We start from the raw sequence: 144179 nt of genomic DNA, 5'->3' as shown, positions 1-144179 counted from the left end.
CTGAATAAGGAATCCTGATCCGTTTCTGATCAGGGTTTGAGGTCAAATAGGGCATCCTGAAAATTTTTCCACTCGGGAACCTTAAGGCGGTATGTCAAAATATTGAAAAAAAAATTTCCTCTCACAGATTTTGATCAAAGGAGGCTTATTTTTTAAGTGAAATAAAGATCTATTTTAACAATTTTTTTTTGTAATTTTCTACCACGATTTAAGTGAGATAATTAGGGTTAAAGTTGACAACAATTAACACTTTTTACACATGTATAGGAAGCATCGGCATGTTTTCTTTTTTATTGAAAAAATGGTCTCACAGAAAACCTTCATTTCACTACAGCTTATACTTTTTTAAATTACGAAGATAGTAAAAAAAAAATCATTGATTTCTACCACGGATTTTGAAAGTTATTAATTATTTAAGACGAAAATTTAGGGTCAACCCGAGTGGAAATTGAATCCGGCTTGGCCGGATCCTGATCCGAATCGGATCCGGATTGCCGGAGTTTAATCGGACCTTATTTTTCTTTTCAAAGTTATCTCCGGGTTCAGTCAGGTTTGGCTAAGGCTAACCGGATCCGCCTTTCCTTACTATTTCCTGATCCGACTCGGATCCAGGGTGCCGGACTTTAATCGGACTTTATTTTTTTTTTCAAAGTTATCTCCGGGTTCGGTCAGGTTTGGCTGAGGCTAACTGGATCCGGTTTTCCTGATCTGAAACGGATCCAACTTAGAAGTATTTGAAAAAAAAAAAAAATTAATTTCAGAATGTCATTTTATTTTTTGATAATAATAAATACATTGTTGCATATACATATATAGTATTAATCATATCAAGTTTTTCTATTGTAATTTTGAAAAAACTTTCTACACTTGTAAAGGACTTTCAATTTCATCGATTCCATGTACGCCGCCGTGGTCAATAGGATAGAGTTGCCGATTTTGAACAGAATAGCCCAGAGATCGATCCCCGCAAAATCCGGAATTTTAGTTTAGTTTAGGTTGAATTTTCTAAGATAAAAATATTGTTAATAATGATATGCAATCGATTGTTAAGGAGGTTATGCAGAAATTACTCTTTGTTTAAAAAATATAATGAGAATGTTCTGAAATTTTGTACACAAGTAGATCTTTTCATTCTGAATACAACGGTATAATTATTTTCTTATGTTGATCGGTTAAATTTTTTGTAATTAATTATTGAAAATAATATTTAACATTGGCTCTTATGGAGATTTCAACCATTTTTTTCGGATAGAAAAAATGATGAAAAAATCTTGAAAAAAATCACACATATACTAGAAACCGAGTTTTATTGATTGCGCGAAAAATTTTCATATGTTGATCGGTCAATTAATGAGAAATTAATTATAAACTTTACAAAAATTAGATGTGACAACGTATGGCATGTTCAAACACACACACATACCCGCAATCCCATATATTGTATACGGGGCGCAGGCGCTTTTCACTTTATTTTTTTACAGTGTAGCCAGATTTCAGTTTTGTCTGTGACGTCAGAAGCGCCCCGCAACACCCGCAATGAATTTGTGCATAACCTCCTTAAAAGAAATAATTGAAAAAAGCTAACATATTTTTTTTTTTAAATCAAAATTTTTTTAAAACAAAATTCGGGTCCGGTTTAAATATAAATTCGGATCCAGTTTAAGCATAAAATCGGATCCGCTTTGGATGTAAAATCGGATCCGTTTTGGATGTAAAATCCAAATTATCCGGCCAGCCTGATCCGATTCGGATATGTAATCAGGTAAACCGGATCCGACCTGGATCCGAATCGGACTGAAATTTCCACTCGGGAAAAAGTACCGGGTGAAGCATTGAAAATCTGCTGAAGTAAATTAGTGTGTGTAAATACGAGCCACCCACACTCATACTCCTAAAGACGCGGCAGTGAAGTATAAAAATTTTAGACATTAGGGGGCGTTTATTATTTTTTTCAATTATGGTTATCAGAGCGCCCGGTTGCACCCAAAGAGTCATCCTACTTTGGGATTTACATACCGCCTTAATTCCTTAGCTACATCTTTTCCTTAGCTACTGCTTTTCCTTGGACATTTTTATTTTCCAAAAATAAAATCATACATGTATATTATTTATTTGATAAATTAAAATGTCAAAGCAGCTAAGGAAAAGATGTAGCTAAGAAATTAATGTTGCTTACCGCACAATGTTGTCAAATAAATAATAATGTTAAAGAAAAAGCAGAAGCTAAGGAAAACATGTAGCTAAGAAATTGAGGGTCTGGATGCAATAACACGTCGAGCGCTCGAAGTCAAGAAAATGCTATGTTGCTGTGGGTGGAAAATAAGAAAAATTAAAAAAAAAAAAATACAGTCGTCAATAAAATTAAAAAATACATGTTTTTCTCCAAATAAACTTTTTTATATGATAATTAGTTTACGGGATAAAAAATAAAAACGAAATTTTTTTTTTTGAAAAAAATACTTTTTTTTAATCATATAACTCGAAACAACTTCTTTAAAAAGTAATAAATCGACTTGAAATTTTGACTGTAGCTTCATTATAAGCTACCGATTGCAACAGTATAATAAAAAAACTCATTTATCCATATTGTTTAATTTTTATTATATTATTATTTAACGTCGAGGAAAAATTCAATTTGTCTAACTTTGAATGAAAAAAGAGTCGGAGAAATTTAAAAATTGAGTAACTTGTCAGTGGCAATATTGTTGAGCAGTATATCAAGAAGTTTTTTACAAATTTTCAGATATTTTTATTAATTATTTACTGAGTTATTAATTTAACAACAAATTGCGCGTATACTGTTTGTATTTATATGGATATACAAACGCGCGAACATACGCGTTCGCGAGAGAGGGGGTTGACGATCACGCATACGGCAGCTCGCAATTTGTTGTTAAATTAATAACTCAGTAAATAATTATTAAAAATATCTGGAAATTTGTAAAAAACTTCTTGATATACTGCTCAACAATATTGCCACTGACAAGTTACTCAATTTTTAAATTTCTCCGACTCTTTTTTCATTCAAAGTTAGACAAATTGAATTTTTCCTCGACGTTAAATAATAATATAATAAAAATTAAACAATATGGATAAATGAGTTTTTTTATTATACTGTTGCAATCGGTAGCTTATAATGAAGCTACAGTCAAAATTTCAAGTCGATTTATTACTTTTTAAAGAAGTTGTCTCGAGTTATATGATTAAAAAAAAGTATTTTTTTCAAAAAAAAAAAATTCGTTTTTATTTTTTATCCCGTAAACTAATTATCATATAAAAAAGTTCATTTGGAGAAAAACATGTATTTTTTAATTTTATCGACGACTGTATTTTTTTTTTTTTTAATTTTTCAATTTTAATTTTTCTTATTTTCCACCCACAGCAACATAGCATTTTCTTGACTTCGAGCGCTCGACGTGTTATTGCATCCAGACCCTCAATTAATGTAGCCAAAAGAATTATGGGATAAGCAACATTATTTTTTTAGGTACTGCTTTTCCTTGGTACTTTACCTCATTAACAAATAAGATTGATGTGATAAATGAGTTAAAAAATTAACGAATATAAGATGCGCAGTATTAATTAGCGCATGTTTGCGGCTCCAATTTTGTCTTTTTTTTTTTAGCCTCGTTTTAGTCTCGTTTCGACGTTGGATCGAGGCTCAAAAGCGGTTACGCCGAGACTGAATAAGAAAATACCTCATAATTCAATAATTTCGTTGTTCTATCAATAATAATTATTAGTTTTTTTATAATTTATATTAAATTTATATGAAACAGTAAAAAATCAACGTTTTATAAGTTTTTTCCCACTTTTTTCTTTCTCTCCCTTGTTTAGTCTCGTTTTAGTGTCGTTTCGACGTCGAATAGCGTAACATTTCGACATCGAATAGAGCTCGCTGTCGACGTCGATCCGAGCGTAAAGCCTCAATCCCCGAGACTAATTTCTACCTGGGTTTATATATTTTTAAAACGGTCACTTAATTATTATTGTCGGTATCGTGAGGTAGTCGTATGATCGTTTTCGACGATTTTTTCTAAATCTCAGTATAAGTAGTTGCTGCTGCTGCAGAGGTTGAAAGTAAAAAAAAATTTTTTCGTAAAGTTCCATCAATTACTTAATATTTTTCCATTTTTTTTGATATCTGAAAAAAAAAAACAGGAAAGAAAAAATCAGTAAACATGGATATGGAAATAACGTTAAAATTTAGCTGGTTGTTGAACAGTAAAAAAAGAATTCCAATTAAATTTATTGAGTTAAGAAACTTACAATTAAGCCAGAAGTTAATTATTAAGAATTTAAAAAAATATATTTGAACGTCTAAATCAATAGTTTTGTGTTTATAAGTATTATTACTGCTGTGGTCGAGTAGGCAAGGTTCCAGATTGTCACGTAGGAGGCTTCGGCTTAAACCCTGGCTAAGATACGAGTAATGCGTGTTTTGTTTCTATTTTTTTCCCGAATATATATAACTATAACAAGCTCTAATTTATCCTTATTTTATAATTCCGAAGTAAGAGTAGTTGGTTTCAATAATTCAACGGTTATGAAATACTCTTTTAATTTTCATATAAATTTAGTTAGTAACAGCAATTGCACTTATAAGTGCGTTAGTTAGTAATAATACAAACTTTTGTTCTATACACTCTCTGACATGTCAGAGAGAAAAAAATATTAGGTTTTACTAAAAAAAGACACTGGATTTTACTATGTTTTATAGTACTGGTGGATGTTTTGGGAAATTTAGCAACATTTATCATGTAAACAGTGCGTTTTACTATGTTTGAGAAGTTTAATCAGACGTAGTAAGTATCATAATACTCAATCGTAAAAATGACCATGCGTTTAAAATAAAAAGTACTATGTTGTATAGTCAAAAATATATTTGATTAAAAAAATATTTTAAAAATTCGTCAATTTTTTTTCTGTTGTATTATTAACACAGAAACTTTTGTTTTGTTTAGTTTTATTTTTTTTTTTTTTTCACACTCTGATCGGGGATCGAACCGACGAAGTATGTATTGACGTGTTATCGGGTACGCTTTAGACCGCTCAGCTACAGGACTTAACTGGAATCAACTTAAAATTGACTCTTTTGTTTGGTATTTCGTCTTTCTGCATTTTTTACCATGTGAACATAGTAAAATTCGCTTCAAATATCGTAATTAATATAAAACACACAATAAAAATTAAATCGGGAATCGTACTTTTGAAAATTGATGAGTAGTATAAATAACATTGTTCGAATTTAGGTACCGAATGATTATTTTAACGAGCGTCAATTGTCAATTCTACTATGCTAACATAATAAACATTAATTTACACATAGCACTTTGTATCTACAGCTTATTAAAAAAAAAAGATTTCGTGAGTACTTTCGACTATGTCTTCAGTAAAAAAATCTTGTTCCATAGTTTGATTACAAATGATTTAATTTACTATATGTGCCTTTATTAAAATATATAAAATAAATAATAAAAAATATAAAAAAAATATTATATCTTATCAAAAATCCGAAAACATCCACCGGTACTACAGTAGCATAGTAAAACATAATATTTTTTTCTCTCCGTGCAGAGAGACGCCAGAGAGTCTCTCTATTCTATCCCTGGGCTGCTATTCACAGCACAGCTAAGGAGTAAGGCATAAGTGTCATAACTTTCGACGAGGTAATCGTTTGTATAAAAAAAAAGCTTGCAATAGAGATATAATTGTAGTTAGATACAATTATCATTATTTTCAATTCCATAGGTATTTTTACGATATCTAAAAATTTCAATTGTTTTTTGTTATCGTAATAACTATATAGGTAAATATATTATTTTCTACCCGGGATAATTATATTTGTAAAATATACATAATTATATTTTACAAAAACAGTGATGTAGTTAGTCTTTGTGTTATTATATGAGATATTCAAAAAAGGATATTCAATCTATAATAAGACTTACATAGATGAACGAAAAAAATAACATCAAGCGTTGAGTATGGTAGGGTTTATGGGTGTTGTCTGTGTGATTTCTAATGATGATGATACAGCTACATCATTGGTGGCATTACTAGTTGGTGGAGCAGGTGCTGGAATCATCCAATCGTTGTCCGATGTTGGTGAATGTTCATCGTTATCGTACGGTTCAGTTGATGAACACCAGCTCGGGCAAATTTTAATACATATATAGTCACACATTCTGTCTAATATACGATAAGTAACAATACGTACAACAGTTAATAGAACACTTAAAAATATAAGGTATAAAAATAATACTAAAGAATCTTGATTAGGCATTGTGTTTTTTTTAATTTTTTTAAATTTATTAAGTATATATAACTTGTAGACACAAAGTAATAATATGTATGAATATGTATACGGTCGACAGTCGATCGTACTCGAGCAAACACAACAGGGCCTCAGCACTTTTACGTCACATCGCCACAGCACAAACTAAGAATGTGCCTCCTAGGCTAAAAAAAATGTGCCTCGGCAGATAAATGTGCCTTGACTTACGTTTAAATTTTGCCACTAGATGGCAATACTGTACTTTTAATTAATGAAAAATTATATAATTGTAATTATATCTTATTTTAATTATTTATTTAATATATTTATTTATATTATAAACATAAATTGAGATTTAAAATTTAAATATTATGTTTAAGTTTAAATTTGATTCTACGTGTTGCTTGTGCAGTTGCCGAGGATAAAAGTTTTAAGTACGGAAAAAGTCTTGAGGCCTAAAAAAGTATAGAAAAAGTATTGAAAGTATGGAAAAGGCCTAAAAACGTACGAATTTGACGACAAAAGTATTATTTTGATTGAAGCCTTTGATTTCACTCTGGCAAAAGTCCTGATATTCAGGACAGGCTATTTTTTTTGTCAGGATATTCAAATTTGGTCTGGAAAAAGTTTTTAATTTCAAGACTTTTCTCTGGATACGTTGTGAACATTAAAAAAGTCCTCGAATCCAAGACCAAAGTACTATATTTAACAAAAAACTTGAAAATTTTTTTTATCGGCTAAAAAAAACTAAGTCCTTCATTTTATACACTTAAAAAATTTTTATGTGGAGTCAAAAAAAAAACTAATTTATAAATAAAGGGTTTATAAAATATTTTCTTTTTTTCAATACAGAGCTTTTTTTGAATGTAGAGTCGATTTTATTTTAGAAAATTACAACTAATTAATTAATTAATACGTTTGTGTGATGTAATATTGATTTAAGTATGATCTGATAAATTATTTCATGAAGAAGTGGCTAAGCAATTATACTGTATAGCTTACCACACAATTTCTTTTGCTACATTAATTCCTTAGCTTCATCTTTTCCTTAGCTACTGCTTGTCTTTAGACTTTTCAATTTATAAATTACATGTATTTTATTTGTTAAGTAAATAAATGTCTTAGACTCTTAGGACAAGCAGTAGCTATAGCTACTGCTTATACATATAAGGAAAAGATGTGACTAACGAATTGATATATAGCTTACCACATAATGTTATTAAATTAATTATAATTAACAGTATTGTCATTATTTATGATGAAACTATCATAAATAAACAAAGAAACAACAATTTTTAGTTTTTTACAACTTTTTTTTTTTTAACTCGTTGTAGCCTCGCGGATTTTAGCCTCGTTCCGAAGCCGAATAGCGCATATAATTCCGACATAGAATCGAGCTCGGCTTTTGACGTCAATCCGGCTCTAAGCCTCGATTCTCGAGAGTCGTTTCTATACCTGAGATTAAATGATTGGGTTTATTAATTGATAAATTTCCCGTAGGTCATAGACATTTATGAACAAAACATTTTCAATTACAAATTTTTTAATTTAAACTAAAACATGTGAAACGTTTTGAAAAAGATTTTTCAGGTATTTGAACTTTTTTAATTCTATTAATTTTTTAATAATTTTTAATTACATTAAAACAGACAAGATTAAAAGTTAACTTAAATTTACATGCAATCATCATTGCCATTACCAGAATCATAATTTTTACCACGTCTATCAGGATTGTCATCATCACTATCAATTTTGCCACCACCATCGATTATGATCTCATTCTTTGTTAATTAATTTTTATTTAAATTTTGGAAAAAAACACAATTCAATTGAACCCAATAAACACATCACTTTACTCGCAATTTTTTGATCAATAAAAATTCTATTATTATTCATAAACGATGATGTGAATATGAACTAACGAAATTAAGAACCATTTTTGTGTAATGTGTCGAACGACACGCCAGTCAGCAGCAAGTCAATTCCGAATCAAAAAGAGTTATTTTCGACCTCAAGTTGACGACAAAAAATGATTTCAAATTGACATCTGATTTCTTCCCGGGTCATACATTTATGTAACGTAAAATAAAATTAACATATTTGCATTACAATCACTCAAAATAATCATTAAAATATTTGTCGTTGTTTGAATAACAATTTGCTAGGAAATTACAATGTTTAAATCGTAAAAAATAAATGAATAAAAATTCATACAAAAAACTCACAGACAAGTAGAATAAAATTAATAAATTAACTAAATTAAAAAAATTTTATTCATCCATTTTTTGCACTTGATAAATATTAAAATAAAAATTTTGAGATGACTCAGGTTACCCTTATCAATATCATAATATTTACTATCGTATATGCTCCGAATTTTAATAGCAGAATCTTTCATATAAGCAGTCGAGTAAACTGATATAAAGCCGAATCAATCAGCCCATATAAGTTATGATAAGTTTTGCAGTCCATTTGCTCGTCACTAGTTGGACAGTATACACTGCAGTATAAACAACAACGAAATTATCTATACTTAGTTTCTAAGTTAACAAATGGAAATATTTTAAATGTTTTTTTTTTATCCTTATAATTTTTACCACAGTTATTTTTTAATTTTTGGTTTTACTTTTTCATTATAACCAACACAGTAATTTATTATTATTTTATTTATTTATGAATTATTTTTTTTAATCACTACAATTCATTTATATCATTCTAATTTCTACGAGACAAATTTATATATTTTTTCTTTTACATCATACATACTTTATTATAAAAATAGTTTTAAAAAAGTTATAATTTATATTATTTTTTTTTTTTTTTGTATCTAAAGAAATTTATTTTTCCAAAAAAAAAGTTTAATGAAAGATGAAGATATTCTTATTATTGAATTCAATGTTGAATTATCACTCAAAAGATCGAGATTTTTTATTTGAAATATTTGAATAAAATCAAATAATTTACATTAATATTTATTAATTTTAGTGGAAATTGAAATTAAAAATAGACAGTAAAAATTAAAAATGACAAAGCTGTTGATATCAAGTTTTCTCTGGAATTGAAATAATTCACGCATATCTTTTAATTTTCAGGGCTTAAGTGAAATGAATTCACAAACAACTTCGACTATTGCACCAAATATACCGAATAAATCGTCAAGTGATAATAATACAATTATTGATATGTCAAATCCAAAGAAGAAAATTAATATTTGGAATGAATCAAAAAGATCTTGTTAAATCAGCTGATTTATTAAAGACATTGAAATCTATAATGGAATTTAATGAAGACAATGTACCAGATAATTTATTAATTATTGGAAAAGTGACGAGAATTATTCGAATATAAATATAATAAAAATCAGGCAGTTGTAGTTGATGATTTAAGAAAACTATTTGATGACATTACTTTGGCATCTATTACAGCCGATTTTCTGATAGATATTTTGGTAACAAAAAAATACTTTTTTATAATTCGACAATTTGTGCATTGCTCAATGAAAATCCGGATAGTTATAAAATTAATATTACCTGGGAAAATTGAATGTTCTTTTAAGAGATACATTCGTTAGCTTTAAAAATCTTCAAAGCTCTATTTGTCGCACAACCGAATCGATTATCTTGAGTCAGGTACTTTTGATAATTTATCGAATCTTAATTTGGACTTGCATAAGCTAGCAGCATTGCCAAGCGATATTCAACGCTCTTGAAAAACTTGAAGAATTAAATTTATCATACAATCGATTAAATTGCCTCCAATCAGGTACCTTTAATAATTTCTTAAAGACTTTATATCAGCTCTAACAGACTACCAGCATTATCAAGCGATATATTCAACGGTCTTGATGAACTCAAAATATTTTACCTAAAGTTCAATAAACTAAATTGTCTTCAACCAGGTATTTTTAGTAACTTATCACATCTCAAGGACCTTTTGATAAATGGAAATCATATAACATCGTTACCAAAAAATATATTCACTGGCCTTGAAAATCTTCAAGTGCTAGGCTTGTCAAACAATTGACTAAATTATCTTAACTCAGAAATCTCGAATAATCTACCAGCACTTTATCGACTCAATATTCAGGAGAGCAATTCAACAACAGATTCAATAAATATATTGAAGAATAAATTTAAGATTTATGAGTTGTCATTATAAAAAATACATTATAGAAGATGTTTGACTGGTTTTGAATTTAAAGATTTAAAAATAAATATTTTATATGATGCTTTATTTCGTTATTTGCGATTTTAAAAATTCTTAAATAATATAGAAATCACAACTTGTTATCATTTCTAGTTTCCTATTTCATACATTCATATATATATTACGTCATGTGAAATTAAGTTATTTTCATTTCAAACACTCAAAATAGTTTCTAAAATAACTATGGTTGTTTTCCAACTAGTTTTTCAGTAAAAATAGCAATATCTTGATATTCAGATAGTTAAAAAAAATACAAACTACACAAGAAACATCATACTTATTTAGCTTTTTACTGTAATCGTAAGGTCATTTATATAAGTATAACAAAAATATATTCAACCAACGATTGATAGTAATTAATATTAAAAATGATTATCATAAATGTATAAGAAAAATAAATAACTAACAAAATTTAAATTAATATGTGAAAAAAACAAATTAATCTTGATCATAATTGTACTTTTTTTTTATAAAAAAATAAATAAATATAAAGCTGTATTTATCATTACATCATTTACATATCAATGGCAATATCACGAAATTTATAAGCAAATCAGTAAACTGATATTAAACAGCTATTATTAAACTCCCGGGTAAAAATCATTATGTCTCTCGGAGATATTTGAGAGATCTCTGAAATGTCTCTTAGTCAAGTCTCGTTTGTGGCACGATCCGAGACTTGGCTGAGAGACTATGTTAAAGTCTCTATAAAATCTTTGTCTCTAATAAATCTTTCTTTGAAAAATAATTATGTTTCTCGGAGATATTAGAGAGACTGTGTTAAAGTCTCTACAAAATTTAAAAAAAATAAAGAAACTATATAAAAAATAAAAAAGCGATATCATATAAATTAAGCCGTATTGATTATAAATTTACAATAATTTTAATAAATTCTAAATTCTAAAATCTTCGTCTCTAATAAATCTTTCTTTGAAAAATAATTATGTCTCTCGGAGATATTAGAGAGATCTCTGAAATGTCTCTCAGTCAAGTCTTGTTTTCAGCATGATCCGAGACTTGGCTGAGAGACTATGATAAAAATCTATAAAATCTTTGTCTCTAATAAATCTTTCTTTGAAAAATAATTATGTCTCTCGGAGATATTAGAGACTGTGTTAAAGTCTCTACAAAATCTAAAAAATAAAAACTATATAAAAATAATAAAAAGCGATATCATATAAATTAAGCCGTATTGATTATAAATTTACAATAATTTTAATAAACTCAAAATTCATCTAAAACATAAATTTTATTGTAAAAAAAAATTAACCAATCAATAATAATAAATGAATTAAAAAAAAAATATTACATTTTTTTTTTTTTATCAATCTACAAACAAGTATTTTTTATTTTTAAAGTACACTTTTAGATTTATTATGTTATAAAATTCATGGGTTTAATTGCCTACATTTTTTTTCTACCAGATTTTTCTTAGGAGAGACAAAGATATTATAGAGACTTTAACATAGTCTCTCAGCCAAGTCTCGGATCGTGCCACAAACGAGACTTGACTAAGAGACATTTCAGAGATCTCTCAAATATCTCCGAGAGACATAATGATTTTTACCCGGGAGACTCAATCAGCACTTATAAATTATGATAATTTTTGGCACCAGTCCATTCGCTCAATTTAATATCGCAATATCACATAGTTTTCCAATAGCTGAAATTAAATCATCTTTTCTTAAATTTCTAAACTCAAATAATTCGAATAAAATTTCATAAGTTTCGAAAAAAATTTTAAATAAATTTTTTTTTTAACTAACAAAACAGCAATATTATATCGCATTTATTCATGAATCAAAAAATCAAGCCATTAACTATAAATTATAACTCATAATAATAATTTCATTACAACTGATAATAATTTCATTACAACTTATAATAGTTTCAGCTTATAGCTTATTTATAGTTTTCTATTTTATACATTTATATGTATGTATCGTAATATCCTGCGCTCATGGAGGTCTACAAGGGTAATCTCTCGAATTTCACTCGAATTTTACTGTCAGCGCCAAACTTTTTTTATTTTTATTATTTTTGTTGTAATTCATTATATATTCAGGGTGCATTTCAACACCCCTAACTCCATCTAGCGTAGTACAGAAGAAACACGTTCAGGGGAGCTAGAGGTTTTGCATCCTTGAATATATACGAGAGCCGGCACTATTCCTAAGCGGAGAATGCCGCCAAATAAAATTATTAAATAAGGTGATAAAATAATATAATGAGTGATATCGACAGAATCCTATAAAATTACCAGGATTCTCCCGATACCACTCATGTTATAATAATATAAATATAAATAATATTAGAACTAATATTAATATCACGTCATCGTGGTTGACCAATCAAAAGTTAGAGAAAGGTCAGGAATATAGGAAAAGAACCAAGGGAGTAAACGCACCCTCGAACAACCCCGAATATTCCCGACCTATCCCACGGTTAGCTTGTGCAACTGACCCAATATCTCGGTCAGTTCGTCAGTGGTACTGACCCCGCTCTCACCAGCTCTTCCAGCTCTAAAATCCTTGTCACTTTGACTGATAATTTTTATTTCAAAGACTTAAAATATTTCTTCTTTGTCCGATATTTTTGTAATTGAAAATTATAAGTTATTTTGGTTGTTTGATATTTTATTTATTGGCTAAAATCATTGCAATAAAGATTATATAATTCATATAAATTTTTGATATATTTGAATACATTTTAAAAGTAAATTCGTAGACCGCATGGTCAGTAGAGTTATTTCTTTTCATTATTTATATCAACTCAGCATTTATTCTTGGTAAATATTAATTGAATGTAAAATAAATAAAATAGTAATCTGGCAAATAAGATTTTCGAATAAAATAATTAAATATTATAAGACAATTTAAATTAGAATCAGTGTTGACCACGTGGAAACAAGTGTAACTGCTACAGTTTCAAGTATAAACTAAAGTATTTTAATTGATAATCAAATTAAAAGAATCTAACGACCAGATTATTTTAAAGAAGTAAAATAATAATTTTACAATCAAATACGAGGCCACAGGAGGTTCAATCTACGTCTAATTTGTCAGCTAATAATTAACCAGTATCAACCACATTGTAAGTACAACTGTATTTTATTTTTAAGTGTTTTATCCGCGATTTAGTAGTGTAATTTAAAGTAGAATTTTGTTAAATGCCAAGTGTTTTATGACGTATTTTTAGAGTCAGTGTTTTTAATTAATTATCAACTAAAGTGCTTCACAATTTAGCTGCCTGATTTCCGGACCAGGTAGAATTTTGTCGACGGGTCGTTTTGTATTAATTTTGTCTTTTAAATTAAAACTCGAGCGTAAAATATTTTAAATCGAACGTAGGCTAACCGAGTGTTTTTGGTATGCAATTTTTGTATGAAAACTATTGTGTTTTCTTAATGAATAAATATATTTTCAATCATAATTAAGTGTCAATCTAGCTATTTTATTATCAATCGTACATATATATATATGTCTTTTTTGTTTCGCGTTCTTTTCAGTTGTTATTTTATGTGGGATTAAATTATAGGATTCGTTATTCAGCAATCAATCCGGCTACGATATTTCATGGGGGCTCGTCCGATTTAAACATAGGAAAACGTGTTCGCGGAGAATAAATTTTAATAGCATTTTTATTTTTTTTTCTTGTGTTAAATTTTTCACGCTTTCAAAAAAAAAAGCGTAATTAATTATAATGTAAAATTTTGTTTTCTTCATTGTCGGCAAATAAACTAATATATTCCGCAAATACTTTGGCAATAAAATTTAATAGTTTTTGAGAAACGATAAAATTTTATTTTATTTGTGTCTAGTCCTTTTTTTTATTTTTTCTACTTATTTTGCTACCTGGGGTGTTATTGGGTTTCCCAAATTTCTTTTTTTTTCCCGTGGTGAAATTTCCCTTCTTTGTTTAAGCAATAGCCGACGTCTGGTTACAAAGAAGCTGTTCGATAAATAAAAAAAAAAAAAAGAGAAAAGAAATAATGGCATGTTTAAATAAAATTGCATAACTAATTTTAAACAATTTTCTTTTACCTTTATTTTCAATTGATTAATTTACATTTTTTTTTATATAACAATTTACGTTTATTTATTAACTTTCGATAATAATAATTAATAATAAAACAAACAATGTAAGTGAGTGATAATTATTGAATGTTTTTTTTCTTTTTATCGACAATTTACTGAATAAATGTGGGAAATGTACTACCCTGCTATTAATTTATTAGTGAATCCATAATAAGTTATTAGTAATGGATTCAATTAATTAGTAATAATATTCATTAGTACTAATTAGTATTATTAATTAGTAATAACAATAATCAATAATCAGTTATTGTCTACGCAACAAATATTTTAAAAATTTATAATTTTAAACACTTTGAAACCCTTTTATTAATTAATTAGTAAATTCATTATTAATAATAATAATCAATAATGATTTATTGTTTATTAAATAAATATTTTTGCATTTTTGGAATTAAAAACAATTTATAAATAAATATTCGGAAGTTATCAGCTTGTTGTTTAATTATTAGTATAAAAACAAGAGTTATTGGTGATTCAACAAAATTGTTAAAATTTTATAATTTCAAACAATTAACTAATAATTATTAAAAATTAATTACTCGTTTTACTAAATTATCAGTTAATAAACAAGAAGTATTGTTTATTTGATAAAGATCTTAAATTTGCATGAATCAAAACAAGTTATTGATAAATATGGTGGTATTTATTACCCTCTCGTAAATTAATTAGTAAATTCATCATTAATAAAAAAATGAATTGACGAATAGAAGGACGTCGGAGTTAACTTGATAAAACTTAGAAAAAATAAGAAGCCCTGTGGTCTAGTGGTCAAGGCGTTTGCCCGGTAAGCAAAAGACCCGGGTTCGATTCCTGGCGGCGAAACTTCATTATTTTTTCTAAGTTTCTGGTTTTTTTCATTCAGAATCATTCAGATCAGTGATCGATGATAATTATTGTTTACTCAACAATTACTTTTAAAATTTTATAGCTTTAAATAATGAATAAATGAATACTGAAACACTTATTACCGTTTTATTGATTACTAGTAAAATCATTACTAGTAATATTAGTCAATAATAAATAATTTGAAATTTTTAAAATTTTTGTTAAACAATTTATTAAATAATATTGAAAATATATTTCCGTTTTGTTTAAGTAATTTAATGTTTTAATAACAGTAATTAACGATTAATAGCGTAGTCAATAAATGAGTTAAGAAATTAATCATTTTTTTATTACTTTATAACAAACATTGAAAATTTATTGACTTGCTACAATCATAATTAATAAACTCATGTTTAATACGATAGACAATAATAGTTATTATTTATTCAACACATATTCTTGCACTATGAACTATGAACAAAATAAATCTTGGGAAGTTTATTACCCTTTTTTTTAATTATGGGTAAACAAACAATAGCTATTGTTTAGTGAATAAATATTCTTAATTTTTACAAGGGTGAACAGGTCATTAATGAATATTTGGAAGTTATTACCCTTTGATTAATATATTAGTAAAGCGATTACTAATAATAAAAATCAATAATAATTTACGAGTTGTCCACTAAAAATCACAAAGTTTGAAAAATTTTGTTTAATAAATATCATTAATAAATATCGGAAAAGCCTCCATTTACAACATGTGCAAACGGTTGAAGCGTTCAGAACCCCTGCATCGAATGAATCCAATGACAGGGGTCAATCTATCGATGAACAGGTTAGGATAGATTAAGTTATGAATTAAAGATAAATTCATTTTATTTTTTCACGTAATGTTGATCTACTAAAATTATCGATATTTCGTATCAAATGTTTTCTTTTAGGATCAAGCTTTACAATTGTTTTTTGCAGTAGATTTTTAGCACCATTGATATCGCGATTGAATGTAATTTTACAATTAGGACAATATTGATATCTATGTGGTGATTTACTGGTAATAAGTATACCACTACATACACTGCATAACATTGTTGTTCTAAATTCATCAGTATTTATAACAACAATCATCGGATGATTATCAAGTTTTTTTTTTAATAATGATAATGGTGATGATGTGTATCCTTTTGTACAACCATTCATTATAAATTGGCCAGCAGCAAACAGGGTTTTTCTTCCATCATTAGATGTATTACATTTTTTACCACTGTAAGTTCTATTTAGAATGAAATTGACTTGTTGATCAACAGCACGATTAGTACGTATGTATTTATCAAAATCATTCAATCTAACATATCGTCTACTAGTATAAATTGGTATTGATACTTTGAACATTTCAAGACGATATTTAGTTGCCAATATATAATTATCTGATTTATTAATTACAAATAATTCTAATGAATTTTTTTTTCTAACAAATATTTTATTTTTTAATTTATTATTTAAATTTGGATTATCATTAGATTTTTCTTTTTCTTGTTTTTTTTCTTGTTCTTTTTTTTGTTCTTGTTCTTTTTCTTGTTCTTGTTCTTTTTCTTTACCTTGTTCTTATTCTTGTAATTTTTCTTTTTCTTTTTTTTCTTTTTGTTCCGATTTCCATTTTTGATAATTTTTTACTTTTGTAGGTTGATTTTTATCATCTTTATTTTTATCATTATTATCATCAATAATTTTTGTTGATTTAATTTTAACCTTTTTTTTTCTAACCTCCTTATATTCTTCAATTTCAATTCCTTTCTTTTCTAAAAATTTTTCATATTTATCTTCGAAAACTTTTACATATTTATCGTAAATTTCTCTTTTTTCTTTTTCAGGTTCTTTTGTCATATTTTTTCTTATATACATACGTGTATAATGACCAGCATTTGCTAACAATTTTGTACTTGGTAGACAATATCGTATTTCTTTATTTTTATCACCAATATCATCAATTGAATTAACAGTAATTGAAGCATATGCTAATTTTTTACCTGGATCAGCACTAGTAAAATTTTTAAAAGTTTTCTTAGATAAATTATTATTTTCTTGACAATTATCATCATCATCATCATTTTCATCTTCACTAAAATCATTACAAGTAAATATATTAAAATCATCATAATCATCTTTATCCTGATAATATTCATTATTTTTTTCTTTATTAATATCAACAATTTTTTTAGATTTACGAATTATTTTTATAATTTTAAACACAGTATAAATAAATATTGAAAATATATATACTATGAATAGTTGTTAAAGCAACAAATATTTTAACACTTCATAAATTTTAAACAATTCATTAAATAAATATTTGAAACTTTATTACTCCTGTTACAATTGATTAATAAATATTGAAAATTTATTATCCTTTTATGAATATTTCAGTAAATTATTTACAAATAATGATAATCAATTGTAAGCTACGGGTTATTCAACAAAAAGCTCGTAACTTAAACTGAACAATTCATAAATTGGTTATTGTGCGATTATAAATTCATTAGTCACAAATAACGTAGATTAACTCACTTAAGATACATTAAGGTAGGGGGATAATTAGCGTAGTGTAGGGAGGTGTCAAAAGGAACCTGGAAAGTGCGCGAAAAATATGTCACAATAATACAATTTAATAATAATCAAAATAAATTTTAACCAACACTTTTAATTTATTAAAATCGGAGCACAATTTATTTTAGAATAAAACAGATTACATTTACATGAAACGGTGTATAAAACAATACTTAATTATATGGCCCAACTAGAATAATTTGCGTGCCGTATTGAAAACAGAGAATTTAAAACCATGCGGTCGTTACGGAGTCAGAGGTTGAAATTTATTAAATATATAAACGACCGGTCAAATAGAGTGATACGAATCCCGGATAATAGTCCGGACGACGGGATTGAGACGCAATCCAGTCGTGCTTAGATAAATCACTGACTCTCTAATGACGCAACAATGACGCGTGGTTTTTACATAAATTAAATTACACGATTGTTATAATTTCACGAAACAAGCACTGAACCAAATTTTTATAAAAGGTAAGTACCTTTGTACATTGGTTGTCGGTGTTTTAATTTTAACAATTTGGCGACGACGTGTACCTTGGCTTGGACCTTGGCTTGTATATGACAGGTTGCAACGATTATTTTATTACCTATAAAAAAATGGTATTGGTGTATTTATACTTATATAAATATTATATAATAAAATTATACAGATTAATTTGTATAATGCTGATGATGAGAGTGCACAGAATTACATACACTCACGTAGCACTGATTTTTACAATAAAATTACAATAAATTGTCACTTTTACTTGTATTTAAATGGAAAAATTATATGAACGCTTTTACTGTATTTTACAGATCGTAATTAGAGCAAAAATAATGACCACGAGGTCGTAAGTTTTTATAATTAAATATTTAATTATTTTTAATAAATAATTTTATTATTTAATTCAGCAAATTATAATTTATATTATTCAATATTTATTTGATCAGTTAAATTAAGACAAAACGTGTACTTGAATTTAATTTACACGAGCAAAAAAAATTCAGACCATGCGGTCGGAGTTGATTACAAGTTAAATTTAAAATGATTTTAATGAATTTAAATTAATAATTTATATAACCAAATGTTACATAAATATTGTTGAAAATAATTCAATCAAATGTATCAATAAAATATTGAATAAAAAATAACTTATAATTTGTGCTGTTGATTCGTAAAAATTATTCTAAGTTTTTATAACAACTAAAATAAGATGAAGCAAAGTGCCTAAGCTAGTAGAGCTGGAAAAGCTGTTGGTGCCAATCGAACCACTGACCAAGTGACCGAGATCTGAAGATCAATGGTCATCGATACCCTCAGATCCTTAGGGGTAGGCGGAGATCCTTCGGGGATGTTCGGTTTTCCTCCTTGGTCTATTTTCTATTTTCCTTACGTTAGCTAGCTCTTATTGGTCAATGAAAATCTTACTATTTTCAATCATTAATTAAAATTATTTCTAATTATTTAATAAGAACATAGTGGTATAGAGAGAATACTCTTAATTTCAGGATTCTGTCGATAGCACTCATTATATTATTTTATATCTAATTTTGATTATTAAAATTGGCGGTATAAACGCTTGGCAATAGTGCCGGTTCAAGTAATTTGTTGAGGGTGCCAAACCTCTAGTTCCCCTAAATGTATTATATTTATCTTCTGTAAGATGGAGCTAGGGGTATTCAAATGCACCCTGAATAATTAATAAAATAATTATATAAGAAAATTAAAAAAAACTTTAGGCGTTTACCGCAGACATCACACCCCCACAGTAAAACCTTTCGTTCAGGGAACGCAGTGTACGTAAACGGAAGACTTAACGTACCGCTCCGTTGTTATTTTCCTTATATTTTACCTTAAATTTAAGATAGCAATAGTTCTTAATATCTAGCAGTTGAGTCTGGACGTTCTTGAAGTTCTTAAAGTCCTGAAGTTCTCGGAGTTTGATGATGGGTTGTATAATGATGCCTCTTGTAGTTGGAGTAGCTTGATTTAAGCTGAACTCTGGGTTCTTTTTGCAGCCTTCAGGCAGAATGAGATACCTGCTTCTTTGAATTCTTCTTCCAAGTTAATCTGACCTTTTTCCATTTTCTTTATCAACTTATTAGATACCATATCGAGTGGACTTCCAGGCTGGTAACACCGTCGTAGATATTCGAAGATCTTCCCTGGCTCTTTCCCCTCTTGTGTGGTCACCATTTCTTGAGGACAAAATCTGGTGTCGTGACCTCTCCCACAAAGTGTACAGCTATTATCAGAGTCTTGAAACAGTGTTTCCAATCCAACGTTTTCTTCAGTTTCCATTCAACTTTCTTCCTCCTGGATAATTAAATGTCGTCGATTTGTTTCCAAGAACGCTTTTTCAATATGACCGTAACCTTCGGCATATTTACTTTTGGACACCTTGGATAGCAACTCGAGTCCCCATTCTTCTTCTAATTCCGTCCACGGTTGCTTTTCTATTGTAGACTTGAGAAGACCTAGGTCTCTTCCCCAGCTTTTGTCTTCATATGCACATTGCATGCACCAATTTACCCAATGGAATTTTGCTACCATTATTTTACACCGTCCACAATGGATGTCCACTTGTTCGTGGTTATTGACCCATAAGATAACATTATGGATCACTTCATATTTTTCTTCAAGTGTAGTAATATTTTCTAAGTCGTAATAGCTGGTGCAGTAAAACGTCTCTGCATACCTGTTTTTACTGAGGTACAGAGTTAGACCCTTGATTCCTGGCAATGGTTGGATATCGTCTGCCTGTGTTTGTCTCAGCGAACTGGCGGCATCCAGATAATCACCTGAGTAACTAGCATCGAACTCCTCCCACCTTGGATTTTGTGTTACTGTATACTGGCACGTGACGTACTCGGCAGCAATCATGATGATGTAATCGACTGGATACTACTTCACAAAAGAACTATATAAATCTAAACAGATTTGTAATATTAATTAGGTTACACATTTATTTTAACGTATTATTATCCGACTTATTTTCTAAATATTTGAATTTTGGTGATACTTCATTTCAAAGAATAAACAACTTACTTAATTTGCTTATCCTATCAAATGAAGATATGTATTCATAGTTATTAAAGATAACCCAGAAAGGTTTAAAAAAATTTCTCCTTAACACTTATTTTATTTATTTAGAGTGATAAGAGTTTTACATAAAATTAATTATCTCCAATTCCAACTCAATATTCTTTAATTTGAGAATTAGAATATTCTTCCATTTCAAGATCAATATAAAATTCAGCATAAAACTTACGGTCTTCTCCTCTTGAAGTAGATGGAATGCGATATGAAGCACAAAAATTGCATGCACTTGTGATATTAAAAAGATCTATTGGACTGACAAAAAAAAAATTGCAATCGAATAAAAAAAAAAATTTTAATTCCATTTTTTTTCTTTCCGGCAAGCGTCACATCCCTGTTTGTTTACGTTTATCTCCTTTCCACAAACGTAACATTATCCAAGCTCAGCGCATTGACCCTCCTAAAAGTCCGTGACGTCAGAGTCACTGGTTTCTGATACACCAATGAAGCCCTCCTGTGAAGGAACTGCAGTTCCCTCGGATGAATGAGTTTTTTTCGGGTTCGCGTTAACAATGAATAAATGAATGAATGAGAAATGGATCATCAGAAAAACGGTGAAAATAAAATGCAAAAAAAAAAAATATAAATTAATTAAAAAAAAAAAATTTGAGATAAATTATCACTTGATAAACCGGAATCCGATCGTTGACGTTCTCTCTTTTTTTTCCGTTCCTCCAAGTCTTTGAGACGCTAGATACGCCAACTCTCTTGAACAACTTTCTTTCTTATCATTTTTTTTTTTCAACCTTTACTTTTTGTTGTCGAATACGTACACTGAGAGAAATTTTAACTAAGAATTACAAAAGTAAAAGAAAAAATTACAAAATAAACAGATTTGGACACTTTTGTATATTTCAATTGCTGAAAGATTTGTTAACAATAATTAAAATTAAAATTCAAGCTATTAAGCTTGGTAAGTACATTGATTTATCGACTGGTAATTGTATCATTGTTTAATTAAAAAATAATCATGGTTTCCGTAAAGACCATTGTTAAAAAAGGACAACGCTAAAAGCCCAGATAACGATGCTTCAGAATTTAGTAGATACCGATTCAGTCGATCGGACAAATATGCGTTTGCGTATGAATCAAATCACTGAATTATATCAAGAATTTGAATCGTTGCATAATGAATTGATTGTAGCCGAACCGGATAACAATCATGAGAACGAACTCGAAAATCTTTTAGATAAATATTTTATATTAGCGTCTAAAGTAGAAAAAATCGTGCAATCGGTCGTCCCAACGCCTCCTCAAACCGAACCCATTCAGCCCAAGCGAAAATTAAAACTTCCACAAACAGCAGTTCCGATTTTTAATAGAAATTATGAAAATTGGTTATCCTTTAAAAATTCATTTCAAGCTTCAATTAAAGCCCATACCGAACTTGATAATATTGATAAATTTTGTCTCCTCGATGAGGCTATAGTCGGTGAGGCCAGAAAGAAAATCGCTAATTACCCTATTGCCGATTTAAGTTTTGAAAAGGCTTGGGCCACTTTAGAACAAGCGTTTGAAGTTAAAAGGATAATAATATCACGCCATTTATCTTCCGTACTTAATTTACCGACTCAAGAGCGAGAATCTGCGAAAGGTTTAAATTCCCTTGTCGATCAATTGAGACTTCACATCACTTGCCTTGAGACTTTAAGTGTAGAGATCGGGCAGGAAATGCTTGTCGTCATCTTAGAGAGCAAGCTGCATAGATCCACAGCTAAAAAATGGATGAATACTCTCGAAAGAGATGCATTTCCAAGTCTTGATTATTTTATTAATTTTTTGACAAACGAAGCAATTTGTTTGTCACAATTTAAAAGAAAAGAAATTGAGGTTATCGATATAACAAAAAAATACATAACCCCCACAAAAAAAGAAACGCTTTAATAACAAATTTGTGAAAAAACCGAATAATAACGTTTCACACTCAACACTTGCAATCAATACCTCGAATAATTGCGTTGTTTGTATTGACCAGCAGCATCTTCTTCATAAATACGAGAATTTTAAGAAGATGTCTGTCCCTGAAAGACGCGAAATCGTAAAAAAAGCCAATTTATGCGAAGTTTGTCTCTGATATCATAGAGGAGAGTGTTTTTTAAAAAATTGCAGAATATGTAATAAAAAACACAATATCTATCTGCATGAACGTGAGCCTGTCTCATCAAAAAAAGAGACTAGACCTAATAATAAAGATAAAAATGATGAGTGACTAAATTTAGAAACTCCCGTTGAGCAGAATACCTGTCTCTTGAGTAGATCACTAAGGCCAGCTGTTCCTCTGCTGACTAGCGCTTTAGTGAGAGTCAAAGACAGGTCAGGAAATTTTGTAAAATGTCGAACCCTTTTAGACACCTGCTCAACAGCTAATTTTATCACTCAAAAACTTGCGTCACAGTTTAATTTGATAATGAAAAATTGTTCTTTTCCTATTAAAGGTATCAATGCTAAATGCTACCTTACAAAATAAGTTCAATCATTTTTTGCTCATTCTAATGATTATTCTCAAACTTATTACATTTTATACGATACCTGAAATAACTGGGTTATCACGTCAAACTCGCCAACCCAAATTTTATATACAACCGATTTGATATGTTGATAGAGGCTGAGCTCTAATATAGTATATATATGTATTTTTGTTCTCCTGGTAAACTATATAACAACTCTTCATTACTTAATTTTTTCCAGTACAAAAACAAATAAATCTACCATTGTTATAGCCTATATCAATTTGTGATATTTTACTTGAATGACCAGCTACTGCATTCTTATATTCATAGGTAAATTAAATTCACCACTATGTTTTGCAAAAAACTGCAAGTTTCTTATTTTTCTGACGATAATATTTCAGGATGAAGTATATTGAGCTTTGATAAATTAATGGAATCGATTAGAACTTTTAAAAAAGGATTATATCCATCTACTACAGTAGCAAAGTCATCTAAATAGATAATTGTTTGATAATAAAGCTCCCAATATGCTCGTGTTTCTTTCTCACGATCATAACCTAACCATTTAATAAAATCTTTATATGTTATATAAAACGAGCCAAGTATTGAATTTCCTATAGTTGAATAATCTATTGAATTTTTTTAAATCGTTCTACTTCAGCTGGTAATATATGCGTTAGATTCTCAAGGTCCGATACAATTTTTTTTTTTTCCTTCAACATGTTATCAATTTTATTATTGTATAATTTAAATTTTTCATCACTCAAAGATGTGAAAAAAGACTTGCCTATAAAAGTATTTCGATCATTAAATACGTCACGCTTTTGTTTTATATCTTGGTATTTTTCAACTATATTTATTTTTAATGGAACTGTTTACTGCTGGCACCGTATTTTTTTAAATTCAGGGTGAATACAGGGGTCTAAAGATCTATTATGCGAGAAAAAAATGTCCTTTTGATTATTTAAAATGTATAAAATTAAAATGCTAGAATATAAAATTAGTTTGAGTTTATTTTTTCCAAAGAAAATTTTTTTTTTAAATAGAAAACTTTTTTGTTTATTGTCTGGCAGCACTATTATTCAATTTAAAATTGTACCCCGAGTGTTTAGAAACAATATAGATCTATTACATATTTAAAAGCGATCTTTATTAGCTTTTTTGGAAGATATCAAAAATTTAAATTTCAAGTTACAATAGATTATGCAAAATAGCAACTGGTAAATTATTTTTTTTTTTTAAAAAGAGAAAAAATTATTTAAAAAAAGAAAAAACTAAAACGTAAGTGGGGAGTGCTTTTTCGACATCTTTAATCCTAATTTTCGAGTCAGTTGCAGATCGTCTTCAACACTTTCAACATGAACAACTTATGTGGAAAATTTTTAACCAAATCTTTTAAAATCATATCACCAGGAGTCGTACAAGTTACGCGCAACTATACGTTCAAACGTCCAAAGATAATTAAAAAAATACGTGGTCAGTTAAAATTGAAAAGTAGTATGAAGGAAATCTATTATATCATGAAATATATAACTTCGATTGATAATTTAGCACAATCGGTTGAAGATTTTGAGGGTGATATAAAAATATTTAAAGACGATCTCGATGAAGATCGGATAAATGAAATATTAACAAAAGATAATCCAGTAAAAAAAATTTTATATGGTTTTTTAAAAAGGTGTACCAATGCTATTGTAATGTCCGGCGGTAAGCCGCACAAACTTTTTTATTTTTCTTTATATTATTGTACATTAAATATTCAGGGTACTTTTTGACACCCCTAGCTCCATCTTACAGACCGTCAATGTAATACATTTAAGGGAGCTAGAGGTTTTGCACCCCCAACAAATTACTTGAGCCGGCACTATTGCCAAGCGCATCTACCGCCAATTTTAATTTGGAAAATTAAATATAAATTAATATAATGAGTGATATCGACAGAATCCTAAAAATATAGGGATTCTCTCGGTACCACTCATGTCATAATTAAACAATTAGAAATAATTTTAATTAAGGTTGGAAAATCATAAGATTTTCCTCAACCAATAAGAAATAAGCGACATAAGGAAAGTGGAACTGGACCAAGGAGGAAAACCGAACATCCCCGAAGGATCCCCACCTACCCTTATGTTCTGAGGGCATCGAGCGAGATTGATCGCTAGATCTCGGTCACTCGGTCAGAGTTAGTTTCTTGACCTACACCAGCTCTTCCAGCTCTAACCAGCATAGGCACTTTGCCTCATCGAATTTTAATTGCTCTAAAAACTTAGAATATTTTCTACAAATCAACACAACTGTAAGTTATTCTTATTCAATATCTTATTGATTATTTTATCAATTTATTGTTTCAATAATATTTAAGTAACATTTGGTTACTTAAATTATCAATTTAAATTCATTAAATCATTTACAAATTTAACTTGTAATAAATTACGACCACATGGTCTAAATTTTCTTGATTGAGTAAATTAAATTCAAGGCACGCATTGTGTTACATTGTCTAATCAAATAAATATTGAATAGAATAAATTACATTTTTGCTACAATAAATAATCAGTTATTTATTTAAAATAATTAAATATTCAATTATACAAATTCACGACCTCGTGGTCAGCCATTCAATATTGAATACAATTTATAAAGTACAGTGAAAAAGTCTCGTATAATAATTTTATTTTAAATTCAAATAAAAGTAACATTTACTGTGATTTTGTTGTAAAATCAGTGCTACGTTTATGTCTACAATTTGACATAATTTAATCTTCGATCACATTCAACCAACTTGTATAATTATATTGTACCACATCTATATAAAATATATATATATATTTTTGTACATCGTTACTGGCGATAAAATAACCAAGCCAACCTGTCAATTTGCGAGCGTCTCCGAGGTCAAGCCAAGGTACACGCCGTCACTAGATTGCTAAATTAAATTACCGACAACCAATGTAAGTACCTTCTTTTGAATAAATTTTATTCAGTGTTTGTTCGGTAAATATACGACAAGTGTAAAATTATTAACATTGTAAAAGCCAAGCGTCATTGTAGCGTCAATGTAGAGTCAGTGATTTATTTAATTAATCGACTGGATTGCTTCTCAACCCCGTCGCTAGTATTTCGGCCGTCATAATTTAGTTATTGTTCGGGTTATCCGCAAGTTTAATAATTTTCAGTCTCTGACTCCGTTACGACCGCATGGCTTTAGGTTCTCTCTTTTCGACGCGACGCGCGAGTAAAATTTAATTGGGTTACCTATTTAATAATTGTTTTTGTACCGCAATTTCATGTAATAGTAACAGGGTTAATTTATAAATAAACTGTGCTCCGACTTTTACTGAATTTACAAGTGTTATTTGAAATTATTTCTACTGTATCATTGTGTTATATTTTCGCGTATTTTTCAGATTCCTTTTTACCTCTCCCTACATTACGCAATTCCGTCTCCCTACCTTTCTTATGCGCCCTGGCTGCGCAGGATAAACAGGGTTAAATTAAAATACATATCTAGCAGAATTATTTTATAGGGCAATATTGATTGTCTAATAAATAATCCGGCTACGATATTTCACTATCAATAATCGGAGCTTTATCAAAAAAATGTTACGTAAGTATTTAAATAATATATTAATACAGTGAAAAAAAAAAATAAAATTATACAGTGAAATAAAAAAGTAAAAATAATACAGTGAAAATAATACAGTGAAATAAAATAATAGAGTGGATTAAAAAAAGTGAAAATAGAATAAAACAGTAAATTTATATATTTTACAGGTAAGCGACAATTACGTATTCGCCAAAAAAAAGCAAAGATCATAAGAAAAAAAATGATTAGAAGGATGGTTGTTCAAGAGCGTTGGCGTATCCAACGACTCAAAAACCTTGAGGAATGGAAAAAAGAAAAAGAACGTGAACGATCAGATTCTACTTCATCGAGTGATAATTGGATATGTAAGTGTTTTTGTTAATTGCTTTTATTTTTTTACTCCTTTTTATAAAGTTTTTTATTATATTTTTTTAAATATTTTTTTTTTTTTGGTTTGAAATAAAATTTTTTTTTTGTTTTAGAAAATTATTATTTTTTAATTTCGCTTTTTGTTTTTAAAATGATTTTTTTAATTTTGTTTTTCAAATTATTTTTTTTTTCAATTTTACTTTTTGTTTTAAAATTTTGTGAACTTTTTTTTTTTTCTGAAAAAAAAATTTTTTTTTTTTTAATTTTATTTTTTTTCTTTTTTTGTTTTTAAAAGTTATTTACATTTTTGCTTTTTTAATTTTTATCTAAATTTTTTTTTCTTTAAATCAATATTTTTGCATTTTATTTTTTACCGTTTTACTGATGACCTATTTCTCAAACATTCATTCATTCATTCATTGTTAAAGCGAACCCGAAAAAATGTCATTTATCCGAGGGAACGGGAGTTTCTTCACGGGAGGGATTCATCGGTGTACCAGAAAGCAGTGACTCTTACGTCACGGATTTTGAGGAGGCCCAATGCATCCAGGTTGGACAGTGTTACGTTTGTGGAAAAGAAATAAACGTAAACAAACAGGGGTGTGACGCTTGTCGGAAAGAAAAAATATTTGAATTTCAGTAAAAAACAAGACCCTCAGCTTGGTATATAAATCCAAGAATATTTGCAATTTTTCTGGTTAATTTTATTTTATGTTTTTTGCAATCTTTTCCACTACATTTTTTTATTATAGTAACAAAGCGTGTCCGAGTATTATATACTATACAATTCAAAATGTTGTATAAAATTTTTATCTTTATTCAATGACCATATGACACTATCTGTGTTTGGATATACACCACTTTCGATATTTACGTTAAAATTATTATTACCAAGATCAATATTAATTATTCCTTTACTTTTATTTATATGTAAAAAAGCATTTGGAAACGCTATTTCACTCAATCCAACTGACCAGCTTCAAGATTAAATGCACGATGTAATTGTGTCGTAAATGCAGCTGTTGTATTCCCTGGTAGAAATAATCTTTCCTGATTTTTTCCGGATTTCTCGGGATTTCTCCGGATTTCTCCGGATTTTCTACGTAATTGAGACTTCCGGAGATATTTACGGAGTAATCAGACTATTTCTATAATATTTCCGGATTTTTTCCGGAAGAAAAAGAACGTGAACTGTGGAATGCCCAAAAGTGAAAGATCGAGACGTGGTACACTAATAATTAATAATAAAGATAATTTATGTTTACCAAGATCAATCGTAGTAAAATTATCTGAATTAGAGACAATAAACTTGACGTAGCTAGATTAAAAGCAGTTCGTGACGCTCGATATGAATTACAAAAAACATTGACTCTTGAATTTATAAATAAATCTGGCGTTGTTATTCCACCGGAGGGGTGTGGGTTAGAGCAAGTGAGACAATTTCCTTAGGATAATATTGATTATTTTTATTACTAACAAGTGTAATATAAAAATCTTTATTGAACATGATCTTTAAATTAGCTTGGTACCCATTTTCATCAAAATCACTAGAATAATTTTTCCATCTAACAAGATATCTTTTTTCTGTCGTTTTCCCATGTGTGTTAAGAATTTTTTCAAACATCAAAATATTCTTCATTTATATTTGATTTACTTTACTTATTTCTTCTTGTTCATGTAAATAACCTCAAATTTCTTTTACCTTTAAATCTTTTAATTTCATAAATAGGTAAAGATTGTCGAATTTATAAAACTTTTATTATTATAAAATAATTCTTTTGACCAAGATCCAGCATAACCTTTACTGAAAGATTGCTTTTCATTACTGATTCTAACACTAGCCAACATGGTATTCATTATTTTTTTGTCGCATTTGTATATTGTTTTTCTATATTTTCACGTGCCTTTTGAGCATTGTATATAGTAATAAAGTATTGGGTCATTTTTGTTATGAAATGCATTGCATTATTATACGCTTTGTACAATTTTAGGTAAGACTTCAATATGTAACGAGTTTTTTATACGTGAAATAACGATAAATTCTTCTTCGAAAAATGATTAATTCAACTATAGCTGCTTTGATATCGGGATTACGTGCTACTTGAAATGAATTTTGACTTGGTCCAATAATTTTGTACATTTTATTTAAAATTTTTTACCTTTGTCTGATTGTAAAACTACTGGTCGACGTCCACTAGCTAAAAAAATTTTTTCAAGTGCTTGGCATATACAGTATTCTGATTTATTAATACAGAGGTTCAACCCAAAATTCACTGGCACATCTATGACAACTAATAAAAATTTATTACTATCATTATAACTTTGTAATGAGGTCAAGTCTGCTAAATCCATTTCCCATATATCATCTACATTTTTTGTAGTATAATGTAAACGAGAAAATTTTCTCCGGACTGGTTTATGAAGTGTATAAGTATTTTATTACATATTATGACATAATGCGCCATTTTTTAACGTCAATTTATGGCACATTATGCCATAATATGGCATAATCCGCCGCAATATTTCTGATATTTATTAAACGTAACTATTTACGTATTATTCATTTTTACTTCTTTCAAACAATTACGGGAAACATTGATTATTTAAATTTTTGTATTATTATATCAATATTTTGATATGAATATGATGGATCCATGTATCGTGTTATACAAGTAAGAACTAGTTGTGAGATGACTCACATGCTTTAGAAACTCCAAAGCAATGTACAAGAAGAAATGTAAAAAATGGTATCACTCAAAAATTTTTATATAATTTAATAACAAAGTCACATAATTAAAACCACGTGACCGAGAAGAAAAATATTATTTACTAAAAACTATTATCAAAATACTTCGTTACATTACAAACTTTTTAGATGCAGCAAATATGCTATTTCTTTGCAATTGTTTTCAGAGAATGCGCTATATTCTGACATATTCTGACATATTCTTACATGATTTTTGGATGCCAGAATATGCCATTTTCTGGCAAATGAGTTTTGTCGAAATATGTCAGAATATGCCATATTCTGACATATTCTTACATGATTTTTGGATGCCAGAATATACTATTTTCTGGCAAATGAATTTTTGTCGGAATATGGCATATTTTGTCATATTATGTCAGATTATGTCATATTATGCAATATTATGACATAATCCGCCAAATTATTTTCACCAGGATTAAGCGACAATCAGTCAAAAGAAGCTCTTCAGTGGCTGGAATGGTCAGCATATTCAACAGCAAGTAATATTCAACATGCTGGTAACTATTATGAAGTCAAAATAGGTCCAAAAAAAATTAGAGTTGATGGTATAAATGAAAGACGAAAAAACATTTTTCAGTATCATGGTTGTTGGTGGCATGGATGTATTGAGTGTTTTATGTTTAATCGTGATCATGTACAAAAAGATGGTACAACTTTAAATGAACGTTATGAACGCACGCAAAATATTACAAAGTATTTAGAAGATCAAGGTTATGATGTTATTGAAAAATGGGGATGTGAATTTAAAAAATTGTTAAAAGGTGTACCTCAAGTAAAAAAATTTGTGGATTCTATTGATGCTAATTATTACGCAGCATTGAACCCACGTGATGCTTATTTTGGTGGTAGAACGGAGAATTTCGTCGAGTCATATACAGTACAACCCGGAGAAACTATACAGTATGTAGATTTCACAAGTCTGTATCCGAGTGTCCTTAAGCAATCTGCATTTCCATTAGCTCATCCTAAAGTATATGCTGGTCGCGATATCGAGAAAGAATTTCCAAATAATGATATATCAAAAATTGATGGATTAATAAAATGTCGTGTACTTGCACCGTCTGATTTACACATGCCTGTTTTGCCTGTACGTTCAAAAAATAAAAAACTTTATTTCCCACTCTGTCGTACATTAGTTGATACAATGGAGTCAGGTTTTTGTAATCATAATAATAATGAGAGAAGTTTAATCGGGACTTGGGTGTCGTCAGAACTAAAACTTGCTTTAACAAAAGGATATGTCATAGAAAAAATATATGAAGTTTGGCATTACGATAAAATGTCGATGAGTAATAAAGAAACTAATGAAGTCGGTTTATTTACAGGATATATAAATACTTTTCTTAAAATAAAACAAGAAGCCAGTGGGTACCCATCTTGGGTCAAAACTGAATCTGATAAAGATCAATATATCGAGGAATATTTTCAAGCTGAAAATATTAAAATTGATAAAGAAAATATAGATTTTAATCCAGGTCTCCGTACATTGAGTAAAAATATGCTCAATTCGTTATATGGTAAATTAGGACAGAAAAGTTCTTTATGGCGTAAAACAATTTGCAGTGGTTTACAAGAATATTATGATATAGTAGATAACGAAAAAAATTTAATTCAATTTATCGAACCAACAAATCAAGAAACTGTTCTAATTACGTGGAAGTTAATTAATGAAGAAGAACCTTTAACAAAAACAACAAACGTTGTATTGGCGGCTTTTACAACAGCGTACGCTCGAGAAAAATTATATTCTTGTATTAATGAAAATAGTAAACAAATTTTATACGTTGACACTGACTCTATTATAAGAATATGTAAAAATAAAAATGATGAATTAAAAACAGGGAGTAAATTGAGAGATTTAACTGATGAGCTAGAAGAGTATGGAGAAGGTTCATACATAAAATCTTTTATATCGGGTGGGCCAAAATTTTATTCTTTTATTGTACAAAAACCTGATGGTGGTCAAGTAGAAGTCTGTAAATTAAAAGGTGTACGACTTGACTTGGAAGCACAAAAATTTATAAATTTTGATACTGTTGAATCATTAATTAAGCGTGAAATAGATCCTTTTGAAATTAAATATAATTCTATCCGTAGAACAAGAGATCTACAAGTGTACTCTACTATTGATAAAAAATGATTTCTGTTACAGGACCTAAGCGTAATCACAACGAGAATATTACATATCCTCTGGGGTATAAAAGACAACGTGTGTAATAAAAAAAAATTTTTTTGAAAATGTAAATAAAAACTTGTAATTGTAAAACTTATATAATGTAGCCCATAAGTACGAAATGACAAGGGCGTAATACTTAACAAAATAAATAAATAAATAATAAATAAAAATTTATTGTCAAAAAATATTTGTATTGTCAAAAATAAAAATTTTGTTTCATAAATAAAAAAATTTTTTAATAACGATAAATAAAAATAAAAATTAAAAAAAAAATTTGTCCTATGAATAAAAATTTACTGTCAAAAAAATATTTGTTTTGTCGAAAATAAAAAAATTGTTTTGTAATAAAAAATTATTTTACCAACCATTTTATTTTTCAGATTTCTATATAACTCGATTATTTATTTATTTTTTCTCAGTTGTTAAAATGTCTCTAGTGTGTCAATTCCCGTTTACTATGCTTCTTGCTGGAGCATCAGGCTGTGGTAAGACTACTTGGTTAAAAAAATTTTTAAATGAAAATATCACCGATGTAAAATTTGATAAAGTTTATTTTTTTTATGGGCAATGGCAAGACAGTTTTAAAGAATTTTCTTCAGTTGAATTTATTGAGGGTCTACTAAAATTGAAAGAGTTTAATGATAAACAAAAAAAATTAGTTATTACCGATGATCTCATGAGAGAGTCCGGCTCTTCCAGTGTTATTATGGATCTTTTTACAAAGGGAAGTCATCATCTTGGATTATCAGTCATATTATTATGGCAAAATCTTTTCCATCGTGGCTTTCGTGATATAAGTTTGAATACACATTATATTGTTTTATTTAAAAATCCTCGTGATCGTTCGCAAGTATTTTTTTAAGCACGACAAATATACCCTGAGAATCCACGTTTTCTTCAAGAGGCTTATTTTGAAGCGACCTCTGTACCTCATGGATATATTTTACTTGATTTGAAACAGAGTACCCCAGAAAATCTCCGTGTTCGTACATGTGTTTTTCCAAGTGGAACACATAATTTTGTTCACATTCCACGAAAAGATATAAATACAATAACGTCATCTAATAACATACCAGTTGTACGAATATAATGGCAGTCGGTACGTGTAATCCGTCTAATAAAAAACATAGTGTTCTACTACAAGCATTAGTATATGCTAATCCAAAACAACGTCAAGCAATTTTGAAGCATAGTGACAAAAATCTTATTCGCTGTATTGGTGAATGTTCATTAAATATTTTAAAAGGTACGATAAATATTAAAAAAACGGAAAAAAAAAATTGAAAAAACATAAGTCAATACTACGTTCTCTGGCCTCTCCAGGGAATATAAAAACAAAAAAAAAAATTTTAATTAATCAATCAGGTGGTGGCTCCTTGTTACCTTTATACTTACTCCAATAATTACAGCTGTAATTACAAAATATTTTAAATAATGGAACATGCAAGAAAAACAGTTTTAATTCCTGAAGACTCGGTTAATAAATTAAATACAAATAATGACGTAGGTACTGTTCAAACACCTGGAGATGTGACGTCACGCCTTGATAATCAACTCCATAATATTTTAAATTCAAATAAAAATGACAGAGAAAAGTGGAATGAATATAAAGAAGTTTTGAGACGATTTTTATTTTTCAATAATAATAATAACAATAATATTGACTACAGAAATTTAAGTAATGATAATGAAACAAAATATCCGGAAGACTTAATTATAACCGCAGTTCCTAAAATTTTTCAAAAAAAAGCACAAGGTTTAATAAATCATATAACCAGAGCAGATAACGGAAAAATGTAATGATAAAGGCTTGGTTAGTATAGACGGAAAAATTATTCATGGTTCTAGTATTATTGATTTAATTAATGATGCGTTACGTCATCGTAAAAATATTAAAGCAATCGGACATGATCAGTTTGCACGATTTTTAAAAGATATTCATGCGCCTAGAGATTTTGTTAGTAATATTAGTTTCTGGGAACAAAGCGACAACGATGATGCTGAAGAAGAAGTAATTACACCAAATTTAAGACCACCACCAATTAATAAAAGAAGATTGAGCAGAAGAGAATTGTCTTTTTCTGATAAAGAAATATCTACTGTACGCAAAGTTAAAAAACCTCCACAAAAAACTGTAAAATCAGCTACATCAATTTTGCGACCATCAACAAGGTCGTCACAATGGTTAAGCATAAAAAAATGAATTTACCAAACATTTATTACAACCCCAAAAATCCCCTATCATTCTCGGGTGCACGAAATATATTTAAAAAATACCCAAAGTCAAAAAAGAAATTAAAGATTGGTTAGATTTGCAAAATACTTATACACTTCATAAACCAGTCCGGAGAGTATTTTCTCGTTTACATTATACTACAAAAAATGTAGATGATTTATGGGAAATGGATTTAGCAGACTTGACCTCATTACAAAGTTATAATGATAGTAATAAATTTTTATTAGTTGTCATAGATGTACTTAGTGAATATCTTTGGGTTGAACCTCTTATTAATAAATCAGGAAATACTGTATGCCAAGCACTTGAAAAAATTTTTTTAACTAGTGGACGTCGACCAGTAGTTTTACAATCAGACAAAGGTAAAGAATTTTTAAATAAAAATGTACAAAAATTATTGGACCAAGTCAAAATTCATTTTCGTGTAGCACGTAATCCCGATATCAAAGCAGCTATAGTTGAACGAGTAAATCGCACACTCAAAGAAAGAATTTATCGTTATTTCACGTATAAAAAAACTCATCGTTATATTGAAGTCTTACCTAAAATTGTACAAGCGTATAATAATGCAATACATTCATCAACAAAAATGACCCCAGCCGCTGTTACTATATACAATGCTCAAAAGGCACGTGAAAATATAGAAAAACAATATACAAATGCGACAAAAAAAAATAATGAATACCATGTTGGTGACTATGTTAGAATCAGTAATGAAAAGCAATCTTTCAGTAAAGGTTATGCTGGATCTTGGTCAAAAGAATTATTTATAATATCAAAAGTTTATATTCGACAATCTTTACCTATTTATGAAATTAAAGATTTAAAAGGTAAAGAGATTTGAGGTTATTTTTATGAACAAGAAATAAGTAAAGTAAATCAAAATATAAATGAAGAATATTTTGATGTTGAAAAAATTCTTGACACACGAGGAAAACGACAGAAAAAAGAATATCTTGTTAGATGGAAAAATTATTCTAGTGATTTTGATGAATGGGTACCAGCAAGTAATTTAAAAGATCATGTTCAATAAAGATTTTTATATTACACTTGTTAGTAATAAAAATAATCAATATTATCCGAAGGAAATTGTCTCACTTGCTCTAACCCACACCCCTCCGGTGGAATAACAACACCAGATTTATTTATAAATTCAAGAGTCAATGTTTTTTGTAATTCATATCGAGCGTCACGAACTGCTTTTAATCTAGCTACGTCAAGTTTATTGTCTCTAATTCAGATAATTTTACTACGATTGATCTTGGTAAACATAAATTATCTTTATTATTAATTATTAGTGTACCACGTCTCGATCTTTCACTTTTAGGCATTCCACAGTTCACGTTCTTTTTCTTCCGGAAAAAATCCGGAAATATTATAGAAATAGTCTGATTACTCCGTAAATATCTCCGGAAGTCTCAATTACGTAGAAAATCCGGAGAAATCCGGAGAAATCCCGAGAAATCCGGAAAAAATCAGGAAAGATTATTTCTACCAGGGAATACAACAGCTGCATTTACGACACAATTACATCGTGCATTTAATCTTGAAGGAAGCTGGTCAGTTGGATTGAGTGAAATAGCGTTTCCAAATGCTTTTTTACATATAAATAAAAGTAAAGGAATAATTAATATTGATCTTGGTAATAATAATTTTAACGTAAATATCGAAAGTGGTGTATATCCAAACACAGATAGTGTCATATGGTCATTGAATAAAGATAAAAATTTTATACAACATTTTGAATTGTATAGTATATAATACTCGGACACGCTTTGTTACTATAATAAAAAAATGTAGTGGAAAAGATTGCAAAAAACATAAAATAAAATTAACCAGAAAAATTGCAAATATTCTTGGATTTATATACCAAGCTGAGGGTCTTGTTTTTTACTGAAATTCAAATATTTTTTCTTTCCGACAAGCGTCACACCCCTGTTTGTTTACGTTTATTTCTTTTCCACAAACGTAACACTGTCCAACCTGGATGCATTGGGCCTCCTCAAAATCCGTGACGTCAGAGTCACTGCTTTCTGGTACACCGATGAATCCCTCCCGTGAAGAAACTCCCGTTCCCTCGGATGAATGACATTTTTTCGGGTTCGCTTTAACAATGAATGAATGAATGAATGTTTGAGAAATAGGTCATCAGAAAAACGGTAAAAAATAAAATGCAAAAATATTGATTTAAAGAAAAAAAAATTTAGATAAAAATTAAAAAAGCAAAAATGTAAATAACTTTTAAAAACAAAAAAAGAAAAAAAGTAAAATTAAAAAAAAAAAAATTTTTTTTTCAGAAAAAAAAAAAAGTTCACAAAATTTTAAAACAAAAAGTAAAATTAAAAAAAAAAATAATTTGAAAAACAAAAAGTAAAATTAAAAAAAAAATCATTTTAAAAACAAAAAGCAAAATTAAAAAATAATAATTTTCTAAAACAAAAAAAAAATTTTATTTCAAACCAAAAAAAAAAAAATATTTAAAAAAATATAATAAAAAACTTTATAAAAAGGAGTAAAAAAATAAAAGCAATTAACAAAAACACTTACATATCCAATTATCACTCGATGAAGTAGAATCTGATCGTTCACGTTCTTTTTCTTTTTTCCATTCCTCAAGGTTTTTGAGTCGTTGGATACGCCAACGCTCTTGAACAACCATCCTTCTAATCATTTTTTTTCTTATGATCTTTGCTTTTTTTTGGCGAATACGTAATTGTCGCTTACCTGTAAAATATATAAATTTACTGTTTTATTCTATTTTCACTTTTTTTAATCCACTCTATTATTTTATTTCACTGTATAATTTTATTTTTTTTTTTCACTGTATTAATATATTATTTAAATACTTACGTAACATTTTTTTGATAAAGCTCCGATTATTGATAGTGAAATATCGTAGCCGGATTATTTATTAGACAATCAATATTGCCCTATAAAATAATTCTGCTAGATATGTATTTTAATTTAACCCTGTTTATCCTGCGCAGCCAGGGCGCATAAGAAAAGTAGGGAGACGAAATTGCGTAATGTAGGGAGAGGTAAAAAGGAATCTGAAAAATACGCGAAAATATAACACAATGATACAGTAGAAATAATTTCAAATAACACTTGTAAATTCAGTAAAAGTCGGAGCACAGTTTATTTATAAATTAACCCTGTTACTATTACATGAAATTGCAGTACAAAAACTATTATTAAATAGGTAACCCAATTAAATTTTACTCGCGCGTCGCGTCGAAAAGAGAGAACCTAAAGCCATGCGGTCGTAACGGAGTCAGAGACTGAAAATTATTAAACTTGCGGATAACCCGAACAATAACTAAATTATGACGGCCGAAATACTAGCGACGGGGTTGAGAAGCAATCCAGTCGATTAATTAAATAAATCACTGACTCTACATTGACGCTACAATGACGCTTGGCTTTTACAATGTTAATAATTTTACACTTGTCGTAAATTTACCGAACAAACACTGAATAAAATTTATTTAAAAGAAGGTACTTACATTGGTTGTCGGTAATTTAATTTAGCAATCTAGTGACGGCGTGTACCTTGGCTTGACCTCGGAGACGCTCGGAAATTGACAGGTTGGCTTGGTTATTTTATCGCCAGTAACGATGTACAAAAATATATATAGATATATATATATATATATTTTATATAGATGTGGTACAATATAATTATACAAGTTGGTTGAATGTGATCGAAGATTAAATTATGTCAAATTGTAGACATAAACGTAGCACTGATTTTACAACAAAATCACAGTAAATGTTACTTTTATTTGAATTTAAAATAAAATTATTATACGAGACTTTTTCACTGTACTTTATAAATTGTATTCAATATTGAATGGCTGACCACGAGGTCGTGAATTTGTATAATTGAATATTTAATTATTTTAAATAAATAACTGATTATTTATTGTAGCAAAAATGTAATTTATTCTATTCAATATTTATTTGATTAGACAATGTAACACAATGCGTGCCTTGAATTTAATTTACTCAATCAAGAAAATTTAGACCATGCGGTCGTAATTTATTACAAGTTAAATTTGTAAATGATTTAATGAATTTAAATTGATAATTTAAGTAACCAAATGTTACTTAAATATTATTGAAACAATAAATTGATAAAATAATCAATAAGATATTGAATAAGAATAACTTACAGTTGTGTTGATTTGTAGAAAATATTCTAAGTTTTTAGAGCAATTAAAATTCGATGAGGCAAAGTGCCTATGCTGGTTAGAGCTGGAAGAGCTGGTGTAGGTCAAGAAACTAACTCTGACCGAGTGACCGAGATCTAGCGATCAATCTCGCTCGATGCCCTCAGAACATAAGGGCAGGTGGGGATCCTTCGGGGATGTTCGGTTTTCCTCCTTGGTCCAGTTCCACTTTTCTTATGTCGCTTATTTCTTATTGGTTGAGGAAAATCTTATGATTTTCCAACCTTAATTAAAATTATTTTTAATTGTTTAATTATGACATGAGTGGTACCGAGAGAATCCCTATATTTTTAGGATTCTGTCGATATCACTCATTATATTATTTTATATTTAATTTTCCAAATTCAAATTGGCGGTAGATGCGCTTGGCAATAGTGCCGGCTCAAGTAATTTGTTGGGGGTGCAAAACCTCTAGCTCCCTTAAATGTATTACATTGACGGTCTGTAAGATGGAGCTAGGGGTGTCAAAAAGTACCCTGAATATTTAATGTACAATAATATAAAGAAAAATAAAAAAGTTTGTGCGGCTCAACGCCGGACATTACAATAGCATTGGTACACCTTTTTAAAAAACCATATAAAATTTTTTTTACTGGATTATCTTTTGTTAATATTTCATTTATCCGATCTTCATCGAGAACGTCTTTAAATATTTTTATATCACCCTCAAAATCTTCAACCGATTGTGCTAAATTATCAATCGAAGTTATATATTTCATGATATAATAGATTTCCTTCATACTACTTTTCAATTTTAACTGACCACGTATTTTTTTAATTATCTTTGGACGTTTGAACGTATAGTTGCGCGTAACTTGTACGACTCCTGGTGATATGATTTTAAAAGATTTGGTTAAAAATTTTCCACATAAGTTGTTCATGTTGAAAGTGTTGAAGACGATCTGCAACTGACTCGAAAATTAGGATTAAAGATGTCGAAAAAGCACTCCCCACTTACGTTTTAGTTTTTTCTTTTTTTAAATAATTTTTTATCTTTTTTTAAATAATTTTTTCTCTTTTTTAAAAAAAAAATAATTTACCAGTTGCTATTTTGCATAATCTATTGTAACTTGAAATTTAAATTTTTGATATCTTCCAAAAAAGCTAATAAAGATCGCTTTTAAATATGTAATAGATCTATATTCTTTCTAAACACTTGGGGTACAATTTTAAATTGAATAATAGTGCTGCCAGACAATAAAAAAAAAAGTTTTTTTATTTAAAAAAAAAATTTTCTTTGGAAAAAATAAACTCAAACTAATTTTATATTCTAGCATTTTAATTTTATACATTTTAAATAATCAAATGGACATTTTTTTCTCGCATAATAGATCTTTAGACCCCTGTATTCACCCTGAATTTAAAAAAATACGGTGCCAGCAGTAAACAGTTCCATTAAAAATAAATATAGTTGAAAAATACCAAGACAGTAAATAATTATTTTTCGAACAAAAAATATTGTAGTCAAAAGAAAAAATATATTTTTGTATAAAGAATAGAGAAGTTTCTATTTTCATTTGCATTTTTTCCTATACCTGCTTTTTTCGTCGCTCTCTTTCTATCCAGCTGTGACGCTCAGGTGTGTCATTGTATTATGTAAATATAGGCTATTTCATGCAAGTATGTCACTCAAATAATTATTGTAATAAATATTTCAAGTACAGGTGGCGGTAATTACGATAAAATAAGTATAAATAGAGAAATCATATTTCATGTTAGTTTATTAAAAAGGTACAATGTATTTATTTATAATTTTTTCTGTGTTAAGTGTTTCGGCTGCAAGTAAAAATGACTATACAGTCAAACAAATACAAACAGGTGCAGGATTATTTTACGATTATTTATACGATTTTAAATTTTCAATAAATAACTAGGAGATAATAACATTCATAGAATTAGATTGGTATATAAAACAACAGCCATATTTGAATAATGACGTATTGCTGGCCGTAAATACATTAAAAGAGAGATGTACACATGTGATGCATTATACACTTAGCTTGTGTGACGTAACGATCCAAAGGCAAAGATCGGTACAATTAAAACTAAATTTTACAGAAGAATATGTACGTCAATTAAAAGCAATTTCCACGCAATCTGAAATAGAAAAAGATATAAAACAAAAGCGTGACGTATTTAATGATCGAAATACTTTTATAGGCAAGTCTTTTTTCACATCTTTGAGTGATGAAAAATTTAAATTATACAATAATAAAATTAATAACTTGTTGAAGGAAAAAAAAAAATTTGTATCGGACCTTGAAAATCTAACGCATATATTACCAGCTGAAGTAGAACGATTTAAAAAATTTCAATAGATTATTCAACTATAGGAAATTCAACACTTGGCTCGTTTTATATAACATATAAAGATTTTATTAAATGGTTAGGTTATGATCGTGAGAAAGATACACGAGCATATTGGGAGCTTTATTATCAAACAATTATCTATTTAGATGACTTTGCTACTGTAGTAGATGGATATAATCCTTTTTTAAAAGTTCTAATCGATTCCATTAATTTATCAAAGCTCAATATACTTCATCCTGAAATATTATCGTCAGAAAAATAAGAAGGCTTGCTTGAATTTTTTGCAAAACATAGTGGTGAATTTAATTTACCTATGAATATAAGAGATGCAGTAGCTGGTCATTTGAGTAAAATATCACAAATTGATATAGGCTATGACAATGGTAGATTATTTGTTTTGTACTGGAAAAAATTAAGTAATGAAAGAGGATTGTTATATAGTTTACCAGGAGAACAAGAAATACATATACTATAAAGTAGGCTCAGCCTCTATCAACATATCAATCGGTTGTGGCATATAAAATTTAGGGTTGGCGAGTTTGACGTGATAACCCAGTTATTTCAGGTATCGTATAAAATGTAAAAGTTTGAGAATAATCATTAGAATGAGCAAAAAATGTTAATTGTGAACTATTTTTTGTAAGAGTAGTGGTAGCATTGATACCATTAATAGGAATAGAACAATTTTTCATTACTCAGTTAAGCTGTGACGCAAGTCTTTGAGTGATAAAATTAGCTGTTGAGCAGGTGTCTAAAAGAGTTCGACATTTTATAAAATTTCCTGACCCGTCTTTGACTCTCACTAAAGCACTAGTCAGCAGAGGAACAGCTGGCCTTAGTGATCGACTCAAAAGACAGGTATCCTGCTCAACGGGAATTTCTAAATTTAGTCACTCCTTATTTTTATCTTTATTATTAGGTCTAGTCTCTTTTCTTGATGAGACAGGCTCACGTTCATGCAGAAAGATGTTGTGTTTTTTATTACATATTCTGCAATTTTTTAAAAAACACTCTCCTCTATGATATTGGAGACAAACTTCGCATAAATTGGCCTTTTTCACGATTTCGCGTCTTTCAGGGACAGACATCTTTTTAAAATTCTCGCATTTATGAAGAAGATGCTGCTGGTCAATACAAACAACGCAATTATTCGAGGTATTGATTGCAAGTGTTGAGTGTGAAACGTTATTATTCGGTTTTTTCACAAATTTGTTATTAAAGCGTTTCTTTTTTTGTGGGGGTTGTGTATTTTTTGTTATATCGATAACCTCAATTTCTTTTCTTTTAAATTGTGACAAACAAATTGCTTCGTTTGTCAAAAAATTAATAAAATAATCAAGACTTGGAAATGCATCTCTTTCGAGAGTATTCATTCATTTTTTAGCTGTGGATCTATGCAGCTTGCTTTCTAAGATGACGACAAGCATTTCCTGCCCGACCTCTACACTTAAAGTCTCAAGGCAAGTGATGTGAAGTCTCAATTGATCGACAAGGGAATTTAAACCTTCCGCAGATTCTCGCTCTTGAGTCGGTAAATTAAGTACGGAAGATAAATGGCGTGATATTATTATCCTTTTAACTTCAAACGCTTGTTTTAAAGTGGCCCAAGCCTTTTCAAAACTTAAATCGGCAATAGGGTAATTAGCGATTTTCTTTCTGGCCTCACCGACTATAGCCTCATCGAGGAGACAAAATTTATCAATATTATCAAGTTCGGTATGGGCTTTAATTAAAGCTTGAAATGAATTTTTAAAGGATAACCAAATTTTATAATTTTTATTAAAAATCGGAACTGCTGTTTGTGGAAGTTTTAATTTTCGCTTGGGCTGAATGGGTTCGGTTTGAGGAGGCGTTGGGACGACCGATTGCACGATTTTTTCTACTTTAGACGCTAATATAAAATATTCATCTAAAAGATTTTCGAGTTCGTTCTCATGATTGTTGCGGTCGAAAAGCTGTTGAGCCTCAGACGATCAAGTTGGCAATTTCTCGAATTCTTAGTGGCCTGTAGATATTGTGGTGTTGCCATTTTTTTCATGTTGTGATTCTGTAATGCTAGGCAGAGACGTAAGTTTCTTTTAGGGTTGTACTTACTTTATTCGAATCGGTTTATACAATATGATCATGATCAAATATAGATAAAAAAAAATTTTTTTTTTCTTTGCTTTAACTTCCTTGGAAAAATAATTAATTCATGATTATTTATTCTTCCAATCAGAGGAATTGAACAACCATTCTCAAAATTTTCATGGATATTATGAAACCAATCTCAAAGCATAAATTATAACAAATAGGAATTATAACCATAACTATTAGCATTTATCAAAAAATTAGCATTCATCAAAAAATTGCATGCTTAATTACTATACATCATGGTAAAATTCTATTTTTCGAGGAACGTTATTATAAATTGATCCGTCGTCTCGCTCGATTGGTCACTTTGGAGTTTGGCCTAATGTTATAAATAGTCTAGGGTGTTCGGTGGCTACTGTTTCAATTCCGCAATTTTCGAAAGTTTGTTTTGACTTAAGTGAGAATCTGTAACCTTGATTTTTTACCGAGTATATCGTGCCTTCTTGGCTCTCTATTACGTTGGCTGTACCAAACCAAATCGTAGCGTACTTATCTCAATCGCAGTATTTATTTGAGGGTACGTTATCCGAAAATGCGTACCCACCGTACATGTCGATACATGATTCGGCACTCAGCTGGCAAAAAGTTACTGAATTAAAATGGATCTTGTCCTGTTCCCTCTTAACCCTAGCATTTTGTTTAGTATAAATGATGGTTACGGAGCCTGTCACAACTACGTTGTTCCAGCTCCCGTAAGCATCTGAATAACAACTACCACCAGAACGATCTCCATCCGAATTCGCGCTTCCTGCCAGTGTAATGGATCTATAATTAACAATATTTGGTGACAGTTGCTGCATAACCGTATTGCCGACTGTCACCGTACCGTGATTCTACAGCGTTTTATACGCGTCCTTCAAAATGGAATTAATATATTCGGCATTGCCATTATTGGTGATTGCTACATAATCTGTAGCTGAGCCGCAGTTGAAGACTATTCAAGAAACCTCGACCTTGCATAGCCATACTTGGCTATATTCAACCAGTTCACTTAATATTAACTGAGCTTTGCTGGTCTTTACCGGCTCTCGAGTGATGTCACACTCGTCGATGTTTAGTAACGATATCGTGGTGGTGTTCAATATGATATAATCGAACCCGATAAAGACCTCGACCGTGGCCAGCACTAATACCAAAGTGACTACGCTTTTCTTAATCATCTGTAAATTATCATTATAGTATGCTGGCATCTATACAATATTATGTTATCCCGATTTTTACTCTTTTTAACTCCCACTTTGCCTCCCTCTCCCACAGTAAGCTCGGACTCACTGGAGACGGCCCCCACGGAAATATTTTATAAAAATTTTGCAAAAATTATATAACCAAGATGGTCTGGGTTCGATTCTTAGTTGAAAAGTTTTTTTTCTTAATTATTTTCTGAAATTTTGAAAAATTCTTTTATAAAAATTTGACAAAAAAAGGGGGGGGGGAAGTCAAAATATTCGAAATAAACTCAGAAATTTTTACAAAAAATTGATGAAATATTTACAAATTTTTTATATATTATCTATATAATATTTATAAAAAAAAAATTGAAATGTTTATAAAACTTTTATAAATATTTTACATAATTTTCTTAATTTTTTGGCCATATTTTACAAAGCGATTATATAAAATGACTTTTATATAATTTTTGCAAAATTTTTATAAAATATTCCCGTGGGGGGCAGTTGACTGTTAAAATGTCTATCTTATATCAAAATGTCTATCTTATATCTAACATGCGAATGAACTTTTTATGTAAGTGAGCGGTTTATTAATTAACAAAGCCAGGTTGATCATTGTGTGTGTGTGATGAGTTTTTAAAAAGATATATTTTTTTTTATTAAAATATTAAATAATTTTGATTTGGAATTTATGCTCTAAGCATTACTTAAATTAATTCTAAAATAAGTGCTAAAATAATTGCTTAAATTAATTCTAAAAAAAGTGCTAAAATAATTGCTTAAACTAATACTAAAATTAATGCTGAAAATAATACTCACAAAAAAATACAATTTTAGTATTAATTTAAGCAATTATTTTAGCACTTATTTTAGAATTAATTTAAGTAATGCTTAGAGCATAAATTCCAAATCAAAATTATTCAATATTTTAATAAAAAAAAAATATATCTTTTTAAAAACTCATCACACACACAATGATCAACCGTCACACAATGCTATGTTAACTCCAGAAAAAACAAAATACAATCTAATTCAATTCTATTTTTTAAAATGTTTTCCCTAGGTTACCATCGTTTTTAACTCACTCTCAAAAATCGGGCAAATTTCCTGGCTTTGTTAATTAATTATATGTATGTTTCTCCTCTTGTTCTAATTCTTTTAATTTACTTTCATTTTCAGCAAGTATTTTAGCGTCTTTAGGCGAAATTTCCGATAATCTGAATCGGTTTGGGGGAACTTCTTCTCTTTTTCCTCCATCTATCAACTCTACTTCTCCTCTATCCGTGACAATTGACATTATAATATATTATGAAGAATATATTCGGCCAAACTATCTTCACATTCGAAGGTCCAATTCTTTTGTAACGATTGGACGTCTCATTTCAGGCAGCAGTACTTCAATCTTTTCTCGAGAGTTCATATGTGATACCCTTGTAAGATTGTATAGTACTCGCTCTCAATTTCATTGAACTCTGCTATGTAACAGTTTGTACACAGTATTACCTCTTCGCGATCTTCGAGGTTTTTCCTGATGACCAATTTAGTTACCACTTCTGCTAGTTGTATACACAATCTAAAGGAGGCACCGTTAAAGAGGTTTGTACAGCTGCGATGTCTTGCGTCTATCACTCTTTTTATTTGAGCAGACGACCAACCTTTTTCACACTGTTTGAGTTGGCAATTTTCCAAATTCTGAGAGGCCTGTAGATATATCGTATATTAAACAGTATAATCATAATTAAATATACAATATAAATAGCCCAGTTATTTCAATTTTTTTGGAAGAATAATTAATCCGAGATTATTTATTCTTCCAATCGGAGAATTTGCGTCAATTAAAGATAAATCAAATAAAATATTTATGATCAATAAAAAATTTTCTTTTTTTTTCGAGACAAAGATGTCGATTTCTTAATTATCTATGGGAACAATGTTTGGGCGTAAATTATAACAGTGTAAATTTATTAAGAAAATTGATATTTATAGAAAAAACTTGTATCCTTAATTTCTATACATAAAAACAACATTTTATATGAAGGAAGGTTATCAGAAGTCGATGCGTCGTCGGGCTCTTGTGGGCATTGGGCATTGAAGTGGCGTGTATCCTGATGGTACTTTTTCGATGTCCGTGTCTGCATCTTCGTCTATGTTGTCGTCTTCTCGTGGAGAAGGAATCCCGCCAAAACAACACGTGAGAGGGGATTCTTCGGGGATGTTTGGTTTTCCTTGGTTCATTTCCCGTTTTCCCGCTTACATCTCATTGGTCGGTCTACATGGTCCGACTTTTATGTATTGTTAACAACTATTTCAAATTATTTGAATATTCTATGAGTGGAATCGACGAATCCTTGTAATTTTTGGATTCTATCGATATCACTTATTACATTAATTTATTATTGATCATATTTGTAAAAATAAGCAGTATTGCCAACTGGCATTAGTGCCGACTCTAGAAAAATATTGAGGGTGCAAGGCCTCTAGATCCCTTCAGCGTACTACCCTCGTAGTGCGTCAGATGGAGCAAGGGGTGTTGAAATGCACTCTAATTGCATAAAAAATAATAAAAAATGAAAAAGTTTAGGCGTTTTACTGCCGGACATTACAGCAAAATAAATCTTACATTTTTTCACACTCACTTATATCGTTTGTTTTATTATAATTTATTATTATTAGGGGTTAATTATTTAATATAAATTGTTATATATAAAAGAAAATATTATTAACATAAACAATTATAATTGCAAGCAAAAGTGATAACAATAGAAAACAAAATTATATCGAAATGATTTAAAATTATAATTATATAACTATAGTCATGCAACTTATTTCCCATGCATTTATTTTTTCTTTCTTTTTTTTCTTTGTTTTTTTTTTTCATTAACAGTTGTTTGGGACTGGCTGTCGGCAATAGCTAAAATAAAAGAAGGCGATTTTAACCGTGAAAAAAGAAAAACATTAAATTTGAGAAACCCCAATAACAGCCTAGGTAGCAAAATCGATAAAATAAAAGGGACAGGAAAAGAAAAATAAAATTTTATCGTTTTTCCGAAAATCCCATTAAATTTTATTGCCAAAGGCCATGTAAAATGAGCAATATTATTTGCCGACAATGGTGAAAAGATAGCACTATACTTTATTTATTCATTTTATTTATCTTATTTATTTTATTTTATATTTTTTTCTTTTTTTTTTTTTAAGCTTGGCATATATACTACGAAAAAAACAATAAAAATTTTAACAACATTTTTCCTTCGAGAAAAAAAAAAAAATTATGCACGCCGACACAAAGAGACGCTACGCTATAATTTAACAGTGTAAAAAAATTAAACAAATGCTTTTTACAAAAAAACAATTTAACCATAGATTTTCTCTGAATTTTTCCGCGCGCGAATCATTTTTTTCGGCCCAATTTTACCCTCCGCGAACGTGCTGTCTTTTCTCAGTCCCGAACGAGCCCTCATGAAATATCGTAGCCGGTTTAATTCCCGAACAACTATGATGAAGACAACACCAATAAAATTTGAATTAACAGAACGTTGAATTTATTAATAAAAACACATATTTATCGCTACAAACGTTGTATACAAAAATGATTTTTAACCTACGCTTGATTTAAAGTTTTATATGTCGATATTCGATCTAAAAGGTCTCACCACTTAGAGAGAGAACTTTACCGCGTGGTTAATACGGAGTCAGTGGTTGAGATTAATACAAACAACCCGTCTAATAAAATAATGCGTAACCCGGAAAATAAGTGATTGGATTGAGACGCAATCCAATTGATAATTAAATAAAGCACTGACTCTATAGGTACGTAACAATAACACTCGGTTTTGAACAGGAAACTACTTAAACTCACTACAAAAATTCGCGAACAAACACTTAATAATAATTTACAATGGTACTACGATTTTATTTCACAACGACGTGGACGTGGACCTTGACCTTGATTGACTTCGTGACAGATTGATGATGGACGTATTTTATTTAATAATAAAATATCTTAATATACATATATATATATATATATATGGATATGATTGTAACGGCTTGACAATAATCATTTTTGAGTGGTAATACACTTGTGTTTCACTGATTTTACAACTTTATTCTAATTGTCGTTGAATAAATGTCGAGTATTGGAAATATAATAATTTATTGACCACGAGGTCATGTAATCGTTTAATTTAAATATTTCGAATTTCAAACAATTAATAGTAACACTTTTTTGGCCAAGTGTATATTAACTTATTTAATATTTATGCAATTTATTAAGCACATAACTAAGAGTTATTGTAAGACGTTATCGACCATGCGGTCTACAATTTTATAATATAGTTGAAATCAATTTAAGAGAGAATTTAGAACAAATAAATTAAAAACCAAATGTTATACCAGATTATTTACAAATGATTGAACGAATGAAATCAAACAAAATATTAAATAATATAACTTACAAGGTGTTGGCTTCAAGAAATTCAAAAGTATTCTAAGTTTTTATTTTAGAAAATTAGAGCTGGAAGAGCTTTTTTTGGCCAATGTGACCACTGACCAAGTGATAAGGATCAATCTCGCTCGATACTCTGTGACCCTTTAGGGTAGAAATCGGGATAACATAATATTGTATAGATGCCAGCATACTATAATGATAATTTACAGATGATTAAGAAAAGCGTAGTCACTTTGGTATTAGTGCTGGCCACGGTCGAGGCCTTTATCGGGTTCGATTATATCATATTGAACACCACCACGATATCGTTACTGAACATCAACGAGTGTGACATCACTCGAGAGCCGGTAAAGACCAGCAAAGCTCAGTTAATATTAAGTGAACTGGTTGAATATAGCCAAGCAGAAGTATGGCTATGCAAGGTCGAGGTTTCTTGAATAGTCTTCAACTGCGGCTCAGCTACAGATTATGTAGCAATCACCAATAATGGCAATGCCGAATATATTAATTCCATTTTGAAGGACGCGTATAAAACGCTGTAGAATCACGGCACGGTGACAGTCGGCAATACGGTTATGCAGCAACTGTCACCAAATATTGTTAATTATAGATCCATTACACTGGCAGGAAGCGCGAATTCAGATGGAGATCGTTCTGGTGGTAGTTGTTATTCAGATGCTTACGGGAGCTGGAACAACGTAGTTGTGACAGGCTCCGTAACCATCATTTATACTAAACAAAATGCTAGGGTTAAGAGGGAACAGGACAAGATCCATTTTAATTCAGTAACTTTTTGCCAGCTGAGTGCCGAATCATGTATCGACATGTACGGTGGGTACGCATTTTCGGATAACGTACCCTCAAATAAATACTGCGATTGAGATAAGTACGCTACGATTTGGTTTGGTACAGCCAACGTAATAGAGAGCCAAGAAGGCACGATATACTCGGTAAAAAATCAAGGTTACAGCTTCTTACTTAAGTCAAAACAAACTTTCAAGAACTGCGGAATTGAAACAGTAGCCACCGAACACCCTAGACTATTTATAACATTAGGCCAAACGCCAAAATATGAAAATAAGAAAGACGTCGAGTCTCATATGATGAGCTATATCGACGCTCGATTTGTGTATGTAGAGCGTTGGGCAAGAACCCAAATGAGCTATTTATATTAAAGTTTATTTGAAAACCGATTTAAATTAAAAACGAAGCAATTTCGGGCAAGTCTGTCCCTAGCTGCGAACATTCCTGATGAATTTGCCTACCAGTACATGGAAAAGTCTGGTTACACTGCGATAGTAGTAGTGAAGTGATCCACATGATACAATGTCTTGCTATAAAAGATAAAATTAAGCAAGATGGCAAATGTTATAATAATTTACCGATAACAAGAGGTGAAAATGTAAGTACCTTCATGACTCCATGAACACATATAATTACGTCAGAAGCGACTCATTTACCATGTAATGGACCTTTGCCACAATTCTTCAAAATTGATAATTTGTGGTATAAATTTATTCCAAATCCAGTACTTGGAGACTTACCTTCAGCATCGAAACCAATTACTACTGTTAGCCGGAAATGTAATGCGTTGACCGAATTAGCATCCTCGGGTATTTACACCTCGGAGGATTTACAGAATATGAGGGACAGAATAATGTTCCCCATTGAAAGATCAAAGGTCTTGGGAAATTTTCCAGTCCAAGCCTCAGGCTCCAACTTGGTATACTCGAAAAGGACGTCATGGAAATTTTCAGTGAAGAAGACTTTGAAAAAATCTCTGAAAATGTCTGGGAGATAACATGGGGTAAATTCACGTCCTTCAGCAACATAAGCGCTGGAGTCAGTGGTGTATTCACCATTGTCCATATCTTTAAGACAATAGCCGACATGTATGCAATCTACGGTTGGTCTATACATATGTTGACAGCTCTATGGTCAACCTTGACCATAGGTGTCTTGCATGAGAGAAAAGTTAATCGTACTGGTATCGGCGAATACTTAAATAAGGCATCTCCTGACCTGGTATTATCAAATAAATTCCTCGAATCAGGCTCGCACCCGAATGCTCCTACTAATAATGAATATCGACAAATTCCCCAATTAAAATAAGTCAAAATTAACACCTTGAATGTTTGAATTAAGAATAATCATTAATTTTAAGGTTAGGAATAAAACATCATGGTGACAAACAAAAAGGTATTAAATCAAAAGTATCGTTATGGTCGTTTTGGTCTTGTTTAATCTGTTTATAGATCTGTTTATATCAGCCACTCAGAAACGGACAGTCACAGAAGAGTACCATTCCTTGGATAGGCATGCATTCAGTCCAATACAATTCTTACTTCAAAGAAATCAAAGGAATGAGACCCTAACTAGCTCACCACAAGAAGGAGGAATATGGACTCCGCCATCTGAGAGTTCACTACTGCAAATAACACCCCATTCCCACCACAACCTGATCAAAACAGTGTTGCTGTAGGGGGATGGATGCTATTTGGCGGGATTCCTCCTCTCCAAGAAGACAACGGAAGAGCAGAAACATAGATTAAGAACATTATCTGGGTCTACACGGATCCAACATCTAGTGACCAATCATGGCCAGACGACGCATCAATTTTTAATAATTTTCCTCGAAAAATAGAACTTTACCATGATGTATAGTAATTAATCATGCAATTTTCTAATAAATGCTAATTTTTTTCTATACATAATTCCCATTTGCTATAATTTATGCCCTAAAATTGGTTTTATAATATCTAAGAAAATTTTAAAAATGGTTGTAAACTTCCTCCGATTGAAAGAATAAGTAATCATAAATTAATTATTTATCCAAGGAAGTTAAAGCAAAAAAAAAACAAAAGATTTTTCTTATATATATCTGATCATGATCATATTGTATAAACCGATTTGAATTAAGTAAGTACAACACTAAAAGAAAGCTGCGTATCTGCCTACCATTACAAAATCACATTAAAAAAATTGATACAAGATAAGCTAGAGTCGTTCAGATACGCATGTGACCTAATCTGTGATATTTGTACAACAAAATGGCTTACGTGCAAACCTAGCCCCCTTCGACCCCCTCGGCAATGTCGCTTATGTGAAAAAATTGGTCATATCGCAGATAATTGTCAAAATAATTTAAAAGAAAAGACGAATGTTATCAATGCAGAATTGTTCCCCATAAAAGAAGTAGAAATAGCAAAAGTCTTCCCTTATCTTAGTGAAATAAGTAAATTTTTGATTAGAAAGACAGTAGATGACGGGTGTTCGGAAAATTAGGAAAAAAAAAAAATTCAAAAAAAAAAAAATGGGGAAAACCTATTTGAAAGAATAAATAATTTTAGTAGATTACTTACCCTTTGAAATAGGGAAATTTAAATATTTAGTAATTAGGAAATAAGTAAGACAATAACACGTTAAGATAAATGTTTGAATCAACCAATATTTGTATAAACTTTTGTAAATTTGTGTCAATATAATACATAATCATGATTGCCGTCGAATCTTACCCGAAGACATCAGGAACTTTGAGAACTTCGAGAACTTCCAGACTCAACCGATAGATATTAAGTAAAAATGTAACCTCGAATTAAGGTACAATTAAGCGAACATAATTACGGAATCGTACGTTAAGCCATCCGTTCACGTACACTGCGTTCCCTGAACAGAATATTTTACTGTGGAGTGTGATGTCCTGCGGTAAGCGTATCAACTTTTTCATTTAACTGCCCTTGAACAACGAGTGATAACTCTATCTAACAAGGATTTACTAGACGAACAAGCTTTCAGTTCAATCCCAGTAAAACCAGGAAGTAGAAGAAATCAAGGAATCAGAACATCAACTTGTTCACCAGATAACGAGAAAATATGGACTTCTCTATTTGAGAGTCCACCCTCTTCAAATAACACTTTATCTCCGCCACAACCTGATCAAAACAGTGTTGATGTAGGGAAATGAATGTTATTTGATGGGATTCTTCCCTTTCAAGAAGATGAAGATAGTATAGAAAAGGAAGCTAAAACAGACATTACGGAGCCACCAGTCGAATACACACCAATCCAGTGTCCAACAACAACACGCGCCTGGAAACCTCCCAACTCTGATGACTTTAGAATAACCTTCCATTGAAATTTACCATGATGTATAGAAATACGATAATATAAGTTTTTTTTTAATAAGGTATTTTATAAAAAAAGAGCTAAGGTCATCTAAATCTCTATTTGAAAGAGTAATTAATTACTTAGGAATTATTTACTCTTTGGAATAAAAATATTAATAACATAAGAAATATAAATAAAAAAGGTTAAGTCACGAAAAAAGTAAATGTTTAATTTTCATACAAGTTCTGTTATCTAGATTTAATTTCACAATAAATCACTATCATAATTGCGACGGAATATATCAGTTGATATCACTGTAACACAGAAGCCAGCATGGGAAAAATTCGATGTCCACCCTGGTGGAAATATTTCTACGAATTTCAACGAATTTCTACGAAATAGACCCATGGACAGAAAAAGTTCGAAAGGTTTCTCCGTACTCTTAACTATTTTTTAAACTTGAAAAGACATATTTAGGATTCTGGCTGAATTATGTTATCCAATGAAGAATATTTGCTGGGTCGAGTGATTCAGAGGAATTCATTTGAAACTCCCCTGGTGGAAATATTTCTACAAGTTTTTTACGGATCCTTACAAAATCCATACTTGCGAAGAAAAATTCCAAAATATTTTTCTAAAATTTATATGTACTTATTAACAATTTTTTGTACTTCAAGAGACATTTTGTGGATTTTTGCCAAATTATCGATGGTGGAAATATTTCTACGAGCTTTCTACGATTTTCAACTAACTTTTTACGAATTTCTGAGGATAGTTTTTCTACAGTCCGCAAACAATCGAAGAAGTTTCTTTGAAGAGCTACATAAATTCAGAAAAATGTTCAAAGAAAATCTATAAACTATATATATATAAACTATTTTTACTAATAAACCAAGTTCTCTGAAACTAAAAAAAACTCGAAGAAACATTTAGAACTAGTTTTACTTACAGTTGACTTTTATAGAAGTGCCCGAGCGATCGGACAAGTTTTCTCCGAAGGCCAAAAAACTCGAAGAAAAATTAAAAAACTCCGAAACTATTTTCTCGAATGGGTCAATTTCGTAATAGTTCGTAGAGATTCGTAGGAATTCGTCGTGATTCGTAAAAATTCGTAGAAATTCATAGAAAATTCAAAGAAATATTTCCATTAGGGCAGTACTTCCGAAACACGACTTTAAGAACGCTGCCTTTTTTTTGAGACAGAGAAACACTGACGATATACAACCCCTACCAGGGATCCAAAGTTTCGTAATCTATCGTAGCAAAGAGAGATATGCTGAGACATTCTATTGTAAAGAGTCCTCCGAGTTGGAAGGAGAAAACGCATCACAGTAAAAATACGAGGTTATCTATAACACGACTTAGTGGGCAAACAGCCACGTCCATTGCGAACTGTAAGATGGTGGTGGTAAAATTCCACCGGACGAATGGTGTAAGCAATGTGCCGCCTACGATAACAAAGGTTGAGGAACGAATACCAATCCAATCAAGTTGACTATAGAAGAGGAATTATGGATAGACTTCGAGGAAAAGTTGGGACTTCCCGAGTTGGATCTTCAGCTACTTACGGCGATGCTACCGTCCCAGTTGCCGAAGCAACATGTCGTCCAACAACTTAAAGCAGAAAATAGAAAGAGAACAAATACATCTGATAGAAAAACTTGAGGAACCAGGAGTCCTATTCTGTCTCAAAGGTGTCCTCTACATCAGTGTCTATCGTCTATTCACCACGCCGAGGAGGAAAAATAATTATGCACGGAATGCACTTACAATAGAGACACAATAAAGAATCGTAATAAGTACACTTATCTGGATGATCCCCACATGTTGATAGACAATCCAGAACTCCTTACTTGTGCAGGTTGCACGAACGTACTACTGGAACAACATGACCCAAACCGATGTGGAGACTGCGTTAGAGAATTTCTGACTTTCAAGGAATTCAAGAAACTCCAGTCCCAGAAATCAAACAAAGCAGCCAAAAAGGCTGAACAATTGGTTTTAACCAAGGGCACAACTCAACTACAAGAAACGCCACGACACGGTACAATACAAGGACTCCAAGATCTTCAAGAACATCGAGAACTTCTAGATATTAAGAAGTATTGTAACATAGAATTCAAAGTGAAATATAAACGAGGCCACAACCGGTTCAGTTTACGTCTGATTTGTCAGCTATTAATTAACCAGTATCAACCACAACTGTATTTTATTTTTAAGTGTTTTATCCGCGATTTTGCAAATGTAGTGGAATTTCACATGTAGTGTAATTTTAAATAGAATTTTGTTAAATGCCAAGTTTTTTATTACGTATTTTTGAAGTCCGAGTTTTTAATTAATTAACAACTAAATTGCTTCACAATTTAGCTGTCTGATTTCGGGGCCACGTAAAATTTTGTCGACGGGTCGTTTTGAACTAATTTTATCTACCACTGACTCCGTAATATACACACGGTTGCCCCTTCAAATATTTTATCGACGCGTGGGTCTTTTAAATCGAAACTTGAGGATAAAAACATTTGTGGTTGTTTTAATAACAATTTGCTAGTAAAGTAACAATAAACAGTAACTATATACAATTGTTAAATGGTGGAAAAAAATAAATAAAAAATACACAATTTGAATTAAATGAATAAATTAAACAATCTAAAAAAATTTTGGCAATATCCAAATTCAGTCCCGTGGCACTCCCATGGTGAGGGACGTGACTTATCGTCCATTCTGGTTTCCATAACCGTTCGTAGTCATTTTTATTTTTTGACGAGTTTCGTCTAGTTTTGCCAAGTTCAAAATAATGGACTTAGAAAAAAAAATTAAATTTTACAAAAAAAACCTAAATCCCTTAGAAAACAAAAAAACTTAGATATCTACATTATTTTACTTAGCTGTAATTGTAGCCACACAATCAATATCTACATTAATTTACCAGCAAAATTTTTCACTTAGCTAGATTTTGTACTTAGCTGTAATTGTAGCCACACACTAATATCTGCATTATTTTCCCTTAGCTGGATTTTTTACTTAGTTTTAATTATAGCCAAACACACAATATCTACATAATTTTACCACCTTAATTTTTCCCTTAGCTATATTTTTTACTTAGCCGTAATTGTAGCCAAACAATCAATATTTACATTGTTTTACCAGTGAAATTTTTGACTTAGCTCGGTTTTATTATATAATTAAATTTTACAAAAAAAAAACTAAGTCCCATATTTGGAACTTGGCAAAAATAGACGAAATGAGTCAAAAAAAAAAAATAACTACGGATGGTCATGATGGCCATAATCCGCAATGAGCCGCCACGGGGGGCACTATAGGGTGCCGCGGGACTGAATTTGGGTACAGCCAAAATTTTTCCATCCATTTTTTGCCTTTGATAAATGTTAAAATAAAAATTTGAATTGTTATAATTTAATTTGCAACCACAAGACTCAATATTATGATTCATATATTATGAATGAAAAATTTTCAAAAAAAACTAATTCATATTGTTTTTTATATTGTTTATTTTTTAAGAAAAACTGATTTTTATTATAAATTTAACTATAAATTTGTATAATTGCATAGAAAGTTTTTGTGATTGTTTTATTCAATGATTTTTGTGGATTTTTTTAAAATGCTGCCCTTCATCCTATTGGATAAGAGGAAACATTAAAATTATTTTTAATTCATTGAATTACTTAAAAAACTGTGTCAACTTGAATAATTTCATAATTATTACCATCTAGCGTCGTGATGATTCATCACTGGTTATTACACAGATAATATTAAACAATTTATTTCATTTTTTTAATTTGCAAACGTTTTAAAATATTAATCTGTATTATTTTCTAATCACGCGGTAAACCATCCAGCCAAAGAGATGTCTATTTATTACAAAAAAAACCAATCGATTGAAAATTATGATCTGAAATTTCTCTAATTAAAAATAATAGTACAAACAATAAACAAATAATTGAAAGAATCAATACAATTCAAATACGATTTCTTATTTATGATTTTTATTTATTGTCTGTCATTGATTTTTTGTTTCTTTAATTTTTGAAAAAATATAAAATAAAATAGTGTTACGTCTTGGTATCAATATAATAAATAAATAAATAAATAAATAAATTGAATATTTAGTAAATTCAAGGGCATATAAAATACCGAGTAAGCAATTAAATTTTTGCCTTTTTATTTTTTAATTTTTTTTATTTATTTTAGCAAAATCAACATTTTACCTTTTCTCTCGATATTATATTTTTATTTTAAATTATTTTCGCAAACCTTAATTCAAAGTCACCTTTGCAACTCGATATTTTACATCCGTTAAATTTACTAAATTGTTATAAATAAAATGTTCAAACAAATGATAAATGCTGACTACCATGGGAACCCTTAAATACGATTGGTTCAGCTATGGTCCCAATTTTTATCATCCCTACCTTAGATTATACCTTTTATGGGAATTTTTATTTTTATAATTTAAGGAGCGTCACTTTTGCGACAACTTTTGTTGGGACAATATCTAAATTAAAATTAAATCAATTTTATAAAATCAAATCAAATTAAATAAATATTAATTTAGCTTTTACGTTCTAATAAATAAAATTCTACAAGTGAATTTGAATTAAATAATCTTTATGATAAAATTATTATATTTTCCTTTATAAATTGACTGTTCCTAATACTATAAAATAATTGACTGTGACATTTCTCCGGGGTGTTGTTTTCTATGCTTCGAGTTTATTTTACCGTTTGGATTATTCGAGACTACCAACATCAACAGGCGACCATCCAGATTGACACGCTCTCAACATTATTGGTTTCGGATTATTCTAACATCAAGGTACATCTACAATATTACACATTCCCTTCTAATCTGTTACCCTGTAGGGAATAACAAAATGAAAGGATTTTTAATTTTAAAGTGAAATATCAAGTTGATTTATTCTAATTATTCTATGATTATTTTCCTTTTAAATTTACATATTCTTCCCTTTTTTCGTTATTTCATAGTTTAATTTTAATTTATTAGCTTGGTACGTAACAATAGTGTTGCAGTTTATTGTTTATTAGTAGATAGTTTATCAATTATCATGATACTTGATACTAATAATATTTTATTTACTACTTGTATAATGGAATTTTTAATTTTGCAATCTGCCATGCTATCTCATTGTATACCCAAGAAAAAATCGCGTAGATCTACGTATATCAAATTAGATCTAAGTAGATCAAATTAGATCTAACTGCTTTAGATATAATAAGATCCGCAAAGTGGTGCGATCTACTCGTATATAACTAGATCTAATTAGATATAATGAGATCTAATTATATATACTGAGATCTAATTAGATGTACTGGGATTCCAAAAATTTATTATTTTAATAAAAAAAAAATTTTCAAATTGTTTAAATAATTTGATTTTTTTAATTATATAATTAATGATCTATTGGACCGAAAGATTTATACTACAAATATTTACCATCACCTGGACTTGAACACGGTATCTTCTTGTTGAAAGTCTAGAGCCTTACCTACTCAACCACAGCAGCAATAATTATAAAGACAACGAAAATTTGTTCTACTTGAATATTCATCATGAAAATCCGAGAATCAACTGACCAATATTATATTTTAATCATCTTCGTCTTCACATTTAAGACAGATATAATCTCGACTTTTTATTGTCTCATCAACACCAACACACTCTTGGTGGAACCACCACTCGCAACCTTCATCATACTGAACCCACAGTGGTTCATCTTGAGGATGGACACAGACTACAGCCATGCATTTATTTTCATTAGTTGGATCAATGGTTCTGCTGTCCGCACTGTCATATTCATCATCAGACTTCAAGATGTCTGCCAGTGGCATTTTGGTCTGGTTCATTGGTGATTGAAACTGTTCTTCTGATAATTTCGACATACTCATTTCCAACATTTTGATTCTGTTTATGTCATTTTTGAGCTTCAAGAAACTTGACATCACAGTGAGGCTCAATTACATTTCGGTCTTTAAACCAAATTCTGTATCCTTTAGTTTCCTCACTGTAGCCAACGATGATCCCTTCTTGAGCTTTCTTGTCCTATTTTCTACGTTTTTGTTTTGGAACATGGACTATTACAGGTGACCCAACCTCTTTAAAATGACCAACTTCAACCTTTTCGTTGTCGTCCAAAGTTCACAGGGAGTCTCGTATTTGACTGAACTCGCACCAGTTCTATTGAGTACATATGATATAATGTTGAGTGCTTCAGCCCACAGATCCATTGAGTAGTTTTTGCTGTGTATGATTCTTCAAGCAGCTTCAACTAATGTACGATTTTCTCGTTTAGCCTTTTCATTCTGCTCAGGTGTATAGGCAACAGTCATCTCATGTTTTATTCCCTGTTCAAAAGAGATGCTCTTCATTTCTTGAATTAGGAATTCAAGGCCTCTGTAAGTTCTTAAACAGCTGATGTCTTTACCTGTTTCTTTCTTAACAATTAACAAATAGTTTTTGAAACACTTGATGACATTACTCTTTTGTTTCAAGAAGTAAATGTGACGATAATGAGAATAGTCATCTTTAAATAGCAAAAAGTATTCAGTGTTATTCAATGAGGGTGTTTCCACATTTTGCCACATACATCAGCATGTATGAGATCACCAACATTGTTTGTTTGAGACTTACTTGCTTTGTGTAATGATCGATGCATCTTTCCAACTATACAAGGCTTACTCTCTTCTCGTTGTCCAGTTGTTTTGATGCCTCTTGAAGCCAGGAACCTTTTGACGTGGTCGTAATGTTGATGAGCCTACCTTTCATGCCACGCTTTCAGGCTCTGTGGTGCTCCAATTAGAGCATGTGGTATTTCTCTTATTGGTGATATTTCTTTTATTAGTGGTACCACCTTGAATTTCATGATAAATAGATTGCCTTCAGAAACTCCCACTGCAACAATATCTCCATTTTTTGTGAATACCTATCTGTCTCTGCTTGCCGAAGTTTAGTACCCTTTGTTAAAATTGCAATTGCAGAAAACAAATTATACTTTAGTTGGGGTACATATAATACATTATCAAGATGTTTTTCTACCCATTTTTTACCATCCAAGGATAAAATATTAATAAAACCATGAGACTTGGCTTTAATGATTTTACCATCACCAACATAAATTAAAACTTCCTAAATAGTAAACCAATCTTTTCTTCCAGTCATATGGTGGATTGGGTCTTCATAGAAACTTCACGAAATAATACATCAAATGCTCATAGAATAATAATAATATCTATGAGCATTTGATGTGTATTTGACCCTTTTTTGCGGTTTCTATGAGATTTTTTTAACTGGGGAGTCAAGACACCACTTATTTCCTGGATTACAAGTTGTTTGATTTGTTAATACTATTTCTTGCACATAAGCTACACCAGTTGCTGTTTTGGCAATAGCACCAGTATCAGTTTCTCTCTCTCTCTCTAATCTATCGTAGCTGTTTAGTATCTGAGATCGACGAATGCATCGGTAAAATAAACGAGGATATATCTAATATTAAAACCTGGGCAACAGTAAATAAACTCTCTCTCAATCTAAAGAAGATTCAAGCAATCGTTTTCGGAGCGCGTCGTTACATAAACAATTTTAAGCAGGCTGAGCATGCTACACTTGGTACACCATCAGAACCAATCAATTTCTCACCTTTAGTACGCAACCTTGGAGTGTTAATGGATGCAAAGCTCTCTTTCATAGATCACGTGAAGCATATTATCTCAAAAACTAACTCAACTTTTTTTCAACTATTCAACATAACCAAATACACTGACATTGAACTGCGTAAAAAACTGGTACTAACTCTAATTATGCCTCACGTAAACTATTGCTTAGTTGCACTACAAGGTCTTGGTACTGTTCTCGATCTGAAGCTCCAACGTATTGTGAATCGCGGTGTTAGGTACGTCTATTGTCTTAGGGCTGATCAATCAATATCGGGTCACCGCCGTCAACTAGGCTGGCTAAACCTAGAGAATACCAGACTACTTTACACTGCCATGTTAATTTACAAAGTAATAAATTCTAATGTACCTCAATACCTTGCAAGTACTCTCATGGTACCTGCAACAAGTCGACCAACTCGTAACCAACAGCCACAACAAGCCTTGATAGTACCGAATTACAGAACCGACACCTATAAATACGCCTTCTCTGTAACTGCACCTCTCATATGGAACTCAATTCCTACAAGGATTCGTGAGTCAGACTCACCCTTAAATTTCAAATTGAAACTTACACACTGGCTACAACACCGTGAATCATCCTGACCAACATCACCACCATATTATATTATATTATATTATATCATACTACATTAATATCATGTAATATATCACTCACATACATATATAATTATATATTCTGGCACACAAATGTATACACTCGAAATGCACACATTGAAATGCACTCTATTCTTACATTCTTTCTCACTCACACGCACTCGTAGTACCATTTTAAATCAACTGAACATTCTTTCAAACTTTACTTTTAAGATACAAATCATAAGATTTAAAAAAAAAAAAAAAGAAAAAAAAAAAAAACATACTCTCTGTAAATATAGTTACTACTACTTTGTTTAAATTTTAGACAATAAAAATTATTATCAATCAATCAATCTCTCTTGATGCTTCACCAGGCTGATAAGATGATAAGTTTATAAGTTTATAAGTTCTTTATAAGTTCTGGACAGATTTTTTTCCAATGCCTAGGCTTTGAACAGTTTGAACATATTGGTTTTCTTGTGTTGGTTGGTTTTTTATAGTCGTTTTGTTTTTTAAAGACACGACCAGCTGCCAGGGCTTCATTCATGTCATTCTTCTCATGAATGTCCGACCTTGCCTCTTCCATGATGAGGCAAGCAGTAAGGTTTGTGAGTGTGCCAACGCTCAACTGGATGGTGTTGATTCCCAGATACTGCAAAAGATTCTAAGATGCTGTGGCAAACTCAGTAAAATTTGAGACATAATCATGTCGTCTATTACTGTGGTGCCAGTGGCTTGTAAATTACGAGCTGAATCATGCACTTTTGCAATGTGAGTTGTCATGTTGTCATTGGGGTCTCTCGTTGATGAGTACCACTTTCGATTCAACATATGTTACATCTTGTCTCACCTTGGGATTGATGAATACCTTTCAAATTGTTCCACATTTGTTGTGATGTTGAACATGACATTACGTGTATCATAAGTTGTTCAGGAACTGCTGCAGAGATAGCATATTGAGCCATGCCGTCCAGTTTCTCCCATCTGGCAACCTCTTCTCCATGTTGCCGCGTGGCCTCTGCTGTAGTTTCTGTTGGTGGTTTTAGCATTTGAATACGACCATCAGCAACCCACAGGACTTGCATACTCTTAAATTTTGTTTTCATATGAAAGCTCCATGTTAACCAGTTTTCAGCTCCTCGTAATTTTTGTGTTTTTGAAACTTCAACAATTTTTTCCATTAATGCTTTATTAAAATACACTGAGACACTATTGAATCTTTTTTAATATTGTTATAAATTTCTTGGTTTTTATTTGCACTGCTACTCTGAGGTGGGCTAACCTCGGAAAATAATGTCTTGAAGATCTTAACTCAATGAATAAATTTTTTGCAATTAATTTATTTAACGTTAATTAGTTATGGATAATTTGACTCACACTAGGCCCATAACCAGTTGATTATTCACAGTTGAATAAAGGATTCCAAGAATAATAAACGATTAATACTTTAGTATTATGAATGCAATTTATTTAAACATGTGCTCGATAGTAGTATATAGCTCTGAAGAAGGATTATATTCACGTTACGAACTTACAAAGTCAGTGAGAATAGGAAGGACTATAGAGACGAAGTTCCAGACACAACTTTACAATATTGCCTCTGAGGTCAGGTGCATTAAACATTAAACAATAAGATAGTGTTGGTGCAAGGTAATACAGATATTAACCTGTTTTTCCAACAATAACGTTCAACAACTTCAGCTCGTGTACTAGTTTTTTAGCGTGACAATATATACACAAATACATAGGCGTATAGCACGTATAAGTAGTATGGTAGATGAGATAGGTACGTTAAATGTGGGGAAAAAACGAAACAAATTGTGGACATTTATGCTGAGAAAATTCTGTTTTAATAAGATCTTGTACCTGGCTTTTACAGCTTATATATCTATTTTATAATATATCGGATAAATTCAAGGATCCCGTGTAGGAATCACCAAGACTCACAACACGGCCATTCATAGTTCATCGTTGGCAAACGACTGGCCTATTCTTGGACTGCCAATTCATGGTTCTGATCCATAGCCAAGCCTTAGCTGACTCGTAGATGGCCCATGATTGCTAACCATGCATCGGCCAAGCCTTGGCTGATTCTTAGATTGCTGATGATTGGCAAAAATGCATGGGCCAAGCCTGGCTAACTCTTTAAAGGCCATTGCTTGGTTGCTGATCATTGGCCAATCCTTGGCTGATACATTAACGGCTATTGCTTGGTTGCTGATCATCGGCCAGGCCTTGTTAGACTTTCAAAGGCTATTGCTTGGTTGCCAATCATTGGCTAATCCCTGGTTGATATATGTATTAATGGCCATTGTTTGGTTGCCAATCATCGGCCGATTTTTGGCAGGTATTTGATTGCCGTTGCTTGGTTGCCATCGATTGGCCAAGTCTTCGAATCCTTTAATGGCCAACGCATGGTTGCCATCACTGGCCAAGCTTCAGCTGACTCTCGGGCGGCCAAGAAGTGGTCTTTTGTTGATTTTATTCAAATCAGAAACTTATTCATAAATTTCGTTATAGCCGCCGTGGCTGAGTGGTAATGCTTTGAGATGCCGCACAGAAACTTGAGTTCAAGTCCAGGTAGAGTCAAAACTCAGTAGTGTTTAATCATAATGCCTTTAATTGATTGACAATGGTTTATTTAATAAAAGCCAATTGTTAAATAATCAATGAATATTTTTTTTTTTTTTTTTTCTTTTAATGGAATTAATAAATGGGCCATACTTAGTTTACTCTCTAGAGACCAATGGGCCATCAATGGCCGTTCATTGGCTGATACTTGGTCAATCATTGAGCCAATCTTGGGGAACATCATTAGGCCATTCTTGTCAGCCAATATTAAATTACCGTAACGCTCCAGGCTTGGCGCATTAATGGCTCATCAATGCTTGCCGATTATTGGCGGAAGTTTGCCAAGCATCGGACGATCCTAACGGGTTTCTTGATAATGTTAAATTTGAATTATTCATGAGCAATTTCTTATTTTGCAAAACATGATGATATTGAATGATATTTTTAGCTGAATTTGAATATTAATAATTATTGAATAGCGAAAATTCATGGGTAGTTTATGAAAAAATCCACGTAATAAATTTCAAAGATGAAATTTAGATTGATGATTTTTTAAATCATAGCCAAAAAAAAAATTAAAATTTTTATTATTAATATTTTTTTATCAAGCACCACAAATTTATTAAAAAAAGAAGAAAATTCGAAAACTAATTTTTCAATTCATATAATATATTTATTATTATATGAATACCCATGGAAAAATCGTCAGATCAAATCAGATCTAATTTGATCTGAGCCCGATCTATTTTTGATCTAATTTGATATGGCTCCAATAAGATTTGATCCGATCAGACCTGGTTTCATATCAAATCATATCTTACCAGATCAAACTTGATCTGTGACGAGATCAAATATTATCTGACCAGATCAAACTTGATCTGCACTCAAATCAAACTAGATCACGGGCGAATGAATGTTTAAGAAGACAAATTTTTCTTAAGTTTTATAATCACTGCCGTGGTTAAGTAGATAAGGCTCTGGAATTTCACACCAGAAGCATTGAGTTCAAGTCCGAGTGATGTCAATTATTTATCGTAAAAATATAGAATTTTTGATTGTATTTGATTAAAACTATAAGAAGAAAAACCAAATTCTTCAATCGAGCATTGACTAATTTAAAATTATTTTTATTAAATTATTAAATTTTTATTCAGATCAAGTCAAATCTGAAATTGTCTTATAATTCTTATCTGGCTTTATTCTGGAAGCCAGATCAAATTTGATCTGACGATATTTTCCTGGGTACCTTTTGTTTAATTTCACTTAAATTCGAGTTTAAAAATGTGAATGCAATATTGAAATTGTTTACTATTAGTTAAATAAATTCACTTATCAATATTAGCTCTAAATAACACAATGATATTTACTCCAAAATAACACAAAGTCAACCCTTGCCATAATAATGCAAAGGGCTGCTGAAAACTGCACTCTGGAGTGCTGCGAGTGCCAGGTAGAAAAGTCATGTGTAGCAGGGCCAGATTCCAGCTTGAAACTGATCGGGACATTTAAGTGTGATGCTGTCTTAAAGGAATATATTAACATGAAAAAAATTTTACTGACTATAATGTTAACGAGCTATCTGCGTAGTAAAATCCTGTTGATCCGAGAAAAATATATTGTCTAAAAAAGACAAAAGAATTCAACAAAAACATATTGAGAAAAATATCCTGTTGTGATTTGAGATATTTTTCGGTTCTTTTTGGTTGTCTCTCGGGTCCCTAGCTTGATATCCTTTCTCTCTCTCTCTCTTTATTTTAAATAATAAAATTAGCTTATCAATCTATTTTTTCATCTGTTTTTTCTCTTTTTTTTTTCTCAATTTTATAAATATTGCGTTTGGCAACGGTTGCTGTGGAGTCAAGCATTCTCTTTTTTTTTTTATTAATAAAATGATCTTATTATTTCGTTTCTTCGTCTGTTTTTTAGGTGCGTGAACCTAGCCTTGCATAACCCGTGAAGGAGAAAACAACTTGGCCAAGCAATGGGCCAAGCCTGGCAAAACGTTGCCAAGTCTTGGCTGCCAGTCTTGGTCGGTGCTTGCACCAAGCTTGGGGATTGACACCAATTGAAGCTTGGCCAAGACTTTCAAAAATTTAATAATTTTATTAAAAAAAACCATTTTTTAATTGTTTAAACAATTTAATTTTTTTTTTAAATTGTAACGAAATTTATTATTTCGCTGGTTCTCGAAATAAATAATTAACAAAAGAGCTCTAATTATTTATTTGCATGTCGACTGGATTGTTAACAATTAATAGGAGTTAATTGTTAATAATTGTTAATAATTCTAAGGTTCACTGCATGGGCACTGTGGAGGGTCAAGTCTACTACGAGTGGTGTCAGTGTGGCACATGTTTCGTATATATTCGAGGTCCCGTAGTAGACTTGATACGTTAAACCTCGACCGGTGCTAGTTTTCCCCTCCATCCGTCAAAAAGACGAACTCTCCGAAGGCTACGGGCTGGATCGGATACCTATTCGTGTTGCGGGCTAGGAAAGCGTGCTGCGCATGTCCGGGACGATAGGTGGGAGAGCGCACAAGTGGGGATTCAGAGGACTCACAGTAGCTTAGCACAGAACGCTATCGTTAGACGACACAACTTGTCTGGCTCTTGAACTGATCACTTCTCTTCTCTTGACTGGCTCTCTTGGTTCACTACTGGTTCTCTCGACATCGTTTGGATCTCTCGTAAAGGCTCCCTAGGTATCAGACGTTAAGTCCTGGTGAAACTCTGTCTGAATTTCCAATGATGGACTAATACTAATGATCACGCTATATGGTTCTCTCATTATAATAATAATAATTATTATATTCTCGCTACATAATATGTATGTGATGGTTAGACCATCATTACACATAAATGTGTATGTGTGAGTTCACGAATGGATCGCTGTAAATAAATAATAATAATATTAATATTGAGATATATTATTATTGCAATGGCAACGTATGTGTAAGACCTGGTCACGGATGGATCGCTGTATGGTTCCCTATACAGAATACATATCTCACATGTAGAATATTTGCTCCTACACTTATGATACTTGTGACGTCAATATTTTGCTATAGTATAGTCGCAATGTAATATAGGCGTATGTAACACACTATACCTGGTTCACGATAGTTCCCTCAAGTTTGGTTACGTATTTCATAGTCCGATCAGGTGGACCGCGCCCCTCTACCATTTCTAAGACTGAGTTAGGCTCCTTAATTAGTTCTCGTGACTCCCACGGTTGTTGGCTTCCGAGATAACCAACATGGCTCCCCCCGGTGATTTAGAGGAGGATGGTGAGAAATCCTCGTTGTTAACCTTGGCCGATAGTTCTCGCCGTGCAGGTCAGAAAATCGGTTACAAAATATAATTGAGAACTTATTTTACTTAAATTTACATTACAATCATGGCAATCCAAGAATCAAGCGACACTCGGCCGATATATAAATTTTATTTCTTTTCCAATACTTAATCAAGACTTGGCCGATGACGGTTGATCAATGGATGGCCATTATTGGGACAAGACTTGGCCGTGTTGTAAGTCTTGGCAATTCCTTCATGGGAAGGAAATTTTTCTAGGATAATCATTAGAAGCGTTCAATTTGTACTATTTTGACCTAAAAATTAACAGGTGGAGAAAGGGTTAAGAATCGACTTTTTTTATAGATGACTCAGGGGGAAAAAAATTGCTACCAACGCAAAATAATTTGTACTAATTTGTACCACCAAGCCCGGAATCTGTAACTCAAAAATAACAACAAGAAAAAATCATTTATTCCAAAATGTTAATTGACAATTGCATATCCGCTTTAATAATCAACATATTTTAATGTTTTTTTTCCAAAATAAAGAGTAAGTTTTGCTTTAATTTGAACCATCAAATTTATCATTAAAAAAAAATTATTTAAAAATATTTTTTTTGGAGCCAGTATAAAAACATTTTGGAGTAAATATTTTTTTTTTGTTGTTATTTTTGAAGTACAAGGCAACGTCCAAACTCAGGACCAAGCGCTCCAGGGATGCGGGACGTGACTTATCGTTCATTTTGGCTTCCATGACCGTCCGTTGTCATTTTTATTTATTGACTAGTTTTGTCTAGTTTTGCCAAGTTTGCCAACAAAAAAACTGAGATATCTACATTATTTTACCAGCAAAATTTTTTACTTAGCTAGATTTTTTGGATCCCGGTGAAAGAACGATGTATGTCCACAATTATTTTCATGTTTTACGGAAGTGGGATAGACGCAAAGCGTCCCACCATAGTATTGTTTTCACTATATGTTTTATGAATACCGCTCATAGCTTCCATAATAATTAAGCTAGATTATTCGAATTAGGCTTAAATTAAAGATCTCGACGAGAGCTAGAGCCTCTGATAGAATTAAAATTTTTTGGGTGATTATTGAGTTTACAAATGACGAAAGAAAAATGTGACAAAATCTTGGATGCAAAAATTTTACAGATTACAGTAAAGGATGTAATGAAAATAATTAAAGAAAGTTTATATTTTTGAAAATCGAATTCGGTTATTTATTCAAGAAAAACTGAAACGACATTTTTTTGAAACAGACATAACTTTTTTAAAAATTAACTACGAGGTTTTATTGCCAGTTTCAATAGTTAAGCCATTTAAAAAAAAAATTTGTGAATCTTAAAAACAAGCCTCAACCATAGACTTCAACGGCTTAAGCATTAAAAAAATGAATAAATAGAAACTAAAGAAATGGGTGTAGGCGTTAATTTCTATGGTTGAGCTGTTAGTGTTTATGCTATTAATATTATTGTATATTCGGTGTTAAATTATTTTCTATCCGGATTGGATCCTACGACTTCCTAACTACTAAACCGATACCCTAACGCAAGAGGCCTTTTTTATTTGTTGAATGACTTTGAAATTTTGTTCACATAAGCTACGAGGTGATCCATACATTGATTTAAAAAATTAAGAAAGACGATGTAACCCAATGAATTAATTTATAGTCTAGATCAATTCCACAGCATTTTTATATACATTGAATTGAAATTATTGTATCAAAAGGCTGTGAAATTAATTGAGATTATAAATTAATTTATTTGGTCACATCCTTTCTTTAGCTACTTTTGCCATAATTAATTGATAGGAAAGCTTTTGGCAAATGGTTCTAAGGAAAAGATGTGGAAAAACAAATTAATTTGTAGACTAGATTAATTTTACATTATTATTTTCTCTATTAAAATAGTTCTCCTCAAAATTTGATTCCCATTTTTTTAATAAACAAATTGCGGGTTGCCGCTGTGGATATACTATTCATCCATGCGTCGCGCTGTCACACATGCAGTCCTCCGCGCACTTTATATATATGTATATATTTTAAAAATATTCCTCGTAAGTATAAAATTTTTAAATATTTAAATATTTTTTTCATGTTATCAATAAACAAGTATCTACATAATGATTGTATATATTGTAACGAAATTTATTATTTCGTGGGTTCTCGAAATAAATAATCATTCAAATAGATATGGATTATTTATTTGTTAACGTTTGCGTATTAATAACCAATGGGAGTTGGTTATTAATAAATAAAGGATCACTAGTGCAAGGCTCTGTGTAGGGTCAAGACTATTATATATGACATCAATGGGGCGCCTATTCGATGTTTATAAGATGTCTTGACACATAAACCTTATCGCGGCGATGGCTCCACTCCTCCGTCGAAGAGACGAACTCACCGAAGGCTGAGTACGAAGCCCGATCGTAAACCTATCGAACTGCGGGCTAGGAAAGCGTGCTGCGCATGTCCGGGGGCGATAGGTAGGAGAGTGCTACTGAGTGGGGTTAAAGCTCACAGCAGCTAAGCACTGAACGTCGTCGTGAGACGACACAACTTGTCTGGCTCTCGAACTGATCACTTCTCTTGACTGGCTCTCTTGGTTCACTACTGGTTCTCTCGACATCGTTTGATCTCGTAAAGGTTCCTAGGTATCAGACGTTAAGTCCTGGTGAAACTCTGTCCGAATTTCCAATGACGGACTAATACTAATGATCACGTTGTATAGTTCTCTTATTATAATAATAATTATTATTATATTCATCGCACATAAATGTGTATGTGTGAGTTCACGAATGGATCGCTGTAAATAATAACAATAATAATAATATTGAGATATATTATTATTGCAATGGCAACGTATGTGTAAGACCTGGTCACGGATGGATCGCTGTATGGTTCCCTATACAAAATACATATCTCACATGTAGACTATTTGCTCCCACACTTACGATACTTGTGACGTAGGTATTTTACTATAGTATAGTCGCAATGTAATATAGGCGTATGTAATACACTATGCTTGGTTCACGATAGTTCCCTCAGGTTTGGTTACGTATTTCATAATCTAATCAGGTGGACCGCACCCCTCTACCATTTCTAAGACTGAGTTAGGCTCCCGAATTAGTTCTCGTGACTCCCACGGTTGTTGGCTTCCGAGATAACCAACATGGCTCCCCCCGGTGATTTTGAGGAGGATGGTGAGAAATCCTCGTTGTTAACCTTGGCCGATAGTTCTCGCCGTGCAGGTCAGAAAATCGGTTACAATATATATAGTATAAATATATATGCATTTATATATAAAATATAAATGTATGCATATATATTTTCCAACAGAAATAATTCATCAAGAGGCACGGTAGTGCCTCGTGTCAAGTGTGAGAAAAAAAATAAATATACCAAAAAAAAAAAAAAAATGAAAGCGCAAATAAACTACCGAGCCTTATTATACATCAAATAGAGGTAACCTCATCCCTCGCAAATTTTCAAAATTTATTTAAAATATGATGGTGACGATAAAAATTAATGGTTTTTATAATTTAACATTATATAGTATCAATTATTATATTTAGGACAGACAAAATTTCATCTCTCTCATACTTTTTTAACTCGTTATATCTCTCTCTCTCCTTCTTTATATTTTATCAATTTCTTTTGTTTCTTTGATGACTTTGAAAATAATTTAAAGCACATTGTGTATAGTATGTATGTATATATATATAAACAGCAACACCACGTGTTAAAAGTGATATATTACATCAATTAGATATGACTAAACCAAAATGATTTTTATCAAGTTTCAATCGTCCAAATGTTAAATATACTGTTGTTGATAAAAAACCAAAACAAAATTGTATTGAAATAATAGCATATGGATTAAAGAAAAATACATACGTGATTGTGGAAATGTTTATTGTTTATTTTGTATGGGAATATATAATTTGTTATTCATGCTGCATTATCAAAATCAATTGAAGGTTAGTTTAAAGAAAGTGGAACTGCTTAACGTGATATCATACATACGTGATTGTGGAATAGTTTATTGTTTTTGACGTCGTGAATGTGATGATTTTTCTGTACAATTTTGTCATAATGGCATTAGTGCTGATTCATATCATGCTGGTATGAGTGATTTAGCAAGAACACAAGTACAAACAAGATGGAAATTTGATGATGTTAGAATTGTATGTGCAACAATTGTATTTGGTATGGGAGTAGATAATTTGTTATTCATGCTGCATTATCAAATAAAGGTTAGTTTTAAGTTAATAGACGTGCTGGACGTGATCTTATAAATACTGATTGTTTATTATTTTATAGTTACTCTGATGTTCATAGACATCGTTAAATGACAGAATTAAATAGACAACCACTATTATTTTTACAAACACATATGGATCATTTTATGAAAATAAAATAGATTGTCGTAGAACACAACAGCTTAAGTATTTTGGTGAGCAGTTTGATAATAGTAAATGCATCAAAAATAAAGATACGTTATTCACTATATGCTGGTATATGTGGTGGTTATATGTTAATTTATATTTTACATATTTGGAAATAAATCCACTTGTTGTTACTGATGAATCAATATATATACTTGACTTGGCAGCAAAATTAGATACAACTGCTGATTTTATATGTCGTTCAGAATTTGGTGAAATTGATTATCCACCACCATTTGGACGTGATGCATATCGAGATGAGGCATATATTGCTGATCTTGATGCAAAATCTGGTGCAAGTTTAAAGCTAACAATATTAAATCCAAAAGGTACAATATGGACAATGGTTGCTGGTGGTGGTGCATCCGTTATTTATTCTGATACAATTTGTGATTTGGGTGGTGCAAGTGAACTTGCAAATTATGGTGAATATTCTGGTGCACCAAGTGAACAACAAACATATGAATATGCTAAAACATTATTAATTTTAATGACTAAAGAAAAACATGATAATGGTAAAGTACTTATTATTGGTGGTGGTATTGCTAATTTTACAAATGTTGCTGCAACATTTAAAGGTATTGTTAAAGCATTACAAGAATTTCAACCAAAACTTGTTGAGCATAATATTAAAATATTTGTAAGACGTGCTGGTCTAAATTATCAAGAAGGTTTACGTATTATTCGCGAAGTTGGTCGTCGTTTGTGTATACCAGTACATGTATTTGGTCCAGAAACACATATGACTGCAATTTGTGCAATGGCAATGGGTAAAAAACCAATACCAGATCCAGAAGCACAAGAATTTTCAACAGCAAACTTTTTATTACCATCAGGACAAGATGTTGGTCCAAAATCACCAACTGTTGATGAACAATCATCATCAACAACAGCAACAGCAACACCACCACCATCATCATCATCTAAAGTACCTAAAATTAAATCACAATGTACAACTGATTCTTCAACAGCAACAACAACAACACAACAATTATTTAGTAATAATACACGTGCAATAATTTGGGGTATGCAAACAAGAGCTGTACAAAGTATGCTTGATTTTGATTTTGTTTGTAGAAGATCAATGCCATCAGTTGCTGCTGTTGTATATCCATTTGTTGGTGATCATAAACAAAAATTTTATTGGGGACATAAAGAAATATTAATACCAGTTTATAAACAAATGAAAGATGCTATGACAAAACATAGTGATGCTGATGTTATGGTTACATTTGCATCATTAAGATCAGCATATGAAAGTACTGTTGAAACATTACAATTTCCTCAAATTCGTACAATTGCAATAATTGCTGAGGGTATACCAGAAAATATGACACGTAAATTAATATTAATGGCAAATGAAAAAAATGTAACAATAATTGGCCCAGCAACAGTTGGTGGTGTTAAACCAGGTTGTTTTAAAATTGGTAATACTTGTGGTATGATGGATAATATATTACACAGTAAATTATATCGTTCTGGTAGTGTTGCATATGTATCAAGATCTGGTGGTATGTCAAATGAATTAAATAATATTATATCAAAAGCATCAAATGGTGTTATTGAAGGTGTTGGGTGGTGATAGATATCCAGGTACAACTTTCATGGATCATATAATGCGTTATCAAAATAATAATAATGCAAAATTAATTGTTTTACTTGGTGAAGTTGGTGGTGTTGAAGAGTATGAAGTATGTGAAGCATTAAAAAATGGTAAAATAACAAAACTACTTGTTGCATGGTGTATTGGTACATGTGCAAGTATGTTTAAATCAGAAGTACAATTTGGTCATGCTGGTTCAATAGCACATAGTAATTTAGAAACAGCATCAGCTAAAAATTTAGCATTAAAAAATAGTGGTGCATATGTGCCAGATAGTTTTGATACATTGGGTGATTTAATTGGTAATGTTTATCAGGGTCTTGTTAATAATGGTACAATAATACCAGAACCAGAATTACCACCACCAACAGTACCAATAGATTATTCATGGGCACGTGAACTTGGTTTAATACGTAAACCAGCATCATTTATGACATCAATATGTGATGAACGTGGACAAGAATTATTATATGCTGGTATGCCTGTTACTGAAGTTTTAAAACAAAATGTTGGTATTGGTGGTGTTGTATCATTGTTGTGGTTCCAAAGATGTTTACCACCAACATATTGTAAATTTTTAGAAATGTCATTAATGCTTACTGCTGATCATGGTCCAGCAGTATCTGGTGCACATAATACAATTGTATGTGCACGTGCTGGTAAAGATTTAGTTAGTTCACTTGTATCTGGTTTATTGACAATTGGTGATAGATTTGGTGGTGCACTTGATGGTGCTGCTAAAATGTTTTCAGAAGCATATGATGCTGGTTTACATCCACAAGAATTTGTTAATAATACTAGAAAAAAGGGTGGTGATAAAAAACCAAAACAAAAGTTTAAATTTAGTGTATAAATTAAATAATTTTAGTCTGGCTGAACTATTCTTGGTTGTCTGTGTTCATTTTGAGTATTTAAAAAAAAAATATCCTTGATATTTATTATAAAATTCTGGGGGTGTTGGTAAGTCAGTTTCCTAGTGCCTCTGTAATTTGGTCTTTAAACATTACAAAATATAAACAAATGAAATAAATAATAAAAAAAAATAAAACGTCAAAGTTTGAATTGACATATTGAACCAAAATAATATTAAAAAAAGTATATTAATTTTATCATACTTTATTTGTCATTTATTGTATTGTATTTATCATTGATTTATAATTAATTCAAAAAACAAACAATAATGGATATTGAAGATCTAATTGATATTGAAAATGAAGTTGCAATGGATATTGTAAATGAACTTTTAATGGATGCTGAAAATGAAGTTATTGAATATTCAAGAACTTGTATGGTGCATTACAAACCACATGAAAAGTTGATACTTCATAGAGGATTATCAAGTCACGTTTTTCGACATGGATTCATTTTAAAACATTTTGAAAGCACAAGAAATATATTCGGGTTCTATTGGAGAGTCCTTTTACAAATAACTGATAGAATTACTACTCGAAATTTACATGAAATTGAAAAAATATGTCATAATATGTGTACACCAGGCAGACCAGGCAGTGTCAGCCATTATTGCAATAATTCTCGTGGATTTATAACTCTCGAATTACCAATGCGTTGTGAGTGTAGATATCCTGAAATTTATTATACATCTTAATGAAAAAATGATCACAAATTAATAATACATCAATTGTGTTAGATTATTCAATAAAACAATTAACAGTATTAAGAAAATTATTATACTTTTAAAATTATTAAATTTATTAAATGATTATTGGAATAAACGTGATATTAATAAAAAATTTTGTTATGTTATATTTGTAACACGTCGTTTTAAAACAAATGTATTGTATCACATCTTAAAAGATATAAAAGATACAAATGATAAATTTAATCTTCTTGAACCAGATTATATTGTTGGTTATTCAAATAACCCATATAAAAATTCAACAGAATCAATGTGTATTGCTAAATCGAATAAAGAAACATTAATACGTTTTCGTTAAGGTATAACAAATTGTTTAATTGCAACTGATGTTACTGATGAAGATATTGATATATCATCATGTTCATTAATAATACGTTCTTAAATACATTTAGAAAAACCAATATTAAAAAAAAATTATTACATTTGAAAGGGAACATGACAGTCAAAGTGGAGCTATTATATTAGTTTTAATTGAAAAATTAATTGACTCATCAGATTTAACATTATCAAAAATAATAAATAAAATAATAATTAAAAAAATTGAATATTTATCATTATCAAATCATGATATTGTATTACAACAATTGACAAAAAATAATATAATATAAATATAATGAAAATTTTAGAGTGTAAAAAAATTGAAAAAAACAATTTAATATTAATTAAAATGATTAATAATTTAGCAGCAACATTTGATGATATATCACTAATTGAATTACAATTAAATGTTAATATTTTTGTTAATCATAGTGAATTAACATTAACACCAAGTGAATTTGATAAATTAAAAAATTTTCATTGAATATTATTAAACAATATCAGCCAACACATATGCAACAATGAATCATCATTATAATTCAAATTTAAATTCAAATTCAATGGAAGTATGTACATCATCAGGAGTAGATGGAGGAGCACCATCATCACTTACTTTTAGTAATATTATTGAAGGAGATTGGCAAATTGTTACACCAAAATATCGTTCATTACAAGAAGTATATATTGTTATAAAAGTAGGCCATGAAATGAATCCAATGTCACCATTTTCAACAGATATGCCAAATTATTCAGAATATTATAAAGAAAAACATAAAGTTATTTAAAGCAACAGATATGAAACAAATTGACAGGATTATAATGTCCTTTAACACCAAAAACTCTAAAAGTAGTACGTAAAAAAATTCTTTCAAAAGCAAATACTATTCATGATGATACTATTGTTTGATCATCAAATGGTACAGATACAGAAGATGAAGCTGCACCAATTAGATCAAGACGTGCTGCATTTTAAAAAGCAACAGCAACTATTAAAAAACAACAATCTACAACACTAAATAGATTAGATTTGGCCACTGAAAAAATATTAGCTAAAATAAAAAAAAGAATACCACCAATTAAAAAATCACATTTACAAATACACCAAACAATGGCTAAAAAAATAAATAGTTTATGGGAAAAAAGACAAAGTGAATTATCAATTATCAAATCATCTACACTAACAAAAAAAAATCCATCCAATAAATGTAATACATCAAACAAAAATGACAAGTATCAAAAAAGTTTTGATAGTTATGAAAAAAGTCCAGAGTCAACTATGACTGAATTCGATTTAACACTCTCTGTGTGGACACTTGTAACAGTTGTAACTAATTGTATGGAATTTGCATATAGAACATTTGCAAGCGCCACCAGTGGAAAAAACTCCTAAATTGTAACTTTTATTTTGTTAAATACATTTAGTGCTAGTTACACGTTTAAAAATAATTAATGAACATCAAGCTTCGAGTAAGTGTAAACTTAATATAAAACAAAAATGTCATGCTGGTATTATGACAAAAAAAAGTTGAGGCGTACACCATCAATTCAAGATAGTATTGATTATGAGACTGAGTGTAGATACAGAAATGAAGGTGCTAGATTTATCATTGATACTGGATCAAAAATGGATCTTGGTTATAACACGATAGCAACTGGAGCTGTATTTTTTCACCGGTTTTATATGTTTCATTCTTTTCGACAATTTCCACGTTACGTAAGTTTCAGAAATATATTTTTTTAATTTTAATGCACGTATCTTTTAAAATTCTTTAAATGATTTAACCTTTGTATACAGGTAACAGCTTGTGTTTGTTTATTTCTTGCTGGTAAAGTTGAAGAAACTCCTAAAAAATGTAAAGACATAATTGAAGTAGCTAAAAGTCAATTAGCTGATCGAAAGTTTGCAACATTTGGTGAAGATCCAAAAAAAAAATGTATGATATTTGAAAAAATTTTACTTCAAACAATAAAATTTGATTTTCAAGTTGAGCATCCACACAGATATTTATTAGAATATGCCAAATGTTTAAAAGGTAAATGTTTATAATATTTGACTATTAATTTACGCTCTGTTATTGATATTAAGATTTGTTCTTTTTAGGTGACAAAAATAAATTACAAAAAATTGTTCAAATGGCCTGGACATTTGCCAATGACAGGTAAATAAATATTATTTATTATTTCATCAAAATCAAAATCAAAATTGTTTATTAATATTTAAGTTTTTTCAATTTAGTTTATGTACAACACTGTGTTTACAATGGGAACCAGAAATAATTGCTGTTGCATTACTTTATCTTTCTTGTAAATTGAGAAAATTTAAAGTCGTTGATTGGAATGGAAAACAACCAAATCATTTACACTGGTGGGATATGTTTGTTGAAGATTTAACAATGGATTTACTTAAGGATATATGTCATCAAGTACAAAATTTTTATCCAGCATCAAATCAAGCAAAACCACAAAATTCAACATCATTAATATCAGCAAGTCAAGATAGATGTTATCTATGGGTAATTATTCCATACATAGAAACACTCAAGGGCCAACAAAAGTAGTCCTGTTTTACAGGTAAAGTACCGGTTTCTACATGGAAAAAATTTGGCTATTATTATTCTACTTTACCCGTAAAACAAGATTACTTTTGTTGCAAGATACATTTGCTATCATAAATTAAAAGGGGTTGTCAAATAAATAAATTTGATTTATTTATTATATTTATAAACGGTGACATTTTTTTATATAAACCATGAACTTTGTATAAAAGGCTTTATCTAAGGAACCCAGCCGTGTATATTACTGGAACTTACGCGGTATATTACACGCGTAATTTTACAATTTACACGGTTATCTTACAAACTCTCTGTTCATGGTTTACATGAAAACTGTCGCCTTACTTTTTGGCCGGGTACACCTTATTATACATGTCAACATGTGTTTCTAGTTGCCAGTTGGTTGCCATGTGTTGTCAGTTGTTTAAAAAAAAAAAAAGACGAGCAAAAAAAATTATTAAAAATTGTTAAAAATAAAATATCATTCATTCAGTTGAATGCAGTTGAATTACACTGATAAAAATATATAAAAAAAATAGAAAATGTCAATCAATTCAGAACTAATATCATCAGAGTTGGCAACTAAAATAGAAAATTATGATTCATTGTCTACACAGGTTCAAGAATCTATTAAAAAATATACATTTGAGGTAATACGAAATGTCGAAAATCAAGCTGAAAAAAATGTAAATGAAGATTTTGATAACAAATTAAAATCAACATATGCCAAAGTTGAAGATCAAATTTTGATTAAAAAAATCGTTGAAAAGCAAGTCAAAGTAAATATTGATAGACTGGAAAGAGAAAAGAAAATTATGGAACAAGAACATGAACAAATGATGATTAATATGAACCAAAGCTTCATTCAATATTGGGTAAATAAAAAAATGTTGGCAATTCATTTTAAATATCGTGATGTCATTGACCATGTTAATTCATTGGAGAAAAACAAAAATTTACCAAATAATAATGATAAAAAAAACAATCAAAAAAATCGTGGAGGTTACCAATTACACGAAAGAAAACAACAGTAAGTCTATAAATCTTTGTTTTTAATTAATTGAGTCTATGAGTCTATAAAATTTTGTTTTTATACAGCTAATTAAAATTTTATAATTTTCTATGTTTCAGCTATGCTTATGACTGGTCTAACCACGTAAAAACCACGTCCATAGAATTAAAATAAATCATCATCAAGTTATATTTCTATATTTTATTTAACTATAAATATAATAATTTCATAAAATATTAATAATACTAAACATATAATAAATCAACAAAATCTCAATAATTATATACTTGGTTGTGAGCCAAAATATGGGTCAGATGATCAACACCAAAACATCCAATTCCACATTAGACATTATCAAGTGTTAAAAAACATCATCTAGATATGCAACAAAATGTACCAATGAATATTGTACTAGGATTTTTTGGTTTCAAAATGTGTACACCTGATTTATCAGAATTGTTGGTTTGTATTAAAAAAGATAAACTCATGAGAACATTTTAAATATATTTAAACCATGGATGTCAATTGTAATCTCATACTGATATATCATTTATTTTGGTATTGATAAATGATTTGATTCATTTATTTTGTTTTTTTTTTTTCATCCAATGGCTTTTTTCGTTTTAACATATAAAAAATAAGTATTAATTAATGTAATCTGTTGTGTTGAAAAAATAAATTTTTTTAATTATAATTCGTCAATTTTCAATATTTCATAAAAAAATACATGTTCATATGATGTGTCAAATGTTACATTTGCTTTAAGTTTTGGAGTAATCATTTATTGAATGTTGGTGACTGTTTTTTTTATTTTTTTTAATCATTTGTTTTATTTAACCATAACCTCCAGAAGTCCCTTCATGTTGCCAAATAATAAAACTACTAATATCTACATTATCAGGTCCTTTGATACAAAAAAGCTGCTAATATTTTTAAGATAAAAATAGTAAAGATAAAAAAATTTGGTGATTATCAATGTAATAGTGCAATGTCACTGTCAAAGCTTTTATTTGCACAAGGAAAAAACATACCACCACGTGATGTTGCTAATAGTGTTGTTGAAAAAGTAAAATCATCAAAATTTATTGAAAAACTTAAAATTGCTGGTCCAGGTTTTATAAATATTTATCTTTCACGTGCATATGCATTTAGTGCATTGATAACACTTGTTCAAATTGGTAAAGTACCATCACCATATATGATGAAAAAAAAAATAATCGTTGATTTTTCAAGTCCAAACATTGCTAAAGAAATGCATGTTGGTCTTTTAAGATCAACAATAATTGGTGAAAGTATTTATAGATTACTTGAGAATCTTGGACATGATGTATTACGAATAAATCATGTTGGTACAAAATTTTGTATGTTGATTGCACATTTACAAGATGAATTTCCAAATTATCTTAATGTATCACCAACAATTAGTGATCTTCAATTTGAATCAAGATAAAATTTGAAGATAAAAAAAAATTAAAAACACGATTTGGTGATACAGTAAAATTATTGGATTTACTTGACTAAGGATTAAAAAGAGCACTTGATAAACTAAAAGAAAAAAGACGTCATCAAGAATTAACTGATGAACAATTTAAAAAAGCACAAGAATCAGTTGCTTATGTATGTATTAAATATGCTTTTAAATATATTTACTAAATTATATTTTTTTATGTTTAACAGGCCGGTTACAGATGTGTTTTCACCAACACTTGCAAAGAAATAGTACTATTAAAATTTTCAACTGATGTTTTTCAGGATTTTACAAAACTAAACACAATGAATTATTTAAAAAATCAATTTTGATAATGCTAAATACGATGAGATAAAAAAAACCTTGAAAATATTGATAAATCGTTTTGAAAAATTAGAAGCTCAACAAATCAACCAAAAGGTGATTATTATTTTAAACAAAGTATTCTCATTTTAATGCTGTAATTTTATAATATCACAGAAGCATGATACAAATATTGATAACACCGTAAATGATTTAAAAATATCTGAAAAAAATGCACTACTTTATTACAAGGTAATTTTAAAACAACAAAAAAATAAATACAAAAAAAAAAAAAAATGAATTTAAATTAACAAAACGATTTCTTCAAATTACAGGAACAATTATCAATGGAACCAAAATTAGGAATGACTGATGACTCAACAAGCTCTGAATTTCATAATATAAAATCATAAAATTTTCACAACCTTTATACTCAAGTAAAAAGTTGTTGCAGTAAAATTCCAGTAAATAATAATATACCAGAACAAGAACTCGAAAATCGTGTTAAAAATATAATAACCAGTTATTTTGGTGCTGATAAATTCAAATCTGACATTCATGAAGCTGTTGAGAAAAAATGTACGTAATGATACAAGTCAATCATCATCAACAACAACAACAACAATTGATTATATTCGTAAAATTTTTATTGAATTATTAAAAATATATGATGCTGATAAAACTGGTAGAGTTAATTATGCACTTGAATCAGCTAGTGGACAAATAATAAGTATACAAGTTTTAATATGAATACACGTGCTGTTAAATTATTTGGTTTAACATTATTTTATGAAAGTGGTGATCCAAAAACAGTAACACATGGATAACTTGAATATACATGTTTATATAGGTTTAGAATTCATAGTATTCCAATATAAACAAGAAATATTATATTTTTATTCTACAAGCATAATTAACATGCACAAAAAAAAATACTGTTACAGTAATTACTAAGTGGCTAGCTTGACAGAAATTTTTCATTTTAATTTCCATCAAATGGATTTGTGCTGCAAAATATCCAGAAGATGAAACATGGTATAGAGCTAAAAATAATAACTCATACTGAAGTACATTTTATTGATTATGATTGCGCAAATCAATTCAAATTATTGCCTGATAAATTGTGATAAATATTTTTACATTTTTGGTATTTATTAATAAAAAATTCGTAATAAATTAATTTTTTACCAAGTTTATTTTAAATGTTTGAAATTTTCTTTTATCCTATTATTTCCCATAGTTTGTTTGGACGTTTAAGGTCCCAAGGTTTTTTATTTAAAGCTTGATGGTTTTGTTAAAATAATACTATTATTTTCAAGTTATTGTAGCGATCATTTTGTCCATAACATTTTATTTTTTTTGGATTATTATTTTGAACAAATAATATCCCACTTTCAAAACATCAACTCGTTGCTAATGCGAATGAATTATTATGTGCAAATACTCATTGCGCATCTACTTAAATAAAATTTAAAACAAAAAAAAAATTTAATATGTCATAAAAGTCAAATTGAATTATCAAAGTGATTGTGACAATTATTTTATTGGAATTATTTAATTATAATTTTTAACTAAATTTCATTAAATTAATTTAATTATTAATAAATTATTTACTTTATTGCTATTGATTATATAATTATTATTAATATAGAATTATTATTGAGTATATATTAGTGATTATATTGTGTTGGTTATCAAACATTGAATAATTAGTTTTGTTGTAAGTATTTTTAGTATTTAGTCATTAAATTAAATCATTAATTTATTGATTAATGTTTGAAATAAGTAATAATTAATAATAATAATATATTAATCTTATAAATTATTTATTGATTTATTGGTGTATTATAGTGTGTTGGTTATCGAATATTCAATTATCAGTTTTGTCTTAGTTAAATTTAGTATTTATAGTCATTTAATTAATTAATTAATAATAATAATAATATTAATAATAATATTTATTTATCTATAAGTGTATTCAAGTGTGTCGGTATATTTAGACTTCAGCCTTTATTGCTGCAACAAAAAATTTCGAAATCCAGCATATACTGCTGCAACGTTATTATCATATATTCAAAAACTTCAGCCTTTATTGCTGCAACAAAAAATTTGGAATACAGCAGGCATTGCTGCAACATTATTGAACTTGAAAATAAATTGATTTGTTGAAATTTTACAGCAATTACTACTGCATTAAATTAACAACAATAATTACAGCATAGACTTCAGCCTTTATTGCTGCAACGAAAAATTTTGAAATCTAGCAAATACTGCTGCAACGTTATCATTATATATTCAAAAACTTCAGCCTATATTGCTGCAATAAAAAATTTTGAAATCTAGCAAATACTGCTGCAACGTTATCATCATATATTCAAAAACTTCAGCCTTTATTGCTGCAACAAAAATTTGGAATACAGCAGGCATTGCTGCAACATTATTGAACTTGAAAATCAATTGATTTGTTGAAATTTTACAGCAATTACTACTGCATTAAATTAGCAACAACAACAACAGCATAATTGCTGCAGTAATAAATACTATTGATGATATTCCAGATTTTTTTTTATTTGTGCAAATTCTTATAACCTGACGAAGTTTTTAATTGTTTGATAATATTTTATTTTTATTAAAAAAAAAATTAATTATTGCCATCACTATACTAGCAATTTGTTTTTTTTTTCTAAAAAATTACTTTATTAATTGAGAAAAAATGTCTGAATACGAATTTGATCCTGCAATAATATTAAATACTGAAGCATGGCTAAGAGATGAAGAAATCGATTATTTTGCTAACCTATTGCATGAAAAATTAAATTATGAATTTATCCGCTGTTGGGAGCTCCAACATGCTGACTTCACGGTACAAATACCAGATGAGAAAAAACACATCCAAATTTTACATTCAGCTGCTCAAAAAATATCCGAAGTAGGGGCTTTCAACATGAGGGGTGGTCATTGGACCTGCAGTTATTTTGATGGTCATTTGATACATATCTATGATTCTTTAAATCGTCCAAAATTAAATGATCAAATAAAAGAGAAGTTAATGATGTTATTTGGAAATACATTTGATGAAGAAAATATTTTAATTCATAGAGTACAAGCGCAAACTAATGGTTCTGATTGTGGTCGATTCGCTATTGCAAATGCCGTAACTCTTGCTTTAGGTGGAAACCCTGAAATTACAACATACAAACCATATGATGTAAATAAAATGCCTCAACACTTGCTAAATATATTCGAACAACGAGAAATATTACCATTTCCTCGAACAAGTGCTTCGACTATTGAGAATACAAAACATAAGGTTATCACTGATGAAAAAAATTTAGTGTTGCCTTCTGTTGTATCAAATATCAAAACCGAAAAAAGAAAACATCCGACTAGTGCTGGTCTGTCGATAAATACTGAAGAATGCAATATCGGCCGAAAGCGAAAGTGTAAACAAGAGACAGTGAGTATTTCAGAAGAATGTAAAGGTAGAATTGAGAGAAATCAAAGATTAAATGGAGATGACATGTTGTTTTTCGGAAAACTAGTATCTAATTGTTCCGATTATGAACCTCAAGATACTTTATATATACAAAACTTGGATAAAATTCAAGCAATCCCTATGTATAAAAAACATATACAAATTCTTCACAGCAGGGGTACTTCTGGCCCAATAACAGACCACTGGGTTTGCAGCTATTATGATGGAAAAAATGTATATATTTATGACTCATTAAACACCCGTACTATTATTGACCATCGTATTTACAACGTTTATATCCATTCATATCGATCCAACAAATCAATGTGCATTTCCCAATAGTTCAACAACAACAAACTGCACATGATTGTGGTGATTTTGCTATAGCATTTTCAGTATCTTTATTATTTAGTCATAATCCTGAAAATATTGTTTATGACTGTGGTAATATGAGAAAGCATTTACTCAATATGCTTGAAACACAGACAATCATTCCTCCCAATGGGAAGTACATGCACCACCTTGCTTTCACTGGCAGAGATAAAAAGAAAAGAACAAAAAGCATATGCGGAACGAAAACGAGCAGCTAAAAAAAATACTGATTCACTAATGGATAATAAAAAATCAGGGATAAAAAATAATAAATCTCTTTCAACAACAGATGGGGAATCAAAGTTTGAAAATTTAAAAAGGAAAATGAAACAGATTTTACAGGAATTAAAACAAAAAGCAACGAAACAGCACAAACTTCAAAAACAGAGGTACCACAAGATGATAATACATATTCCCTGTTCAAATCTTCATCAGAAGAATATATTCAAAGTCTTACAAGTAAAATCCTGATTGAATGTATCGATGATGTAAAACTGAGGAAGAGGCTCGGATAAGAGCTGAAAGAATTATTAAGTGGTGTATGATAGCACGGAAAATATTATTCTGTTCAAGCCATATCTGAGAGAATGATAAAGACAGCAAAATCCCGTCTCGAAAATATAGCCATTGATTCTACGAATATTGAAAATATATGTGGTCATTTAAAACATACCTCATCTTCAGAACCATTTTATTATGATACTTCCTATAATTTTGATTATGAATCTGAAAATTTAGAACAAAAAATTTTATTGAAAAAGGAATAGCAAAATGAACAAAATGAAATATCAATTCAAGAGCAAAAAGTATTTTCAGAGTTTTGTCATAATTTGCAGGGTCAGGTAGTATTACCCACTGACACAAGTAAAAGGTGTAAAATCGTGGAGCTGCTGTAATGCTACTTGTACAATAATGAAAGATAAAAATTTTCGATGACTATAAAGGTTTCTGAAATTGTAGTTTCTCAAACCCCAAGTGTTCCGAAATTTCTCCAACAATGTTTTGTCACACATTCGGAAGATAAGTTAGGTCATTCCTTCAGCTGTTATACTGATAAAACAAATGTAAATCAAAGCAGTGTGAATCTGTTAGCACCTCATTTTTCATCAGTAAGATCATTCTTGCGATGTTTGTACAAATTAAATGAATATTATAAGAAATTACTGAAGCTAAGTTATAACTTAGAAACAGCAAACATAAAATCATTAATGGAAATAGAAAAGAAATGAAAGAAAAATCGAGAATTTGACATAAGTAATACCATGGATTGCTTAGATGAAGACACAATTATCGCAGAGCAGAGAAAAGCGTTTAAGAGTTATTCAAAAATGATGGGACTTTACCCAGATCATTGCAGATCATGTCAAAGGTTACTTTTTGATCGTAATTTAAAAATATCGATAGTTTTCAATTTCCATTGTGAATCCATACTGGGATCAGATGGAAAGTTATTTTATTAATCATAAGGAAATAAATAGCAAATTTGTATGTGATAATTGTTTGAAGTATTTCCGAAAAGGGATATGCCTCCCACATGCATTCTAAATAATTTCTGATGACGATGATGTTCCAACAGAAGTTAGAGAGTTAGCTATGAATGTAATATGATTCAACAAGCAAAAGCAAGTTGTTCAAAGAGCTGGAACAGTGCAAAATAAAATATGCCTCACTCTTCACGATATAACAAAGCCAAGGGTCAATGTTTCCATTTACCTTGCCAATTTTCAGAAACGTTAGGAAACTAGCTTCAGAGCTCGATCCGATAAACAAAAATCATGAGCTATATATAATGGTACGAAGTCTTCCTACAAAGCCAAATTAGTTTGGGAGAATTTAGTAAACTTGAAGAAAGTATTTAAAGCTTTACAGTGGTTACGGTTAAACAATATATTGTACAAAGATATTGTACTGCCAAAAATCTGCTGAAGGATTAATGCATTACTTAGAAAAATAACGACATTGAATTTTTAGTTGAATCAAATGACAGAGAAAATAATGAAAGTGATGAAAACATATGACAATTCAAAGTTCCCAAAGTGATGATGAAGATCACAATAATATTAAAGAGATTTATGAAAATGACCTTTAAAGCGACGAGTTATTCTTACCAAGTAGACCATTCTGAATTAGATTATGAACAATTTACAGTATATCCTTTATATGATAAACGGATGAATAAAACGGCTACAGATATATATCAAATGTTGAAAATTAAGAGCCATTAGATCCAAGATTGAAAACTTTAGATTTGAAATGTTTTCCAAATCTATATCCGCGAGGGATAAATGGACAGCATGAAGATCGAGCCAAGAAGGTCCGTGATCATGATTTTATCAAACAAAAGCTCTGCTCCAGCCACGATTTAGATTAGATCATCAATATATTTTTTTTTTACTACAAAATGATACTATTCGAAGACTACAGGCCGGAATTTATTATATGTTGAATGTTACGAACCCACGTGATAAATACACTGTCAAAAAATTATTTGAATAAACTGAATGAGGGACGAGGTGAGCTGACTTCTTATTCCTGAACGCCTTCCAAATACCGAAGAATTTTGGGCCAAGAAATAATCTTAAATGTATGATACGAGAATATGGTCCCGCCACATGGTTTCTTTAAGTCCAGCAGAGTATATGTGTGAAGATTTAGTTTCATATGTTCGTGAAGTAAATTCACCATTCTAAACGACATGTCACCTAGTCAAGTAATTGCTGCAGATCCTGTTTCAGTCTCTCGCTATATGGATCGTTCCATGCCATGCTAGATTTCTTAATTCAGACAGTCATCCCCTTGGCAAAATAACCCATTTTTGGCGACGAGAATATCAGGCCGTGGTATTCAACACTTTCATACATTAATATGGGTTGAAAATGCTCCTATAATAGACAAGGACGAAATTGAAAAAATAGTGATGTTTATTCAACAATATATCACTTGTAAAATGCCGAATAAGAACTTATCACCAACATTGTATCGTAGAGTAACAACTCATCAGACTCATTATCATAATAGCTACTGTATGCGATCATCAAAAATAAATATGGAAAATAATTAAACGTTGCCGATTTGGTTTTCCTCGGCCTGTAACTGATACATTTGTCTTACGTGATCCTGCAATTGCAATTGCAAATCACAGACAGTCGCGTTCTAAAGATAAACTTTATGATCTTCCCAGAACAGAAGATGAGAAAAATATCAATGACTATAACCCTGCCATTGTTGCAGTTTGGGAAGGAAATATGGATATTCAATATGTCGGTGAAATCACTTCATCAATTGTATTTTATATCACAAAATACATAACAAAACATGAACGTTCTAAAACACAAGTTAATGATATTAATTCAACAGTACCATTGCTCAAAAGATTATGGAACTTTGCTTTTCGAAGTTTAAATAACAGAGAAATTGGAGCTCTTGAAGCGGCAGCAGATATTATTAGAGTCTTAAGTGGACTGATAACAATACAACAATAAAATGGTTAAATGTTAGACAAATCAGAGGACGTAAAGTGAAGCCATACGAAGAAATTAAAAAAATGGAAGAAGAATCAACTGATATTTTGCCCCATCTTTAATTGATGATCATTATCCTCACGTCCTGCTGCTTTAGAAAATTTGTGCCTATATGAATTTGCTAAAGAGTGGGACGTTGTTAAATCTGAACCCATCTCTGATAAAGTGGAGTATTATATACTCAAGAAAAACGATGAAGGAAATCCTATGTTATGGGTTAAAAAACGCTCACGAGGATATTTGATTAACCATTACATGTACAATATTAAAAGTCAGCCCAAAGAATTTTACTTTTCATTATTATTCTTATTCAATCCTTGGAGGAATACTGATGAATTAAAAACTGGTTTCGAAACTTTTGCTGATTCATTTAATGCTAAAAGAGGCCAACTCCAAAAAGCGTGTGATTACTTTCAGCGTCAAGAAGAGTTTCAAAAAGGTTTGGATTATATGCAACAGTTAATTGAAGAAAATGAAAAGAATATTATTGAAAATAAAGACCAGCAGGATGAACCAGGAGATCTAATAATTGATGATAATGACAAAAAAGCAGTCGATGAAGCGATGAAAGACTTTATAGATATTGATAATGCAGCTGCAAACGAAGAAGTTGATTTAAAAGATTTAATTAGTCAGCTAAATACTGACCAACTTAGAGTCTTTCATCGAGTGACTGCTTCTCTTACAAATCATGAGGATAAGCCATTACGAATTTATGTCAGTGGAGAAGGTGGGACTGGTAAAAGCTTCTGATTTATGTTATTAAAACGTGGATCCGAAAAACATTAAATCGTCCAATAGCAATAGCTGCACCTACTGGTCTTGCTGCATTTGGTATTAACGGTATGACATTACATAGAATTTTTTCACTTCCTGTTCAACATGGAGGCACTCCAAAGTACAAAATTCTATCTGATGCTGCTTTAAAAGTATTACGTGAACAATTAGCAGATATTGCATTGGTAATTATTGATGAAATTTCGATGGTTTCTAATGTGACATTAATGTATATAAATCGCAGGTTAAATGAAATTTTCAATACATCTGATGAAGTAAATGGGTGGTTTGGTAAAAAACACGTCTTATTCTTTGGAGATTTACTTCAGCTTATGCCTGTTGCTCAAGATGCAAGTTATATGGATTTGTCATCTGATGATATGAAAAAATGTCTTGAATCCATGGGAAATATTAATATTTGGAAACATTTAGTTGAATACGAAGAATTAACTATAAATATGCGTCAACGAAATGATGAAGCATATGGAAAACTATTGTCACGTTTAAGGCTTGAGCTATGACGAAAGAAGATGTTCAGCTGTTGACCACACGAAATATAAATCTCGATTCATTTCTGCTGGAAATAGACTTGATGCACTGTGTGATTATATACAAAAGTTGCCTCAGTCTACTGTATGTTTATTACCGACCAATGAAATGTGTGATTCAATAAACTCTGCTATGTGGACAGAATAAAATCATCAGAAACAATCAATCTTTCTGCGAATGATGTTATTGATTGCAAACTAATTTATAAAAAAGCGGAAAAAGATTTACTAAGAATGAACATGATGCTAGTCGATCAGCGAAAAATAATTAAATTGGTTCAAAATCAAATCATGCGGAATATTGACTACACTTTAGGCCTAGTGAATGGAGCCCTTGGTACAGTTTTATCAGTTTCAAAAGTAATGATGGTAAAAACTTTACAATCAATTGTTGTTAAACTAACCAAGGGAGATCGTGAGTGTGTAGTTGAAAGAATAGATGTAAAATTCCAATTGTCAGATGAAGTGTACGTGATACGTTCACAGCCTTTGTCTGTTACGCTATGACGATACATAAGTCTGGGTCAGCTTAGTGCGCTATCATTGACGTTGGTGATGTTTCGCCGTATGACTTATGTTGCACTATCACGAGTCACAACATTAAGTGGCTTTGCATTTAATCAATTTTGATCCGTCAAAAGCGATAGCAAGTCAAACAGCAATTGAAGAGTACAATCGCTTGCGAAAAATTTACAAGCCTGATTTGAAAGAAATTCCAATTACATTTAGAAGTTTACAAAATTTTGATGCCAAATGGTGTTTCAAACAATTTTTCTAGATACGGAATGTGAAAATAAGAATCCTCGACACACTGTCCAATGTACATGGATTATCTAATAATAATGGATCTTCGTTATGTTAATTCAGTGATGCAATGTATATTGCACAAAGTTCTCCATGAGTCATTTGAAAAATCAGAAATTTAGATGATTCGGAGGTAGCTAAATTTTTCACGCATATACTTCCGGAACTACTGTCAGTAGATGAAATCAAAAATTTGTGGTAAAGCATTATGTCATAATAATGAGGATGATCCGGCCAAATTTTAGCAGCTCTCTGTAAAAGATTTAGTTTTGACTGAACATTTAGGCCATGAACAAAAATATTTAGAGAAATGTGGATCTTGTGCATACGTTAATGTCTCATTGTCTAACCAGTCGGTCATAAATCTTTTAATACCAAATAAGAATAAGATATTTACCTTGCAAGAACTTATCAATCAATCGCTAATTGTACGAAGGAATGGGTACATGTGTCGATTGTTTTAGTTCAAAAAAATTTCTGCAAAACTAGAAATTCTCAAGAGTAATAATGTCATTGCTTTAAAAGTTAACTCATTGTCAATGAATCAAAATGGTCAACTACAAAACAATAATTTTTCAATAAAAGGAATTCCCACTACTAAAGTTGACATTTGCAGCTCTATATATAAAGTTACTTGTGCTATATTTAAAGATGGCGGTACATCAAATAAACATTTTGTAAGTTACATCCGCAATAAGACTAGTTGGATAAAAATCAATGATCTGATCGTTACTAATGAAAGCTGGCCAAGAAATGCAAATAATGCTTATATTTTCTTTTTAGAACGAACTCATATCGGGACGAAGCGTATTAAAAGAATTTTATAGGAGAAACAGAAATAATTCTTTGTTCTAATATGTTATTTTTCATTGCACATAATCTTTACAAAAAGATGTGATATCAAACAAAAAAAAAAAAAAACAAGTTTTTGTTATAAAAAAAAGTGTCAAGTGTTCGAAATCGTGTTTATTTATTTTTTACAAAAAGATATGATATCCAAAAAAAGTCAAGTAGTAAACTATTGGTTGTAAAATAATCTTCGACATATAATCAAATCTTAAGTTTCGACAAATTTTTACACTTGACCCCACCCGGTTCTTCCCAAAAAAAATTTTAAGACTTTCACACAAATGGAGACCTACTAAAGTTCAATCGTCCAGTATTACCAACGTTTTCCTCTTCAAACATAACTTGTGAAAGATTGATGGATTTATATTTACATTACTTAATTATAAATGATTATTTTTTAATTGACAAATACTCACAGTTTTTTTTTTAATTTTCAAATGCGTTTACCTGGTGGAAACATTTCTCCGGCATTACTCCTTTTTTGGCAATTGTTGGAGAAATTACTCCGGCATTAAATTAGTACCGGAAAAATTATTCAGGCATGAGATTAAGGAAGGAGAATGAAGATTTATGTAACTTATATATATATATATGTTTTAATCAGTGTTGGCATCTTAGAAATAGTTTCATCCAGGGATGGGCATATTGAGAGTTTTTGAGTTGTTTACAATTATCCATGGATAAAACGTTTAAAACAGGATAAAACGGATAAAACCCACGTGATCTCTCAGTAACTCAAATTTTAACCATATAATTTTTTTTAACTACATCTTTTTCTTAGCTACTGCTTGTTCTTAGTCATTTATTTATTGAACAAATACATGTTATTCGTTTTAAAAAAATAAAAATGTCCAAGGAAAAGCAGTAGCTAAGGAAAAGATGTGGCTAAGGAATTAATGTGGCCAGAAAATATATGTTTTAAGCAACATCAATTCCTTAGCTACATCCTTTTCTTAGCTACATTTTTTTCTTGGCTACTGCTTGTGCTAGATATGTCACATCAATTCCTGAGATCTTTTTCAGGATTGTATTCATTTTGGTTCCTTTGGATGTTAGTTCCAAGTTTCACCGCTAGAGAGAGATGTTTTATACAAATGGATAAAACTCATGATGTTTTAAACATGGTTTAAAACATTATGTTTTATACATGCCCATCCCTGGACTCTCATCTCAAATTTTTTTTGATGTATACCATCCTTTATACTGTGCAATATATATAATTGTATATAATGTTGCAATTGTAATTTAGTCGTTAAAAGACAAAAATATATAAAAATATATATTTTTAAACATGCCAGCATATTTAAATATGATTTTTATGCTGCCAGTCCTAAGCCTGTATAAAATGTGAAGGAAAATATATAGTATTGTAATTGTGAACAGTGGAAAATACCAATAGCTATGCGTCATCATACGTGTGTAGGCTTGAAATTTTTTTTGGGAAGAACCGGGTGGGGTCAAGTGTAAAAATTTGTCGAAACTTAAGATTTGATTATATGTCGAAGATTATTTTACAACCAATAGTTTACTACTTGACTTTTTTTGGATATCATATCTTTTTGTAAAAAATAAATAAACACGATTTCGAACACTTGACACTTTTTTTTATAACAAAAACTTGTTTTTTTTTTTTTTTGTTTGATATCACATCTTTTTGTAAAGATTATGTGCAATGAAAAATAACATATTAGAACAAAGAATTATTTCTGTTTCTCCTATAAAATTCTTTTAATACGCTTCGTCCCGATATGAGTTCGTTCTAAAAAGAAAATATAAGCATTATTTGCATTTCTTGGCCAGCTTTCATTAGTAACGATCAGATCATTGATTTTTATCCAACTAGTCTTATTGCGGATGTAACTTACAAAATGTTTATTTGATGTACCGCCATCTTTAAATATAGCACAAGTAACTTTATATATAGAGCTGCAAATGTCAACTTTAGTAGTGGGAATTCCTTTTATTGAAAAATTATTGTTTTGTAGTTGACCATTTTGATTCATTGACAATGAGTTAACTTTTAAAGCAATGACATTATTACTCTTGAGAATTTCTAGTTTTTGCAGAATTTTTGTTGAACTAAAACAATCGACACATGTACCCATTCCTTCGTGCCACAATGATAGCGATTGATTGATAAGTTCTTGCAAGGTAAATATCTTATTCTTATTTGGTATTAAAAGATTTATGACCGACTGGTTAGACAATGAGACATTAACGTATGCACAAGATCCACATTTCTCTAAATATTTTTGTTCATGGCCTAAATGTTCAGTCAAAACTAAATCTTTTTTACAGAGAGCTGCTAAAAATTTGGCCGGATCATCCTCATTATTATGACATAATGCTTTACCGACAAATTTTTTGATTTCATCTACTGACGAAGTAGTTCCGGAAGTATATGCGTGAAAAAATTTAGCTACCTCCGAATCATCTAAATTTCTGATTTTTTCAAATGACTCATGGAGAACTTTTATGTGCAATATACATTGCATCACTGAATTAACATAACTCGAAGATCCATTATTATTAGATAATCCATGTACATTGGACAGTGTGTCGAGGATTCTTATTTTTTTTTCACATTCCGTATCTAGAAAAAATTGTTTGAAACACCATTTGGCATCCAAATTTTTTGGTAAACTTCTAAATGTAATTGGAATTTCTTTCAAATCAGGCTTGTAAATTTTTCGCAAGCGATTGTACTCTTCAATTGCTGTTTGACTTGCTATCGCTTTTGACGGATCAAAATTGATTAAATGCAAGCCACTTAATGTTGTGACTCGTGATAGTGCAACATAAGTCATACCTTTGGCGAAACATCTTTCACCAACGTCAATGATAGCGCACTCTAAGCTGACCCCCTGAGACTTATGTATCGTCATAGCGTAACTCAGACAAATAGGAAACTGTGAACGTATCACGTACACTTCATCTGACAATTGGAATTTTACATCTATTCTTTCAACTACACACTCACGATCTCCCTTGGTTAGTTTAACAACAATTGATTGTAAAGTTTTACCATCATTACTTTTTGAAACTGATAAAACTGTACCAAGGGCTCCATTCACTAGGCCTAAAGTGTAGTCAATATTCCGCTTGATCATGATTTTTGAACCAATTTTAATAGTAATATTTTTCGCTAGGCCAGCTGATCGACTAGCATCATGTTCATTCTTAAGTAAATCTTTTTCCGCTTTTTTTTTATAAATTAGTTTGCAATCAATAACATCATTCGCAGAAAGATTGATTGTTTCTGATGATTTTATTCTGTCCAACATAGCAGAGTTTATTGAATCACACATTTCATTGGTCGGTAATAAACATACAGTAGACTGAGGCAACTTTTGTATATAATCACACAGTGCATCAAGTCTATTTCCAGCAAGAAATGAATCGAGATTTATATTTCGTGTGGTCAACAGCTGAACATCTTCTTTCGTCATAGCTCCAAGCCTTAAACGTGACAATAGTTTTCCATATGCTTCATCATTTCGTTGACGCATATTTATAGTTAATTCTTCGTATTCAACTAAATGTTTCCAAATATTAATATTTCCCATGGATTCAAGACATTTTTTCATATCATCAGATGACAAATCCATATAACTTGCATCTTGAGCAACAGGCATAAGCTGAAGTAAATCTCCAAAGAATAAGACGTGTTTTTTACCAAACCACCCATTTACTTCATCAGATGTATTGAAAATTTCATTTAACCTGCGATTTATATACATTAATGTCACATTAGAAACCATCGAAATTTCATCAATAATTACCAATGCAATATCTGCTAATTGTTCACGTAATACTTTTAAAGCAGCATCAGATAGAATTTTGTACTTTGGAGTGCCTCCATGTTGAACAGGAAGTGAAAAAATTCTATGTAATGTCATACCGTTAATACCAAATGCAGCAAGACCAGTAGGTGCAGCTATTGCTATTGGACGATTTAATGTTTTTCGGATCCACGTTTTAATAACATAAATCAAGAAGCTTTTACCAGTCCCACCTTCTCCACTGACATAAATTCGTAATGGCTTATCCTCATGATTTGTAAGAGAAGCAGTCACTCGATGAAAGACTCTAAGTTGGTCAGTATTTAGCTGACTAATTAAATCTTTTAAATCAACTTCTTCGTTTGCAGCTGCATTATCAATATCTATAAAGTCTTTCATCGCTTCATCGACTGCTTTTTTGTCATTATCATCAATTATTAGATCTCCTGGTTCATCCTGCTGGTCTTTATTTTCAATAATATTCTTTTCATTTTCTTCAATTAACTGTTGCATATAATCCAAACCTTTTTGAAACTCTTCTTGACGCTGAAAGTAATCACACGCTTTTTGGAGTTGGCCTCTTTTAGCATTAAATGAATCAGCAAAAGTTTCGAAACCAGTTTTTAATTCATCAGTATTCCTCCAAGGATTGAATAAGAATAATAATGAAAAGTAAAATTCTTTGGGCTGACTTTTAATATTGTACATGTAATGGTTAATCAAATATCCTCGTGAGCGTTTTTTAACCCATAACATAGGATTTCCTTCATCGTTTTTCTTGAGTATATAATACTCCACTTTATCAGAGATGGGTTCAGATTTAACAACGTCCCACTCTTTAGCAAATTCATATAGGCACAAATTTTCTAAAGCAGCAGGACGTGAGGGATAATGATCATCAATTAAAGATGGGGCAAAAATATCAGTTGATTCTTCTTCCATTTTTTTAATTTCTTCGTATGGCTTCACTTTACGTCCTCTGATTTGTCTAACATTTAACCATTTTATTGTTGTATTGTTATCAGTCCCACTTAGAGAAACTCCTAATAATGTATCTGCCGCTTCAAGAGCTCCAATTTCTCTGTTATTTAAACTTCGAAAAGCAAAGTTCCATAATCTTTTGAGCAATGGTACTGTTGAATTAATATCATTAACCATAGCTTGTGTTTTAGAACGTTCATGTTTTGTTATGTATTTTGTGATATAAAATACAATTGATGAAGTGATTTCACCGACATATTGAATATCCATATTTCCTTCCCAAACTGCAACAATGGCAGGGTTATAGTCATTGATATTTTTCTCATCTTCTGTTCTGGGAAGATCATAAAGTTTATCTTTAGAACGCGACTGTCTGTGATTTGCAATTGCAATTGCAGGATCACGTAAGACAAATGTATCAGTTACAGGCCGAGGAAAACCAAATCGGCAACGTTTAATTATTTTTCCATATTTATTTTTTGATGATCGCATACAGTAGCTATTATGATAATGAGTCTGATGAGTTGTTACTCTACGATACAATGTTGGTGATAAGTTCTTATTCGGCATTTTACAAGTGATATATTGTTGAATAAACATCACTATTTTTTCAATTTCGTCCTTGTCTATTATAGGAGCATTTTCAACCCATATTAATGTATGAAAGTGTTGAATACCACGGCCTTGATATTCTCGTCGCCAAAAAAAATGGGTTATTTTGCCAAGGGGATGACTGTCTGAATTAAGGAAATCTAGCATGGCATGGAATTTTTGATCCATATAGCGAGAGACTGAAACAGGATCTGCAGCAATTACTTGACTAGGTGACATGTCGTTTAAGAATGGTGAATTTACTTCACGAACATATGAAACTAAATCTTCACACATATACTCTGCTGGACTTAACGTAAGAAACCATGTGGCGGGACCATATTCTCGTATCATACATTTAAGATTATTTCTTGGCTTTTTCCAAAATTCTTCGGTATTTGGAAGGCGTTCAAGAATAGAAGTCAGCTCACCCTCTAACAGTCCCTCATTCAGTTTATTCAAATAATTTTTGACAGTGTATTTATCACGTGGGTTCGTAACATTCAACATATAATAAATTCCGGCCTGTAGTCTTCGAATAGTATCATTTTGTAGTAAAAAAAATATATATTGATGATCTAATCTAAATCGTGGCTTAAGAGAACAGAGCTTTTGTTTGATAAAATCATGATCACGGACCTTCTTGGCTCGATCTTCATGCTGTCCATTTATCCCTCGCGGATATAGATTTGGAAAACATTTCAAATCTAAAGTTTTCAATCTTGGATCTAATGGCTCCTCTTGAATTTTCAACATTTGATATATATCTGTAGCCGTTTTATTCATCCGTTTATCATATAAAGGATATACTGTAAATTGTTCATAATCTAATTCAGAATGGTCTACTTGAGTAAGAATAGCTCGTCGCTTTAAAAGGTCATTTTCATAAATCTCTTTAATATTATTGTGATCTTCATCATCACTTTGGGAACTTTGAATTGTCATATGTTTTTCATCACTTTCATTATTTTCTCTGTCATTTGATTCAACTAAAAATTCAATGTCGTTATTTTCTAAGTAATGCATTAATCCTTCAGCAGATTTTGGCAGTACAATATCTTTGTACAATATATTGTTTAACCGTAACCACTGTAAAGCTTTAAATACTTTCTTCAAGTTTACTAAATTCTCCCAAACTAATTTGGCTTTTGTAGGAAGACTTCGTACCATTATATATAGCTCATGATTTTTGTTTATCGGATCGAGCTCTGAAGCTAGTTTCTCTAACGTTTCTGAAATTGGCAAAGGTAAATGGAAACATTGACCCTTGGCTTTGTTATATCGTGAAGAGTGAGGCATATTTTTATTTTGCACTGTTCCAGCTCTTTGAACAACTTGAAAAGCTTTTGCTTGTTGAATCAGTATTACTTCATAGCTATTTAACTCTCTAACTTCTGTTGGAACATCATCGTCATCGAAATTATTTAGAATGCATGTGGGAGGCATATCCCCTTTTCGGAAATACTTCAAACAATTATCACATACAAATTTGCTATTTATTTCCTTATGATTAATAAAATAACTTTCCATCTGATCCCAGTATGGATTCACAATTGGAAATTGAAAACTATCGATATTTTTTAAATTACGATCAAAAAGTAACCTTTGACATGATCTGCAATGGTATCTGGGTAAGTCCATCATTTTTTTTGAATAACTCTTAAACGCTGCACTATTCTCTGCGATAATTGTGTCTTCATCTAAGCAATCCATGGTATTACTTATGTCAAATTCTCGATTTTTTTCTTTCATTTCTTTTTCTATTTCCATTAATGATTTTATGTTTGCTGTTTCTAAGTTATAACTTAGCTTCAGTAATTTCTTATAATATTCATTTAATTTGTACAAACATCGCAAGAATGATCTTACTGATGAAAAATGAGGTGCTAACAGATTCACACAAAAGCTGATTGATTTACATTTGTTTTTATCAGTATAACAGCTGAAGGAATGACCTAACTTATCTTCCGAATGTGTGACAAAACATTGTTGGAGAAATTTCGGAACACTTGACAGGGTTTGAGAAACTACAATTTCAAGAAAACCTTTATAGTCATCGAAAATTTTTTTATCTTTCATTATTGTACAAGTAGCATTACAGCAGCTCCACGATTTTACACCTTTTTTACTTGTGTCAGTGGGTAATATATTAACTACCTGACCCTGCAAATTTATGACAAAAGGCTCTGAAAATACTTTTTTTTGCTCTTGAATTGATATTTCATTTTGTTCATTTTTGCTATTCCTTTTTTTCAATAAAATTTTTTTTTGTTCTAAATTTTCAGATTCATAATCAAAATTATAGGAAGTATCATAATAAAATGGTTCTGAAGATGAGGTATGTTTTAAATGACCACATATATTTTCAATATTCGTAGAATCAATGGCTATATTTTCGAGACGGGATTTTGCTGTCTTTATCATTCTCTCCAGATATGTGAATTGAACAGAATAATATTTTTTCCGTGCTATCATACACCACTTAATAATTCTTTCAGCTCTTATCCGAGCCTCTTCCTCAGTTTTTACATCATCGATACATTCAATCAGGATTTTACTTGTAAGACTTTGAATATATTCTTCTGATGAAGATTTGAACGGAATGTATGTATTATCATCTTGTGGTACCTCTGTTTTTGAAGTTTGATGCTGTTTCGTTGCTTTTTGTTTTTTAATTCCTGTAAAATCTGTTTCATTTTTCCTTTTTAAATTTTCAAACTTTGATTCCCCATCTGTTGTTGAAAGAGATTTATTATTTTTTATCCCTGATTTTTTATTATCCATTAGTGAATCAGTATTTTTTTTAGCTGCTCGTTTTCGTTCCGCATATGCTTTTTGTTCTTTTCTTTTTATCTCTGCCAGTGAAAGCAAAGGTGGTGCATTAATATGCTTTTCCATTGGGAAAGGAATGATTGTCTGTGTTTCAAGCATATTGAGTAAATGCTTTCTCATATTACCACAGTCATAAACAATATTTTCAGGATTATGACTAAATAATAAAGATACTGAAAATGCTATAGCAAAATCACCACAATCATGTGCAGTTTGTTGTTGTTGAACTATTGGGAAATGCACATTGATTTGTTGGATCGATATGAATGGATATAAACGTTGTAAATACATTTGATGGTCAATATGAAGTGTACGGGTGTTTAATGAGTCATAAATATATACATTTTTTCCATCATAATAGCTGCAAACCCAGTGGTCTGTTATTGGGCCAGAAGTACCCCTGCTGTGAAGAATTTGTATATGTTTTTTATACATAGGGATTGCTTGAATTTTATCCAAGTTTTGTATATATAAAGTATCTTGAGGTTCATAATCGGAACAATTAGATACAAAAACTTGTTTTTTTTTTTTTTTGTTTGATACGAATTAACAATAAATAATAAGAAACTTTTTTTTTATAATTATGAACAAAGAATACAAGTATGTGGTTCAATTTATAAATATAATTACACGTAACGTATGTAGTTCAAATAAAACATTCATAAGAAAACTATAAAAATATTAATATATTAAATATTCAATCAATAGTTTTTTTTTTTTCAATTTTTTTTTCTTTCTTTAAATTTGCGGGTTTTGCATCTTTAATTATCACTTCAGAAAAAAAATTATCAAAAAATTTTTGTCCTTGACCAGACAAATATTTTACCAAACTTTGCACATCTTTTTTTTTTTCTTTAGTTATTCCAACTGGTTGAGGTTCTGGTGCATCCAATAAATTTTCAAATGTTATTTTTTCGTCATAAATATTATATACCTCTGGTTTTTCATCTTCATCATAAGTATGATAGATATTAATTTCACCATTTGCAAAATATTTCATTTTAACTGCACTGCTGATATGTATTGAAGCTTTTGGTATATTCAATTGGTCTGGAATGATTTTTTTAAAGTCCCTAATAGTTATATCTTTATCTTCAATGATAAAAAAAAGTGGGTCTCTAGCATTTTTTATAACTTCAATATAATCATTTTGTGTTTCTATTTTTTCTATTTTCTTTTTTTTTTGGCCATACATGCCAAAGTTACGATCACACGAGCAGTATGAATGCCCTCTAACTGGATATAAATGTGTGATATCAATTTCAAATTTTCGTGATAATAATGAGAGAAAAGATAGTACCAAATAATTCTTATTTTGACCACCACAGCCATCTGACAGTAAATATATTTTATCATAACAATTTAAATTTAATTCTTTAGTTATTGCATCATATAAAAAATTGCATATAGTATTTCCACCTTTTTTAAATTTACCCTCCATGAACAAATACATATAACTTTTTTTATTATCATTAAATACATTTATATTGAAAACATGTAGCCAAAGAAGTCTTTTGTAAAATTGTTCTGAGACTGGAATTTTAGGTAATGGCAAATCTTGTCCAAAGTCAAATTCAATACATAGAGACTTTTTGTCATTTATCATCTCATCTTTCAGTTTTTTGTGTTTCTTAACATGATTTTTATAATCAATTAATTCATTGTTCTCTGTTGTATTATCTTTATGTTCATAACAAAAATCACATACGTCAGTGCGAGGTTTTTTGAACGTGAAATTTAAATGATGGTTGAAAAATTTTGAGTACGTAGATTCTGTTTAAGAAAGAGTTTCATTACCAGTTTCTTCAATATAATATCCAGTAAATAGTTGATATAAATTTGTTAATGATAATTCAGGATGGTCAAACGTTAGTAGCTTACATTTTTCCAAACTATAATGAGAATTAGAGTGAGGTAATGACAAGCAATGATTTTTAATTAACAATTTTAATTCATCAGTTAATTTTAAATTATGTTGTTCGTGTGTGCCTCGATTATCATTTAAAGATTCATTATTCAACAATTTTTTTTGTATTGTAGCAAATCTGTGTTTTGTGATTTGTAATAGTTGACATGAAAAAATTTGGCAATCTTCAACCCGACTGTAGATACAATGAAAATAATAATTCCAAAATTTCGGTTTATTGTCTTGAAAATTAATATCAGCCGGAGGATTTTTCAAAATCATAAGTCCACTCAACATTATATTCTGACATTTATAATCACCATTTAATGTCCAAAAATTGTGGAAAAATATTTTTTGATAGGATTCATTAAATTTTTCAAAACATTTTTTAGAGCAATAACTCGTAATGTGAATAAATTCTTTTGATTGTATAACTATATTTAAGGTATTTGTATATTGTTGTCCCTGAAAAATATTGGAAAAAAAAAAATTATGTAATCAGCTAACAAGACTTTTATTTAATTTAAAGATATCAAATATGTGGATATATATTTATATACATGAACAAATAATAAACTTAGAGCTTATTCTTACCATGTTTGAAGCTTCTTTGATTTCTATTCATTTGGCTCCAACTAGCTTCATTTCTACCTCTTTTACGACACGTTAATTTTCACTTCTAATATTACAGACATTTTATTGGTTTTTAAATAATATAATGAATAAATTTTTAACTTAAAACCAACTTTTTCTACAAATAAAAACTTGAAATATACAATCTTGTCAAGACAATACACAAGCATACCTGAATTGATATGACAAATAAATAAAAATGTAAAAACAAAACAAGATCAACAAAAAAAAAAAAAAACAGTAAAAATCAGAGCATAATTTTTATTGTTATTTCGTATGAATTATTTCTATTGGAAAATATACCATTAATTCTTTGTCAGCAGCATTTTTATGTGTTGTCGGTACATGAACCACGTCAATCTATTTTACAAGTAAGTAAATATGATAAAAAACAAATATTTTTACAAATTTATTTAAATTAAATTAATTTTTATTACTTGCGCATCATTTAGTTGTTGAATGACTTTTTCGCTTTCTATAAGAACGTCACATACTACAAGAAAGTCAGCTTCTCTATAAAAGTCATAATATTTATTCCTGATGGCTTCAGAAATTAATGATGCTGATTTATTGTATGGAACAGGACAGCATTCAAGATTCCAGTATATGCCAATGGGAGGTAATGATGATGATGATTCTGATTTTGTTGGTCGTTTAATTGGATGATTGTGAATTGAAAAGTTTTTCTGAGGTTTAAGAACCTAAAATCAATAATAAATAATTCCAATTAACAAAATTTTAATAATTATGAAAATATTTAAAAAGATATCTTGGCTGATTCACTTGTTCGTTTCATAAGCTTCATCAAGTTATGATGTTCATTGGCACATGAAATGAGTGCTTTTGATGGATGATTGTTATGCAATAATATTACATACATTTTTTTCCTATGTCGAAGAACACTAAGATCAGGAGCAAAATTAATATCACTTGATATTAATGCGACTGTTGCTGTATTACCGTGAATATCAGCGAATCTACGCACTGATTGTTTTAATTTTTCATCAGCTGCGTTTTTAGATGTTGATGAAATATGGATCAACTTGACCTATTTTTAAGTATTAAAAAATATTAACAAAGGCTTTTTAAAAATTAATTTAAATTAAATTAATTGATTTTTACCTTTGATTTAATTAAATCTTTAATGTCTTTTTCAGTTTCTTTCGTGACATCGCACACAACAACAAATTCAATTTCATTATACCCATTAGAAAATGTACTCCTAGCAATTTGTGTTAGAACTTCAGCTGTTTTGCCTTTTGGTACACGGACGTTTTCTATATCCCAGAATAATGCCATGGAATTTAATAATGATGATTGGAATTTTGTTACTGGTTCTTGTTTGCTTAAGTTTGGTTATCATCGTTACATTGTGAATATTTGGTAACATGACCAAATAAATTTTTTTTCATGTAACGAAAATTTCGAGAAAAAAAAATTTTTTTTTTAATCATAAAAATACAATTCGGGGTCTATAAAACTAATACAAATGAAATTTATGTTTAATTGTTTATATTTATAAATATTATTTTATGCACATATAATTTGCCGAACATCAGCCGAGTGTCGGTTGATTCTTGGATTGTCATGGAGAATATTCAAGTAAAACAAATTTTCATTGTCTTTAATTATTGCTGCTATGGTTGAGTAGTTAAGGCTCTGGACTTTCATCAAGAAGCTACCGTGTTCAAGTTCAGGTGATGTGTAAAAATTTGTGGTCTAAATCTTTCGGTCCAATAGATCATTAATTATATAAATAAAAAAATGAAATTGTTTAAACAATTTGAAATTGTTTTATTTTTTAAATCAATAAACTTTTGGAATCTTAGTAGATCCACTTAGATCTCAGTATATCTAATTAGATCTAAGTATATCTAATTAGGTCTAATGAGATCTAGTTATATACGAGTAGATCGCGCCACTTTGCGGATCTAATTATATCTAAAGCAGTTAGATCTAATTTGATCTACGTAGATCTAATTTGATATACGTAGGTCTACGCGATTTTTTCCTTGGTAATAAACATCTATAAATTGGTGAGTTTACATACATACATGCAGTGTTGGGTAGGTATGAAACCCATTGTTCTTTAGTATGTAATTTACATGTTACACCTTGTTTTGTACATGGTAAATTACACGACTTGCACTGCTCTGCCGTGGAGAGTCTTGAACTATGTATGTGTAGCCATTTTGCAAACATATGTTTTATGTTTTCATTACTCCCGATGTTTATTGTTATTTGTTGTTATTCTTATTATTATTATGTTTTCTAGTTAGCATAAATTTGTTCTTTTGTTATTTTAAAAAAACTGTAAACAATATCAAGTGTTAAAATTGTAAACAATTTTAATATAAAAATTATAAATTATTAATTTAATTCGATCTCATTATTATTTTATTTCATTCAATGTTACTTGTGACTTCTAAAAACCGAAAGACTGTACTTAAGACGTATTCTATAGTTGTTTAAATAAAAATAATACTAAACGTCGTTAAATACAAATATCTAAATATTTTTAATAGCTGAATAAAAATTTGGCTTAACTATAATTTTTCGTGTTTAACAGATAATTCGTATTTTAATAATGAACTAAAGATAATATAAAGTGTAACCGATTTTCTGACCTGCACGGCGAGAACTATCGGCCAAGGTTAACAACGAGGATTTCTCACCATCCTCCTCTAAATCACCGGGGGGAGCCATGTTAGTTATCTCGGAAGCCAACAACCGTGGGAGTCACGAGAACTAATTCGGGAGCCTAACTCAGTCTTAGAAATGGTAGAGGGGCGCGGTCCAGCTGATCGGACTATGAAATACGTAACCAAACCTGAGGGAACTATCGTGAACCAAGCATAATGTATTACATACGCCTATATTACATTGCGACTATACTATAGCAAAATATTGACGTCACAAGTATCATAAGTGTAGGAGCAAATATTCTACATGTGAGATATGTATTTTGTATAGGGAACCATACAGCGATCCATCCGTGACCAGGTCTTACACATACGTTGCCATTGCAATAATAATATATCTCAATATTATTATTATTATTTACAGCGATCCATTCGTGAACTCACACATACACATTTATGTGTAATGATGGTCTAACCATCACATACATATTATGTAGCGAGAATATAATAATTATTATTATTATAATGAGAGAACCATATAGCGTGATCATTAGTATTAGTCCATCATTGGAAATTCAGACAGAGTTTCACCAGGACTTAACGTCTGATACCTTGGGGGCGTTTACGAGAGATCCAAACGATGTCGAGAGAACCAGTAGTGAACCAAGAGAGCCAGTCAAGAGAAGAAGTGTGATCAGTTCGAGAGCCAGACAAGTTGTGTCGTCTAACGACGACGTTCAGTGCTAGGCTACTGTAAGTCCTCTGAATCCCCACTCGCGCGCGCTCCCACCTATCGTCCCGGACATGCGCAGCACGCTTTCCTAGCCCGCAACACGAATAGGTATCCGATCCAGCCCGTAGTTTCTGGAGAGTTCTCCTCTTTGACGGATGGAGGGAAAACCAGCACCGGTCGAGGTTTAACGTATCAAGTCTACTACGGGACCTCGAATATATACGAAACATGTGCCACACTGACACCACTCGTAGTAGACTTGACCCTCCACAGTGTCTATGTGGTGAACTCAGAATTATTAACAATTAACTCCTATTAATTGTTAACAATTCAGTTGACATGCAAATAAATAATTAGAGCTCTTTTGTTAATTATTTATCGAGAACCAGTGAAATAATAAATTTCGTGAAAGATATATATTATAACTTTTTACAGAACACCAAATAATTATGTAACATGTAATTAATAAATATCTGATACAAAAATTATTATTTTTCTTGTGTAATATTATATAAAATTCTTGGTTTATGCAAAGTCGTTTAAAATTTTTAATTATAAGACTAGCCGAAAATGTATTATAAGTCATTTTTAGTTAATTAAAATAACGATAAATTTATTCATATTCAGTTAAATAATCGTAATTATTAAAGAACTAATATGCAAAAATCATGCTTATTTTTTAAGTTTTTTAACTAACTTTTCTTTTTTTGGCACACATATTACTAAATTTTTTTGTTTATCCTATTGATTATAATATTATAATGAACTATATTATATAAACTCATCTAATAATTATGATCGTTCGTTTATTTATCTATTACATGGAGGCTAGGGGCAATAGGCTCAGCAGTCTTGAATTCATCGGCGAAAAAAAACGCTCATAACTTACGAACTAAGTAACCAAGAGACTTCTACTAGGCTCAAGAGAAGCGCATTAAAAACTCTATCGCCCCATGCAAGGTTTTGCTCTATTGATAATAGTTTTTAAATAATATAATGAATAAAAGACCGAATAATAAATTTTTAACTTAAAAAACCAACTTTTTTCTACAAATAAAAACTTGGAAAAATACAATCTTGTCAAGACAATACTCAAGAGCATTCCGAATTAATATGACAACAAATAAATAAAAAAATGTAAAAACAGAACACGATCAACAAAAAAAACAAAAAAAAAAAAAAACAGTAAAAATCAGAGCATAATTTTTATTGTTATTTCGTATGAATTATTTCTATTGGAAAATATACCATTAATTCTTTGTCAGCAGCATTTTTATGTGTTGTCGGTACATGAACCACGTCAATCTATTTTACAAGTAAGTAAATATGATAAAAAACAAATATTTTTACAAATTTATTTAAATTAAATTAATTCTTATTACTTGCGCATCATTTAGTTGTTGAATGACTTTTTCGCTTTCTATAAGAACGTCACATACTACAAGAAAGTCAGCTTCTCTATAAAAGTCATAATATTTATTCCTGATGGCTTCAGAAATTAATGATGCTGATTTATTGTATGGAACAGGACAGCATTCAAGATTCCAGTATATGCCAATGGGAGGTAATGATGATGATGATTCTGATTTTGTTGGTCGTTTAATTGGATGATTGTGAATTGAAAAGTTTTTCTGAGGTTTAAGAACCTAAAATCAATAATAAATAATTCCAATTAACAAAATTTTAATAATTATGAAAATATTTAAAAAGATATCTTGGCTGATTCACTTGTTCGTCTTCATAAGCTTCATCAAGTTATGATGTTCATTGGCACATGAAATGAGTGCTTTTGATGGATGATTGTTATGCAATAATATTACATACATTTTTTTCCTATGTCGAAGATCACTAAGATCAGGAGCAAAATTAATATCACTTGATATTAATGCGACTGTTGCTGTATTACCGTGAATATCAGCGAATCTACGCACTGATTGTTTTAATTTTTCATAAGCTGCGTTTTTAGATGTTGATGAAATATGGATCAACTTGACCTATTTTTAAGTATTAAAAAATATTAACAAAGGCTTTTTAAAAATTAATTTAAATTAAATTAATTGATTTTTACCTTTGATTTAATTAAATCTTTAATGTCTTTTTCAGTTTCTTTCGTGACATCGCACACAACAACAAATTCAATTTCATTATACCCATTAGAAAATGTACTCCTAACAATTTGTGTTAGAACTTCAGCTGTTTTGCCTTTTGGTACACGGACGTTTTCTATATCCCAGAATAATGCCATGGAATTTAATGATGATGATTGGGATTTTGTTACTGGTTCTTGTTTGCTTAGGTTTGGTTGATTTTCAACATTCAGCTCAATCATAGTGACTATTCAGGACTATCTCTTTAAAACATAAAAATTAAATAATATATTTTTATTTATATAATTTAATTTTTTTTAGAGCTCAAGCACGCATGAATGGTGAAAACGTGTTTGATTCTAAAAGAACTGAAGTTTTTAAAAGATAAAGAAAATCGTCGAGCTCAAGGTAACTTGAATTGAAAATTCATCATTATATTTTGTTTGACCATTTTTTGAAATTAAATTATTATTCATCCAGGTTGTCAACTTGTCACTCTTCAACAGCCTGTTGTTTTAAAAATAAATACAATTATTGCTGAAAATCAATACCACCACCAACAAGACCATCATCATCACAAAAAAATAAAAATTCATCAAACATAGCAACACCACAAAAACCTCCAAGAAAACAATTATCAATATTTAAAAATAAAAAATTGGATCCATTTGATAAAACAATGAAACCACCAAATATTTTAACTTACGCTGATAATACAATTGCCAAAGAAAATATAAAAAAAGTACTTGAATTATCATTAAATATGGATAAACATACAGTTTATGAATTATCATCAAATGATGCTAAAAAAAGACCTGGTAACGTTTGTTGGGGCGTGTGGCCCGCGTTACCCGTTGAAAATTAAAAATTTTCAATACTCCGGCTAGGGCCATGATTATTTCAAATTATTGCTGAAATATATTTTAATGGTTTATTAACAATAACATTACTCGAATCAAGGCTTTTTTTGGAGCCTTATAAACATTTTATTTCAACTCTATGATGACATTTTTTGGTCCGTTTTTTTGATTTTTTTTTCGGTGAGTCATAACTTTTGTTATAATCAAGATAGGAAGTTCGTATTAGGCTCAAATTATGCGCCTTAGAAAAATCTAGTGACGGCATTGGGGTTTTTTTTCTCTCTCAATAACAGTTTTCGAGCAAAAAAATTAAATATCCGAATTTTTTGTCAAATTTTGAAGTTTTTTTTTTTTTTCTCAAAAACTATTATAGATAGGGGAAAAAACCCATTTCGCGGGCGATAGAGTTTTTTGAGACGCATAATATAAGCCTTATACGAAGCCTCTCTTTTGATTTCGCGTTGAGTTATTCATTGCGCCGTTTTTCAGTTTTTTTTTGGCGAGCCATAACTTTTGTTATAATCAAGATAGGGAGTTCGTATTAGGCTCAAATTATGCGCCTCAAAAAAATCTAGTAACGGCATTACGGGTTTTTTTCTCTCTCATCAACGGTTTTTGAGAAAAAAAATTAAATATCGGAATTTTTTTTTTCAATTTTATAGTTTTTTTTTTTTTTCTCAAAAAACTATTATAAATGGGAAGGGATTTTGCAAAGCGGGCGATAGAGTTTTCTGAGACACATAAACTGAGCCTAATACGAAGTCTCTACTATAATTTTGCGTCGAGTTATTTATTGCGCCGTTTTTATAACTTGTAAAATTTTCACATAAAAACGTATGTACTATTTTAAGTTATATATAATAATTTAAGAATAATGAAATATAAAACAGAAAAGATTTACGAACGAAAAACCTCGGTGATAGTAGTGTATGGGAGAGTTCTAGACCAGAGGAGTTCGAAAAGGTAGATCGGCGAGGGGACAGGGGACTGCAACTCGGTCGGTAAAACAGAGATGGTAAAGAAATTTGTCATTTGATGGTGTGAAATCCTCAATTGTCATGTGTCGGTAATACAGATTTGGAAAATTTTTGTCATTTTAACGTGCGATTTTGTCATGTCTTATGTTTTTTGTCCCATATACCATTTGATGGTGTAAATTCCCAATTGTCATGTGTCGGTATTACAGACTTGACCGGGAAAAAATTAAATTTTGTTATTTTAACATGCGATTTATCATGTCCCATGTCCTGGGGTATAGCACAAGTCTCAAGTCCCATGTCTCATGTCCTATAAACATATATATTTTTAAATTGGATGTTGTTGTAACTAGGAAAAAATAAAAATGAAAATTAAAAAAATTTTATTGTATTTTCGGATGACACATGAAACTTTCATCGCGGTCAGTAATGAAGATCCCTTCTTTACCGACTGATGGTAAAGTAGATTTGACAAAGTTTCGGGAGTCAACCAAATATGCAATAAAATTTTTTCAGAAATTTTAAAAAAATTTTTGGAAATTTTCCAAAAACATTCTCCATTTTAGATTGACTTCTGAAAATTTTTTCTTGTCAGCAATAAATTTACTCGAAATATTAATTTTTTATTATTATTCATTCATTTTTCAATACTATCATAGGATTGTAAGCTGACGTCATCATTCAGTTTTTTAACTTGAATATCAATTCAACATGAAATTACAAAAAAATGATTCTCGTAGAATGTATTCAAAGATAAAAAAATGGAGAGTCATCAAAAAAGTAAAGTCAACTATATTTTTATTTTTCTAAAATCATATAAATCACGTCCAACGTGAAGACAATGATTTGAACGGGGCATCGAAACATGATCCACGACGTACGGCAAGCACGCGCGGTCATTGTAGATTCATTGTTTCAATCATGCATCGCTTTTTATTTTTTGCTTACTTTGCACATTTTTATTTTTCTTTTCAAGACAAATGTATTGTTCTTTTTATTTATTAAATATATTTTATGTTGATTGCACGGTAAATTATTCATCTTTCATTAGTCAGTGGTCAGTTGATCTCGCGGCAACTACTTCCTCCTGATTATTAAAAAAAATTATATATTTAAAAATGTATTCTATCGAAAGGTGAGAGAAGCTTGTTAACATTTTAAGTGCGGGTTATTCATCTGCAAATACTATTGAAAATATTGATCGATGGATCAAATGGGGTAGTGTAAATGTAAAACTATTGAATAAATTTTTGAAAAATTCAGCTGATTCAGTCGGTTTAAAAAAAAGAATCCAATTAGTAGTTGTTAGACTTACAACAATAATTGAAAAGCTGCAAGTGAAAAGAGAAAAGACATTACATCATGGTGCTGGTATGAGTACTCATCATGATGAACCAACATTGCATGACAGAGTAAAATGGAATGACTTGGAGAATATTTTTAAAGGAAATATCATAACCGGAAGTGTAACAAATCTTTATCATATAGGAATTGAAAATTTTTTGAACAACATTTATTTGAAATATATCGGTTGTTGGCTTTTGCGTATCGGTTCATACATTGTGCAACATCACCTCGAATTCCTTTCTCAATGAAAAGATGCATTGCTGGGTCTGTCAAAAGTTCAAGTTCCACACCTGTATACTTTAACATTGCATCAAATGCTCGACCTGGTGCGGTAAAATAATGAAGTGCATATAGACTGTATGTTGATAAACAGCTCAAGCGAAAATTTTCAAAGATATCTGCCAACAAAAGCACATCAGTTTTCAAATATAAATCAGAATATTCACCTAATGTATTTATTTGAAATTTTTCCCAAATATTTTTGGCATGTTCATAGTCTGCATCTGATATATCGGAATTATTCAATTTTGAGAAAAATTCTTTTTTTGGTGGTAGAGTTGTTTCAGTTAATTTTTCCCATGAGTCAATATATTCGTACCTTTTCTACACAATAAATCAAAGTATTCACTATTGCATTCACTACGTGTTATAATTTTTTGATCATTGCTCAAATCCGATGATAATCTATCAATACTACTAGACATAAATCTAAATGAGTCGATGAATCTTAAACTTACAACAGTATTATCCACTTTTTTTGTGAATGAAATGTATTTTTCTTTGTTTATTGGTAATATATGTATGCGACCATCGAATGCCTTGCAAAGTTCTTGTATTAAAAAGTGTGAGTCGTATCCCGATAAATTGTGCATAACGACAGGTATGTTGTGAGACTTTGTATAGTTGATATTGCATCTAGCATGAGCTGGACCTCGATATGATCCGCTGAAATGATCGTGATACATTATCTCCTCACATATATGACAAATTGTGGCATTTTGAAATTCATGCTCCTGTTGCACAGTCAATTTTTCCATTGGTATTGGATTTAGAAGTACATCATTGACCTGGTGAGCTAATTTTTCAAATTCTCCAATAAACCATTCAATACAATTCTCACTACGATTCATTCTATAGAATGATAATGTATTATCATAGGTACATTTAACATAGTACGCAGCACTGTGTGGAATATGTTCTTCAGAGTCGGTATTATCAATCGGTTTTAAAATACACTCCAAATCAGCATAGACGACAAAAGGTACAAGTTCTCTGTATCGATGATTTTTAAATTTCAGTATATTGGCATCTTTTCTTGGCATAATCATCCGTGCATGATTAATTTGACAACAGTCAGCTAAATGTTTTTCCAAATAAAGCTCTGACGAGAAATGATTTAGACATCTGTCACATATGTATAAACGACCATTTTTCTTATTCACTTGTGAGCCTACCAAGCGTGATAAATTTTTAATTAATGCAAAATGGAAAATTTTTTTTCCTTTTTTCTGCTTTTGAACATAATTTTCATATTCGTCATCAACTTCCATTTTATTGTCGTCATCGTCATCATCATCATCATCGTCGTCGTCAGCCGAAAAACATTCATCATCAAAAATACTGTCATTAGTATTGGTAACTTTTTTTTTTTTATCATTTTCGTTTTTATCGACTGCCAACAGATGAATCGTTTGACTGTCACAAATTGTTGAGTTTTTCAAATTTTGGTATGTCTCGCAGCTTCATTGGAAAAGATATTCCATCATATGATAATATTGTACTAAAATGTGGATATGATACCACACGATTCGTATGTATTTGTGCAGGATGCAAAGCTGCAGTTACACACCACAAAAAACAAAAATTATCTCTATTTTCTATATTCAAAACTGTAACTGTAAAACTTTTAACAAACGTAGAATCACCACCATGCAACGGTTGATATTTGCATACAGTGAAGATAATGCTCTGAATTTTTTTCAAGCTCCAGCCGGAAATACCAAGATTAAACTCCTCAATTTTCTTTAATAATGGATCGAAAAAATGTTCATTAAACCACTCATCCAGGTCTGTTGTTGGAAGTATAACAGCATTTTTTGTAATAAAAGATTTGATTTCTCTCACTTCTGTATCATCTTCTAAAACTTCATATTCACAATGTAAACATGAATTGATCTTGAGATTAATTTTTTTTTTCAAAAAAGCTTTTAGTTTTTTGCTGACAACAGTTTGAGCATCTCTCAAAAAATTTTCAATTCCTATATGATAAAGATTTGTTACACTTCCGGTTATGATATTTCCTTTAAAAATATTCTCCAAGTCATTCCATTTTACTCTGTCATGCAATGTTGGTTCATCATGATGAGTACTCATACCAGCACCATGATGTAATGTCTTTTCTCTTTTCACTTGCAGCTTTTCAATTATTGTTGTAAGTCTAACAACTACTAATTGGATTCTTTTTTTTAAACCGACTGAATCAGCTGAATTTTTCAAAAATTTATTCAATAGTTTTACATTTACACTACCCCATTTGATCCATCGATCAATATTTTCAATAGTATTTGCAGATGAATAACCCGCACTTAAAATGTTAACAAGCTTCTCTCACCTTTCGATAGAATACATTTTTAAATATATAATTTTTTTTAATAATCAGGAGGAAGTAGTTGCCGCGAGATCAACTGACCACTGACTAATGAAAGATGAATAATTTACCGTGCAATCAACATAAAATATATTTAATAAATAAAAAGAACAATACATTTGTCTTGAAAAGAAAAATAAAAATGTGCAAAGTAAGCAAAAAATAAAAAGCGATGCATGATTGAAACAATGAATCTACAATGACCGCGCGTGCTTGCCGTACGTCGTGGATCATGTTTCGATGCCCCGTTCAAATCATTGTCTTCACGTTGGACGTGATTTATATGATTTTAGAAAAATAAAAATATAGTTGACTTTACTTTTTTGATGACTCTCCATTTTTTTATCTTTGAATACATTCTACGAGAATCATTTTTTTGTAATTTCATGTTGAATTGATATTCAAGTTAAAAAACTGAATGATGACGTCAGCTTACAATCCTATGATAGTATTGAAAAATGAATGAATAATAATAAAAAATTAATATTTCGTTTTTATTTTTTCCTAGTTACAACAACATCCAATTTAAAAATATATATGTTTATAGGACATGAGACATGGGACTTGAGACTTGTGCTATACCCCAGGACATGGGACATGATAAATCGCATGTTAAAATAACAAAATTTAATTTTTTCCCGGTCAAGTCTGTAATACCGACACATGACAATTGGGAATTTACACCATCAAATGGTATATGGGACAAAAAACATAAGACATGACAAAATCGCACGTTAAAATGACAAAAATTTTCCAAATCTGTATTACCGACACATGACAATTGAGGATTTCACACCATCAAATGACAAATTTCTTTACCATCTCTGTTTTACCGACCGAGTTGCAGTCCCCTGTCCCCTTGCCGATCTACCTTTTTTCGACCTCCCTCTGGTCTAGAACTCTCCTTGATACACTACTATCACCGAAGGTTTTTCGTTCGTAAATCTTTTCTGTTTTATATTTCATTATTCTTAAATTATTATTTATGTAACTTAAAATAGTACATACGTTTTTATGTGAAAATTTTACAAGTTATAAAAACGGCGCAATAAATAACTCGACGCAAAATTATAGTAGAGACTTCGTATTAGGCTCAGTTTATGTGTCTCAGAAAACTCTATCGCCCGCTTTGCGAAATCCCTTCCCATTTATAATAGTTTTTTGAGAAAAAAAAAAAAAACTATAAAATTGAAAAAAAAAATTCCGATATTTAATTTTTTTTCTCAAAAACCGTTGATGAGAGAGAAAAAAACCCGTGATGCCGTTACTAGATTTTTTTGAGGCGCATAATTTGAGCCTAATACGAACTCCCTATCTTGATTATAACAAAAGTTATGACTCGCCAAAAAAAAACTGAAAAACGGCGCAATGAATAACTCAACGCGAAATCAAAAGAGAGGCTTCGTATAAGGCTTATATTATGCGTCTCAAAAAACTCTATCGCCCGCGAAATGGGTTTTTTCCCCTATCTATAATAGTTTTTGAGAAAAAAAAAAAAAACTTCAAAATTTGACAAAAAATTCGGATATTTAATTTTTTTGCTCGAAAACTGTTATTGAGAGAAAAAAACCCCAATGCTGTCACTAGATTTTTTTAAGGCGCATAATTTGAGCCTAATACGAACTTCCTATCTTGATTATAACAAAAGTTATGACTCACCGAAAAAAAAATCAAAAAAACGGACCAAAAAATGTCATCATAGAGTTGAAATAAAATGTTTATAAGGCTCCAAAAAAAGCCTTGATTCGAGTAATGTTATTGTTAATAAACCATTAAAATATATTTCAGCAATAATTTGAAATAATCATGGCCCTAGCCGGAGTATTGAAAATTTTTAATTTTCAACGGGTAACGCGGGCCACACGCCCCAACAAACGTTACCAGGTCTTTTTTTAGCATCATTTGATGATAATTCATAAACTGTATGTTTATCCATATTTAATGATAATTCAAGTACTTTTTTTATATTTTCTTTGGCAATTGTATTATCAGCGTAAGTTAAAATATTTGGTGGTTTCATTGTTTTATCAAATGGATCCAATTTTTTATTTTTAAATATTGATAATTGTTTTCTTGGAGGTTTTTGTGGTGTTGCTATGTTTGATGAATTTTTATTTTTTTGTGATGATGATGGTCTTGTTGGTGGTGGTATTGATTTTCAGCAATAATTGTATTTATTTTTAAAACAACAGGCTGTTGAAGAGTGACAAGTTGACAACCTGGATGAATAATAATTTAATTTCAAAAAATGGTCAAACAAAATATAATGATGAATTTTCAATTCAAGTTACCTTGAGCTCGACGATTTTCTTTATCTTTTAAAAACTTCAGTTCTTTTAGAATCAAACACGTTTTCACCATTCATGCGTGCTTGAGCTCTAAAAAAAATTAAATTATATAAATAAAAATATATTATTTAATTTTTATGTTTTAAAGAGATAGTCCTGAATAGTCACTATGATTGAGCTGAATGTTGAAAATCAACCAAACCTAAGCAAACAAGAACCAGTAACAAAATCCCAATCATCATCATTAAATTCCATGGCATTATTCTGGGATATAGAAAACGTCCGTGTACCAAAAGGCAAAACAGCTGAAGTTCTAACACAAATTGTTAGGAGTACATTTTCTAATGGGTATAATGAAATTGAATTTGTTGTTGTGTGCGATGTCACGAAAGAAACTGAAAAAGACATTAAAGATTTAATTAAATCAAAGGTAAAAATCAATTAATTTAATTTAAATTAATTTTTAAAAAGCCTTTGTTAATATTTTTTAATACTTAAAAATAGGTCAAGTTGATCCATATTTCATCAACATCTAAAAACGCAGCTTATGAAAAATTAAAACAATCAGTGCGTAGATTCGCTGATATTCACGGTAATACAGCAACAGTCGCATTAATATCAAGTGATATTAATTTTGCTCCTGATCTTAGTGATCTTCGACATAGGAAAAAAATGTATGTAATATTATTGCATAACAATCATCCATCAAAAGCACTCATTTCATGTGCCAATGAACATCATAACTTGATCAAGCTTATGAAACGAACAAGTGAATCAGCCAAGGTATCTTTTTAAATATTTTCATAATTATTAAAACTTGTTAATTGGAATTATTTATTATTGATTTTAGGTTCTTAAACCTCAGAAAAACTTTTCAATTAACAATCATCCAATTAAACGACCAACAAAATCAGAATCATCATCATCATTAACTCCCATTGGCATATACTAGAATCTTGAATGCTGTCCTGTTCCATACAATAAATCAGCATCATTAATTTCTGAAGCCATCAGGAATAAATATTATGACTTTTATAGATAAGCTGACTTTCTTGTAGTATGTGACGTTCTTATAGAAAGCGAAAAAGTCATTCAACAACTAAATGATGCGCAAGTAATAAGAATTAATTTAATTTAAATAAATTTGTAAAAATATTTGTTTTTTATCATATTTACTTACTTGTAAAATAGATTGACGTGGTTCATGTACCGACAATACATAAAAATGCTGCTGACAAAGAATTAATGGTATATTTTCCAATAGAAATAATTCATACGAAATAACAATAAAAATTATGCTCTGATTTTTACTGTTTTTTGAAGTGAAACTTCTTTAGAATGGGCAGTAAAAAAAAAAAAACAAAAGATGGATGCAACGAAAGTAACGGTATGAAGGTAAGTAATTTTAAATTATTTTTCATCTTGTTTTATTTATTTATTCCCTTGACAACGATACAAAAAAATTTGTTTAAAGTTTTAGTTTCATGAAAGATTCAAGAGTGTAATGAACCTTTCGTGAATTCGTGATACTTTATAATATTCACAATAGGTTCAAATACCAAAATGTTAAAACTTGTTGCCGGCTCAGTTCTGGTAGGTGGTTCAGGGTTCTCCAATTAATACAATAATGCAAATCAATTAAAATTACAGTGTTTATTAATGACAATCAATTACTCAAAATCTTCGTTGACGAAAAATAACTCGTCCAGTACGTTAAATTAGACGGCTTTGAATTATTCAATTCTATTATTCAATTATCTCAATTACCCAATTTAATAACCCAATTCAATTATCAAATTATAATATTCAATTATCCAATTACAACATTCAATTATACCAAATTTTACTTGACTTTACTCGTAGTTTCGTGGTTTCTTGATATCGTGAATCTCCGCGATGTACGCGCCCAAGATCCCGTGGTTTCGTGGTTTTGTGAGTCCCCGCGGTGTACGCGCCCTGGATCTCACTTCTGGTCTAGCTAACTCTTTTTCCTTAATTACTCATACCCCGTTCCCAGTGGTAATCGCAATTAATTGTAGGCAGTCCGTTGCCGGTACTGCCGCTAAGTAGTCCGTTGCCGGTACTACCACCTGGTCTAATTGTAGTCCGTTGCCAGTACTACTTCTTACTCTAATCTGTAGTCCGTTGCCAGTACTACCACATTCTCTCTCATACACACACTTCAGAACAATATCGTGGGGGTAAGCGGGCTTACCACTGGGCATACCACGATTTGCCGCTCTGGGGGTCTCTGTACATGCCACCGTTTCCAGTTGGCAAAGAGCTAAAACCAAAGCATTTAATCTGTACAAAAAATAGCCAACTTTTCCTTGCCACACGCTCCCGGTTAAGCAAAGCGTGTATACTGGGCGGCTGTGAAAAAGCCAAACGGTGCGTAGCCCTCTGGCGTCAGTCACCCGAACTCATCATTTACAAATATATTATTATATTATTTTTTTTTACATTGTGACATCGTCACAAGAGACAAAGGTGAATATTAAGGTTAAAACTTTTATTATATACAATATATAATTTATTATGTTATTTTTGATCAAATAATGAGTATTTAAAATTAATCTGTTAAATAAACAAATAATACACAAGATAATAGTAATATTTCCACCAGGGAGTGCTTGACATAATACGACAGCAACATCATAATCACAATACCAAACAACAATAAATAATATGTGGATAAAATTTGGTACTACGTGAACGTAAAGATAGTGAAGATCGTATTTTAGATTGTATAGGATTTCAAGAGACAATTGATGACATTAAAATATTATTAGAAACATGTGATAAATGTACTGGTAATCCTAAATCAGTAAAATTTAAAATACGACTAGATCTTATACCAATGTCTGGTAATTTTCATGAGACTTGTACTGGTGGTTGTAATAATATTTTTAATCAAATAATGAGTATTGAAAATGAATTTGTCAAATAAACAAATAAAACCCAAGATAGTGGTTATTCAAGTGCTTGACATAATACGACAGCAACATCATAATCACAATACCAAACAACAATAAATAATATGTGAATAAAATGTGGTACCACGTGAACGTAAAGATAGCAAAGATGGTAATTTAGATTGTATAGGATTTCAAGAGACAATTAATGACACTGAAATATTATCAAAAACATCTGATAAATGTACTGGTAATCCTAAATCAGTAAAATTTAAAATAGGACCAGGTGCTATACCAATGTCTGGTAATTTTCATGAGACTTGTACTGGTAGTTGTAATAATATTTTAAATCAAATAATGAGTATTTGAAATAAATCTGTTCAATAATCAAATAATACACAAGATAGTGGTTATTCAAGTGCTTGTGCTTGCCATGATCGAAATAAATTCAAGATCTTGAATGAATTTGTTAAGGACAAAAAAATGGAACAGATGATTAAATATTGAATCATTCAATGAAACAACAACAACAGGAGTAAATAATAATTTAATAAATGATGTACCGAGTGGAAATCAAAATAACAATAACAATATTGATCATATATAAACAGCAGCAATCATAATAGAACAAATACATGGTGGCGGCGATGAAGCACCATCATGTGTTTGTGGTTAATTCGCTCATAAAAAAGATGTTAAAAAAATCGATCATTATTTGACATTAAATTTTTTTAACATCAAATAGTTCGTTTTGTTTTTTTTTTTTTTTACGGAGGCTAGGAGCCATAGGCTCAGCCGCAGTCTTGAATTCATCGGCGAAAAGAAAAAAACGCTCATAACTTACGAACTAACTAACCGAGAGACTTCGTACCAGGCTCAAAAGAAGCGCATTAAAAAACTCTATCGCCCGCGTTATAGGTTTTTTGCTCTATTAATGATAGTTTTTGATCAAAAAACTAAAATGTAAATTTTGAAAAATTTTTTTTTCTTTAAAATTTGTGGTGTCTAAACTTTCCATCAGAGAGTATTTATCACCAAAGGTTTTTATTCGTGAATCTTTTCTGTTTTATATTTCATCATTCTTAAATTATTATTTATGTAACTTAAAATAGTACATACGTTTTCATGTGAAAATTTTACAAGTTATAAAAACGGCGCAATATATAACTCGACGCAAAATCATAGTAGAGACTTCGTATTAGGCTTAATTTTTGTGTCTCAAAAAACTCTATCGCCCGCTTTGCAAAATTCCTTTCCGTTTATAATAGTTTTTGAAAAAAAAAGAAAAAAACTATAAAATTAAAAGAAAAAAATTCTGATATTTAATTTTTTTTTCTCGAAAACTGTTATTGAGAGAGAAAAAAACCCCTAATGCCGTTACTAGATTTTTTTGAGGCACATAATTTGAGCCTAATACGAACTTCCTATCTTGATTATAACAAAAGTTATGGCTCGCCGAAAAAAAACTTAAAAACGGCGCAATGAATAACTCAACGCGAAATCAAAAGAGAGACTTCGTATAAGGCTCATATTATTCGTCTCAAAAAACTCTATCGCCCGCTTAATGGGTTTTTTCCCCTATCTATAATAGTTTTTGAGAAAATAAAAAAAAAACTTCAAAATTTGACAAAAAATTCGGATATTTAATTTTTTTGCTCGAAAACTGTTAGGCTTCATAACGAGACGAGACGAGATTCAGCGAGTCTCGGTATCGGTCTCGGTTCGGTCTCGGTCTCGTCTCGGTCTCGTCTCAAAGTATCGCCGGGTCTCGCTTTTATACTAATATTTTTCGTTAAGTAAATATAAAAGAATAGAAACTAATTGTTTATTTATATATTATTCAATCATTTAAATTGAATTAAATGATTGAATAATATATAAATATTTTATTAAAAATTCATATGAAATAAAAACATTATTATTATATTATTCAATATTTTAAAATAAATATTGAATTATTTTAATTAATATTTTATATCAATAAAATTGATAAATTAAATCATACAAAATTATAACATAATTTAATAATTTTTAGAATTTCTAAAATAATATTTCCGAAAAAAATATAAAAAGAAAGAATGTTCGAAGTTGAAACTTTAAATTTTAAAAATCAATGAAGTAGTTGGACAAAAGACTTTAGAAATTTCATAAACAAATAATAGATTTTTTTCTTTTTTTCTTCATTGATATGTATTTTTCCTTCCACGAAGTAAAATACTGCTTTTAAAATATCAGATACAAAAAATATCAGTTTAGGAAAATATAATTGGCGTAACTTTACAATTTTCATAGGTACATAAGGCTTGTAGATATCTCGTTGTGACTGTAGCGTCAATGTCTTACTGTGCATTGTCTTACTGTGCAGTATTGTACTGCATAACAGTTCTTCTTTTCAATACGATTCGTTACGAGAAAGAAAAAAAAAAAAAAAAAATTCGATCTGAAATTTTCAAAGTCTCGCGATACCGGCGAGACTTTCAGTCGATACTCTCGGTCTCGGTATCGGTATCGTTTTATTGACTGAAGGAGATCTGAATGGTCTGGTCTCTGTTCTCGCGAGACGCGACCGAATGAGACTAGTCTTAAAGTCTTAAGTTTTAAACTGTTATTGAGAGAAAAAAAAAACCGTAATGCCGTCACTAGATTTTTTTTAGGCGCATAATTTGAGCCTAATACGAATTCCCTATCTTGATTATAACAAAAGTTATGGCTCGCCGAAAAAAAAATAAAAAAAACGGACCAAAAAATGTCATCATAGAGTTGAAATAAAATGTTTATGAGGCTCCAAAAAAAGCTTTGAAAAACTCTATTGCCTTTCTTTTAAATATGAATAATGTTTTCGTTAATTAACGGTTAAAATATGTCTAAGCAATAAAATCAACAATGGCTCTAGCGGAGTATTGAAAATTTCAATTTTCAACAGGTAACGCTGGCCACATGACCCAACAAATGTTACCAGGTCTTTTTTTTTTATTTAAATATTGAAGAGATAGCTACTAAATTAAAATTAAATTTATTTCCATTATAATTTGTATTGATTTTATTTATATTTTTCAGGCTGTAACATGTCAGATTACGAGGCTGAAATTGACTCAATATTCAAAAATATTAAAAGCTTAAGTCATCTAAAGTTGATATATCGGGAAAATATTAAAAGATATCATCCCGACAAAAATCCTGAAGATAAAAGAGCAACTGAAAAAACTCAGTATTTCATGAATATATACATAAAACAGAATGAATGTATACATAAAATAGTAATAGAAGTGTTCAGCTGACTAGTGGTTCAATAAATAAATATTTATATAAAATTATATTCTGTGTTAAGTTTTTAAATTAGAATTTCATTTACAAAGAACCTTAATATTATAACTAATCAATAAATTTAAAAATTTCTATCATAATTGTTAATGACTGAATGAACATAATAGTTGACTCGGAATGAGAGCGAAAAAGACAACTAGTCAAAAATATATTAATGCAACGAGAGATCTTTCAATTACTATTTGGTAGAATTACTAAAGAAGTTTCACTTCCCTGTGCGTACAATAACACACATCTTTTTTTTTTTTTTTGTTTTTTTTGTTGATCGTGTTTTGTTTTTACATTTTTTTATTTATTTGTTGTCATATTAATTCAGAATGCTCTTGAGTATTGTCTTGACAAGATTGTATTTTTCCAAGTTTTTATTTGTAGAAAAAAGTTGGTTTTTTAAGTTAAAAATTTATTATTCGGTCTTTTATTCATTATATTATTTAAAAACTATTATCAATAGAGCAAAAAACCTATTACGCGGGCGATAGAGTTTTTTAATGCGCTTCTCTTGAGCCTAGTACGAAGTCTCTTGGTTACTTAGTTCGTGAGAGATAGCTTTTTTTTTCGCCGATGAATTCAAGACTGCGGCTGAGCCTATGGCTCCTAGCCTCCGTAATAGATAAATAAACGAACGATCATAATTATTAGATGAGTTTATATAATATAGTTCATTATAATATCATAATCAATAGCATAAACAAAAAAATTTAGTAATATGTGTGCCAAAAAAAGAAAAGTTAGTTAAAAAACTTAAAAAATAAGCATGATTTTTGCATATTAGTTCTTTTAATAATTACGATTATTTAACTGAATATGAATAAATTTATCGTTATTTTAATTAACTAAAAAATGACTTATAATACATTTTCGGCTAGTCTTATAATTAAAAAATTTTAAACGACTTTGCATAAACCAAGAATTTTATATTAATATTACACAAGAAAAAAATAATAATTTTTTTGTATCAGATATTTATTAATTACATGTTACATAATTATTTGGTGTTCTGTAGAAAAAGTTATAATATATCTTTTGTAACGAAATTTATTATTTCGCTGGTTCTCGAAATAAATAATTAACAAAAGAGCTCTAATTATTTATTTGCATGTCAACTGAATTGTTAACAATTAATAGGAGTTAATTGTTAATAATTCTGAGGTTCACCGCATAGACACTGTGGAGGGTCAAGTCTACTACGAGTGGTGTCAGTGTGGCACATGTTTCGTATATATTCGAGGTCCCGTAGTAGACTTGATACGTTAAACCTCGACCGGTGCTAGTTTTCCCCTCCATCCGTCAAAAAGACGAACTCTCCGAAAGCTACGGGCTGGATCGGATACCTATTCGTGTTGCGGGCTAGGAAAGCGTGCTGCGCATGTCCGGGACGATAGGTGGGAGAGCGCGCGAGTGGGGATTCAGAGGACTTACAGTAGCCTAGCACTGAACGTCGTCGTTAGACGACACAACTTGTCTGGCTCTCGAACTGATCACTTCTCTTCTCTTGACTGGCTCTCTTGGTTCACTACTGGTTCTCTCGACATCGTTTGGATCTCTCGTAAACGCTCCCTAGGTATCAGACGTTAAGTCCTGGTGAAACTCTGTCTGAATTTCCAATGATGGACTAATACTAATGATCACGCTATATGGTTCTCTCATTATAATAATAATAATTATTATATTCTCGCTACATAATATGTATGTGATGGTTAGACCATCATTACACATAAATGTGTATGTGTGAGTTCACGAATGGATCGCTGTAAATAATAATAATAATATTGAGATATATTATTATTGCAATGGCAACGTATGTGTAAGACCTGGTCACGGATGGATCGCTGTATGGTTCCCTATACAAAATACATATCTCACATGTAGAATATTTGCTCCTACACTTATGATACTTGTGACGTCAATATTTTGCTATAGTATAGTCGCAATGTAATATAGGCGTATGTAATACATTATGCTTGGTTCACGATAGTTCCCTCAGGTTTGGTTACGTATTTCATCCGATCAGCTGGACCGCGCCCTCTACCATTTCTACTGAGTTAGGCTCCCGAATTAGTTCTCGTGACTCCACGGTTGTTGGCTTCGAGATAACTAACATGGCTCCCCGGTGATTTAGAGGAGGATGCAGAAATCCTCGTTGTTAACCTTGGCCGATAGTTCTCGCCGTGCAGGTCAGAAAATCGGTTACACTTTATATTATCTTTAGTTCATTATTAAAATACGAATTATCTGTTAAACACGAAAAATTATAGTTAAGCCAAATTTTTATTCAGCTATTAAAAATATTTAGATATTTGTATTTAACGACGTTTAGTATTATTTTTATTTAAACAACTATAGAATACGTCTTAAGTACAGTCTTTCGGTTTTTAGAAGTCACAAGTAACATTGAATGAAATAAAATAATAATGAGATCGAATTAAATTAATAATTTATAATTTTTATATTAAAATTGTTTACAATTTTAACACTTGATATTGTTTACAGTTTTTTTAAAATAACAAAAGAACAAATTTATGCTAACTCGAAAACATAATAATAATAAGAATAACAACAAATAACAATAAACATCGGGAGTAATGAAAACATAAAACATATGTTTGCAAAATGGCTACGAAATACATAGTTCCAGACTCTCCACGGCGAGACGTGCAAGTCGTGTAATTTACCATGTACAAAACAAGGTGTAAATTACATGTAAATTACATTGTAAATTACAATGGGTTTCATACCTACCCAACACTGCATGTATGTATGTAATCTCACCAATTTATAGATGTTTATTACCAAGGAAAAAATCGCGTAGACCTACGTATATCAAATTAGATCTACGTAGATCAAATTAGATCTAACTGCTTTAGATATAATTAGATCCGCAAAGTGGCGCGATCTACTCGTATATAACTAGATCTCATTAGACCTAATTAGATATACTTAGATCTAATTAGATATACTGAGATCTAAGTGGATCTACTAAGATTCCAAAAGTTTATTGATTTAAAAAATAAAACAATTTCAAATTGTTTAAACAATTTCATTTTTTTATTTATATAATTAATGATCTATTGGACCGAAAGATTTAGACCACAAATTTTTACACATCACCTGAACTTGAACACGGTAGCTTCTTGATGAAAGTCCAGAGCCTTAACTACTCAACCATAGCAGCAATAATTAAAGACAAATGTTTGTTTTACTTGAATATTATCCATGACAATACAAAGATCAACCGCCCTTCGGCTGATGTTCGGCAAATTATATGTGCATAAAATAATATTTATAAATATAAACAATTAAACATAAATTTCATTTGTATTAGTTTTATAGACCCCGAATTGTATTTTTATGATTAAAAAAAAAATTTTTTTTTCTCGAAATTTTCGTTACATGAAAAAAAATTTATTTGGTCATGTTACCAAATATTCACAATGTAACGATGATAACCAAACCTAAGCAAACAAGAACCAGTAACAAAATCCCAATCATCATCATTAAATTCCATGGCATTATTCTGGGATATAGAAAACGTCCGTGTACCAAAAGGCAAAACAGCTGAAGTTCTAACACAAATTGCTAGGAGTACATTTTCTAATGGGTATAATGAAATTGAATTTGTTGTTGTGTGCGATGTCACGAAAGAAACTGAAAAAGACATTAAAGATTTAATTAAATCAAAGGTAAAAATCAATTAATTTAATTTAAATTAATTTCTAAAAAGCCTTTGTTAATATTTTTTAATACTTAAAAATAGGTCAAGTTGATCCATATTTCATCAACATCTAAAAACGCAGCTTATGAAAAATTAAAACAATCAGTGCGTAGATTCGCTGATATTCACGGTAATACAGCAACAGTCGCATTAATATCAAGTGATATTAATTTTGCTCCTGATCTTAGTGATCTTCGACATAGAAAAAAAATGTATGTAATATTATTGCATAACAATCATCCATCAAAAGCACTCATTTCATGTGCTAATGAACATCATAACTTGATGAAGCTTATGAAACGAACAAGTGAATCAGCCAAGGTATCTTTTTAAATATTTTCATAATTATTAAAACTTGTTAATTGGAATTATTTATTATTGATTTTAGGTTCTTAAACCTCAGAAAAACTTTTCAATTAACAATCATCCAATTAAACGACCAACAAAATCAGAATCATCATCATCATTACCTCCCATTGGCATATACTGGAATCTTGAATGCTGTCCTGTTCCATACAATAAATCAGCATCATTAATTTCTGAAGCCATCAGGAATAAATATTATGACTTTTATAGAGAAGCTGACTTTCTTGTAGTATGTGACGTTCTTATAGAAAGCGAAAAAGTCATTCAACAACTAAATGATGCGCAAGTAATAAGAATTAATTTAATTTAAATAAATTTGTAAAAATATTTGTTTTTTATCATATTTACTTACTTGTAAAATAGATTGACGTGGTTCATGTACCGACAACACATAAAAATGCTGCTGACAAAGAATTAATGGTATATTTTCCAATAGAAATAATTCATACGAAATAACAATAAAAATTATGCTCTGATTTTTACTGTTTTTTTTTTTTTTGTTTTTTTTGTTGATCGTGTTTTGTTTTTACATTTTTTTATTTATTTGTTGTCATATCAATTCAGAATGCTCTTGTGTATTGTCTTGACAAGATTGTATTTTTCCAAGTTTTTATTTGTAGAAAAAAGTTGGTTTTTTAAGTTAAAAATTTATTCATTATATTATTTAAAAATACAATAAAATGTCTGTAAATAATATTAGTGAAAAATTAACGTGTCGTAAAAGAGGTAGAAATGAAGCTAGTTGGAAACGAAATGAAAATAAAAAAGCTAGAAACGAGGTAAGAATGCTTTTCTCAAGCTCTTGAATTTATTATTGGTTCATGTATATAAATATATATCCACATATTTGATATCTTTAAATTAAATAAAAGTCTTGTTAGCTGATTACATAATTTTTTTTTTTCCAATATTTTTCAGGGACAACAATATACAAATACCTCAAATATAGTTATACAATCAAAAGAATTTATTCACATTACGAGTTATTGCTCTAAAAAATGTTTTGAAAAAGTTAATGAATCCTATCAAAAAATATTTTTCGACAATTTTTGGACATTAAATGGTGATTATAAATGTCAGAATATAATGTTGAGTGGACTTACGATTTTGAAAAATCCTCCGGCTGATATTAATTTTCAAGACAATAAACCGAAATTTTGGAATTATTATTTTCATTGTATCTACAGTCGGGTTGAAGATTGCCAAATTTTTTCATGTCAACTATTACAAATCACAAAACACAGATTTGCTACAATACAAAAAAAATTGTTGAATAATGAATCTTTAAATGATAATCGAGGCACACACGAACAACATAATTTAAAATTAACTGATGAATTAAAATTGTTAAATAAAAATCATTGCTTGTCATTACCTCACTCTAATTTTCATTATAGTTTGGAAAAATGTAAGCTACTAACGTTTGACCATCCTGAATTATCATTAACAAATTTATATCAACTATTTACTGAATATTATATTGAAGAAACTGGTAATGAAACTCTTTCTTAAACAGAATCTACGTACTCAAAATTTTTCAACCATCATTTAAATTTCACGTTCAAAAAACCTCGCACTGACGTATGTGATTTTTGTTATGAACATAAAGATAATACAACAGAGAACAATGAATTAATTGATTATAAAAATAAAAGATAAAAAAAAAAAAAAAAGAAATAAAATTTATATATCGGCCGAGTGTCGCTTGATTCTTGGATTGCCATGATTGTAATGTAAATTTAAGTAAAATAAGTTCTCAATTATATTTTGTAACCGATTTTCTGACCTGCACGGCGAGAACTATCGGCCAAGGTTAACAACGAGGATTTCTCACCATCCTCCTCAAAATCACCGGGGGGAGCCATGTTGGTTATCTCGGAAGCCAACAGCCATAGGAGTAACGAGAACAAAATACGAGAACCTAACTCAGTCTTAGAAATGGTAGAGGGGCGCGGTCCACCTGATCGGACTATGAAATACGTAACCAAACCTGAGGGAACTATCGTGAACCAAGCATAATGTATTACATACGCCTATATTACATTGCTACTATACTATAGCAAAATACTGACGTCACAAGTATCATAAGTGTAGGAGCAAATATTCTACATGTGAGATATGTATTCTGTATAGGGAACCATACAGCGATCCACCCGTGACCAGGTCTTACACATACGTTGCCATTGCAATAATAATATATCTCAATATTATTATTATTATTATTTATTTACAGCGATCCATTCGTGAACTCACACATACACATTTATGTGTAATGATGGTTTAACCATCACATACATATTATGTAGCGAGAATATAATAATTATTATTATTATAATGAGAGAACCATATAGCGTGATCATTAGTATTAGTCCATCATTGGAAATTCAGACAGAGTTTCACCAGGACTTAACGTCTGATACCTAGGGAGCGTTTACGAGAGATCCAAACGATGTCGAGAGAACCAGTAGTGAACCAAGAGAGCCAGTCAAGAGAAGAGAAGTGATCAGTTCGAGAGCCAGACAAGTTGTGTCGTCCAACGATAGCGTTCTGTGCTAAGCTACTGTGAGTCCTCTGAATCCCCACTCGCGCGCTTTCCCACCTATCGTCCCGGACATGCGCAGCACGCTTTCCTAGCCCGCATCACGAATAGGTATCCGATCCAGCCCGTAGCCTTCGGAGAGTTCGTCTTTTTGACGGATGGAGGGGAAAACTAGCACCGGTCGAGGTTTAACGTATCAAGTCTACTACGGGACCTCGAATATATACGAAACATGTGCCACACTGACACCACTCGTAGTAGACTTGACCCTCCACAGTGCCCATGCAGTGGACCTTAGAATTATTAACAATTATTAACAATTAACTCCTATTAATTGTTAACAATTCAGTTGACATGCAAATAAATAATTAGAGCTCTTTTGTTAATTATTTATTTCGAGAACCAGCGAAATAATAAATTTCGTTACAATTTAAAAAAAAAATTAAATTGTTTAAACAATTAAAAAATGGTTTTTTTTAATAAAATTATTAAATTTTTGAAAGTCTTGGCCAAGCTTCAATTGGTGTCAATCCCCAAGCTTGGTGCAAGCACCGACCAAGACTGGCAGCCAAGACTTGGCAACATTTTGCCAGGCTTGGCCCATTGCTTGGCCAAGTTGTTTTCTCCTTCACGGGTTATGCAAGGCTAGGTTCACGCACCTAAAAAACAGACGAAGAAACGAAATAATAAGTTCATTTTATTAATAAAAAAAAAAAGAGAATGCTTGACTCCACAGCAACCGTTGCCAAACGCAATATTTATAAAATTGAGAAAAAAAAAAGAGAAAAAACAGATGAAAAAATAGATTGATAAGCTAATTTTATTATTCAAAATAAAGAGAGAGAGAGAGAAAGGATATCAAGCTAGGGACCCGAGAGACAACCAAAAAGAACCGAAAAATATCTCAAATCACAACAGGATATTTTTCTCAATATGTTTTTGTTGAATTCTTTTGTCTTTTTTAGACAATATATTTTTCTCGGATCAACAGGATTTTACTACGCAGATAGCTCGTTAACATTATAGTCAGTAAAATTTTTTTCATGTTAATATATTCCTTTAAGACAGCATCACACGAAAATGTCCCGATCAGTTTCAAGCTGGAATCTGGCCCTGCTACACATGACTTTTCTACCTGGCACTCGCAGCACTCCAGAGTGCAGTTTTCAGCAGCCCTTTGCATTATTATGGCAAGGGTTGACTTTGTGTTATTTTGGAGTAAATATCATTGTGTTATTTAGAGCTAATATTGATAAGTGAATTTATTTAACTAATAGTAAACAATTTCAATATTGCATTCACATTTTTAAACTCGAATTTAAGTGAAATTAAACAAAAGGTACCCAGGAAAATATCGTCAGATCAAATTTGATCTGGCTTATTCCAGATAAAGCCAGATAAGAATTATAAGACAATTTCAGATTTGACTTGATCTGAATAAAAATTTAATAATTTAATAAAAATAATTTTAAATTAGTCAATGCTCGATTGAAGAATTTGGTTTTTCTTCTTATAGTTTTAATCAAATACAATCAAAAATTCTATATTTTTACGATAAATAATTGACATCACTCGGACTTGAACTCAATGCTTCTGGTGTGAAATTCCAGAGCCTTATCTACTTAACCACGGCAGTGATTATAAAACTTAAGAAAAATTTGTCTTCTTAAACATTCATTCGCCCGTGATCTAGTTTGATTTGAGTGCAGATCAAGTTTGATCTGGTCAGATAATATTTGATCTCGTCACAGATCAAGTTTGATCTGGTAAGATATGATTTGATATGAAACCAGGTCTGATCGGATCAAATCTTATTGGAGCCATATCAAATTAGATCAAAAATAGATCGGGCTCAGATCAAATTAGATCTGATTTGATCTGACGATTTTTCCATGGGTATTCATATAATAATAAATATATTATATGAATTGAAAAATTAGTTTTCGAATTTTCTTCTTTTTTTAATAAATTTGTGGTGCTTGATAAAAAAATATTAATAATAAAAATTTTAATTTTTTTTTTGGCTATGATTTAAAAAATCATCAATCTAAATTTCATCTTTGAAATTTATTACGTGGATTTTTTCATAAACTACCCATGAATTTTCGCTATTCAATAATTATTAATATTCAAATTCAGCTAAAAATATCATTCAATATCATCATGTTTTGCAAAATAAGAAATTGCTCATGAATAATTCAAATTTAACATTATCAAGAAACCCGTTAGGATCGTCCGATGCTTGGCAAACTTCCGCCAATAATCGGCAAGCATTGATGAGCCATTAATGCGCCAAGCCTGGAGCGTTACGGTAATTTAATATTGGCTGACAAGAATGGCCTAATGATGTTCCCCAAGATTGGCTCAATGATTGACCAAGTATCAGCCAATGAACGGCCATTGATGGCCCATTGGTCTCTCAAGAGTAAACTAAGTATGGCCCATTTATTAATTCCATTAAAAGAAAAAAAAAAAAAAAAAAATATTCATTGATTATTTAACAATTGGCTTTTATTAAATAAACCATTGTCAATTAATTAAAGGCATTATGATTAAACACTACTGAGTTTTGACTCTACCTGGACTTGAACTCAAGTTTCTGTGCGCTATCTCAAAGCATTACCACTCAGCCACGGCGGCTATAACGAAACTTATGGATAAGTTTCTGATTTGAATGAAATCAACAAAAGACCACTTCTTGGCCGCCCGAGAGTCAGCTGAAGCTTGGCCAGTGATGGCAACCATGCGTTGGCCATTAAAGGATTCGAAGACTTGGCCAATCGATGGCAACCAAGCAACGGCAATCGAATACCTGCCAAAAATCGGCCGATGATTGGCAACCAAACAATGGCCATTAATATATCAACCAGGGATTAGCCAATGATTGGCAACCAAGCAATAGCCTTTGAAAGTCTACCAAGGCCTGGTTGATGATTGGCAACCAAGCAATAGCCGTTAATGTATCAGCCAAGGATTGGCCAATGATCGGCAACCAAGCAATGGCCTTTAAAGAGTTAGCCAGGCTTGGCCCATGCATTTTTGCCAATCATCAGCAATCTAAGAATCAGCCAAGGCTTGGCCGATGCATGGTTAACAATCATGGGCCATCTACGAGTCAGCTAAGGCTCGGCCATGGATCAGAACCATGAATTGGCGGTCCAAGAATAGGCCAGTCGTTTGCCAACGATGAACTATGAATGGCCGTGTTGTGAGTCTTGGTGATTCCTACACGGGATCCTTGAATTTTTCCGATATATTATAAAATAGATATAACACTCTGTAAAAGCCAGGTACAAGATCTTATTAAAACAGAATTTTCTCAGCCTAAATGTCCACAATTTGTTTCGTTTTTTCCCCACATTTAACGCACCTATCTCATCTACCATACTACTTATACGTGCTATACGCCTATGTATTTGTGTATATATTGTCACGCTAAAAAACTAGTACACGAGCTGAAGTTGTTGAACGTTATTGTTGGAAAAACAAGTTAATATCTGTATTACCTTGCACCAACACTATCTTATTGTTTAATGTTTAATGCACCTGACCTCAGAGGCAATATTGTAAAGTTCTGTCTGGAACTTCGTCTCTATAGTCCTTCCTATTCTCACTGACTTTGTAAGTTCGTAACGTGAATATAATCCTTCTTCAGAGCTATATACTACTATCGAGCACATGTTTAAATAAATTGCATTCATAATACTAAAGTATTAATCGTTTATTATTCTTGGAATCCTTTATTCAACTGTGAATAATCAACTGGTTATGGGCCTAGTGTGAGTCAAATTATCCATAACTAATTAACGTTAAATAAATTAATTGCAAAAAATTTATTTATTGAGTTAAGATCTTCAAGACATTATTTTCCGAGGTTAGCCCACCTCAGAGTAGCAATGCAAATAAAAACCAAGAAATTTATAACAATATTAAAAAAGATTCAATAGTGTCTCAGTGTATTTTAATAAAGCATTAATGGAAAAAATTGTTGAAGTTTCAAAAACACAAAAATTACGAGGAGCTGAAAACTGGTTAACATGGAGCTTTCACATGAAAACCTAGTTCAAAGCCTAGGCATTGGAAAAACATCTGTCCAGAACTTATAAAGAACTTATAAACTTATAAACTTATCATCTTATCAGCCTGGTGAAGCATCAAGAGAGATTGATTGATTGATAATAATTTTTATTGTCTAAAATTTAAACAAAGTAGTAGTAACTATATTTACAGAGAGTATGTTTTTTTTTTTTTAAATCTTATGATTTGTATCTTAAAAGTAAAGTTTGAAAGAATGTTCAGTTGATTTAAAATGGTAGTACGAGTGCGTGTGAGTGAGTGAGAAAGAATGTAAGAATAGAGTGCATTTCAATGCGTGCATTTCGAGTGTATACATTTGTGTGCCAGAATATATATGTATGTGAGTGATATATTACATGATATTAATGTAGTATGATATAATATAATATAATATAATATGGTGGTGATGTTGGTCAGGATGATTCACGGTGTTGTAGCCAGTGTGTAAGTTTCAATCTGAAATTTAAGGGTGAGTCTGACTCACGAATCCTTGTAGGAATTGAGTTCCATATGAGAGGTGCAGTTACAGAGAAGGCGTATTTATAGGTGTCGGTTTGTAATTGGTACTATCAAGGCTTGTTGTGGCTGTTGGTTACGAGTTGGTCGACTTGTTGCAAGTACCATGAGAGTACTTGCAAGGTATTGAGGTACATTAGAATTTATTACTTTGTAAATTAACATGGCAGTGTAAAGTAGTCTGGTATTCTCTAAGTTTAGCCAGCCTAGTTGACGGCGGTGACCCGATATTAATTGATCAGCCCTAAGACCATAGACGTACCTAACACTGCGATTCACAATACGTTGGAGCTTCAGATCGAGAACAGTACCAAGACCTTGTAGTGCAATCTGCAATAGTTTACGTGAGGCATAAATTAGAGTTAAAGTGTTTGCCATCAATGATCAGTGTATTTGGTTATGTTGAATAGTTGAAAAAGTTGAGTTAGTTTTTAGATAAATGCTCACGATCTATGAAAGAGAGTTTTGCATCCATTAGCACCCAAGGTTGCGTACTAAAGGTAGAAATTGATTGGTTCTGATGGTGTACCAAGCGTAGCATGCTCAGCCTGCTTAAAATTGTTTATAACGACGCTCTGAACACGATTGCTTGAATCTTCTTTAGATTGAGAGAGAGTTTATTTACTGTTGCCCAGGTTTTAATATTAGATATATCCTCGTTTATTTTACCGATGCATTCGTCGATCTCAGATACTAAACAGCTACGATAGATTAGAGAGAGAGAGAGAGAAAGAGAGAGAAACTGATACTGGTGCTATTGCCAAAACAGCAACTGGTGTAGCTTATGTGCAAGAAATAGTATTAACAAATCAAACAACTTGTAATCCAGGAAATAAGGTTAGTTTGAAACGGAACCATAGAAACCGTAGTACCAATTTTAGCATCAATGTAGATATTTTATTATTCTATGAGCATTTGATGTGTATTTGAGTTAGTTTCTATGAGATTTTTCACGTCTGGTGAAATCCACCATATGACTTAAAGAAAAGATTGGTTTACTATTTAGGTGTTTTAATTATGTTGGTGATAAGTATATTATGTATCGAGTGCGAAAATTGTTATTCACGACGAGCATGGAAAGAGATGAAATCTTCTTAGAGAGAAGTATTCGCTCTGACGGTATTAATTATTTTATGAATATATATTTATTTTTATAATTAAGTATTAAATATTTATATAAGATACGAAGTAACACAACAAAGCAAAACAAAATAAAAAATAACTTGTAAACACACGGTGACACGTGAATAGCTTACAAACACATATACTATTCATAATTATTATTAGTTTTGTCCGCCCGATGTCGCTACTTTGGGGCCCTGTATTATCGATATTTTGAGCTTCACACACATTATTTTGGAAATTCTATTGTTTCATCCCAAATAATGTGTACTTGATCGACACATCTACCCTATCACTAGAACCGCCCCAATGAACTGAAAACGATGCAGATTGGGGGTATTTTTCTTAATAGTGTAACGAAAAATCATTGAAGCCAAGTCTCATGGTTTTATTAAAATTTTATCCTTGGATGGTAAAAAATGGGTAGAAAAACATCTTGATAATGTATTATATGTACCCCAACTAAAGTATAATTTGTTTTCTGCAATTGCAATTTTAATTAAAGGGTACTAAACTTCGGCAAGCAGAGACAGATAGGTATTTACAAAAAATAGAGATATTGTTGCAGTGGGAGTTTCTGAAGGGAATCTCTTTATCATGAAATTCAAGGTGGTACCACTAATAAAAGAAATATCACCAATAAGAGAAATACCACATGCTCCAATTGGAGCACCACAGAGCCTAAAAGCGTGGCATGAAAGGTAGGCTCATCAACATTACGACCACGTCAAAAGGTTCCTGGCTTCAAGAGGCATCAAAACAACTGGACAACGAGAAGAGAGTAAGCCTTGTATAGTTGGAAAGATGCATCGATCATTACACAAAGCAAGTAAGTCTCAAACAAACAATGTTGGTGATCTCATACATGCTGATGTATGTGGCAAAATGTGGAAACACCCTCATTGAATAACACTGAATACTTTTTGCTATTTAAAGATGACTATTCTCATTATCGTCACATTTACTTCTTGAAACAAAAGAGTAATGTCATCAAGTGTTTCAAAACTATTTGTTAATTGTTAAGAAAACAGACAAGACATCAGCTGTTTAAGAACTTACAGAGGCCTTGAATTCCTAATTCGATGAACATCTCTTTTGAACAGGAATAAAACATGAAATGACTGTTGCCTATACACCTGAGCAGAATGAAAAGGCTAAACGAGAAAATCGTACATTAGTTGAAGCTGCTTGAAGAATCATACACAAAAACTACTCAATGGATTGTGGGCTGAAGCACTCAACATTATATCATATGTACAGAACTGGTGCGAGTTCAGTCAAATACGAGACTCCTGTGAACTTTGGACGACAACAAAGGTTGAAGTTGGTCATTTTAAAGAGGTTGGGTCACCTGTAATAGTCCATGTTCCAAAACAAAACGTAGAAAATATGACAAGAAAGCTCAAGAATGGATCATTGTTGGCTACAGTGAGGAAACTAAAGGATACAGAATTTGGTTTAAAGACCGAAATGTAATTGAGCCTCACTGTGATGTCAAGTTTCTTGAAGCTCAAAAATTACATAAACAGAATCAAAATGTTGGAAATGAGTATGTCGAAATTATCAGAAGAACAGTTTCAATCACCAATGAACCAGACCAAAATGCCACTGGCAGACATCTTGAAGTCTGATGATGAATATGACAGTGCGGACAGCAGAACCATCCAACTAATGAAAATGAATGCATGGCTGTAGTCTGTGTCCATCCTCAAGATGAACCACTGTGGGTTCAGTATGATGAAGGTTGCGAGTGGTGGTTCCATTGCTGCTGTGGTTGAGTAGGTAAGGCTCTAGACTTTCAACAAGAAGATACCGTGTTCAAGTCTAGGTGATGGTATTTAGGTATATAAATCTTCGGTCCAATAGAGATCTCATATAATTAAAAATTAAAGATCTATTATTTAAACAATTTGAAAATTTTTTTTTTATTAAAATAATAAATTTTTGGAATCCCAGTACATCTAATTAGATCTCAGTATATATAATTAGATCTCATTATATCTAATTAGATCTAGTTATATACGAGTAGATCGCACCACTTGGCGGATCTTATTATATCTAAAGCAGTTAGATCTAATTTGATCTACTTAGATCTAATTTGATATACGTAGATCTACGCGATTTTTTCTTGGGTATACACTTTCATGAGAGATAGCGCGTAATAAGATTGCAAAATTAAAAATTCCATTATACAAGTAGTAAATAAAATATTATTAGCATGTATATAGTAATTGAATATACTTGACAAATATATAATTTTACTTAACCATGTATTCATTAATAGAAAAATAATAAATAACGCTTAAAAAATAATTTTTTACTTACATTTGCTAGTGATGTATTTCCAATTATAATAATGTGTCATTTAAATTACCAGTTGTTTATAAAGACAAATACATACCGCATGTACCATCTAAACAAGATATTGGCACATCAATGCATTGAGCCCATGGGAGTTAAACGTGGTAGTTTAATGGTTCTCATCAAAGAACATGATGAGTATCATGATAATTGATAAACTATCTACTAATAAACAATAAACTGCAACACTATTGTTACGTACCAAGCTAATAAATTAAAATTAAACTATGAAATAACGAAAAAAGGGAAGAATATGTAAATTCAAAATTTAAAAGGAAAATAATCATAGAATAATTAGAATAAATCAACTTGATATTTCACTTTAAAATTAAAAATCCTTTCATTTTGTTATTCCCTACAGGGTAACAGATTAGAAGGGAATGTGTAATATTGTAGATGTACCTTGATGTTAGAATAATCCGAAACCAATAATGTTGAGAGCGTGTCAATCTGGATGGTCGCCTGTTGATGTTGGTAGTCTCGAATAATCCAAACGGTAAAATAAACTCGAAGCATAGAAAACAACACCCCGGAGAAATGTCACAGTCAATTATTTTATAGTATTAGGAACAGTCAATTTATAAAGGAAAATATAATAATTTTATCATAAAGATTATTTAATTCAAATTCACTTGTAGAATTTTATTTATTAGAACGTAAAAGTTAAATTAATTTTATTATTTATTTAATTTGATTTGATTTAAAAAATTAATTTAATTTTAATTTAGATATTGTCCAAACAAAAGTTGTCGCAAGAGTGAAGCTCCTTAAATTATAAAAATAAAAATTCCCATAAAAGGTATAATCTAAGGTAGGGATGATAAAAATTGGGACCATAGCTGAACCAATCGTATTTAAGGGTTCCCATGGTAGTCAGCATTTATCATTTGTTTGAACATTTTATTTATAACAATTTAGTAAATTTAACGGATGTAAAATATCGAGTTGCAAAGGTGACTTTGAATTATGGTTTGCGAAAATAATTTAAAATAAAAAATATAATATCGAGAGAGAAAAGGTAAAATGTTGATTTTGCTAAAATAAATAAAAAAAATTAAAAAATAAAAAGGCAAAAATTTAATTGCTTACTCGGTATTTTATATGCCCTTGAATTTACTAAATATTCAATTTATTTATTTATTTATTTATTTATTATATTGATACCAAGACGTAACACTATTTTATTTTATATTTTTTCAAAAATTAAAGAAACAAAAAATCAATGACAGACAATAAATAAAAATCATAAATAAGAAATCGTATTTGAATTGTATTGATTCTTTCAATTATTTGTTTATTGTTTGTACTATTATTTTTAATTAGAGAAATTTCAGATCATAATTTTCAATCGATTGGTTTTTTTTGTAATAAATAGACATCTCTTTGGCTGGATGGTTTACCGCGTGATTAGAAAATAATACAGATTAATATTTTAAAACGTTTGCAAATTAAAAAAATGAAATAAATTGTTTAATATTATCTGTGTAATAACCAGTGATGAATCATCACGACGCTAGATGGTAATAATTATGAAATTATTCAAGTTGACACAGTTTTTTAAGTAATTCAATGAATTAAAAATAATTTTAATGTTTCCTCTTATCCAGGATGAAGGGCAAATTTTTAAAAATCCACAAAATCATTGAATAGAACAATCACGAAAAACTTTCTATGCAATTATACAAATTTATAGTTAAATTTATAATAAAAATCAGTTTTTCTTAAAAAATAAACAATATAAAAAACAATATGAATTAGTTTTTTTTGAAAATTTTTTATTCATAAATTATGAATCATAATATTTAGTCTTGTGGTTGCAAATTAAATTATAACAATTCAAATTTTTATTTTAACATTTATCAAAGGCAAAAAATGGATGGAAAAATTTTTTTAGATTGTTTAATTTATTCATTTGATTCAAATTGTGTATTTTTTATTTATTTTTTTCCACCATTTAACAATTGTATATAGTTACTGTTTATTGTTACTTTACTAGCAAATTGTTATTAAAACAACCACAAATGTTTTTATCCTCAAGTTTCGATTTAAAAGACCCACGCGTCGATAAAATATTTGAAGGGGCAACCGTGTGTATATTACGGAGTCAGTGGTAGATAAAATTAGTTCAAAACGACCCGTCGACAAAATTTTACGTGGCCCCGAAATCAGACAGCTAAATTGTGAAGCAATTTAGTGGTTAATTAATTAAAAACTCGGACTTCAAAAATACGTAATAAAAAACTTGGCATTTAACAAAATTCTATTTAAAATTACACTACATGTGAAATTCCACTACATTTGCAAAATCGCGGATAAAACACTTAAAAATAAAATACAGTTGTGGTTGATACTGGTTAATTAATAGCTGACAAATCAGACGTAAACTGAACCGGTTGTGGCCTCGTTTATATTTCACTTTGAATTCTATGTTACAATACTTCTTAATATCTAGAAGTTCTCGATGTTCTTGAAGATCTTGGAGTCCTTGTATTGTACCGTGTCGTGGCGTTTCTTGTAGTTGAGTTGTGTCCTTGGAGTTTTTTGGCCTTCGGAGAAAACTTGTCCGATCGCTCGGGCACTTCTATAAAAGTCAACTGTAAGTAAAACTAGTTCTAAATGTTTCTTCGAGTTTTTTTTAGTTTCAGAGAACTTGGTTTATTAGTAAAAATAGTTTATATATATATATAGTTTATAGATTTTCTTTGAACATTTTTCTGAATTTATGTAGCTCTTCAAAGAAACTTCTTCGATTGTTTGCGGACTGTAGAAAAACTATCCTCAGAAATTCGTAAAAAGTTAGTTGAAAATCGTAGAAAGCTCGTAGAAATATTTCCACCATCGATAATTTGGCAAAAATCCACAAAATGTCTCTTGAAGTACAAAAAATTGTTAATAAGTACATATAAATTTTAGAAAAATATTTTGGAATTTTTCTTCGCAAGTATGGATTTTGTAAGGATCCGTAAAAAACTTGTAGAAATATTTCCACCAGGGGAGTTTCAAATGAATTCCTCTGAATCACTCGACCCAGCAAATATTCTTCATTGGATAACATAATTCAGCCAGAATCCTAAATATGTCTTTTCAAGTTTAAAAAATAGTTAAGAGTACGGAGAAACCTTTCGAACTTTTTCTGTCCATGGGTCTATTTCGTAGAAATTCGTTGAAATTCGTAGAAATATTTCCACCAGGGTGGACATCGAATTTTTCCCATGCTGGCTTCTGTGTTACAGTGATATCAACTGATATATTCCGTCGCAATTATGATAGTGATTTATTGTAAAATTAAATCTAGATAACAGAACTTGTATGAAAATTAAACATTTACTTTTTTCGTGACTTAACCTTTTTTATTTATATTTCTTATGTTATTAATATTTTTATTCCAAAGAGTAAATAATTCCTAAGTAATTAATTACTCTTTCAAATAGAGATTTAGATGACCTTAGCTCTTTTTTTATAAAATACCTTATTAAAAAAAAACTTATATTATCGTATTTCTATACATCATGGTAAATTTCAATGGAAGGTTATTCTAAAGTCATCAGAGTTGGGAGGTTTCCAGGCGCGTGTTGTTGTTGGACACTGGATTGGTGTGTATTCGACTGGTGGCTCCGTAATGTCTGTTTTAGCTTCCTTTTCTATACTATCTTCATCTTCTTGAAAGGGAAGAATCCCATCAAATAACATTCATTTCCCTACATCAACACTGTTTTGATCAGGTTGTGGCGGAGATAAAGTGTTATTTGAAGAGGGTGGACTCTCAAATAGAGAAGTCCATATTTTCTCGTTATCTGGTGAACAAGTTGATGTTCTGATTCCTTGATTTCTTCTACTTCCTGGTTTTGAACTGAAAGCTGTAGTAAATCCAGTTATCACAACGAAAGTTGATGGCTTATACGTTACGATTACGTCACACTGCAATTATGTTCGCTTAATTGTACCTTAATTCGAGGTTACATTTTTACTTAATATCTATCGGTTGAGTCTGGAAGTTCTCGAAGTTCTCAAAGTTCCTGATGTCTTCGGGTAAGATTCGACGGCAATCATGATTATGTATTATATTGACACAAATTTACAAAAGTTTATACAAATATTGGTTGATTCAAACATTTATCTTAACGTGTTATTGTCTTACTTATTTCCTAATTATTAAATATTTAAATTTCCCTATTTCAAAGGATAAGTAATCTACTAAAATTATTTATTCTTTCAAATAGGTTTTCCCCGTTTTTTTTTTTTTGAATTTTTTTTTTTTCCTAATTTTCCGAACACCCGTCATCTACTGTCTTTCTAATCAAAAATTTACTTATTTCACTAAGATAAGGGAAGACTTTTGCTATTTCTACTTCTTTTATGGGGAACAATTCTGCATTGATAACATTCGTCTTTTCTTTTAAATTATTTTGACAATTATCTGCGATATGACCAATTTTTTCACATAAGCGACATTGCCGAGGGGGTCGAAGGGGGCTAGGTTTGCACGTAAGCCATTTTGTTGTACAAATATCACAGATTAGGTCACATGCGTATCTGAACGACTCTAGCTTATCTTGTATCAATTTTTTTAATGTGATTTTGTAATGGTAGGCAGATACGCAGCTTTCTTTTAGTGTTGTACTTACTTAATTCAAATCGGTTTATACAATATGATCATGATCAGATATATATAAGAAAAATCTTTTGTTTTTTTTTTGCTTTAACTTCCTTGGATAAATAATTAATTTATGATTACTTATTCTTTCAATCGGAGGAAGTTTACAACCATTTTTAAAATTTTCTTAGATATTATAAAACCAATTTTAGCGCATAAATTATAGCAAATGGGAATTATGTATAAAAAAATTAGCATTTATTAGAAAATTGCATGATTAATTACTATACATCATGGTAAAGTTCTATTTTTCGAGGAAAATTATTAAAATTGATGCGTCGTCTGGCCATGATTGGTCACTAGATGTTGGATCCGTGTAGACCCAGATAATGTTCTTAATCTATGTTTCTGCTCTTCCGTTGTCTTCTTGGAGAGGAGGAATCCCGCCAAATAGCATCCATCCCCCTACAGCAACACTGTTTTGATCAGGTTGTGGTGGGAATGGGGTGTTATTTGCAGTAGTGAACTCTCAGATGGCGGAGTCCATATTCCTCCTTCTTGTGGTGAGCTAGTTAGGGTCTCATTCCTTTGATTTCTTTGAAGTAAGAATTGTATTGGACTGAATGCATGCCTATCCAAGGAATGGTACTCTTCTGTGACTGTCCGTTTCTGAGTGGCTGATATAAACAGATCTATAAACAGATTAAACAAGACCAAAACGACCATAACGATACTTTTGATTTAATACCTTTTTGTTTGTCACCATGATGTTTTATTCCTAACCTTAAAATTAATGATTATTCTTAATTCAAACATTCAAGGTGTTAATTTTGACTTATTTTAATTGGGGAATTTGTCGATATTCATTATTAGTAGGAGCATTCGGGTGCGAGCCTGATTCGAGGAATTTATTTGATAATACCAGGTCAGGAGATGCCTTATTTAAGTATTCGCCGATACCAGTACGATTAACTTTTCTCTCATGCAAGACACCTATGGTCAAGGTTGACCATAGAGCTGTCAACATATGTATAGACCAACCGTAGATTGCATACATGTCGGCTATTGTCTTAAAGATATGGACAATGGTGAATACACCACTGACTCCAGCGCTCATGTTACTGAAGAACGTGAATTTACCCCATGTTATCTCCCAGACATTTTCAAAGATTTTTTCGAAGTCTTCTTCACTGAAAATTTCCATGACGTCCTTTTCGAGTATATCAAGTTGGAGCCTGAGGCTCGGGCTGGAAAACTTCCCAAGACCTTTGATCTTTCAATGGGGAACATTATTCTGTCCCTCATATTCTGTAAATCCTCCGAGGTGTAAATACCCGAGGATGCTAATTCGGTCAACGCATTACATTTCCGACTAACAGTAGTAATTCGTTTCGATGCTGAAGGTAAGTCTCCAAGTACTGGATTTGGAATAAATTGATACCACAAATTATCAATTTTGAAGAATTGTGGCAAAGGTCCATTACATGGTAATTGAGTCGCTTCTGACGTAATTATATGTGTTCATGGAGTCATGAAGGTACTTACATTTTCACCTCTTGTTATCGGTAAATTATTATAACATTTGCCATCTTGCTTAATTTTATCTTTTATAGCAAGACATTGTATCATGTGGATCACTTCACTACTACTATCGCAGTGTAACCAGACTTTCCCATGTACTGGTAGGCAAATTCATCAGGAATGTTCGCAGCTAGGGACAGACTTGCCCGAAATTGCTTCGTTTTTAATTTAAATCGGTTTTTAAATAAACTTTAATATAAATGGCTCATTTGGGTTCTTGCCCAACGCTCTACATACACAAATTGAGCGTCGATATAGCTCATCATATGAGACTCGACGTCTTTCTTATTTTCATATTTTGGCGTTTGGCCTAATTTTATAAATAGTCTAGGGTGTTCGGTGGCTACTGTTTCAATTCCGCAGTTCTTGAAAGTTTGTTTTGACTTAAGTGAGAAGCTGTAACCTTGATTTTTTACCGAGTATATCGTGCCTTCTTGGCTCTCTATTACGTTGGCTGTACCAAACCAAATCGTAGCGTACTTATCTCAATCGCAGTATTTATTTGAGGGTACGTTATCCGAAAATGCGTACCCACCATACATGTCGATACATGATTCGGCACTCAGCTGGCAAAAAGTTACTGAATTAAAATGGATCTTGTCCTGTTCCCTCTTAACCCTAGCATTTTGTTTAGTATAAATGATGGTTACGGAGCCTGTCACAACTACGTTGTTCCAGCTCCCGTAAGCATCTGAATAACAACTACCACCAGAACGATCTCCATCTGAATTCGCGCTTCCTGCCAGTGTAATGGATCTATAATTAACAATATTTGGTGACAGTTGCTGCATAACCGTATTGCCGACTGTCACCGTGCCGTGATTCTACAGCGTTTTATACGCGTCCTTCAAAATGGAATTAATATATTCGGCATTGCCATTATTGGTGATTGCTACATAATCTGTAGCTGAGCCGCAGTTGAAGACTATTCAAGAAACCTCGACCTTGCATAGCCATACTTCTGCTTGGCTATATTCAACCAGTTCACTTAATATTAACTGAGCTTTGCTGGTCTTTACCGGCTCTCGAGTGATGTCACACTCGTTGATGTTCAGTAACGATATCGTGGTGGTGTTCAATATGATATAATCGAACCCGATAAAGGCCTCGACCGTGGCCAGCACTAATACCAAAGTGACTACGCTTTTCTTAATCATCTGTAAATTATCATTATAGTATGCTGGCATCTATACAATATTATGTTATCCCGATTTCTACCCTAAAGGGTCACAGAGTATCGAGCGAGATTGATCCTTATCACTTGGTCAGTGGTCACATTGGCCAAAAAAAGCTCTTCCAGCTCTAATTTTCTAAAATAAAAACTTAGAATACTTTTGAATTTTTTGAAGCCAACACCTTGTAAGTTATATTATTTAATATTTTGTTTGATTTCATTCGTTCAATTATTTGTAAATAATCTGGTATAACATTTGGTTATAAATTTATTTGTTCTAAATTCTCTCTTAAATTAATTTCAACGATATTATAAAATTGTAGACCGCATGGTCGATAACGTCTTACAATAACTCTTAGTTATGTGCTTAATAAATTGCATAAATATTAAATAAGTTAATATACACTTGGCCAAAAAAGTGTTACTATTAATTGTTTGAAATTTGAAATATTTAAATTAAACGATTACATGACCTCGTGGTCAATAAATTATTATATTTCCAATACTCGACATTTATTCAACGACAATTAGAATAAAGTTGTAAAATCAGTGAAACATAAGTTTATTACCACTTAAAAATGATTATTGTCAAGCCGTTACAATCATATCCATATATATATATATATATATATATGTATATTAAGATATTTT

General features: G+C 30.6%; 5 protein-coding genes across 5 annotated transcripts; 3 read left to right on the top strand and 2 right to left on the bottom strand.

The window, feature by feature from the left end:
* Positions 1 to 27380: 27380 nt before the first annotated feature.
* On the top strand, positions 27381 to 32403 carry LOC122850350. The gene is made up of 3 exons (XM_044149509.1): positions 27381 to 27477; positions 30677 to 32014; positions 32105 to 32403. Exons 1-3 carry the CDS (start codon positions 27381 to 27383, stop codon positions 32401 to 32403), a joined length of 1734 nt encoding a protein of 577 aa, XP_044005444.1.
* Positions 32404 to 35911: 3508 nt separating this feature from the next.
* Positions 35912 to 37568, bottom strand: LOC122850349. Its single transcript, XM_044149508.1, has 4 exons — positions 37526 to 37568; positions 37223 to 37399; positions 36644 to 36780; positions 35912 to 35935 (listed from the first exon to the last, which is right to left on the bottom strand). The coding sequence occupies exons 1-4, from the start codon at positions 37530 to 37532 to the stop codon at positions 35912 to 35914; spliced, it is 345 nt and encodes a 114-aa protein (XP_044005443.1). The 5' UTR covers positions 37533 to 37568.
* A 24500-nt stretch (positions 37569 to 62068) lies between these two features.
* Positions 62069 to 75324, top strand: LOC122850348 (ATP-citrate synthase-like). The gene is given in 6 exon segments (XM_044149507.1): positions 62069 to 62133; positions 71340 to 71443; positions 71658 to 73254; positions 73256 to 74097; positions 74479 to 74853; positions 75242 to 75324. Coding segments are annotated over 6 exon segments (3066 nt in total).
* An 18077-nt stretch (positions 75325 to 93401) lies between these two features.
* Positions 93402 to 102965, bottom strand: LOC122850347. The gene is made up of 9 exons (XM_044149506.1): positions 102789 to 102965; positions 102541 to 102714; positions 102104 to 102367; positions 101970 to 102026; positions 101435 to 101498; positions 99253 to 99354; positions 98854 to 99060; positions 93558 to 97746; positions 93402 to 93438 (listed from the first exon to the last, which is right to left on the bottom strand). Exons 1-9 carry the CDS (start codon positions 102963 to 102965, stop codon positions 93402 to 93404), a joined length of 5271 nt encoding a protein of 1756 aa, XP_044005441.1.
* A 12451-nt stretch (positions 102966 to 115416) lies between these two features.
* Positions 115417 to 116199, top strand: LOC122850346 (meiosis regulator and mRNA stability factor 1-like). Its single transcript, XM_044149505.1, has 3 exons — positions 115417 to 115677; positions 115752 to 116030; positions 116098 to 116199. Exons 1-3 carry the CDS (start codon positions 115417 to 115419, stop codon positions 116197 to 116199), a joined length of 642 nt encoding a protein of 213 aa, XP_044005440.1.
* The last annotated feature ends 27980 nt before the right edge of the window (positions 116200 to 144179 follow it).

The sequence above is a fragment of the Aphidius gifuensis genome, linkage group LG2 (genome assembly GCF_014905175.1).
Source record: "Aphidius gifuensis isolate YNYX2018 linkage group LG2, ASM1490517v1, whole genome shotgun sequence".
Classification (NCBI taxonomy): domain Eukaryota; kingdom Metazoa; phylum Arthropoda; class Insecta; order Hymenoptera; family Braconidae; genus Aphidius; species Aphidius gifuensis.
This window is presented reverse-complemented; position numbering and strand designations above follow the sequence as displayed.

Bases quoted from the DNA above. Each gene is read 5' to 3' on its own strand.
- LOC122850347 (XM_044149506.1), bottom strand. From the start codon at position 102,965: ATGGCATTATTCTGGGATATAGAAAACGTCCGTGTACCAAAAGGCAAA. The intron at 102,368-102,540 runs GTAATATTATTG...TATTGATTTTAG, and splicing joins GACATAGGAAAAAAATGTAT to GTTCTTAAACCTCAGAAAAA. The intron at 101,499-101,969 runs GTATATTTTCCA...AATATTTTTCAG, and splicing joins CTGCTGACAAAGAATTAATG to GGACAACAATATACAAATAC.
- LOC122850346 (XM_044149505.1), top strand. From the start codon at position 115,417: ATGATTGAGCTGAATGTTGAAAATCAACCAAACCTAAGCAAACAAGAA. The intron at 115,678-115,751 runs GTAAAAATCAAT...ACTTAAAAATAG, and splicing joins AAGATTTAATTAAATCAAAG to GTCAAGTTGATCCATATTTC. The intron at 116,031-116,097 runs GTATCTTTTTAA...TATTGATTTTAG, and splicing joins GAACAAGTGAATCAGCCAAG to GTTCTTAAACCTCAGAAAAA.
- LOC122850350 (XM_044149509.1), top strand. From the start codon at position 27,381: ATGGTTGTTCAAGAGCGTTGGCGTATCCAACGACTCAAAAACCTTGAG. The intron at 27,478-30,676 runs GTGATAATTGGA...TATTTTCACCAG, and splicing joins ATCAGATTCTACTTCATCGA to GATTAAGCGACAATCAGTCA. The intron at 32,015-32,104 runs GTATTAATGAAA...AATTAAAAACAG, and splicing joins TCGAGAAAAATTATATTCTT to GGAGTAAATTGAGAGATTTA.
- LOC122850349 (XM_044149508.1), bottom strand. The intron at 36,781-37,222 runs GTAAGTGTTTTT...TCATTGTTAAAG, and splicing joins ATCGAGTGATAATTGGATAT to CGAACCCGAAAAAATGTCAT. The intron at 35,936-36,643 runs GTTTGTGGAAAA...ATGTTTACCAAG, and splicing joins TCCAGGTTGGACAGTGTTAC to ATCAATCGTAGTAAAATTAT.